Raw genomic sequence first — 135,855 nt, forward strand, 5'->3', positions numbered from 1 at the left:
TAAATAAATAAATAAATAAATAAATAAATAAATAAATAAATAAATAAATAAATATTTTCATTACTAACTATTTATGGAAAACCCGAATGAAAAGGGCATAGGTTACGCGCAACTGCAGGGTTGAAAGCCTTCCGCAAGCGCAGTGTTTTTTTTTTTTTTCATTAGGCCGGGAAAGATGAACCACGTAATGAAAGAAGCTTCATTCCGTGTTTGTTTTTCGGTTCTTTCATAGACCCCACAAAGCAGAATTCGGCAGCAAGTAACGCGAACGCTCTCAAGCAGACGCGTTCATGCACCGCACAAGGCCATCGTGAATTTAAAGTTGCCAAAAATTACGCAATAATAAAAATATAATACACGTGCCATCATTGCGTAGAAAACGGCAAGGCCTCTTAAGCATTTCTTTTGTTCGAGCCCTGATCGTTTGAGATGGATTATGCTATGCTTCAATGACAAAGGGAGGCTGGTTATAGCACATGATCCATGAATCATTCATTTATTTAAAAAAGCACAGGACATATTTATTACATGCGACAATTAACACCAGTTTTGTTGAATATACACGTATGGGGTACACATATGTAGGAAAACATATCAAAATAGGAAACTGCTCCTGACTCGAAATTGCTAAACCAGAACAGAGTGTACTAAACCAGAATGAGAGCGTAGATTGTGTCCTCTAGTAAATCTATGAGAGTGATTACACGTGTCCCAGAAACAATATATTCATCAAATAAAAACAGGACAGGTAAAACAAAGCATACATTCTTTGCTAAAGACAAAAATGCGTCCCATGACCAGATGCGCATACATGGATTATGTTACTAGAAGCTGTGAAAAAATATACCTAACTGCAGATGTGGCGAAAAGGGCGCAGCCACACGTCGGATGCTGGGTTCGGACTCCAAAATGCGCCCACGTGCGTTTAGGGGCGGGTCGCAGCGTTATTTATGGCCTGGGAGAGAGCGACATCGCGCTGCTGAGGAAAAGACTGCACATTGCACGTCGAAACTGTGTACTTCCAGACATCAAACGCCCCATATCGAGACTGAAAACTAAGCGCTTATCCTCCGACTCGCAACCTGTTGACAGCACTGGGAAAGGTAGCGGCGTCCCAAGTCAATCATTCAATTCAATTCAATTCAATTCAGTTTATTTCAACATCAAGGATGTTTGGAGGCACAGACAAAAAGCCATACAAAGGCTTGACAGAGGTCCGTGCCCCCTACATGGCACACGGGAGGCCGTGTTCATATTGGCAACAAAGCAATTACATGTTTTTCGCGTACAGAAGCAGAGCGCCACTTTTGTAAAAAAAAAAAAAAACTACAACAAAGAACAGAGACCGTACTATAGTGACTCGATAAGGGAAAGGATTTTTGTGTGCACCAGGAGGTCAGTAAGGCATTCCATAATGTGTGACGCTAAGAACAATAGTTAATCCGGGATTGCAGCAACATATAAATGTCATTGATAACAAAGGAGAAACAGAATACAATGATCTATGAGACAACTACAGAAACGCGTTACGCAGATCTTTAAAATAGACTGTAAAAATATCAGTTCCATGTTCGCAATAAAGTCGATTTCGCATTGAAGGGAGGCAAAATTTCAGCATTTGCTTTCCATAATTTGTGCGGCACGTGTCAACTTGCCATTGCTCTAGGAATACGGGTTGCATAAGAAATGACGTTTTTTCGTAGTTTCGCAAGTTCGGCCATTGTGCCAACGTTTCTGGCTGTTTCTGAATTAAAGTTCTGAGATAACTTAAATGGATTTTACATTGATAATTTTAAGGTCATGAAACAGACTACTTGTATGGGATAGCGGAGGTACTTTATTTACAATCCGGATAACTCGTTTCTGCATAAGGAGTAGTTTTCCTATGTTTTGAAGAGTGGTAGTGCCCCACACTAATACGCCATAATTCAATAGAGATGAAAAGAGACCATTGTACAAAATGATATTAACAGATATGGGAAAATAAAAGTAGCTGTTTCAGCATACAGCCAGTCACAACCGATAATTTCCCGTTTAGGTAACTAATGTGTTTATCCCAGGACATATGCTCTGAAAAGTATACACCTAAAGTTTGGAAATGCGCTACTATTTCGATTTCGGTATTATCTATATGAATGGGAAGCAATGTGAAATATTTATGTCGGGGGTGAAATAGAATTGCCTTTGTTTTGTCGGTGTTGATCCTGAGATCATTACTAAAGATCATTCATGATAGAGCGCACTACATAATTGTGCTCCTACGCGCCTGTCGCCTCCGTAAATGTGACAGGTGTCTTTCTGACCTGTTGTTTTTTGAAAGATCTGCAAACGACGAAGGTTTCTGCTGTGGAAGTCTAACGGGTCCCAATGTCGTTGTCCAAGCAGTCTTCAAAACGCCGCAAAAGTGGAAGACGAGAAGAGGTGCTTTCAGGAGCGATGGGAACTTTCTTATTTCTTCACGGAATCAAGAGACAATGTGTTGTGCTTAGTCTGCCACGAGACTGTGGCTGTGCCGAAGGAGTACAATGTTCGACGCCACTTCATGTCTTGCCATCACGAGAAGTATGGTGCTCTTACTGGCAACGTTCGCGAGCACACCGTGACTCAACTGAAGGCGGCGTTGGGAAAGCAGCAAAACCTGTTCAAAAAGGCTGCCAAAGCAAGAGACGAAACGGCAAGGGCAAGCTTCGTCATTTCTGAGCTTATCGCCAAATCATATCCAAGCCCTTCACTGAAGGTCTGTTCGTGAAGCAGTGCCTGCTCGGAGTCGCTGATGCTACCTGTCCCAGCATGAAAAAGACATTCGAGAAAATAAGCCTCTCTCCAAACACAGTCGCCCAGAGAATTAACGAGATCAGTGGAGACATTGAAAAAGGATTAATCAACCGATGCCACGAGTTTGAAGCATTCTCTATTGCAGTTGACGAAAGCACTGAGATCGTGAGATCAGCTGTTCATTGCTATAGGCAGAGAAAAATGCGCCCAATGCCTCGATCTCCGCGTTCGAATCTTCTTCTTTTCTTTCTTTGTTTTGCTTTTGTTTTTGTTTCCATCGTGATCGCATACGCGGCTACACGCTTCTCGTTGCCGACGGCGCGCATCGACGAGCGGCGTGCCGCGCGCTCCCGTTTGACTTCGGCGCCGCGGAGCGCAGCCGCGGCGGAGAGGAAGCAGACGACGCAGGCGACGCGCCTCCATTGCCATAGCAACGCGGCGCATGCGCAGAGAGCAGTGGGGGTGAGATCAAGTGCGAAAAACCTCTCCCGCTATTTTGCTGCGGTCTGGAAAGGCTGGCTGGGTCCCCACGCAATACATAATCACAAGCAACCTTCTCACGTTTTCAGATAGTGCTTCTAACAATATGAACTCCGGTTTATCTACGTTGTCGGCCCGAGAAAATCGGAGCTTCGTCCCGCTTTCGGTTACGCGACTCCATGTACGCGATACGGCAGCTGGCAGCAGCAGGGCAGCAACAACATCGCCGGCTGCTCCCGCAAGAACAAAAATTGTTTGTTTAGAAAAGTTTGAGCAGTTCAATGGTGCGTTATTTTGTACTGCAAATAAAAAAATAAGTATTTCGGACTACACTACACAAAATAATAAGTGGTCTCCTCGATTCGGCTACACTTTCTGCAGGGCCGTATTCTGCTGGTCATCCGACGCGCGCCGGAACGATCTCCGGCGCCCTTCCGACGCGGTTGTTTAGAGAGAGGAGAAAGTGGGCTCTCACGATTGGCTCGGAGCGGAAAACGTCAGCCGGCCTACGTCACGCGGCTATATTTTGGCTATTTTTTGGTGACGTCACGTAGCCAAAGGCTCCCGCTCGTTCTCCCGCGACCGGCGGGTGAAATCCGGCGCGGTTAAGAGCGCATCGGATTGTACGATGGCTGCGTATATGCCGCCTGTGTTCGCACTTTTGTTGGAGCTGCTGGAGGAGGATCCCGTGCCTGAGCGTCGACTGAGTGACGGCGACTTTCAGCGCCGTTTCCGTGTCAACAAGGGCCCGGCGCGGATGCTGTGCGACGCACTTAACGAGCACGTTAGGCCTCGAGGTGCGACGGGGCTATCTACGGAAGCGAACGTGATGTGCGCTCTGAGGCTCTTCGCTACGGCAGCTTTCAACAGATTGTCGGTAGCGGTGATACTCTTGGCATGACGCAGCCGTCGGTCAGCCGCAGCATTCACGCCGTTGCCAAGGCGCTGAAATTGGAAGCCCTTATCGGCCATCGAGGTGCAGCGAAGTGTCAACAGATACGAAGGTGCTGTGCGTGCTGTGTCCCTCTTCGCAACTGACAGTTTGCAAAGCGTTTTCTGCCACCATGAAACACTGTCGCACCCCGACGCCAGTCGCAGCGTTCACACTGTGGTGTCGGCACTGACGGAGCTCCGACACACGAGGGTTTTTGGATACCCCGGCGACGTAAGCACGGTGTAAGTACTACTTGTTTCTGGCTACGTTTGTTACGGAAGCAAAAAATTGTTTTGCATCGAAGGGAAAAGGAGCGCGATGTCTGAAAAGCAGTCACTGAAATGCGTTTGTTTTGAGCGGTGTGGTGTGGTGGCAGTGATCTCCCATAAATTTCGCAATTGTGCATGATCAAATAGTGTGTCAAAAAAAAAAAAAAAACTTAGCAGATGCATGCATATGTAAATAATCTTTTAACTCTCCGGCCTATGTTCGCTTAAGTGAAATGATATCGAAAAGGTATGTCAATAAATGTAGCTAAAATGAACACGTTCAGAGGTATCGAATAGGGTGGCGTGTTGAAAGAAAAAAAGCTTATAAAGAAAGATAAACAGGTGTATTGTGTTGGTCGTCTAACTGACTTCATAAAGAACCGTGTAATATATGCGTAACTTATATCGCCCTCGCCCCGCCCCCATCGTGTGTCAACTGCTTCGGCGCCTTCACTTCGGCTGAGATGTTTCCCCCTGCTTGACACATAGTGAATAGGTGACAAGTTCAGCTTGTCGGCTCGTTTTAAGGGTTTATCGATTTCGAAATGCGGGGTGGGGAGGGGAGGTGTTGTATTTCGCAGTTGTACCGCATAGATGGGTGGGAGGGCCCTTATCTATAGTTGTAAGTAACCAATTTTCCTCTCAGGTCGCCTGCATGCTCTAATTCCCCTGCTACGCGAAACAGCGACGATTAAAAAAAAGGCACATACAACACGGCGATGTCGTTTGTCGTTGCATGCAGTTGCGGAGTGAATCAGTTCCAAGTAACCCAATTCTTTATATTCTTGCTCTTGTTTATTACCTTTTCCTTTTTTCAAACTGTGTACTTGTTTAATGCTTTAGTACATATTTGTGTTATGTATTTCTTTCAGGTGTGCGACGCCAGTATGAAGGCCCTGACCGTGACTGCCGACTACAGTGCCTTTGTGTGACTGGCTGTTCACTTTTGCCCGTGACGTGTAAAGCCTGGCGAGTTCTGGGGTTGACGGTGGCCACCTGCTCGAGTCGTGGCTCATGACACCCCCTGCTCGTCGTCCAGGCCCCAGACACCTGAAGAAAAGTACAATGCCGCACATGCTTCGATGTGCTCTGTCGTGAAGTGCAGCATTGCAGTTCTCAAGAGCTGTTTTCCTTGCCTGCAGTAGCACCAGCTTGTCTTCATAGGCCTCTTCTGGCAGCCAACATTGTCAGTGTGTGTTGTGTGGCTGCCTGTTGGAACGACTGACGACAATAGCTGCAGCAGCACCAAGGGACGAGGGCAGTGATACAGACGATGCGGCTGATGAGGTGCCTGCCCCTGACAGGAGCAAGAAGCTCCTGAAGGACAGGGCAACCAACGCATCTTCAGACAGCTTTGTGGCACTAAACATGTCATTTTTAACTTTCGTTTCTGATTGTGTGTGGTGTGCGGTGTTTGTTTTGTCGGGAGAAAATTGTTTTGTTGTTGTTTCATGTAGCATATACTTTGCCCTGACGCGACATTGTTTCCTGTAGAGAAGCTTCTTGTCGTTTTGTGTTTGACATGGTTGTGTGAGGACAACAGAGAAAGTTGCTTTGCTTTCGACCACTATATACTATGTCTTGACACGGTGTTGCTTGATCTGGGATAGGCCGTGACTACTGTTTTGATGGGTCGTGAGGCCTTGTTGTGGGTATAGAGACCGGTCAAGATTCTCTTGAGAAAATTCTGTTTATTACACTGTAACCGTCATTCTGCTGTGAAGCAAAGAATGATGATGCATGTACCACAAACAAAAAAAAATAATCAGTATACTGCGGAATCTTCTGGACACAATTAGTTCAATCCAGTCAAGAGTTATATTATGACATAGCACAACCATTGCACGGTGACTTTGTTTGGAAATCTCTGACAGATCATTTTACTTAAGAGAACACGATATGCCAGTATGCATCTCCACTGTTGATACAAAAAGTAAACATGCTTAAAATATTGGAGGCTGTCTCTTAACAAAGAGTTCACTGTCATGGTTTACTCTGACATTCTCATGATAAGTGGAAAAATGGTCACAAAAGTTTCATTTACCCCACCATTGCATGTATTCTAGCACTCAGTGCTTTGATGACTGCTTGCTTAGATTTTTAAAGTGATATTGCGATTTTTTCTTTCATGAAGGACACCGCTTGTAAAAAATAATTATGATAAGCCAACAGCAGCATCTACAAAGGCGTATTGAATTTTTCCTCAATAAATCAGGGTGTTACAAGTTATGTTGAACTGTTTCCTTTTCCCCTGCATGCAGCAGCACCGTCCAAGAGTAACCAACACTGGGAAAAAATAATCGTGACAAAATCAACTATAGCATTTCTGTAGTACACAGCCTTATTTAAAGTGCACAGAAACCAACGTAACTTCATTGCAAAAATAAAGAAGGGCTCATTGATGTTTGTGATGCAATGCCAAAACTGCTTTCTCTACTCCAGCTTGTTAAAGTGCTCATAGTTGGCATCTATTCTTGTTGAGGCCCACAGTACTGGTTGTTTGTTCAGGGCCTTCCACAACCAGCAGCTCTCCAGCTCCAGTGTGCCTGAAAATGTGTTCATTATGAGCTTAACGGCCAAAAAACAATAAGGGGTTGAAAATTTGGTCTCTATCTTAGTTAACGAAGCGTATTGCGGTATACTTTACCTATTTAACCCTGAAGGGTAGAGGCATTAAATAGGAAAATGGAATTACAAAATATGCTAACGTAAGAATACATTGCAGGTGCTCAATTACAAAAATTGCACCTCATTGCACAGTCACTGAGTTGTACCTATGCTTGTAGAAACAAGTGATTATTGTGGATGGAAACAATACCTGCGGGAAGGCGGTTTGATTCTCGGGATGTTTTAAGAAAAAAACTGAGCAAACTACTTCAAGTTGCATGCTTAAGCACCAAATTTGTGGGCGTGGTCGATTTGACGTGATACAGGCTTAGGCTGTTAGAGCAGTTCGTCACGCAGAATAGCATATTAATATAGCTCATGAAACAAAGCTAGGCAGGAAACGTATCCTCGGGTCGCTAAAGTCTGGAGGTCAGTACTCTCTTTCATTGACGTTGCACTTGCACCCCTGCTTTCATTAAAAAAAATTAAAACGAGCTTGCCGTGATATTACCGCGAACCATGTATGGGTTTGTTTATTTATTGTTTGTTTTTATCGCCCGGCCACGCCTGGCTCTGTTATCTGTGTCCGCGAAGCGCGTCTTCCATTCTTTATTTTTATGCCGCACGGGCTATCTCATTCAGATAAGCAGACTGTTTCGCCCTAACGGCACTAGCCCAGAATAATCTTCTCTGATCTACAATGTTCTGTATTTCAATGGACGGTTCGAGAAACATTTGCGCCGAAAGATAAAAGCGTGCAGAGCAGACGCCGCGGCATTCGATTCGACGACACTCGTCTGCACAAGTCACTCTGTTGACCGCTGCTTCGCCGCCTCTGTATTCTTTTGAGTTGTTAGGGGCGCACAAGTTCGCCATAATAAACTTGTTTTTCCTTCAAGACAACTGCGTCATCCTTGGCTTCGTGACAATATATGTACGTAATCTGATCGTGCGCAAAACGCGCACACATGCGTTTTGAAAAACGGGTTTAATTCACTGCACAAGTGAGAGTGGCCGAACAATGACATGGCGTTAGAAAATCGATCAAAATATCGCACTCACGTCACAGCCGTCTTATATATAACTGCCGGGCAACAGCGTACCGTTTACGTCGCTTTTCGTCCCAAGAGAACGCCCTTGTGAGACGAAATTTTTGCGCAGCAACTGTACTGAGCGTTCAAATATGCCTCCTTTAAAAACAGCTGTGCCGCGCGCAGCGCTCCCTGGCGCCTCATAACGGAACAAAGTAAAAACATAAATGCGTGTAAACATGTTAAACTAGCATTAGCAGCAACGGCAGTGCCCGTGAAAACACACAAACAGGAAAGGCTTTGTTATATCTAAACATTTTTATTAATTTCGCTTTAGCAGCATTTCAAAGTTATGAGATTGTCCCCGAAGGCGATGACGTACTTCCCGCGATCTTCGAGGGCGGGGCGGTTGGCTATTTGCACGTCATTTTGACGTCACGAACTTCCGACGCGCGTCGGAAGGGCGTCGGATAGCAGAATACGGCAGCACGGCGTCAAATCGAGGGCCGAAGTGCAGGTGGCGCAAGGTGCACTGGCAAATCGAGTGCGCGAGTGCTGCACCGCCTGAACTGGTACAGAAAGTGTAGCCAAATCGAGGAGACCAAACAATTATTAATGTTATGACGTCTTCATGACGTCATCATGATGTCACGCGTGGCAGCAGTCGTTGCCAGGGGGGCGTGGCTCGTGCCACGCGTGTGGCAGGAGACCTTGCCTTTTATTTTTGTTTTACATGTCAAATATTTTAATAAATTATTTATTATAACTACAAGAGAGTTCGGACAACGTTTGATCTGCTGCTGGAGCAGATTGAAGTAGGTTTGGAATACAAATGTTGTCTTTCTTTCTTGAATTGTGGCGCCCCCCCCATGGTCACATTCGTGGAATTGTACGCATCGGCAGGCACCACTAGCCCCTGGGGATAAAGAAGCATGCGAGACGCGTGCTAAATCAAAGCCGTTATAAAGGAGGCTATGGCTAAATGAATGTGGAACAAGCGCTGAAGTTGAGCCAGTTGAGCCGTTGAGCCTTGCTTGCATCGGTGTTTGCAACTTTGCTGTGGGCTGCCGCGTTCCTCGGTCAGCTGTAACAGCTCATGACAGGTCTCTTGGCAGGTAAGCCCGCGCAGTGCACCGGCGAGACGGAGGCAAAACAAGCTTGTGAAGCTAATGTTCTTTGTGCAGCTGTGAAGTTTTGTGCGGCGCGAAATTGAAGTAGAGCTCGTAGCACATGTCGCGCTAAGCACAGGTGCGCGCGTTGTAGGGGCGAAGCCCCTTAGGAGCTCGGGCTGTCGGCGTCTGCTGTCGTCGTTGTGGTTTCGTGTAGTCACAGTAGTGAAACACTGGAACACTCGTTTTCCAACGCCTCGCGCTAGAACGCTTCGTGCTTCAGACACACGAGACTTCTAGAGCAAATCTGTATACCTCTGCCCCTCAACGGCTTCATCTCCGTGGGAAAAAACGCTAAGGCGCCAATAATACACTTATACACTGCATGCTTCGCCCCTCCCCATGTTTGACGTTAGTGGAGTTGACCGGGGATTTTAGCCCTTTCAACAGCACGTCACGATGCGCCCGTCAGGGAGGGTGCAGAGGGGATCGAGAAGGTTACTTATCACTTCGATTAGTGCAAAGGCGTGAAGACGCGGAATATTTATTGGTTTTAATCCGTAATGCCAGGAAACGGTAGCTGTGTGCTGAAAGCTAATATTCCGGCTATCGGCAACGAGGATACGGTCCTTTGTTGAAAGTAGAGAGTTATAGCAGATCGGAAACACGGTTCCTGTACGGTAACGTCTACCGTCTGGACGCCACTGCGCATGCGCAGAACCCTACCGTATACTGGAGCGGCTTGGCCGCACGGTACCGAGACGTACTGTGTTCATCGTTCGAAAGCGGGCGGCCGCATTGGAAGAGTTTGGGAGACGTACGATTGGCTCACGCCTAGCCGAACGGATTGTAAATATAAGATAGTTTAAGAAAAATGAGGTTGCAACAACTGAAAAACAGCTCAAGCAGCAAGCAAAACACGGTCCCGCCCAATTGCCGTGGCTTGTGACGTCGAGCGACGCATGTCCGATACCTTTTTTTAGGTTAAATAAAGGCGATACGGCTACATAACTAGTATTAACAGCGACATGGGGCCTGTCTACAAATCGGCAAGTGAGGAAGAGGCGGTATCAGTGCGAGGAACTCTCAAATACAACGAAAAACTAGAAACAGCCAGCCGTATGTACTGAGAGCCCAGCTTTAGAGTTCCTGTATATAGCTCCCGCAGGGAGCTATATACAGGAACTCTACCCAGCTTGACCTGCTGGCGCCATCTATTGAAATGGCGTAGAGGTAAAATGCCCGCTTCATGTTCACGCAGTCGCAGTTCGAATCTCCGTAGGGGCGTTGGATGTTTTTTTTTTTTTCTAATACTGCCTTTAGCGCTTTTGAGAACTGAAAACTAATATTTCAGCACAGGAAACGCCACAGACTCACGAAAAATTACCAAACGACGTACAACACAAGTCGCTCTCAGTCACGGTAGCATGGCCGGTAGTTACTCTTAAAACGAGCCTTCCCAGTAAGATCCGGTAACGGGTACCGTGTACCGTACCGGAACCGTTTTTCCGATCTGCTATAACTCTCTAGTGTTAGCCCTCGTTCCCACAGCCGTTTTTCACCCCGTCACGTCACCGTCACCGTCTTCCGTAATGGGCGCCGTTTTTCGACCGATTTCTCGCCGAAAACGGTGCAGCGTGACGGGAGGCCGAGCTCTACGGTTCTGTCACGTCAACGTGACGGGACCATGCCCCGCGCTAAACCAGCTAATCAGAAAAGAAATTTTTGCGGCTAAATTTAGCGAAAAGTGAGCACAAACCATTCTCTTTACTTTTTAGATTACGTACGCTCAATTCTAGGCTAAACTGATCACTAGGCAGACGACCCTGTAATCTGACGGAGAGGTCGTCCAGTACGAACGCTACTCGTTTACGTCTCCTTCGTGGTTTCTTGATGGGACGGTGCCGTGACGGAGAAGGTGACGGTTGTGTGAATGAGGGCTTATAGCACACTCGTATTTCTGAATTGTGGTTAAAAAGTGTTTAAAAATCATTTGCAGCGTAACGTGTGCCGTGGTGCTGCCATTGTGTCTTCCTTCCACCCTGACGACGGAAATCGTGCTGAACCGAGGAACAAAAGCCCCGCCGCAGCTGCGTTGGAATTACCATGTGCTCCAAGTGAAAAAAAAAAAACACTTGCGTTTCTCGTGCATATATAACTTGCCTGAACATTTGCAGTGGTGTGGAGAGTTACAGTGGTTACAGCATGGCATTAAGCTGGTGTGACCCATTTGAGGCTGGCGTTTGCTCTCACCAGAACTGAGCACTGCAGGCACTGTGTCCGTGAAGGAACTGTAGCTGCCCACCAAAGGATTTGTGCAAGCAACGAGAACTTTCAAAGTTCCATCATGTCACACAGTGACTCATCAACTGGTTTTTCGAAAGACCAAACAACTGCAGCAGTGGCGTACGTCAGTGAAATCAGACATCCAATGTGAGTTATTGAGACTGCATGGAAACGTGGTGCCTATGGAGGACTGCTGTGAAATGTTTGCAGCGGCTTCATCATTATGGATGGGAACTCACTCGGTCCTGGTGTAATTTGTAACCACCCACATAGGAAACAAGCACGGAAAAAATCTAAACCATCGTAGAAAGTAACGGTGCTTAATTAATTTTGTTCAGTGGGATCTCCATTTGACTTGTTCAAATGTGCGTCAACCAACCAAGTAGTTCAACTAAGAGAAAAAAATGCCCAGTACAGTGAAAGCTCGATAATTCGGATCTTTAGGATGTAAAAAAATATTAAGTACAAATTATCTGGATGTCGTATGAGTGAATTAACGAGAAAAAAAAAGCACATTTACAATTCTTTTATGCGTACATTTACTTTGCAATCTAGTCGGCCACGCTAGTTTGTCTCTTGGCGGATGGCTGGGTCGTAAGACCAATTTTTCGGATGTGTGACAATTGGTGCACAACGAAAGCATATTGCATGGAGCATCATGGTAAAATTCTTCCAGAACAGCGAGAGCATTTGCAGCTTTGTTGGCAGCACGACCCACTGGGAGTATGACATTGCATGGGTCCTCTTCATTGGACGCCTATCCACCACACTGAAGGTATCGCTGATTATCTCATTATCGCGTAACTTCCCGCAAAACCAATACCATCCTCAATGGCAACGTAGTCAGCAAGCTGAACTTCAGAGGTGTGGGCCCGTATTAGTGCTGAAATAACGAAGTTTCACAGCCATAGGGCCATGTACATTTTTGAAGGGAGGTAGTAGGAACGTAAAATATCCAAATCAAGGGGGGCCGAATTTACAAGGCTTTACTGTACCGCATTTTAGTGTGTCTAAATGTGGTTGCTTGATATAATAGAATCTTTTCATGCAAAGCATCCTCGCCGGCTTCCTTGAAGAAACTTTAGCAGATTAGAGGGAATGAGGTTTCACCACACGACTTTTTGGGGAGGAGATGTTTTTGCCAACACAGGCATTCTTTGAATAATCTGTTTAAAATATACTCGAGTTCTTTCATTGAATGCAAGGGATGAACTCACGTAGGAATTTTTTTCATTTAATTAGCCAATTGAAAAGCAGAAAATTGTGCATTTTCAGAATGTTTGAGCAAAAACCATCGTCAATAGCGGATTTACATCCAGTGCAGGACGAAGACTTGCCATAGACCTCCACTCGCTCCTTCCTTGCGCTACCCAAGTCCATTCTTTGCCTCCAAATTTTCTTATTTCGTCTCTCCGTGAAGTTAATGGCCTTCCCCTTGTTAAATCTGGCCCCTTCTCTCGGTACCCATTCTGTTACCCACATAGTCCACTGGTTGTCATTTTGCCTAACTACGTGGCCAGGCCAAGTCCATTTCTTTGTCTCAATTTGAACTGTGGCATCATCTACTCGATTTTGCTCCCTGATCCAGGATGCTTGTTTTCTCTCCCTAAGTGTTACTCGTATCATCATTTGCTCCATAGCCCATTAGGCTGACCTAAGTTTGCTTTCCAGTTGTTTAATAGGTGTCAAGTTTCTGCTCCATACAACATCACTGGCAGCATGCATTGGTTCTGTACTATTCTTTTTACAAATAGAGGTAGCTTACTCTTCATTATTTGCAAGTGCTTGCCGAATGCACCCCAGCCCGTTCCTGCTCTGCACTGGATTTCTTTCTTGTAGTTGGGATCAACACAGACCGTCTGGCCAAGGTAGTTACATTCTTCTAGTTCTAGCATTATGTTACCTCTGCTGAAGAGGGTGCATTCAGCATGCTTATTTATCATTACTTTAGATTTATTCGTATTTATTTTAGCCCCATGGCAAAGTTCTTTGGGTGTTCTTCAATCGTTGTTTGCCATTCTGCAGATACACTGAGCAAGAAGTGTCACCAACATATCAGCCGCAATATTTTGCCTGTTGGTATAGTTTGCTGTTAAGATAAATATGAAAATAATAAAGGGAGTACTTTTCAAGGAAATTGCTGCTAAAGTTGGCAAAGTGTCTTCATTAGATTTAGACCTTGACTATGCCTTGAGACCCTTCGAATAAAAATACCTGAGAAGGCTCCTTTACGTGCTAAGCACGCATCTTGTGGTAGAAATCTTAAAGTAAATTTTGTTGAAAGTGAGAAAAATTTCTCTGGGCAACTCAACCAACTAGGCCAACTCAACCCAAATTTTCGGCTACACAAAAGTAATGTCATTTACCAGTACACATAAAGAAGTGCTAACTGCTAAACACTGCATTTGAAACAGCAACTAAGCGATGTAAACGGTTGCAAGGATGGGCGTTTTCAGAACGTAAATTGAAAAAAAGGGTGCCATTACCGTGGGCCGGACGTAACAAAGAACGGATGGAATGGAGCGGGCGCGCCGGTGTAGCAGCTGCTTGCAGAAGCCTCAAAATGCATGTGCTAGTGTCATGTTTCACAGTTATTTCCACATAAGAACATCCACTAACATTTTGCAGAGGCTAATGGAGTTAGGCGCAATTTCCGAGATCGCATTGCTATCAACTGAAACGAAGTAGACCGTCAGCAGTTATTTTTGCATCGGAGTACTTACTGGAACAGTAATTCTTACCAATGTGGATAAAAAAGCAGGTCTCGATGTACAAAGCCATTTGCTCGTATACGATGTTGAAAGGCAGCTTTGGTTAGCCGGCAGTGTGGCTATCATCTCGCGTTTTTGTGTTGGTGTTGTTACAGTTCGATTCCCGGCCGCGGCGGCTGCTTGCTTTTCCAATGGAGGCCAAATGGGAAAACGCCCGTGTGTTCAGGAGTATGACGCATGTTAAAGATCCCCAGGAGGTCGAAATTTATCCGGAGCCCTCCACTATGGCGCGCCTCATTACCTGTGTAGCGTCAGCGCGTTAAACCTTATAATCAATCAGTCACAGCTAAATGATTCACTAAGACGTGAAAAATGTTGCCTATCTACCATCAAGAAAATTAAAAAGAGCGCAAAGGACGAGGACAAAGAAACACAGTAGACGGGAGCGCGCGTCCCGTCTACTGTGTTTCTTTGTCCTCGTCCTTTGCGCTCTTTTTAATTTTCTTGAAGCCATGAACCAACTCGCCCAACAATCCATTTTATTAAGCTATCTACCATGTTTTGCACCTTCACCAGGGACATGTGCAGTTGATAACAATTTACTTCCAGGTAAACTAAATCTATCAGTCTACAAAAGTAAATACAGTAATCCATCGTTAACTCGAAGTTGTAAACTCCGCTGAAAATTTTGAGATAAGCGGAGTTTCGAGTTCAGTGAAGTGCTGGAAATTTGTGGCCAGGTCAGTGAAATTGGAGCTATGGTAACAAAAGCTCCACTGTACAGGGGAGCTTTCGTGTTAAAAGCAAAATATTTCGAAGGAAAAATTAATTTTTATTACTGTGGAAGAAAGAAACGCGTGACACTCGCCTGTTTCGCGTTGGCTCTCAGAAAAGTGTTCTTGAGATGCTCATGAGATGCATTAGTTGTTGGTCGCCACCGCTACGTTCTGCCTTGTGGCGAAGCAGGGGCTGCATGTTCTGTGTCTCTGCCATTGTAGGCAGTTCTCGAGGCTCCTTGTTGTCCACATTATCAGCCAGCTGTGTCATCCACAGCTATCTCAAGCGTCGGACAGCATTCTGGTAACGGGGACATCAGCCACGTACAGCGCGTACTCCGCGTAAATTCGCCGTTCATGAACGCGTTCGGCGCATAGTGGGAGCTAAGTGTACATGGGGCCAATGGGAAATACATGGCCCTTATGGGAAATAGATGCACGGCGAGATAAAGTTTCGACATAACTGATATTTTGAGATATCTGAGTTCCAGTTAACGAGAGATTCCTGCACTTTATTTGGTGATTGAAAAAATTATGTAGTTCGTTGTTTAGGAGATTAACAGTTTCCTTAGATTTCGCACTTCACGATGACAGCGGCTGATCTTTGTGCGGGTATATTTGTCACCACGAGCAAGGTTGGTTTTGGTTCACTTAGAGAATGAGGAAAAAATAGCACAGTGCGTAGAACAATTCAAGTTAGGTCGTCAAACTTTTTGATATGTCTAAGGAGTGGAGGAGGCGTTGGGCCAGCCTAATGCAGCAAATATTGCATGCGGAAGTACAAGTGGTCCAGGATTTATAAAGGACCTTTTTTTCTGAGAAAGATTCAATAGGAATGATAAATTTGCAGGCAAGTGTGTATTTCGCACAATTTCTATGAGTAAAGATATTATTTTCAAATAAAAAAGGTTTTGCTAACTACAGAAGCATTGCTAGTGCACATGTAGCTTGTAGGCTTCTAACCTCTTTTATTGCATAAAAAAGTTGCGAGTATTGCTGCCTATGCGGTTAGTTTTAAGACATGTGAAGCAGGCGATGCTACAGCACGGCGGTGTGGCGGAAAAACACCCGGTGAATGCGTCCCTCCGCACGGCAGTGCGCCGTGCCAGTTGCTAGAGAAGCACGAGCTCCACGGGACAGGTTCCTCTCTTCCCCATTGCAGGCCACTCGAAACTTGTTTCGGCGCCTCTCCGCCAGATGCAAACGTTGCCTGGTACACATAGCTTAAATGCTTGCAGTTATTGTGCTGTGTCGGTGTCAGGCATAGAACTTCGCCATTGTGAATTTTATGAATTTTTGTGAAGTTTTGTGAATTTTGGGAAGCGGGCACATTGCCCTTCAAAATTCAATTCCTCGCCAATCCCCTAAGTAGCTATGTCGCACTGAGAAAGGATAGTGCATTGGGCTCTCACTGAGGAGGTCCATGTTCGAATCCCATCGGATCACACGTCTTTTTTTCTTTTTTTTCTTTACTTTTCACAGTGGTGGCCACTTTCTTGACTAAAAAACAATGGCTTTTCGCAGAATTTTTAAAGTGCACAATAACCCTCATTACTGCCAAGCTGTCTTCACTGCAGAGCATGTATCTGTCACCAGCTACTTCTCTGGCGTGCATGTGCGCTCTGGCTCTTTGCCAAGTGAATTTTGGGAGCTTTGAGCTTTACCTCTTCTCATTTCTGGGCCACAGGCGGTGAGTTAAGCGAACGTGGTGCCAGTGTGAGAATTCATTTTTAATCTTACAAGTACTACTGTAAAATGTAGCTGCAGAAGTATAAATATGGAAACAGACTGAATGGACAATTTGCTGCCGTTTACCACCCTCAAACGGTATTGATGAGCGTGCCACGGATTCGTTTCACATGCGTAATCTCTACAATGAATTCACAGTTTGTTAGCATCCACACTTTTCTCGCCTCAAACAATGTTTGCTCAACTTGAAATTGGTAGATCGCATGCTGCATGATTGTTGTGTATGAGGAGCCATCTCGCATGTTTTTATCTGGAGGCCCCGATTTTTAACTGGAGCCCTTTCATTTCCAGTGGATGTCAACTGTTCCCTTCGCAGGAACTTACTCCACCTTAATGGACTGCCTCTAAACTTTCTCTCTCACCTCACACTGTCAAATATTTCACTCTCGCAAGACAAAGGGCTAGCTTCCCCGTTAGCTTTTTTAGAGTGACCGCTCCAGATAGGCGGTTATCCCGAGCTCAAATCCTGGACCAGGATTAATTTTTCTTCAACTTTGAAGTTTTTGAGATGGCTGTATAGTTTTCCTTTGCAACCCAATGGCTGCATTTCGGGTGGATTTCATATTCTCCCCTCACAGGGCCTCTATGTGTAATAAAGGGGAGCTTCTAAGAAAAAAAATAGTTTTTTGCCAGCTTACACTGTGTAAGCACTTTTTTTACGACTGCTTTTTTAATAATGTTGATTTATTTTTAGCATAAACTATAGCAACGGGTGAAAATGGGAGAAAATTATTCTGGGTTAATGTTCGCAACGCATCTACAAAAAAGTTCTGAAAAGGCACAAGTTTCTGCTTTTGTGCTCAGCTGGTTAAATGCAAAATGTTATTTCGCAAATCCATTTGTGAGGTCATACAAGGAACTTGTACAAGTGGAATATCGTAAAATAAGATTTGTCATCCTACCTAATAAAAATAAATAAATTCCACAGTTGACTAGAGGAGTTTACCTCTAAGCAACTTTCTTTTTCTCAAAAACTTTAGAGTGCTCGGGTGAGCAAAAACATTTTTGTGACATAAATACTTTAGTGGCACCACACTCACAGAATTGCCAATTAGCCTGTTTTTTTTTTTTTTTTTACAAGCCAATCAACGGTGGTCACGTTCACGTGGAATGACCCAGTGGTGGAGTGCCATTTGGGAATGGGCAGGTGGTTGGGATCGGTCTGAATTGGTCTGCAGCCCTCCCCTATGATGCGCCTCGTCCGCCTGTGGAGCTTGTGCGTTTGAAACCGAAGTGTGAACTTGAACCTATCAGGAGTGTGGATAAAGCGCTGATTAGAACCGATGTGGGGGATGCCCTCGTGCAATGTGATCTGGGAAATAGACCCCTCCAAGTTTCTTCAAAAGTAGTGCTATAGTGTTCCTTTCCTTCTGTTCCTCTTTTTTTCCCCCTGTTCTGGTCACTTTTCACAGTGCTGACCCCTTTGATAAGAACAGGAATTTGTACCTGCATTTTTACACCTACTGCTGTGACATTAACGGCACTGTTCTGCTATTCTTGACTGTTGAGTAACGCCTGTTGCTTGCTTGCTCTCGCAGGCCAAAGATGAAGGGGACTCCGCACCAGTGCAGCGTGTTGGGGTGCCCGTCGGGCAATTCTCCCGTCGGCCTGTGGCTTTTCTCCCTTCCCTGCGAGGACGCTGAGCCTGCGCTGCGGGCCACCTGGCTCGAGCGACTCCACCTGACTACCGACCAACCGCACAGCCCGCGCGTCTGCTTCCGGCATTTTGCGGAGCAGGATTTTGTGCGGCAGAAGCAGCGCATTGTTGGACTGAAGAGGATGGCTGTCCCTGTGAACACTGGCTCTCAGCTTGGTGGCAACCACCGGGCCGCGTGCGGTACGAACAGCGCTGTCAGTGGTGCACACGGGCCCGAAACAACTGCCTTAGGAGTTGGTGCTCTCCAGTGCCAAGGAGCGGTTCCGAATTGTGTCTCTCCACGAGGTCATGCGGTCGGTCCCAGAGGTAACTCCAGGGTTCAGGCCCAGACTGTGTACAGACCACTTCGTAGCAAGCTAGTGGATGGCAGGCTAGGCGGCTTGCTTGAAGAAAATGCCAATGCGGATGCACTTGCGTTTGACGGCAGCGCTGCTGCTGTTGGCACTACTGCACCCAGTATTCGCATTTTTGCTGAGGCAAAGAAAGGGAATGCTGTGCTACGAGCTGGTTCTTTGGGTGCTCTGAGCAAATGTGTGCGTGACGCTGGCTTTGGTCACTCTAGAAACACCCCTACCGCGCAGGCTGGCACTGTCCCCAGTGGTGTCGTTAACCTACCAACCAGCCATGCTGGACTCCCAGCTTCAGCTGTGGGTGCAGGCAAGTCCAGTCCAGTGCAGCATCAAAGAGGCGCACAGCTGAACAGTTGGGCCTGCAGTGGTGGCAGCTACCACGATTTTGGCGCACCGCCAAGTAGCTTGTTTGACCCCTTTGCTGCTTGGACAGACCTTGCGGGTGCTTTGAATGCATATGCTCACCTGCCTTCGTCATCAGGTGGCAATGTTTTACCAAGCACTGAAGGGACACTCGATGGGAACTCCACGGTTGTTTCAGCAAGCAGTGTAAGCGATTTTTATCAGCCCACCAATGCGTGTGTTAAAATAGACTGCAGTGTAGACTCAACTGTGCAGCTGTTGAACCCAGCAGTTCCACATTCGATGGCTAGCTGCAGCATGAGCTCTCATGCTAGAAAGGTGCCGCAAGTGTACAAGGAGGGTCAGCCCAGGACCTCTGTGGGGAGCAGGTCTGTTGAAGGTGTCGCAGAAAGCCCGCTCGAAGGCGACTGTGCAGACACTGACAGTTGCACAGCTGACAGTGGCTGTGACACTGTTGAGCCAGTAGTCGCTGAAGAGGCTACATTGTTCGACCCGTCCATGGGGACGTACGTCATCGAGAAAGAGACCTTGAGTGATGAAGACTGCCACGGCACGAGTGCAATTCGCTTCCGGGTTTCCTGGGCTCCCAACAGTGACGCTGTCGAGAACGGCTCCAGCTGCAAGAGTGCCCGTCCGAAGGCACCTTCCTCTGGCAAACCCAGTTCCACTGGAAACGGGCCAGCTTCGGAATCCTGCAGGAGTAGGCGCAAGACGAGCTGAGCTTCCCGTCGCTCAGCTGCCGCACAAACTCGGGGGGCGTCGATGAGCAGCTGGCAGGACATGGTGCTGCAGCAGTGCAGGCAGGGGTGCTGAGGCACTCGTTGCGTGCCTGGCAGGTGCTTTCTAATCTAGTCTGCGCTACTTGAATCCCATCTTTGGCTTGCAGTTAAAAGGAGGACTATTTTTTATGGTTTGTTTGCACACATTGTCTCCGTCCTTTAGGGGTTTCTTTTTGTGTGTGTGTGTGTGTCAATGAAGCCAAAGTAACCGCAGTTTAAGAGGTCATTTACATTGTTAGGGCGTTTACACTGTTCTACAATTGCAGCCAGCAGCTGGATAGCTACTTGATGGAGTTATCACCAGCCTGTGTTTGCAGAGAAGTCGCACCTTTGCATGTTTGGTGCAGTGCAGAGGCTAACAGACATTGGTGGGGAGAATTGGTGAGGGGCTGCTAGCTAACAAATGTGCTGCCCTAAGTGTGTTCAAGAAGCACTTCTCACATGCATTGCGTGCACTACTTACAAGCAGCAGTTAGTTACTGCTGTTCTGCTTTGATGAGATCATTTTCAGTTGTTTTGCGCAAAAGGTGGGTTACTCTGGGAAACGTTCCTCCTTTCTTCTGTGATGTAATTGTTTTCAGTTGTGTCAGTCATTGTGCCTAAAGAGTCCAGCCTCTGTGAGGCATTCATTTGGCTGCCTACTGTATTTCCAGTATTGTATATGTTCTAATTCATGCCTGTGTTTGAATTAGAGCCCGTGTAGCATCATGTTATCAATTTTTGTTATCCGTCTTTCCATCGATATTATCAATTTTTGCATTGTGTTTTCTTTCCATGCTGGCTCAGTTAATGAGTATTAGAAACACATGAGTGCACTGTTTGTAGAAGATTTCGTTATTTATGCAATAAAGCAAGGTTTGCAGCTAGGGTAGTGTTCAGCTTCCCCTCTATTACAAAAGCTGACTGCATACAACATGCGCAGCAGAATACAGCCGCAATTTTTCTCACCCATAAATTGTGCTTTGTGAAGGGCGTACTGAAAGAGCGAATTTCGCAGATTGTTTTTAAAGATGTTCTTAAATGACGACTGTATATTCCGCAACATCCTCTGAAAAAAAAAAAAAAAAAAAGAAGAAGAAGAAGGAAGGTCGATCGACATTCAGAAAGTAAACACCGCCCTGGACCATGCTAAGGACAGGCCGATATACTCCGTTCAGCATGGATACTCTGTCCAGTAATAGGGGTACAGCAACTCGGGTGTGTGAGCTTGGACACTGAGAAAAGTTGAGAAATTGTCATGCCATATTCCTGAAAGAGCATTTTTAGTTACGAAATTTGCTACGAGTCTGCATGTGTATGCAACTTTGGATACTTCACAGATTGGCTTTGCTCTTCGATTTGAAGCACACTGTTATTGGTCGAAGCATCTGATTTTTGTTTTTTCGAGTTGATCTTGTCGTTTGAACATGCATCCTCAGATTTGCTGCACTGCAAGCATACTTGCATTGGCTTCTCTGCATGACAGAAAAGTTGTGCAAGATAGCCTTGAGCGTGTGAGGAAGTCGGATTCAAGGGACATCAGCATGAATTAACCCCAGGCATGTATTTCAGATGAAGTTTGCTGGAATTTCACTTTTTTTGCACTTCCTAATGGGCATGGGAAATTTACGCACATAACAATGCATGCTTGCCTACAATTTTCAGTGTTGAAACATACCCCCCCCCTCCCCCACTCCCAAAAAAAGAGCAAAGAACCTGCGGGCATCACAATTGGGGAAACAACAACAGGTAGTCGCTCCTGACAGTTTGAGTGATCTCATGATTGTGTTTTCTGTTTTGTATTTCGCATTATTTCTTTACAATACATTGGTTGCTGCATTAGGCCACTTGTGGTCTGGGGAAGCCTGTAAAAGTCAAAGGATTGGGAAATAGTAATTGGTTAGAGAATGAGTAACCACAGAGTTGGAATAGACCTGCTTTCTAAATTGCTCTTTTTAGAATAGCATGGCTTGAGCTGATCTTTGTTTTTTTTTTATGTACCTACATAGGACCTGCTCATTTTACGATAACCATAGGAGCAATAAATATTTTGGCCTTCAGAAAAAAGTAATGTCAAGTTTTGTCAGGTGATGTTAATGGCAAAAATAATGGCAAGTTGCAGCAAATGCACATTTGCTCGGTTTATTGCAGCAGGAAACATTTCTAAAACTGCATAGTTTGTGTGCAGTGCAACTTTGGTTATAAATTTTTTTTTCTACTGTATTTGACTTTTCACTCTTCCTGAGGTTTATGTAGTTGCCTTTCATTCGGGTAAAAAACATTCATTCGAATGTGTTGGCACACTGCAAAGTGTCCAGCTTCTAGCTCCTTGTATTGGTTGGAAAGGGTAGACCAGACACATAAGGTACAAAGCACCTCGCTAAATGTTTCTCTCTCTAACCACTGTCCGTAAAAAGCTCTGTGGAATTGTGCGGTGATCAGAATGTGTATAACGCCTGAACGAGAAGGTGCGCTTTTTCTCAGGACAGATTACATGGTACAAATGCACTCGCTGCATGTTTTTGATATATTTTAAGACCACCTGCCCTTCCTTCTAGCCAGCTTGTGCTCGAATCTTGCTCAGGGGGGATGAAATTGTAGTTTAATTCTATGCTTAAAACGCAAAGTCTCACCAGTTTTCTCCTCTACTGCTCGAATAGTATCAAAGAAATGCCCCACTGCCTTGGTGGCAGAGCCATGCAGGATGTGAGGAGGAGAGGGGTGGGGGGCAACTGCCTCAAAATGACTCCTTAGCTGGGACCTCTAAGCTTCCAGTGTGTGCCATACACGCCCACTCAAGGCAGCAAGGGTGGCGGCATTTCGGTGTGACCCGCCGCGGTGGCTCAGTGGCTAAGGCGTTGCGCTACTGAGCACGAGGATGCAAGTTCAGTTCCCGGCCGCGGCGGCCGCTTTTCTGATGGAGGCGAAAAGTAAAAACGCCCGTGTGTACGAGATTTCGGCGCACGCTACAGATCTCCAGGTGATCAAAATTAATCCGGAGCCCTCCACTACGGTGCGCCTCATCGCCTGCGTTGCATCGGCGCATTAAACCCTACAATCAATCAATAATTTCAGTGTGAAATTTAGATGAAACCTTCCAAACTTGCACTTTAATTAAGCCCACCTTTTTGTCTTCTGGACTGGTGTGGGACTTGTCAATGACCCAACAGAGCTGGACAGCTGTAAATCATTACGTAATTTGTTGAGTAGGTAATAAGACTCTACGGCAGTAATGTACAAACTCTTAATTGGCAGCAGGAAATTAAAACAAAAAGCACAATAACGGTAAAGGTGGCATGGCACCTAGAGTGTGTTACACATTACATCGTAATGATTATTTTTTTCCCATTGTGCACTGAAAAGAAGAAAAAAAAGCCCATAGTGGTGGAAAACCAGCCACGTGGCAACCCCATATACCTCTGCTGTAAAGACAGACCATTGTGGAGGACTTTGGACTATTTTGTACCACAATTGGTTCCTAATAGTGCGCTGAAATCTTGTACACACAGGTTTTTTTGTTTCTCACTATCACCGTAATTGCAGCCCCTGCAGCCAGAAAGGAATACCAAACGAACTTGTGCTTAGCAGCGCAGCGGATAACTACAAACAATAGGTTGTTATCAAATTAAATCTGTATGTGAGGCCTCTAAATAAGTACAATCAAACCACCACCAGTTCAAAAACATAAACATTTACCATATCGCTTCAAGATTAAGTATTGTTCGGCATTAATTCTTAAAGGAGTACTGACACGAAATTTTTATGTTACGTTTTTTTCGCTGCTATGCGTGCCTACCAGCCCACTAATCATAGAATGACAGATTAGACGGTCGAGCGCAGCGTAAACATTCATTTACGGCGTCGTTTATTCGTGCCAGTTTCGGTTTCGTCTGAAAAACGCCGAGCGGCCGCCATGACAGCATGTATAACATGACGTCACCATTCTTGCCGTATCGCTGCCTCTCTGGAAGCGCGCGCGAGCGAGCGTACGCGCGCGCCCAGACCGGCCGAGGTTTTCGCCGTCCCCACAGGCCCGGGCAGCATGACGTCAGTCCCAAAACCATGACGTGTACACACGCCCAAGCAGCACGCGCCAACCACAGCCAGCGCGTCGGCTTCGTCACGGGAGCCCCGACGTCGGCAGTTTGGGGCACGTAGCAGATGATGTCACGTCGGCCCGCTCTGGGCTTTCTCGTGCGGGCGAAGATTAAAATGGCTTTTAAATATGTTTCGCTGAACGGTTGCTGTTGAAACTTGCTGGGAGATATCTCCTGATAAAAAGGAAGCGTTTTACATAGTTATCTCAGCTTTGAAATTTCGTGTCAGTACTCCTTTAAACTACACCCTTTTGAGACAAGTGGGCGCTGCCACACCCCAGCCATCTTGAAACAAAATCACCAGAGGACTAAGGGCAGAAAGTTGGGCTGGTCAGTTACATGATACGGAAGACATAATGGTAGTGCTGAAAGATGGGACACGACGTAATAATACACGGGGCAAATACTAGCATTTGTGTCTCCATTTGGGCTTCGAGTTTTAAAACCATCACCCTGGCTATGGCTGTCTGGAAAAACAGAGGGCACGCTGGTGGTAAAACTTTCAGTAATGTGTGGTAGCAAGGCAAGACGCTCCTCAGCGCAGTGGTTTCCTCATTCTCTTAACAGGCCGTCCTCGTTCTTATTCCCATCTCATCAGAGCCTGGCTTGTCAGGCAAGTCAAGGTCAATAACAGCCCTACCACCCCACTGCCCTCGCCAAAGGATGCGGGTTTGGTCCCGGTCGCGGTAACTGCTTTGCAGATGGACGCGAAAAGTGAAAGCACCCAAGTGTCGAGATTTCGGTGCACGTTGAGGATCCCCAGGTGGTTGAAGTTAAGGGGGACACGGCTCTTAAAACAGCTTCCTTTGATTGTTAAGTAAGCTCTGTGAAACTTGTCAGCCTCGCTACTTTTTCTCCACTGATTTCAAATATGGCATTGTTTTTTGAGTAAGTCAATTAGTTACCAACATTGGGCATCCTCGTTTTACCAGTCCTGTACGGTCCGCCGGCAGTCCGAGGACTGCGTTTGGACCAGAAGTCTCGTAGGAATACGTGGGGAAATCGAGCACCAGGTCGCGTCTTGGGCAGTCTGCGGACGATCCGGGACTGATAATTGAGGAGGCCCATAATTAGAGATAATTAGTCATTTCTGGAGCAACAATAGACAAGACAGGGTTACCCATGAAACTGTAATCTTTACATTTTCCAATACCATGAACCCTGTTGAGGGCAACAAGAGAGTCAGTTTTTTTTATGCACCTCTTGGAACTAATTTTACAGCTCATTAAACTTCAGTGGCAGCAGTGGCAAGGAACCATTTCGAATGCCCGTATTTGAAATCAGTGGAGAAAAAGCAGCAAGGTTGACAAGTTTCACAGAGTTTACTTAACAATTAAAGGAAGCAGTTTTAAGAGCCGTGTCCCCCCTTAATCCGTAGCCCTCTTTTATGGCGCGCCTCGTAACCCACGTGTAACTTTGGCGCACAATATGAGGCTGCCCTCACCATGCCCGCCATAATCCGCTCCTGCCTTTCCACTACTACCCAAAACACAGCCTTTGGTGGTGCACTGTGGCAACCGAGTCATCCCCCGTCTACCCTTGTGGGATGACGCATAGTATCACCTGCCACGAAGGATACGAGTCACTTCCTTGCACTCCACACCACTCGCATCGTGGAAATATGTCTCTGTTTCCATGGGAATTGCATGCTCCACCATCTTCTACGTTGCACGAGGCATCAGTGTAGGGCAATGGGTCATAGCTCTAGCTTTGCAGATGCTTCATGAGTGTTTTGAGAGTGAAAGGGGAGAAAAATTGTTATAAAACCCCCCTTCTCTATGTTTCATGTGGAGTTTCACTTAATCAGACAGAAATTTCAGTGAAAGGAACTTTTGTAAATTCTTTGTGCAGATAATTTGATCGCCCTAGTGTTTGTTCAATTAAAGCTTTACTGTGTCATTGTGATGAAGTTTGTGTGTCAAAAAGCTAGGCAAAGCAATAACCAGACCAAAAATAACACGAGTGACTTATGGTAACACGAAAAAACAGTGATGAGAGCAAAAGTAACACTAGTGTTCATGCCGTTAGCTTTGTTCTGTCTCTGCTTTCTTGAACTCACTGCAGCAATTTCAAGTGTTTATGCGCATGTTTCTACAACAAAACTGAGAGCATCCCATTTGACAGCGACACATCGACACATGAGAGCAACACTGGCCCTACGTTTCGGACAGCCCACAACTTCATATTCTAGTCCACTGTATTCGAGGCAAGGACACTGGAGCCTGCCACCATGCGAGATGCGCGTCTGCTGTGTCGGGATTTGTTGTATGCCAAAGGCGCTCTGGCATCTATTCTTGAAAGCGATGCAAGTGTGCAAGCTGCAATGCACTGAGCTTGGGCGCGCTAAGCTCGGTGCCTTTGTGTGGCATGCATAGGAAAGAGAAAATTCTGCAGTTCGCAACCAAACTCTAGACATAGAATCCAAAAGTGCCCATGCGCTCGCCCATTAGGGACCGCGCAGCTGGATGGGTGGCGCGTGCCCACCACTCGCCGTTCCCCTCGTTACTGGACTGAGCCGGCGCATTGGACTCTGCAGCCTTCCGTTGCTTTTTTCGTGTTTCCTTTGGTGCTTTTAATGTTTAGGTGGTGGTTTGAGTGGGTATGTGCGGTGAAACGAAGTCTAGGCAGGTGTGTTGAGTTCTTAGATGCATTAATGACTACGTGAACTCATCAGACGCTTCTAAGGTTGGGTATCGGCCTCATGGATATGGGCGCTTTTTTTTCAGTGCTGTACGCCTGGCTCCACTCGATTTGAGTATCAATAAAATTATTAGCATAAGTACTCATTTCTTCCAGTTTAAATTTTTTCACTGGTATCAATGATTACGGTTTCCACACCAGCCTTAACGGTGGGATACCTTGATACGTGTGCTTTGAAGAGAAAGGCACTTACATACAAGTTCGATTACCGTGTGGCCGTGGAAATGTCGCTCCAGTTTACAATTTTTTTCTGTAACCGTGAGGTTTGTGCCTTCTGTTTTCATGTGTGACAGCATGGGAACCTGAGAGCTGAAGGGGAACTCCCGCATTTGTAGCGGTCATTTTATCCAGAGCTGAAGTAATTCAACCACCCAACAGTCCAAGCTAGAAACCCTCCCTCCTCCCTTCTGCATTTTACCACCTGTGTGAAATAAAGGATCTCTGACAGATGGTAAAGGCTTAAAAAAACGCATTCTTTGTTAAGTATCTCAACGCAAACCGTGTAATGCCTTGTCAATAGATTTATCGTTATAAGAGTAAATGTAAATCATTGAAAGAGAAAACAGAAATACAGTACTAGACTCGTGATTATTCAAACTCAAAAGGACCCCGGGATTTTGTACGAATTATCAGAAGTTTGGATTATGAGAAGTTCTCATAAATGTGACTTAGGGCAACATACCATCCTGTGAGGAATGAAACATTCACATATGTTTAATTGTACAATAATTCACACATAGTACAAAAGTGCTATTCACACTTTGAAAAACAAAAAAACGAATGGGTAACTAGTTTGTCTTGTCTTTGATTGAGAGTTCAAAACAAAGTTTTTAATGCCAGTAAGGGCAGCCAGTTCATTGCTTTGACACATGTAAGCAGATAATCGGCTATTGACTGTTAGTGATATAAGGGTGCAAATGTGCAGCTAGAAGCGGCAAATGCAGCAGATATTTTCCTGCGCAAACAAGCAAGAAGCACGAATTAACTGAATTTACGTAATGAAGCATTTTGAATTAAGCAGCTTTAATAAAGTACATTGAAAACAAGGTGGCCCAACCAAAATTTTGAATTTTTTAAAAATTTCACGACTTTGAAAGTTTGAATTATTACGAGCCTACTGTATAACCAAACAGAACAAAAGTCACCCAATTTAGGTAGTGACAGATCTTCCACATATGGCAACTATCGTTGTTTCCAAAAAATGCGTGAAAATAAGAACATATTGAAAATCGATTAATAACTCGCAGAACGACATAATTGTGTGCTTTCAGCAGGTCTTAAAAAAAAGCACTGAGGACGAACTGACGAAATCAACGTGTATTCCGGTCCTGCGCTTTCACGTGATAGCTGTCTGGGTTTATGGATTTATTGCCTCCAAGGAAATGCAAGGTTGGTGAAACAGAAAAACCTCATTGCCATTTTTTACGCACTAATAAACAATTCTCAAATTTTGTGCAATTTTTTTTTATGACGTGGGCTTTGTTTGGTCCTACAGCTTGTGACAGCGGTTTCAGTGCAGCGCAAGCAACGCAGTTTCTGTTTATTCCAGTGAAGGTGGTAGCTTGTGGCAAAACGCGACCGCAGCATTTAGTTGTGAAACTGGGGCCAGGTTTTTGGAAACCCTACTGTCTTTCGCCCTTCAGCCACGCAGTAATTATTTTTTTAAAAACCTTTGACCAACTAGCCAGCAAGTAATGCTTTCCCATATCAAGCAATGGTATTCTGGAAACGATTCCTGATGGCTGTTGTAAACGTATTTCTGTGAAATTAATCACATTTCTACCGTAAGTAATGAAGTTATGTAGGCGTCGTCCCTCAGTCTTCTTGTTTTGAGGTAAATCTTAGAGAAGGTACCCCCCCCCCCCCTTCCCCACTTTGTCTTTCACGACGCAGTTTTCTTCATCAACTACCAAAAGCGCTCGCCGCAGCATGCTTGGATTAGTTGCCCACGCCTGCTTTGCAGGAGAATGCTGCAATACATTCGTCGATGTGCCAAACTACGGGCAGGCAACAACACTGCATAAAAAAATTTCACGAAGGAACGGACTTGCACTTCCAGCATTGAGCGTCGTCTGCAATTTCTGATTGTGGGCGTAAATCATACACATGGCATGCCTCGTAAAGGTCGCCTCCACTTTCAATACTTCGCAAGCCGCACCTCAACAGAATGATGGAAAGCCATGCGTACGCCGCGCTGACCGCCACCGGCATTCTACTGACGACCAGTTCGCCACGGGCGGCGCTTTATCAAAAATATTAAAGCAGACGGTGAGTTATTGGGCCAGTGTGTCAACGAGTTCTAGAAACTGTATCTGAGAGATTTTTTAAGCGCGAATGCACTTCTTAAGCGAGCCTGAAGCGTCCGCCGCCGTCCGCATAGCAACAGCTGCGGGTGCGCGCGCTCGCGCGCTCCTCTTCCTTGGCAACGGGGGGAGATGGGCGCGCGCTGCCTGGCCGCTGACATGGCACATACCCACGTGGGGGATTGGCCAAGAATCGGGCGTGAGAAGGGCTAATGCACCCGCTTAAAGGAGTACTGACACGAAATTTCAAAGCTGAGATCCGCTCTAGCAATCAAGTACAACGACAACACAAATAGCTAGGTGTCTGTGAATAAATGCATCTTTCTTTCTTTGTAGTTGTGTGTGTGTGTGTGATCTCTCTTTCGCGAACATTACCGAACCGCGCAAATTCAACTCGTGCATTCGCACTTTCACATTCTTCCCCTCGGGGAAATGCGGGGAATTTTTTTGCGCTATGTCCGAGACGACTCTCGATCTCGATACAGTCGAAGTAGAATATCCAAACAACCCAAATATTCTGGTTCAATTATAAAGTCTCTTCGATTTGGCGTGCACTTTCTGGATGAGTTCATGACCAATTCAGTGCAGGTGCCACCACTGCAGAAACGGTCCTGCACTTTTTTCGTCTGCTTCTGCACCTCCTCTCTGGGAAGTGCCGGGAAAGCCGTGAACCCATCTTGCACTCTCTGCACTGTCGCCAAATCGAAGATGAAAGAGCAGGCGCCACGCGCTGCACTCGAAAATCGACGAGGCGAGGGCTGCACTACCTGAATTTGTTCAGCGAGTTGCTGCTTACACAGAACAGGGGCTGCTTATCCAGCTGTTTGCGTCAAGGAGGCGCTAAAAGCGCTAGTAGACTTTAGTGCAGGCTTCAGACGAGACGCGCCACAAGTCAGAGTAACAGCCAACGCGAGCCAACGACTCAACGAGCCGACTGCCGGAGCGCTACGTGCGGCGTGCGGCGGCGCGGGCAGTCGACGACGACCAACGACCACAGGCGCGAGCACAAAGGAGAACCATTGGCTCGAGGTATGTGCATTGAAGGGATCACTGGGCACGTGCGTTGTTTAGAAATTTAGCGCGAACGGCGGCGGCTCAACGGCAGCTGTTAGAAAATCTGCGGGGAAACCTTTTTTCGCAGAATGGCCGGCGTGAGTGGAGACGGGTTCCAAGCTGCCAACGACAAAAATGGTGAGTCCTGCTCATCGTCACCCTTGCGATCGCGCTTCGCTATCTTTATTTTTGACTTTTCCGTTCGCAGTAGGGCTTTGTTTTTAAAGTGCGCTTTGCGTTTGCTTTGAATCTCGAATGTCACGTAGTTTGTGCCAAGGAGTCAAGCTGTCGCTATCTCCTTCGCACCCTACGCTGCCCATTGTCGCAGTTGCGCTCATTGCCGTTGCTGCTGTCGCTATTGCACAACCAGTTATTTTTGCTGTGCAGTAGCGGTTTTCCTATTGTGGGTTCAGGACGTGGAGCCTCAAGTGCTCTAGTGGTTGTAACGCACCCTTCGAGAGCGTGGAATCGGCCCCGTCCTTGTTTCCCCCGGAAATCGCTTATTGCGTAAAGTCTGCGCGCTGTCGCACAGTATTGTGCTGGGACCTTATCTTGGTAAATGTAAAGCGGGCAGAAACGGACTCGCTTGTGTGGTTTTATTCTTGCGCACCCGTAATCTGACGTACGCAGATTTTTCGATTGTACGGTATTTTCGGTCGTATGCATATCTGTTGACAGGCGCCCTGTTTGAACGTAATGCTGGGAAAAGCCTTTTAAATACTGTTGGCCTCTGAGAGTTGCCAAGGCTGTTTTCACGTTAATGAGTGCTTATGTTTGTGAAGTTGGAAGCCCATAGAGGAGCGCGTGCTCGAACAGGCATAACGCAGCGTTTAAAGGGGTTAGAGGGGTCGAAGGAACGCAGAGGGAAAGGGGTTTGGAGGGAATATTTTTGAGAAGAAAAAACAGAGAACGCTTGCCTTGAGAGGCAATTGCCTCGAGTTCTTTCAGCGCGCCTGGACGTGCCAGTGCATTGCAAAAGCAAATTCGGCAAAGGAGTGCTGGAAATCGTAGCTTGCAGAAGCGTGTGCAGTATGATTTATCGACATTATCTGTTGCTTGCACACCTTACTGTTTGATTGCGTTGCTTATTGTGCGGTGCTTATCAGTACCTGCTGCCCGTTACTGTACAGATAACCTTACCTTCTTATCACGTGAAAGCGCGTGCTTAAGTCACTTCACTGCCTTTGCGAACTGAATGTTGCCTTGCACACACAGTAACTACAAAAATGCCCACCATTTCTTTCTGAAGCGAAAGTTTAATGGCAATGCCAACGGAATTTGCGATCGATTGAAATATGCCATTGTGTGTGCATGTGTGTACTATATTTACAAACTCACAGTGACTTTGTGTGTCGAGCACATTCTCTATGGAATGGATGCCTTCGTTTGAAATAAGATACCGTCATCAAACGTGGCCTTTTAAAAAAATTATTGCATCAGGAGTTTTCAAACGTAGGCTTACAATGCTGCTGAATGGTGGAGTAATCAAAATAACTGGGAGTGTAAATACGTTTGCCAAGTTTTAAGCACATGTTTGCTTTGGCTGACTGATTGCACTGGATGGCTGTTAAGTTCTTGGGATTGAGTGAGTTGTTTCATATATACCGCAAACGTCAGGTTGAATGAAAAACGACGTTGGAAGGAAACACGGACACAATGCAGCATTGTGTCTTTGTTTTCTTCTGACGTCCTGTTTTTCATTCAAGCTGAAGTTGGCAGTCATTAAGGAGGGATAACAAATGCGTTGCTGAACATCTTGTGTGAAATGCAGTGGGGCTGCTTTGAAACTGAGTTCATTTGAGCCATCCAGGGGCCCTGCATGCAACGAGCAGCCACACTTTTTGGGCACAGTTCTCCTCTTAGGTGTTGCGAACTTTTTTACTAACATTTAGAAAAAGCAAACCCGTCTTTCATTTTTCTATTTTCTGGGGTGGCTGGCCAGGCTTTCAGGTATAAGGAATGAAACATGGAGTGGGGTTGCGTGTACTTTGCTGCTGATGTTGTAAATAATGTGCAGGGGCCGAATTCTCTGAAAGGATGGCCGCCGTGCTAGAGAATCTGACCCCTGCTGCCTTGCTCATGATTTGGGTCATGTTACGTACAAAAATAAACCAAGAGGGAAACATCACCCTTGCTTATTAACTGAGCTATGCATGCACGTTTTCTTTGCCAAGCAGATACCAGAAAAGCCATTCAAAATAAAACATCTCCCTTATGTGTCCCACTTAATGGATGCGTGGAGGGTCACCAAAAATCGTAAAAGCAAGTTCACTATGTTGGTAGATGTAGAGGGTCGTGAACGCAAATGCAGCACTGTGTGCAGTACTGCGAAAAGCATAAAAACAATTATTGCAAAAAAAAAAAAGAAAAAAAAATCACACTGAACATGGGCTGTGCGCTTAAAAATTTAACCTGCTTAAGGGATTAGACAGTGCTTGCATTTCACCTCGGCATCCCTTTAACTCTTTCGCTACCGCAGAAAATTGACCAATTTTTAGGGGTCCAAGAAAACATTTTTTTTTTCTGCTAAAAAATTGGTTAGGCACTAATTGCAGGAGCAAAAAATGCAGAATATTTAACGGCCTTTCCAAGAACACCAGTTTTTTAAAGGTTTTCATATATCATAGTTGTGAAAAAAAAAAATCAAAATGAAAATTTTTGTCAAGTTGTCGAAAAAAATGATAAAAAAGGAGTTGTGTAAATCAAACCACCGGTAGTAGGAAAAAATTAGAATATACATTTTGTAGGGAAACATTTCAAAAACACACCCTAAAAAAATGCCGACTTGCGCAGAACAGTTTTTCAGATATAAAAAAAATGTTATCATGCGGTGCTCGTGTCATGCGGTGAAGCCCAACCTCCAATTCAAAATGTGCAATTTCGGGTGGTTCCCTGGAATAAATCTGGCGGTTTGTCATTATCAGAGGCACCAATTTGCCCCCACATAACGTAAAAACATCTTGTCAATGGCTGACTTTGCATTTACAGCGAGCACAATATTTGGGACAAGCATGCGATGCGGAAAAAAACATGCATGAAGTTGAAAACGGAACGCGGTGGCTGATGCTTGTTGTCGTTCACGGTCAGTTATCTCTCAAAACATAAAGCTGAGCTTTATTATCATCTTCTTACTCGCAATTGTAGCCTTGCTCGAAAAATGAGGTACAATGAGCTACAATCGTGCCCTGCGATCTTTGGCCGAGTAGCAGTTGCGCGCTGAAAAAGATCAGCACAACGAGCCTCCTCTATTGCAGCGCCACCTAACGTTTTTCAAATGAAACAGTACAAAAACTTATCAGAGACTCTGTCCGAATAGATAGTTCAACTAAGCAGCAACATTAGATACCCGGATATACCCTCGCATGGAAACGAAACTGGAAGGCGAACAGCTGGCAGTGTAAGACCTGTTTGAAGCGCTGTCCTCGGCGGAACAGATATCTGGCGGCTGGGTCTGACCTTTTGACTTGCATCTGAAGTTCTTATCGCAGAAATCGGGTTAGGGTGGGGGGAAATCAGGAGCGCCGTGCTTTGTTCGAGGATCAGTCGCGGACGCTTCGGGCGCCATGGCAGGTAGTCTTGAAGTTGGGTAACTGCGTAGTAGCGCTAAATATGAATTTCGCGATGCAGAAACGAAACCGAAACTGTTGTAAACTGTTTGCGAATGGTCCTGGGGTAAGTAGAACTACCCCAGTACTTAGACCAACTTGCGCAAAGGCAATAAAACTGCCTAAAATCATAAAGTAGCTTTGCAACCAGGCACTGCTTGACATTTTCAGGATTTCTGGAATTATTACTGTCAGAGCGCGAACCTAACGATTGAAAATCGTTTGCTAGTTCCCCGTTCACGCCCTGATAGCAAAAAACAAGCGCTGGTGCAGAGTAATTACGAGTTGCACGCATTCTTCGTTGGTAGCCGTGACTCGCGATGACCACGCCCCTTTTCCACACCCAGGTGATTCAAAAGCGTGTCAAAAATCACGTTTCCGTTGCAAAAATGAAAACAAAACTGATTTTGAAAGGCCATTTTCTGATCTAACTCCGAACAGCTTTACTTGTTCGAGAAACGCCTGGAATGCTATGAAAAGGTGCTCCCAAAAGTATCGATCAAATTGATCGATTTTGATAGGCGCGGTAGCGAAAGAGTTAAAGGAAACAAGTGACCCTATGAGCAATCCTCGTCATTTAGTCCGAGGATAGCCTCCATTATCTTAATAAAGACTTGGTTGCTGGCTAGTTGGCTCTTAAATGGCGTGGAAGACGAGTCACCCTCTTGTCTTTGTCCTTGTCTTCCGTGCAGTTTTATTCCTTGGTCTCCATTATCTACAGGGTGAAGCCCGTTATGGGTCTGTAAAAAATGCTGGTATGTCACCTCCCTGCCTTAGTGCCTGTTTCTGCTGTCAAGTTGAACCCACCCGGTGGGACGCTTGTGTGGTGCTTTGCATGTGAGAGGTGGCTAGTTGGCTGAGTTTAGCGGCCCTTCCGGGCTACGCTCTAACCCCTTAACTGCCTCCTCAGGGGCTCCAGGATGACACAAAATTACTTGACCGGGATTGTGGTCGTTAAAAAGGAACACAAAAAAAACAAAACAAGATCAGACTTCTTGATGAGTGTTGCACTGGACACGGGTGTTTCTGGAGGTGGGGTTTAACTCCTTCGTTACCGCAGGAAATTGACCAATTTTGAGTGGTCTAACAAAACATTTTTTCTGTGCTATACATATTGCTTAGGCAGACATTGCAGTGACATAAAATGCAGATGATTCCACGCGCTTTCCAACAACACCAGTTTTAATATTCTTTTCATAATAATTGCGAAAAAAAGTAGCGAATTCGTAGTTTTTGTCCAGGCATCGAAGAAAATAAAAAAAGTAAGTTGTGTATAATAAACGCCCAGTAGTAGAAAAAATTTAGAATATAAATTTTGTAAATAAACATTTCAAAATCCCATCCTATAAAAAAATTGAGTTGCGTGGCACAATTTGTCAGATATATAAGAAGACGTTTGCCCGCATGGTGGCCGTGCCTTGTGGTGAAGCCCACCAACTATTTCAAATTTGCTATTTTGGATGGTTTTCTAGAAGAAATCTGGTAATGTAACATTATCAAAGGCCCCCATTAGCCTACTCGTGATGTGAAAATAGCTTTTCAATGATTATGACCAGCACAATATTGAAGGCAAGCAAGCGATGCGAAAAAATCCGCTTGGAGTTGAAAACTAAACTTTTTGGTGGATACTTGTTGACGTTCTGATGATCACTTATCAGTGAGAACTTTCATTTGCGGTTTATTGTCATTTTCTGACTCGCTATGGTAGCCCTGCTTACAGGAATAAGGTACGATGCGCTAGAATCGTGCCCAGCAAGCTTTCACCAAGCCGCCGTCGGGCTATGAAGCGAGTTCAGCACTACGAACCTACTGCATTGCAGCGCCACCTAACAATTTCGAAAAGAAACAAATACAAGGCCGTCGGGGACGTTGTCAGAATAGATAGTTCTACTAAGCAGCAACACTAGACCTCCGGAAATACCCTCATATGAAACCGAAACTGGCCGGTGAACAGCTGGCGGTGTTCAAGGCCAATGGGAGGCGTTCTCCTTGTCTGAACTGATACCCGACAACTTGGCGTTATCTTTTGACTTTCAGCAGAAGCTCTTATCGCAGAAGCAAGATGTAGATAATAAAGTGGGAGCACGAGTGGCATGCTTGTTTCGAGGAGCAGTAGCGGGCAACGGAGGCACCATGGCAAATGAGCTTGTAGTTGGGTAACTGCGTAGTAGCGCCAACTATGGATTTCGAAACGCAAAAACGAAACCGTAACGGCTGGAAACTGGCTGAAAATGCCAGGCACACTTGCTAGACATGTGGGAGACCATCAGAAATAAGCTTTGACAGAAAAAAGCTGCCCTTTCTCCGAACCAAACATCACTAGTGAATAGCTGGTGTCATTTTTAAGTAATTATCACCTCTCAATACTGTTAGATTACAAAGCTGACAACATTATTTCGTACCTGACTTGCCAGGAGCCTTTTGACAAAAAAATATTATGGTAATGCAGCCTAACCACGATCTGCATCCCCTTTTGTCAAGTGCAGCAGCCACGCCCCCTTCCGCACAAACACGCACTTCAGCTTGCAAAAAATGCCGTCAAAAATCTCAATGTTGCCGGAGCGGGCAAGTTTAACCGGATTCTAAAAGTGTAGACTAACCACTGGCCGCATTAGGTGTACGAGAAATGAGTACAACATGTCGAAATAGGCACTATAAATCATCGATCACTGGTGATCGATTTGAATAGGCGTGTTAACGAAAGAGTTAACTTTTTCGTGATCGTGGGAAAATTAACTGATTTTTAGGAGTTCGAGGAAACATTTTTTTTCTGCTAAAAAAATTGGTTAGGTACTAATTACAGGAACACAACATGCAAATTATTTAACGGCCTTTCCAATAACACCACTTCTTTAAATGTTCTCATACATCATAGTTGTGGAAAAAATATAATCAAAATTTTTGACAAGTTGTTGAAGAAAATGATGAAAAGGTGTTGTGTATAACAAACCACCGGTAGTAGAAAAAAATTAAAATATACATTTTGTGGGAAACATTTCAAAAACACGCCCAAAAAAAATGTCGATTGTGTAGAACATTTTTTCAGATATTTTTTTTTCTGATAAAGAATTAGTTAGGCACTAATTGCAAGAGCACAAAATGCAGATTATTTAACGGCCTTTCCAATAACACCAGTTTTTTAAATGTTTTTATATATCATAGTTGCGAAAAAAATGTCCAAATCAGAACTTTTGTCGAAATGTTGAAACAAATGATAAAAAAGGAGTTGTATATAACAAACCACCGGTAGTAGAAAAAAAAAATTAGAATATACATTTTCTAGGGAAACTTTTCAAAAACACGCCCTAAAAAAATGTCGATGCGCGCGAAACATTTTTTCAGATATAAAAAAAATGTTATCATGCGGTGCTCGTGTCATGCGGTGAAGCCCAACCTCCAATTCAAAATGTGCAATTTCGGGTGGTTCCATGGAAGAACTCTGGCGGTTTGACATTATCAGAGGCACCAATTTGCCCCCACATAACGTAAAAACATCTTGTCAATGACTGACTTTGCATTTACAGCCAGCACAATATTTGGGACAAGCATGCGATGCGGAAAAACATGCATGGAGTTGAAAACGGAACTCCGTGGTTGATGCTTGTTGATGTTCTCAGTCAGTTATCTCTCAACACACAAAGTTGAGCTTCATTATCATCTTCTGAGTCGCAATTGTAGCCTTGCTTCCAGGAATGAGGTGCGATGCTCTAGAATTGTGCCCTGCAAACTTTGGCTGAGTAGCTGTTGCGCGATAAAAAAGATCAGCACCACGAGCCTCCTCCGTTGCAGTGCCACCTAACATTTTGAAATGAAACAGTACAAAAACTTTTCAGAGACTCCGTCCGAATGGACAGTTCAACTAACCAGCCACACTAGACCCCCGGAGATACCCTCGCATGGAAACGAAACTGGAAGGCGAACAGCTGGCAGTGTGTAAGACCGGTTTGAAGCGCTGTCTCGTCAGAACAGATATCTGGCGACTGGGTGTGATCTTTTGACTTGCATCTGAAGTTCTTATCGCAGAAATCGGGTTAGGGTTCAGTGAAATCAGGAGCAGCATCCTTTGTTCGAGGATCAGTCACGGACGCTCACGGCGCCAAGGCAGGTAGTCTTGAAGTTGGGTAACTGCATAGTAGCGCTAAAAATGAATTTTGTGATGGAGGGTGAGGCTAACCCCAAATAGCTTTTGTTTGAGCAATGCCTGGAACACTATGAAAAGGGGCTCCCAAGGTATCGTTCAAATTGAACCATTTCGAATCAGCGCGGTAACGAAAGAGTTAATATGTATCTCACCTTCTCAATTCTAAGCGGCCCCTTTTTATTTAAAGCTACGGAAGGTGTGCCTTGATTTGATACCCATTTATGTTAAAATGTCTTTTTTTCTGCAAACATCTCATAGCCAAGGTATGGGAGGGTGTTGCGAATTGAGAGAATATGGTAAAAGGGAAACTGAAGTTGCAAGTGCAAGCTGTATGCGGTGTATGGAAGTAGACAACGGCGTGGTGAAAACAAGCACGATAAATGCAGTCCTGCTTGCTTGTTCACTTTGGCTGCGGGAGTGTCACTTTTGCTTGCCACATGAATGTGGCAGATTATGGCAGGTTTTGAGTGGCCATCTTTTGGAAATGTATGTTGTCTCCTTTTTGTGCTCTCTTGTTTCAGACATTTGTTCACTCATGTGGGAGCAGCTGGTCAAGCTTGGCCGAGCTGCCACTTTCCATGCTGTCCCTCTTTGTTGAGAGGCTGTTGCTAAAACGTGCTGTCCTGGCATTTTCCTTTCCTTTGCTTAGCCAACACCAACAGCGAGACTGATGCCAGGAGCATCTTTGGAGGGTAAGTGGCTGTATCAGATCCTTGGTCTTGGCTGATTGAGCGCAGGGTTTGTTCTGTTGCCACCTCGCTGAAAATGCTCGACCTTTTTAGATGTGTACACAACCCCACCCCTCCCTTACACCTCCCCTCCATGGTCATAAGAGATTAACACCTTTCTCATATGAGCACCTGCTGTTTCCTGCACCAAGTGTACTCGTGCTGATGTTTGTCTTGTTCCCACTGTCACCTTTAGTAGAGGTTTCAAATGGGGTAAAACATGCTAAAAGAGGACTGCATATTTCAGGGCAGGCGACCGATTTTTGTGGAGTATACGCTGTGTATCCCAAATGAAAGGGCATGACTTGAAACAGCGTGAACCCAAACGGTCTCCCCGATAGGACCCTAGAATGTTTGAAAGCGGAATTTTTAGACCTAACAGCCTTGCGTATGCTGCCATAAGGAATGCTGGCAGCAATGATAGTGAGCCGCACAGCAACATACTTTTAACTGCTCGTGAGCTGAATGGAGGTACAGTGATCCCTCGTTAACTCGAAGTCGTAAAATTTGCCGAAAATTTCGAGTTAAGCATAATGCCAAAATTTGTGCCCAGATGCTGGTAACACTGCATAGGGGAGCTTTCGTAATAAAGGCAAAATAATTCACAGGAAAAACAAATTTTTATTATTGCAGAAGAAAGAAGGGCGTAATGCTCACCTGTTTCGTGTTCGCATCTGGTCCCAGAAAAGTGATCTTGAACTGCTCAAGGCATCGCATCAATAGTTGGTTGCCACCGCTACATTCTAACTTGTTGCGAAGCAGGTGCAGCGGGTTTCTTTTTCTGCCATTGTAGGCGCTTCTGGAGGCTCCTCATAGTCCGCATGATCATCTGTGTTGTCCACAGCTATCTCAACAATGTAGGTGCTGGACAGCATTCTGGTAACCGGGTCATTGGCCACGTAAAGCGTACTCCCTGTAAATTTGCTGCTCATGACCTCTTTCGGAATGTAGTGAAAAATAACCGTTAGAACGATGACGTCATCAGCTGCCTGTTGCGGAATTCGCTTTGTGTCCTCTGTCAACCATTTGAGATATCCGTGGTTCCCCCCTAAATTTCTCGAGATAAGGGAAGGCGCAAACACATAGTGCCTATGGGAGGTAAAATCACGACCTGAAAAAGCTTCGACTTTACCGACATTTCGAGATATGGGAGTTCGTATTAACGAGGGATTACTGTATTTAAAAACTTGTCCCCAGCTAAAACAATAATAAAGTGCACTCTTTCCTGTATCTTTATGCGGTTTTTGAATCGTGCATTGGAACCGACAAGGCTGTTCGTATACGTGCGGTGGTTTTACCCTTAGATGCTCCATGGTGCCACCTTTCAAACTTCAGAAATTTTAGTGCCAAATTAAAATTATTTTGACCAATTTGTTTAAAAAGTTCTTGTGGTTCCAACCCTATATAAACGCTGGCTTTCATATGAGGTAGAGGACATGCACCCCACAAAAATCGGTTGTCGGTCCTTTTAAGAGAGTGGGTGGATATTGGGGGAAGGGGTGTTGAAAGTTTTCATTCTGTCCTTGTCTGGCACTATGCTTATGGGATCGAGGTGGTCACTGCTTGACTTATTTGCTTTGTTACCAGCCTCTTAATTCTGTTCGAGAGAACCGCCTGCCTCGTGTTCTAGTTCTCCTCAGTAAGAGAAGTGTGCAACGAGGACTGGTTTTGTGGATCCAACCAAAGATAGGAGGTTCTATATTGGGTGTGGATAAGGGGCACACGGTGGGAGCACCCACCTAATGAGCGACCAGTGTCAGTCTAATAGGGATAGCACAAACAACAATCACTAAGGCGCAACCTTAGATCGATGCTGCATTGTCTACTGTACAGTCATGGACAGCCTAAGCTGAATCAGCAGACGACAGATATTGGTGGCCCAGCCGTGAGAACGAAAAGCTGCAACGAGAGAGTGCCCTTCGCTGCTGCCGTGCGAGTCGGCCGGTTTTCACTGCTACACTACTGAGCAACTTTCACATCTCTAACAAACTGGAGAGACAAGCTAGTTAGTGATCATCCATGAGTGAAACTTAAGCGCTCACAGACGCAGGGACGAGAAAGGGAAACGACACCAGCGCTTACTATCAACTGGAAGATCTATTAAAATCGAAAACGCATATATACCATGCCAAGACCCAACAATCAGGCACGTGTGACCGTCGCACATGCGTGCGGCGGTACATGAGGACAACCGCCCCCTTTCACATAGTGGGGCTCTTCGATTTACAGTCTCGGGCTCACCGCGGACTCCCCGAGAAGCAGTCCAACATTCGATTTTCCCGTGTATCCCTATGGCTTCGGGGAATCCTCGGACTACCTGCGGGCAGCCCGCGGGAAGCCAGAAGTGGAAAATCGAAGAGGCCCAGTATGTGTTCTCTGCGATCTACCGTATCTGGAAACCTTATGTCTGTCCGTTTTTCTCTCCGTCATGCTCGGTGCATACTGACTGCATGCACGCTCAACTCACTGCAATAACAAAAAAAATATTGGGGCTTACAAACTATAAAAGTTTACAAAAATACAGTTCATTTGTCACTCAAAGCACCGCCAATCCAATAAAACACTTTCGGGTGTAAGCGAGTTCTTAATTCATTTCGGGATAAGCGAAGCCAGACGAAACACGCATGTGCCAGCAGAAAGACCCATTGTGCAGCAGACCACACAGGCCGACTCGCACGGCAGCAGCGAAGGGCACTCTCAAACATGCTTTATCTCGTCAGATTTCTTTTCTCACGGCTGGGCCACACCACAGTATCTGTTGTCTGCTGTTCTCCCCCCCCCCCCCCCCCTTTTCCCCCCCACTTAGGCTGCCCATGACAGTTCCCGCCATGCCTGCTCAATTATTCACCAGTTTTCCATCAGCTCTGCTGTTTGTACGAATATCTCCTGCAATTATTTCTTCTGAATAAAAAAAAATACCAGAAACGAAACCATTTAAAATTTTTTTTTCTGGGTGTCTCCCATAATAAAGTGTATTACTACTACTTGTTGTCCTAGGGGTTGGCAGTGCAAGTGAAAACGGAATTTGTGGATCACTTTCATAATAACCGTTCTCAAAAAAGCATTGCCAACGGTTCCATAACATGATTCCATTATTTCCCATACTGCCTGATTTTAACAAAACATTTTAGCCAATTTTGTGCAGGCGTAAACACATTACAACAATCACAACCTCCCCTCCTTCTCTGTGCCTGATATGTCTATTGGCTTTTGGTGGTACTGGGGGGGGGGGGGGGGGGGGCTGGCAGGCACAGCTTATGGTAGAGACTGAGAATGACTTGTAACAAAGCATTATCTCGCGGCATATTGAGGAGGAGCTTCCACATTTCGACGGACGCCTTCAAAGTGACGGCCGAGGCTTTAGGGTGTGAGTGGGATTGTGCCGCAGCCCAAGCCGAGCTATCTTGATCAGATGATGTGGACGATTGGAGGGAAAATTTCAACTTGAAAAGGCGGCATGTCTTTAATGAAGTCCATCTGTGGGTGAAGTGAATGGCAGGTATTCCTCGCTGTAGAACGGTTGGCAGTGCTCCTGTCAAATTAATAACAGAACACTGGCCAGTGTGCAGTGTTGTGTGGTAAAGTGCTGTGCTATTGAGCACTATGTGGTAGGTTTCATTTTGAATCTGGCTGCATCACTAGCAGAGGCCAAAAACTGAGCGCAAGCACTTGTGTATACAACAATTTGTTGTATTTGGGAAAACTTCGAGGGGGGGGGGGGGGGGGTTAAATTTATGTGTGGTTCAGAGTTTGGAGTATATAAGTGCAGCAGGCCTTATAGCCACACATCTGCTATTTCAGCTTTCCTGTGGCCTGGTGTTGCTTTGAAGTTTATACTGGTGCACACTTCCGCCATCACTCGTGGCAGGTTTTTTAATTAGGGTGTGTTTTGGTTTCCCAAGTTACTTACCTTCAAGGAAATGAGAGGGCTTCAACCCCCCCCCCCCCCCTCCCCCCTCCAAAAAAATAGAAGCCCAGAGTGCACTAACTTGTGCTGGCACATTAGTCTGACCTTAAGTAGCGTGTGCCAGCCATGCTAGTGCCCTCAAGTAGCATGCAGGGGGAGCTTCTGGCATGACCAGTTCAGCATAAAAGCACATTTGTGTAGGAACAGCTGTCAACATGGTTGCCAGCTCGACTGTTCCAGGCAACCAGCAGCTCAGTATGGTTATGCGAGCTGCCCCTATTTTGATGCCATCATTTCAGCAGGCTGCTTTTTTTGTAGAAGCTAACTTAGCTGGCTACTATGCCTACACAAGCACAGATTCCATTCTCGTAAGGTTTTTGTGGCAAATGAAATGTGGGCTGACCCCTGTCCTCCTTGTGCTATTAAAAAAAATGTGCGTGCTTTTTTTCTGCATGTGCAACAAGGTGAAACAGTCTTCCATGAGAGAGGGTGGGTGTTCATTTACATATGTGGATGTAAAAGTGAGTAGACATGTATGGTTAGGGGGGAGTGCTGGTTTCAGACATCGAAAACTACTTGTGGCAGCTGAAGGCACCACGTAACACAAAAATCACGACGTATGACCGTTGGTGGTGTTTCGTGGCACCACATCGACATGTAGGAGCGGGCGAGTAACCACATTAGACCAGCGAAGTCATGCGCCATCCGTCAATCCTGAAGAAAATCAGACAGCATGATAGACAAGAATGGACGTTGTACAACTTCCCTGTTACTTTATTTGGCATGTTAACAGGGTCGCTGTTCTTGGAAAGACTACCTTGAAGTTGAGTTCAGTGCTGCCTTGCTACTGAGGTTTGGGCCGAATGTCACTTGTAGATGGAAATGCAAGAAACGGGCGCGTATCCTGGTAAAAAGAACAGGGGAAGGGGATCAAACTCTCAGCTCAAAAAAAAGAAAGGTGGTTCCAAAATTTGAACCACAGACCTTCAAAACAGAAGCCAGGCACTAAACCTCTCAACTAATTCAACGGAAAGCAGACCTCATGAGAATTCACCATGCCAAGTTAAGTTGTCAATGATTATTGTCAATTGTGTCTAGTTTTTGCTGTATTTGTTAAATTCTGGCAGTGATAACGCCTGTTCCTCATGCACCGATCTTGCAGACAAGGACTATCATGCTGATACACAAAGAGTGTAGCCAGAGATTCCTCATTTCACTTGTGAGGACCTCTCGCAGATTCCTGATCTCCCCTTTGCAAGCCACGAATGGAATGCCCGCGTCCAATCAGAAATTGCTCGCGTTAATTTGTCTCGAGGCAGCCTACTGGCGCAAGAGGAAAAGAAAACTGATTGCTTTCTGGAGAACGGAATGAGCGCAGACCTCGAGACAGGCTGGAAACCTCGACACTGTTGTCAGCTTTTAGGCGTTTCTTTACTGCACTGTTTGCGGCATCAACGCCAATATCTGGGGAGAGTAGGCATTGGTGTATCGCCTGCGAATGCGCAAGTTTACATGCAATTGGGCAACACGCGTCAACGCTGGGCGACAGTTGGTGTGTCAATTTGCCGAAAATACGCTGCGTGTGGTTGGGCCCCGAGAAGAAAGGGTCGCAGAGAGAGTTCTCTTGTGTGTTTGTGTGTGTGTGTGTGTATGTGCCATTTTCCCTGTCCTGCCCTCCTAAGTGTAGTGGTGTCGCAATGAGGGTGTGGCAGCAGCCTGGGGGGCTGCTGTGTGTCCAGCATGTTTGCCACCAGGCGGCCGGCCTCCCAGTACCCTGTGCTGCCCACCGCGCTCGAGGCCGAGGAGTACAACATGGGCCACCCCAACCGGGGAAAGTGCGTCATCTTCAACAACCGGGTGCGTCTTCCTCCTGCTGTTCACACCCCTCCCCCGCTACATGGGGAGGGGGGCAGCCTTAGAGGTCTGTGTATGCCACTCTTTCAGGGTGCGATGCCTAGGGCCAGGGCAAATGCTGCCTCTCTGAGGAAAAAACTGAGATAAATCAGTCCTGCTGCTGCCTAACCGATAGTGTTTAGCTGCTGCCTAACTGAACAGTACGGCAGTCGCAAACGTCCCCGTCTTTTTAGACTGCAGGTGTCTTCAATTGGGGCAATTTTTTGGTCGGGTGCTAGCAAATGCAGTCACCCGCAGCTTGTCTCCTGCTCTGCAGTGCAGCGATTTTTTGTGGCACGGGACAATAATTAGTCGGGAAGGCAGGCTGGCGGGAATGGGCTCTTATACTATAAGGGACACTGAAGAGAGTTGAAAATTCTAACTTTCTCTCCGAATCCAGCGTGCATAGGCCATCTGAGTTTTTCTGGCATGTGCATGCAATCTTTAACAAGAAAAATGCATTTGAAAGTGCAGTTTTTCTGGTGCCATGTTTCCTGCCATGGTGGCATGGTGAAACGCTGGTTATTCCCTGGGGATAAATTTACCAGATTCCTCACATGTTTGACTGGTGCAAGCTTAGTACGAGCGAGTGCAAAGTTGATATTAGTTGTCAAATGGGTGAAAATGAAAAATTTGGAGGCTGAGATAGCATGAAGCCACACTTCAAACCTGTGCGATGTCATTGTGGTAGTTCAATTGGTGGTCGCAAATGGTGCATGCCATTGACCCTTTTGCCGCTAATTTCAGATTAACGAAGGCTCCTGATGTCCTGAATAGTAAAAAACAGATTGTGTAGCCTAAATTGCACAATGCAACCGCAAGTAGGACTTGAACACATTCACTTCAGTCTCCCTTCTATAGGGCCCTATTGATACCTACGTTACCAAAGCTTGCTGGTAGGTGTAATGATCTTATGGCTTGTATGGCAGCACTTGTTTGGTCAATTGGCGGCAGCTTGTAGCGGATACAACAGTGGCATTGCCTAGCTGGAAGCTTAAGCTTTGAATCGGTGTTTAAAAATGTAAGTTTATTAGTCTCTCCCGAGCTACTCACCAATGAATCATGGCGGCTAACAGCACAAACTAGACGAAAACACGAAAAGGGAGAGACGCAAACGAGCGCTGACTTACAACTGATTTTATTCGAAAAATACACACAATTACATACATACGTTGCATACTCATGGAGCATGCGCGAAAAGAAAGAGGGAGAAAGACACACCCTAACTGCTTACACCGGCGGTACAGAATATAAAAATTCCATTTCATCCTATGCCCAGATAAGAAATCTGTTTTTAATGTAAAAGAACACAAGGCTGGCTGACACAATCGGTCGACCGATTAATAATGTGCGCTGCCTCGACCAGCTCCCTGGCCGTCTGGTTCCTATGGGAGAACAAAATCGAAGTGTAGGCAAAACGGGGTGTGCAACTGCACTGCTTGCAATGTGCCGACAAGTGGGAACTTGTAGTCCCTTCGATTGAATTGTAATGTTCTCTTAATTCTCTTAAGCGTCTCTTAAGCGTCCTGTCTGCCCTACATAGACACGCTTGCAAGGCAGAGGAATGGAATAGACGACGGAAGTACAACAAGGTTTGTAGCTATGAATATGCTTCACCGTGCAGCCAGGCGTGGCAGTAGTCTGTTTTTTGTTTATGCGGAGATCGACTTTTGCACACAATCGGCCCAACTTGTTGCGCGCAGAAATGAGCACCTGTACACCATAGCGAGTACATTTTTTAGGCCACGAGTGAAGCCATGTATGTAGGGCAATGCAGCAATTTTCTTGCGTTCTTTTTCAGCGGATGCGAGCTCGGTTCTACCACCTTTCTTAATGTTCTGAGCCAGCTTTTGGCATGTGAAAGAGAGCGTCTCCAGTGGAAAGCCAGCGTCTTTTAGTTTCTGCGCCTGACCGGTCAAGCTCTCTTCCATCAAATGGGAGCACGACTTAGATACCGCCGAACGAAAGCAGGAAAGAACCAGGGAATTTTTCACTAATTTGGTATGCCCCGAGCTCTACTTTAGCGAAGTTTTTACCAACCTTGGAGCATACATCCAGCAAACATGGTCCGGCACGAATTTCAGTTTCAAATCCAAGAATTGGATACATGTATCCTTCATGTTCTCTGTGGTGAATTTGAGGCCAAAGCCATTGTGCTCAAACAGAGTCAAGAAATTAACAGACATGGGGTCATAGGCATTTGTGTCAAAGACAACAAGGTAGTCATCAACATACCAGTACACTTTTACTGTCAGGGGATGCAATACCTACTTCTAGTGCCCGGTCAACTTTGCTCAAGAAGAGGTCACTTAGGACTAAGGCAACCCTAGACCCTATACAGATTCCAGCTTTTTATGTATAAACCTCTTTGTTGTAGGAAATAAACAAAGACCCCAGATAAAAAAAACAACAGCTCAAGGAATGACTCTAATGGCAGACCACAGTGTGTACCGAAAGCGAATACTGCTTCCAATACCAATGAATACTGCTTCACAAGTACCGGTGACCGTGGTGGTCGGCCGAGGGGTGCAAAAAAGGCACGTGCCACTCTCCCTCTCCTCCTAAAATGCAATTGGTTTGCCTCGCTCAAGACAGGATCCTGCCAATGCCCTTGCCGGTGACCTATACCATTAAACCTCATTATAATGAAGTTGAAGGGGCGCCACGATTTGCTCGTTATAAGCAGTATTGCATTATAGGCGTAGCAGGCATTGACCGCAAATATTGTGCTCTGTACTTACCCAAAACAAATAGCGGACGAAGCTGCATTTCACCACATGGCGTTACACAACAGCCACATTCCCAAGATAAAAAGGAAAAGTTGTGCTGCTACTTTATTGCAGTTATAAATACATGACACGTAAGTCAAACAGACTTAGCTGCAGAGGAGTCGATAATTGGACATCGATGCATCTTATCTTGCGGATGTGAACGATAGCTCGCTCTGCTTCCTGCCAGATTTAACAGCTTTTATCATAGCCACCTAGCTCTATAGCCTCTCGCTTTCGCTTCTCACCTGGAGCTTTCACGGTGCTCGAATCACAGGTGCAGCACGATAAAGGGTAAGAGTCATGCGCTTTAAAAAAAAACACACTGCCCATTTCGACCACGTGGCTCCTGCGGAGCATGTCAGGGAGTGACAACAGTCAGCAAGGCGCACAGCGGCCGGTGGACATGCGTGCCGCATGCATTGGCTGCACGCCATGTTCGGCGAGAGGAAAGTGGGACCAGCTTTGCGGGCCCAGCACGCGCTAGCGCGCCATCCAGCTTTGCGTGCGTTACTGGAGGATGCATGGCGGGAGTTCTGAACTTTTAAATACAGTCATCGCATTGTGCACTGTCTCAAATCTGCGTTGGCACTGTCAGGAAATTGACTCAAAATTTTTCTTCCTAATGAAATTTGTTCATTATATTCTGTAACGGGCAAAATTTACATTGTTAAAACAAGGTTTTAAATACATTGGTTTCTGTGGGGACTTCTGAGAGGAATTACGATTTGCTCGTTATATCCATTATTTTGTTATAGCCCGTCTCGTTATAAAGAGGTTTAACTGTATTTTGTTTCATCTGCATAGGGGACTGCTGTTTGCATTTTACTAAGCTTGGGGTGTACGCTGCTGCTTATGCACAGTGTATTGGGTCCGGTTTCTAGCCATGTCGGGGGCCTTTTCTGTTGGAGGGAAACAAATTCCAGTACACCATGTTGCAGATTATTCACTGCTAGACAGCGGGGAGTGTGACACCTGTTGGTGTGCCCTTGCAGTACTTCGAGCCCCACACCAAGCTGAGCGAGCGGAGGGGCACCGACCTGGATGCTGAGAACCTGTTCCTCCGCTTCCGCGACCTGGGCTTCGAGTCGGTCATCCACCACAACATGTCCTCCAGGGAAATGCTGGCCGAGCTCAAGAGCTGTAAGGGCTGCTTTCCCTGTCACGGGGTGGTGGAAGAGCAGCTGCATGTTGCTGTAGCGTAACGACGGCATGTGCACTTTGTGCATGAAGACGGTTGTGAAGGATTTTTCCCCACATACCTCGTGCTAATCTTGAGACTCTGTGGGCCACGTCTCAAGCAGTTTCCAGGTGATTTTAGCCTCCCCTCACTAGGCATCATGGGCATCCAATTGGAGCCGCTTCCTCCCTCCAAAGTCTTGTCACCACGGGTGTATTGCTGGGGCCAGTCCTGATAAGGATCGGAAATCCTCCCCGTAAGCCTCGTTCACCTCTTGATTACCATAGGGTTTCACACTGGTGTACTTGGGGGAAATCTGGCGCCAGTGTCTAGGCGCGCCATGGTTCAGCAAGCAGGCTGTAATGTACCGGGTAGGAATGCTCCACTTGTCCTTGGCATGGCTCATGAGCATGCCGAAAGTGTCTGCGGCAACAAAAAAGGAAATGTTATTGTTCCAGTATTATTTGAAGTTGGTTTATCAATAGAATTGCGGAGCCCCAAAGGGGTTCTGTGTCAGGATTTACTTAATAGCTTCATGCAAGGTGAACAAGAAAAATAACTTCAACCTTTATTGTTGATTTTGGCTTCAATATCGAAAAGAAGCTGTGTGGCTAGATGAGCCAAGTAGGAGAGGGACATTGCTACGAAGGCATGCAAATGCAGTGAAGGGATGGTGGCTACGAAGGCATGCAATTGCAGAAGCAGACTTTCCTCTAGTATATATTAGTATCAGGGGTGGATCAGCTGCGGCATTGAGGGCCAAACATGTTTTCCTGAACAATCCCACGCTGAACTGCCCTTATTGCACCAAACTTGTTTGTCATCGCTGTCCTGCGCCACAGAGCTGGAGTTGAGCCGCGAGTTATGGCAGCCAGATGCCCCGTGCCCGAAAACTTGGCTGAAACATCGTGTTTTCGGTTTTAATGTGGTTATGGTTTCAGTTTCATCAAGGCGATTGAGTGGCTGTGGGAATTGGCTTTTGCTTAGCTGTAAGGCCGCAGGCACTACGCGCCTTCTCTGCCTTCATTTTGGATTTATTTTTGTCGCATTTGCATGGTTTTGTTTCCGGGTGCCAGCCACTGTGCCACAATCAATGAAAAATGACCAAAAGTGGGTGAAATATTTTTGTGTTACATCGCAAACAAATAGCAAACACTAATAATCGCATGAAAGGTTGTACTTTATTGGAAGTGAACATCAATTTAGTCGACCATAGCTGCATGTATTAAACAAACAGTCTTGCACACTTTGCCCTCGCGTGTTAATTTGGTCCGCCTTTGTTGTGAGGTAATTACTCATTTTCACGTGTGAACTTTGGTGTTATCTTTGCTAAACTGGAGGAGGGACCAGCATTAACTCTTTCGTTACTGCGAGAAAATTTACCGATCTTTAGGGGTCCAAAACATTTTTTTTCTGATAAAGAATTAGTTAGGCACTAATTGCAAGAGCACAAAATGCAGATTATTTAACGGCCTTTCCGATAACACCAGTTTTTTAAATGTTTTTATATATCATAGTTGCGAAAAAAATGTCCAAATCAGAACTTTTGTCCAAATGTCGAAACAAATGATAAAAAAGGAGTTGTATATAACAAACCACCGGTAGTAGAAAAAAAAAATTAGAATATACATTTTCTAGGGAAACTTTTCAAAAACACGCCCTAAAAAAATGTCGATGCGCGCGAAACATTTTTTCAGATATAAAAAAAATGTTATCATGCGGTGCTCGTGTCATGCGGTGAAGCCCAACCTCCAATTCAAAATGTGCAATTTCGGGTGGTTCCATGGAAGAACTCTGGCGGTTTGACATTATCAGAGGCACCAATTTGCCCCCACATAACGTAAAAACATCTTGTCAATGACTGACTTTGCATTTACAGCCAGCACAATATTTGGGACAAGCATGCGATGCGGAAAAACATGCATGGAGTTGAAAACGGAACTCCGTGGTTGATGCTTGTTGATGTTCTCAGTCAGTTATCTCTCAACACACAAAGTTGAGCTTCATTATCATCTTCTGAGTCGCAATTGTAGCCTTGCTTCCAGGAATGAGGTGCGGTGCTCTAGAATTGTGCCCTGCAAACTTTGGCTGAGTAGCTGTTGCGCGATAAAAAAGATCAGCACTACGAGCCTTCTCCGTTGCAGTGCCACCTAACATTTTGAAATGAAACAGTACAAAAACTTTTCAGAGACTCCGTCCGAATGGACAGTTCAACTAACCAGCCACACTAGACCCCCGGAGATACCCTCGCATGGAAACGAAACTGGAAGGCGAACAGCTGGCAGTGTGTAAGACCGGTTTGAAGCGCTGTCTCGTCAGAACAGATATCTGGCGACTGGGTGTGATCTTTTGACTTGCATCTGAAGTTCTTATCGCAGAAATCGGGTTAGGGTTCAGTGAAATCAGGAGCAGCATCCTTTGCTCAAGGATCAGTCACGGACGCTCAAGGCACCATGGCAGGTAGCCTTGACATTGGGTAACTGCGTAGTAGCGCTAAAAATGAATTTCGCGATGCAGAAACGAAACCGAAACTGTTGTAAACTGTTTGCGAATGGTCCTGGGGTAAGTAGAACTACCACACAACTTAGAACAATGTGCGCAAAGGCAATAAAACTGCCTAAAATCATAGCGTACAATGTGCGCAAAGGCAATAAAACTGCCTAAAATCATAACGTAGCTTTGCAAACAGGCACTGCTTGACATTTTCAGCCGATTTCTGCGATTATTACTGTCAGTGTAAACCTGACGATTGAAAATCATTTGCTGGTTCATCATTCATGCCCTGATAGCAAAAAAACAAACGCTGATGCAGAATAATTACGAGTGGTACACATTCTTCGTTGGTAGCAGTGACGCGTGATGACCACGCTCCTTTTCCACACTCAGATGATGCAAACGCGTGTCGAAAATTACGTTTTTGTTGCAAAAATGAAAACAAAACTGATTTTGAAAGGCCATTTTCTGATCTAACTCCAAACAGCTTTACTTGTTCGAGCAACTCCTGGAACGCTATGAAAAGGTGCTCCGAAAGTATCGTTCAAATTGAACGATTTAGAATAGGCGCGGTAGCAAAAAGTTAATTATGCTTTCTAACATGGTCTTGTTACATAGTCTACGGCGTACGTTTGTCGACTCTCGCAACCTCGTGACGGGCAAAGACAAAGCTATGTTTTGCTTCGCATGCACAGAAACCGCTGTTCAATAGAAAAAATGCCAACAACGCCTTGTTTCACAAAATGCAGCCGTGAGTTTGCTTAACACTTTCGTGACTGTGGAAAAATCAGTTGTTTTTGGGTAGTCCAAGAAATTTTTTTATCCTGCCACAGAAAATGACTGGTGCTAAAATGTAAGGTATGAAATGATAGAGGAAGGATAGGGCTTTGCAACAGTATTAATTTCAAACAACAGATTTATTACAAATATTACCCCGCATGGGGCACCTTGACTAATCTTGGTGACGGGATTGGTGACACCACGGACCCCGAGCCCGCATACTGACACTGTAATCTACCGTGGCTAGGAGTTTTAAGGTGAAGGGCAGAAACCACAAACGGTGGCCGTCGGAGTTCAGGTCAAGCTCCGGCGGATGGGCTCCCTGCCTGTTTACCAGGCAGGGAGCTCCGGTACCTCTTCAGCTATCAGGGTAAGGCTGACGAAGAAAGTACCCCGTCCCCTGCTTCTTTTACATGCCATATGGTAAATCGTAACCCCAAACATGATCGGCACCGAAAGCTCATTTGCGCCACTCCCAACCCTCTGTTTTCCAAAGCCCGATAACTACCCCCGTTTTTTGGTCTTGGAATTTACTGAACAAGAAAAGCCTCTTGCATCACAGTCCGTGTTCCTGATATCAAAATTTCTGGAGGGCATCATTGGTGACTCACATTCTCCCCGAGATCGAACACAGTCGGCCCCTGGCGGCGGCGGCGGGACAAACCGCTCCTAGTGTGGATGGCGCTCTAGCGTCGTCTGCTCGTTCATGTTGCGCGTGGCGCAAGCCGCGTGCTGCCCGTAATAAATAACGAATAGTATGTGCACTTGTTTGGCATTCAGCAGTGCCATTGTTACCTCTGCTTGCAGATTTTGTCTAGAAACGCAATAATCAGCGGCCGTTGCGGGATAATGCGTTAGTTTAGTTCCACGAGACATCGTCACCGTTGTCACCGCTTGAGCGTGAAACGTGTTATAGACATTGTTTCGACACATTGCACTTTTCTTATTGATGAGCGCAATCGTCTGCCGTTTCGGGAATGTCAAAGGGTGCTTTTTGAAGGTGGCGTGGGGGTTATTTAAAGGATATATATAAAAGTTTACTACACGAAACGGGTAAAAAGAGACAAGGCCTGTGCATACCCGTGCACTTGCCACAACCCTTGCAAAATCATGCTGTGTCCTTATTTAAAGAAGAAACAAACAAAACCAGTTACACTGTACACGACCCGTCGCTATCGCCCATACATTACCGGAGACATATATTACACCTGCAAGCGCCTGTGGGATCGAATTCTTCCCACACCTTTTCGAAAATAAATACCATTTTTAGACAGTTGGGCTTATTATACTGTGTTGTTAATTTTACATATTATTTAAAATACATTTCTGTGGACGCGCAAAAGTATCGGAGGGATTTCTCAGTAAAAGTAAGCAGTTGTGAGTTTGCGTCTGTCATCATTTCGTGAGTCATTTTTATATATATACCATTTTCAAATCCCGACATGAATTGACTTGTCCGGAATTGCCTTGTCCGGAAATGTGTTTCACTCAGCATAACCAACTTACCAGTACGGTCATGTCTTACTAAGGTGGACCTAAGTTTCAAGAAGGAGGAAAAATCGCGTAATATAATGCACAAATAATCTTGGCAACTTGTGTAGAAGGTGTGTGCGATGACTCACTGGATTTTTTTACTTTTCCCACACTTTAAATACCATTTAGAAAAGGCGAGCCACAATTCCTGGACAATCTCTCGCTAAAAGAGGGTTTAATCAGTTTTGAAAATACTGGCATCTACTTGTTGAAGTACTGCTTTTTCACTGCTACGGAACACGTTGCCTAGCGTACTTTCAATTGCAAGTAATACTGATAGCCAACGTTTGGCTTCTTGTGTTACATGCGTTTTCTTCTCACTGCGTTTGGAACGTTGCCGAACCCCCCCCCCCCCCCCCCATCCCCCCCCCCCAAAAAAAACAAAATGCACAGAAAACTTTTATCAGTGCCTTGTGACCAATCCCCAACAATTAAATGCCAAGACAAAAAGCGAGGTTCAGTTTACTTGCAACACAAAGCAGTTACCGGGAACCCGTTGCGCTGTTTTGTAACGAGAAATAAAAAGGAACGTTTTACTACATCTGCAACAGGGCAACTTCATTTACCATTTTATGGTTCGTAAGCGACATTACACAAGAATGCAAACACATCTCGCTGTTCTAGGCCCCTGTTAGATTTTAAAAGGACAACAAATGGTCAACAGTGCAGCCGTAACAGAAAATCTGTGCTCACTGTTAGGTCCCAGAAGCTTGGTTTACACACTGTAAACCTGCTTTTCACTTCGCAAGTCTTGCTAAGTATGAGATGTTCATTGTACTGTGCGTGTTCGCAATTTAATTCACAAGTTCACTTGCGACGAAAGCATTAAATTAAATGAGTGATCCGACACCGTTATTCATCAAAACCTGCCTTCAGAGTCTCTAAAATTTCATTTAACTAAAGCTGCGCACAAAAGACCTGTTAGAACGGTTGCATTGGTTAAAATTCAGTAATTTTATGTTGCCTTTTGAACACTAAAAATATCGTAAGCTCTTAGAAAAAATGGCGGGGCAGTTAAGTGCTGTTACCATTTCAGGGCATCCCACAAATGTAAGAATGCGTCATTTTACCAATGAAAGCGATTGAAACTGCTGCTGTAAACTGAATTCCAGAGATCGAGGCTTCCTGATTTGTTTTGTTGAAGGCTTGAAGCCATAGTCTGGAAAGATCGAGCTTGCCACGAACCATGGCGTACAAGTTAACTGCCATTATTTCGGCCGTTCTGAGATTGTCTATGGGTCGCCGCTTTTTTTTGGCGTAGTAATGAAAACTTATTGCCGCTTCCATGCAATACATTGAATGTCGCGGAACCGAACTACAGCATACCACTCTTGCATGCGCCTTTCATGCGCACATACAGCGTGAAAAAGGCACGAAGCGCGCCCACAGTGTGCATTCTTCCGGGCCGCTCAGCGGAGCATCCACACTAGCAGCGCGACTCTGTCGCCACATATATGTCATTCTTGCGGCGAATAAGGCCAAAAAACAATGAACTCGAGAAATCCTGGTTGAAATACACAACCGACAGCAAGCCACGATCCTCCTTGCTCAAACTCGCATAGCCAATCTTGAAATCAGGGTGATACCCCACTGGATCCTGAACAGTTTTCAAGGTGTCATTTCCGAACTAGACCTCATGAATGAGACAGATGCTGACCTGCTAAAGGGCCTGAGAAATCAGGGCGTGACAGCTGTGAGGCACATAACTATGAGGAGGGTGACAAAGTAGTCTTGACCAAGCACGTTATCCTTACTTTCGACCGGTCCACACTCCCAGAGTACGTAAATGCAGGTTTTGTACATTGTAATGTCTGGCCCTACATTCTAAACCCACGCCGCTGCTTTAAGTGCCAGCGGTTCGGGCACAGAACCAACTCCTGCCGTGGCCGTCTGACCTGCGCAAAGTGCGCCCAGCATGATCACCCATCTGACAATTGTCCATCACAAACCCTCACCTCCGCCAATGGCCAGGGACCCCATGCCCCCTACTCTCGAAAATGCGAGAAGTTTAAGCAGGAGGAGATCATAAATGTGAAATGTGAAGGTCAGTGAAAACGTCACCACCTTCTCACCAGAGGCGCAAAAGAGGGTAGCCTCTATGCTGATGCAGCTTGCCGGGGGGAAGGGGGGGGGGTTTGGTGTCCACATGGACCCAGTTCAGCGAGTATGACCTGGTCCCGCCCCCGCCCCCCATTGGGTTGCCTCAGGCAGCCCGACCCGTCACCACAGCGCTTGCTGAGCCACCAGTGGCTGTGGTGGCACCAGTCGCTGTCGGGACCGATGCCCCTCCGGTCCCTTCTTCCTCACCCTCCCTGCTTCCACTGGAGGCTGCGGAGGTGATGGACACTGGGGGTCCTGCATCTGTCACACCGCCCGTGGCCACCTGTGGTGCTCCCGACACCTTTGGCAGTAGCAGCTCAAAGTCCTGGGGCCTGGTCCATCGGGCACCCCTAGGACATCCGAGGATGAGATGGACGTGGGACCGTTCCTCTCTTTGTCACAGCGAAAGGAACTGGTCCCTGCATCCAAACCTGTAGAGAGGCATAAAAAGCCCCCTCCGAGAGTCCAAGCCCCGAAAGACGATACATAAACGACACACTCCAGTAGCCTAATACTTCATAATGGGAAGAGAAAACATAATCCAATGAAACTGCAGAGGCCTTCTTAAAAATCTTGACGACGTATACGAAATACTGCATGCTAATCAGCTAAGTGTAATGTGTGTTCAGGCATGGCCGCTCGATGGAAACAAGGTCCGGCCTGCCGAATCGTGCTTCGGCAATGGGCGAGCGCGGGACCACAGAGTTTCCAGTTGCGAGTTTCCGAGTTGCCAGGATCATCGCGCATGAAAGCGGCTTCAACTAACGTCCTGTCTCGCGTCTATGGAAAGTAATGCTATTACCAGTGATCGGAAAGATGACTCTGCAATCTCTAAAAACGTGATCTCGTAGAATGCCGTCAGTAAATGGTAATCGTGGTTTAAGGCGGCTGCGATGACGCCGTCGCTTCAGCAGCCATGCAGCGGCCACACGGTGTTTGGGAAAATGGCTGTGCAGCCTGTTGCAATGCGAATTTTGTTTAGAAATTCTTTTACGTGTTTGCTTTGACACGGGGGCTCGATGGCGCGGCCGTGGCTCTGAAATGAAACTATGACTGCTGGCATTTATTATGGTAAAATATTTGAAGCTATCCTTCTGCGCAGCTTAAATATTTTAAGCTTAACCAACGTAGTTTGAGTTGCCTAGGGGTTAAAGCTGTCTCGCCGTACAAGTTAATATGGCTCAGAAATCCAAATATAGACCTTTTGCAAAAAGGCGGGCAACACTGAGAATTCAGCGGTGGTAACACTGGTGGTGAACGCGACGACGCCATTAGTAAGGAAGCAGGTCGTAGCAACGCCGTTGCGGTTGCACGTTTTCGCCCACGGCTTCACGAGTCTGTTGCCCCACGACGCGTATGCAATTACGTGGACGGTGGACGGTAGCTACTCCATAGAAACTCTGTGCTCGCAGCCTTTTCGCTTCCTTTCTAATGGCGGCGCAGCGGGTGCACAGTGTTGCCAGAGTGGCTTGCTGCTTTTCCGCCAACGATTTGGCCATTTTGCAAAGGGTCTATTATGTCTCAACAATTGTATTTAAAAAAAGAAAAAAAAACTTCGTCGTGTAGCACGACCTTCCCGACGGTTTGGGGGAAAACCAGAGCAGGGTGGAAAACAAGGCACTGTGTTTTGTTTAAAGTGACGGCGAGAGGCTTGCTTGGTTCGACATTGAAACTGAAGATATGAAACACAACAACCAGGGCTCAGATAGAGTGTCTCACTAAAAAGACTCACAAGGCAATCCTCATGACAATAAAGAGGGCGATCACTAGAGTTCTCGGTAAAGTCAATCAAGTATAAAATTTCCACATAGCATTTCATTTGCTTAGCTATACAGTTACCCCCCCCCCGCACACTTGCAAATGAAATGCCAAAGTTAAAGTTAATTTGCCGCGATGGCACAGTGGCTATAACGCTGTGCTGCTGAGCGTAAGGATGTGGGTTCAATTCCCGGCCGCGACGGCCGCTTTTCTGAGGGAGGCGAAAAGCGGAAACACCTATGTGAGATTTCAGCGCACGTTGAAGATCTCCAGGTGACTGAAATTAAACAGGAGCCCTCCACTACAGCGTGCCTCATTGCCTGTGTAGCTTCGGCTCGTTAAATGTCACAATCAATCGAAATACAGTCGTTGTCATTCCTCATAGACATTTATTTAGAAATTTTTAAAATAACGAGGTTTCTGAGCCTTCAGCGGCTTTCGTTATTTAATGGCCGAAACGAGCGTGTTGACCACAGAGCAGCAGTATTCAAAGACGCTAAATTGTTCCATGTTCGTAAAAACACTCAATTGAAGATAACTGTGCAGTGCGTAATCTTAAAACCTGGTGGTAGGATTGACCACGGGTTCTCCAGGGGTATTGAGCTGTCGCTGAACGCCTCTAAATACGTCTCTTATTTGTCGACGCACTCGCGACTGCTTCGCTTTTCGTCGACTCCGATTAGCCAGTTTATTATTTGAATAGCTCGACAGGGAGTGCCAGTTTTTCTGTCCTTCACAAAGGCAGGCTTAGCTAGCCACATGGGCTAGCTGTCAGGCTGTGCAAACTAGCACGCGCATCTGCGGAGAAATTCCTAGAATCCCCGCATATACATCAGTGAGGGAAAGTTTGCAGGCTTTTTTGTGACGCCGTGCTTTTATGCCTCGCAAACTGCCAGCTTTACCACACAACCCAGCCTTAAAATATGTAAAGCGTTCCTAAGAAAACTACTGAGGTCACTGCTTGAAACTGGACTGCTGATGTCCCCAAAACGCCTTTCGGACCAGCTCTCCTGTTAAATTTTTCCTCCTCTTCTTCCTCCTCCACCCCCTTCTCCAATGCTCCCCCACAAAGTTGTACTGCTTGCAAGATCCACTGGTGAATCCTCTGGCGAAGAGCTTTATAACTGTGCTACACGGAAAATTTCATTTGATAGTTGTCTACTTTTTTACAAGTGCACTTGGTATAAAGGCATTGCGCCACCCGATAAACAATCCGTCCGAATGCCTCCGAAAGTGGCTTTAAAGGAGCCATGAAGAGAAAACAAAAGTTTGTTTTATTCGAAAGATTAGGTGTTTTATAGTACCCCAAGCGCTTTCCCGGAAGCAAATGATGCTTTATTCACTGAGAAATAAGGCAATTTAAGCCAAAATTTTAAATCTCCCGCTAAAATTGCACATTTTGTCACGTGAACAATGGCGTCACATGAGCCGGTCCATGAAACAGATACTTAGTATGTCGACTCCATATAGCACCCACACGCGGGAGTCGACCGAGACGGCGGCCATTTTAAAAATACTAGTAAAACCTAGTGCACCCGCAGCCCTAGTCATGGAATCGCCTGATCCGGAGAACAAAACTCTTGCCGAGGAGCTCGGGCTTGCATTTAACAACCTCACACCACTCGAACGCTCAATGCTTCCAAGTGCACGAGCGGCAAGAGTTGTGGGATACGCGGTGGACGGGAAAGCGACCATTCCGCGATAGCCGCAACAGACGAACGCCCAGCCGTCGGCACCGCTGCCTCGTCAGCCCCGTCGCAACGGACGAATACAGACTGGTACGTATGTGCCGTATTTTCAATTTCAGTAGCAGTATCGCTTATGCCAGTTGGCCGGTGTCGTGTATGGAAAGCCGTTCGCTCGAGCTCTCTGCTCCGACCAGAAAGATTCGAGCGTCAATGCGCGGTGTGTACGGCAATTTTTTTTCCCCAAGGTCAGAGCGCTTTGACGAAGTCGGCGACGAGCGCCAGCATGTCCGGGTCCCTGCCGTAATCACTTCCTCGGAAATGAAGCGAGCACACTCGTACTTCCTTTAGCTATCTTTCTTCGTTGTTTGCAAAGTTCACAAAACGTAGCCACTTGCTTCGCCGAGGTTCGTCGTTGGGAAGCACATGAAAGGAGATCTCACCGGCGGGGATGTCGCACTCCCTCGACGATTGGCCCGTACTACATGGGTATTTCAAAACACAGCAACGAAATTTCATTGTAAAGTACTCGAACAAACTGAAGTTTTCAGTGGTTGTAAACTGTAAACGAGCTCGTAACGATAGCAGCAAGCCAACACAACCTCCATACCGAAACCTGTGCGACGAGTGGCACTATCTCGTTGCTGCTCTGTGTTCCTTACTCCCCTTGTTTCTATTTTTACCTTTGCTGGTTGGCGATATGACGGCCAACCTCCTGTGAAGGGATTACGATACCAAGCAAGGTCGCGGCTGTGCGTGCTGGGACGGTTCGTTGGCCCCGAAGAGCCTTGAACCCGAAAATTCGTCTGCGCGACGGTGGCAACGGCGAGATGTCGAGCTCGGCCAACGGTAGTTTCGTACGCATTGGCATACACGCTTGCGTGTTCGTTCGGAACTTCAACCGTTTACTCCACCGTTCTTTGTCATAAAAGGAATGTGCAGTATGTTTCACGGGCATTTAGCTCGCTATGCAAACTGTAAGCCCTGCCTAACATGCGTTTGCTTTTGCCGGCCTCCGCCAATCGCAGAGCATTCTCAAGTGACATCATAGGTTCTGTTGCGGAAAATGAGCTGGTGGGTCGCATGGTCATTTCCTTTTTTCCTAATTATGTAGCTTATTTGAGCGAAGTTTGCGTTATAAGTGGTGTCGTTATGGTTCTAACGAGGCAATTTTTCGAATGAACCAAACTTGTGTTTTCTCTTCATGGCTCCTTTAAAGAGGTATTACTGTATAGAAAAACATAGCAAACATGGATGTCCTTTCAAATGTTGCCTAATTTTTACCCGTGAATGATTTTGTAGTACGCTAATGAAATATCTTGCTTCTTAATTTTCTGTAATCAACCGAAGAAATAAAAAAAAATTCCCAGGGGCTATTAGCGAAATGTGGAAAAACGCGAACAAAGGAAGAAGAGGAAAAATATGGTCACAATTGTAAAACGTGCTGTAAAACGTTGGCGGCACGTCATAGAATCTAACGTTGTTCTGTTTTACATCGCAAGTAACAAAGAGGCTGTGGTCCTTCCTGTTCAGTTTTTGATGAGAACACAGTGTGTGAAATATCAACAGAAGAATGGTTCAACCCAGTTCTCATCAAAACAACACCATGGCGTGCCACTCATCAGATGCACAATCCTTGAAAAACTCTGAAGAAATGAGCCGCCTCGAGTGGGACGTTTTTAATACGCCACATGCTGCTAAGTCGCGTTGCGAGGAAAAGAAAAGAAGTGCTCTGACCGATAGCACTTAAAAACTGACTCCGTGACTACTTTGGAAATGTCGCTCACTTTGCAACGCTCACGAGTCACCGCATAGTTTTAAAAAATATAATGTAATCAATTACGGCCGTTTGTCTACGCGGGTAGCAGCACTTCGAAGCAGCTTCCGCGGCCGACCGCCGCCGCTGTTCTTTCACCGATGACCACCGCTAGAGCCACTAAATAAGCTATGCTTAAAGGGACCCTGCAACACTTACCGTCGACTACTCGGAATGTATTTTAAGGTAATGTCTATTGTCCCAGCAATCTCCTCCCGCAAGAATTACGAAAATCCCTTCACTATCACTGAAACTATGCGCGATGAAAAATCGCGCATAATTGTTCTCTCTCAACTCGACCGCAGACAACGCGTCGAAAGCGTCGCGCTCTCTCCTGGAGAGGGGGGCGGCTCGCGGCGTCTTCTCCGGCTGCCTTCGATATATGACAGGCCGGGGAGTTTTCCCCTTTTCTCCGAAACGTGGAGGGGTCTATTTCCGGTTAGGTGCTACAAAAAAGCCGGCATGGCTGCCTGCTCGCAAGCACGCACTCGGGCTGATGGGCGTCTTTGAAGCAATGAACGTGTGTTGTCGAGTGGTCTGGTTGAAAGGGAAGTATTGAGCTCATCACTCAAACTCCGTGCGCACTCAAAACACAAAAGAAATGGCAAAACTGTGCCTACAGGTTCAGGCATAGAAGAGGTTCGCACACAGTGCCGACGGCAGCGGATCGTCACAGGAAATTCGAGAAATTAGCCGCGAAGTTGACCAGTGACAGCCGATCGGACAGCCATGGCCCAAATGATGTCGTATAGGCCATGCCAGGGGTGCATAATGAGGAGAACTGAAGAGAGTGCGGTCGGTTTTTCCGCGTCTTTCACAGCGATTTGCGCGCTGACTGCTTCACGTGCACGTGTGATATTTGGCTCAGGTATTCCTGGCAGTGTAATCTAAACGTCGCGCAGGTTTACTTGCACTGCTCAAAGAGTGTTGCAGGGTCCCTTTAAGAGTAACGGCACTGACGAACGGCGGCACCCATTTTGGTGCCTGACGCCAGGGTGGCCAGCTTTATGCGCCCTGTTGCGGCTGACATTGACGGGTGGAATTGGTCCAGGTGCTGCTTGGCAACTATGACAGCTGTGTTTACTTTTCGCAGATTTAGAAACAGCGCACCGGTGCGATGGGCACAGGCTCAGTTACGCTCGCGTAGCTTATTCAGTGGCTCTAGGTTACGCTAGAGCCCCTAATTAAGCCACTCTTTTTAAGTGGCTATAGGTTGCGCTACACCACTGTCGTTCTTTCCCAGCAGGAAGCGATGCAGACGTTTTTTACCCTCGTGCGTCGGTTGAAACAGCCCAGTACAGAGCAGCCCAGCATCGCTACTCTGTACTCAACGTGTCGTACAGCCACACTGTGTTCCAAAAATCACGACTTACCGAAGAGCGTGCGCACGGCAACACAGAGGCATAAAAATGTCAACGCCCATGGGTCTTCCAGGGGTAAACAAATGTCACGTGGCGCGGTTCGACCAATGGCCGCTGTCGGCGGCATACAACAATGACAGAAAAGAGTGCCGATACTCTGAAACCTGATCTAGTGGCTCTAACCACCGCCAAGGCCAACGGAGGCCAACGGAGAAGCGCATTCGGCTGGCTGGACCTTGTTTCCATCGAGCGGCCGTGGTTGATGAAACACATTTGAATTCCAATCACACAAATTTCTTGAATAGTTACATGGTATTCAGAAAGGACAGGGATGGCTGCACACACTCTTCAGGCAGTGTGGCAATAATCGCCAGGAAATCCTTAGCATGCCACCCTGTCACTTTGAACACTTTCCTTGAGGCTGTAGCGATCTGCACAATAATATTTAATAAGTTGATAACGGTATGCTCTATATACATTCCGCACGATTTTGCACTTCTGAGCTCCGACTTTGAGGCGCTGGTCGACCAGCTGCCTGAACCATACATCCTAACAGGCGACTTCAATGCACACAATTCTCTTTGGGTCTCCTCCCGAACGGATGCCCGAGGTCGCCTAATAGAGAAGTTTCTAACATCCTCTGGAGACTGCCTTTTCAACAAAAAACAGCCTTCATACCATAAATTCTGACACAATACATACTCAAATCTTGACTTGGCTATTGGTTCTGCAATTCTCCTTCCATATCTTGAGTGGGGTGTGGGCACGGACCCATACGGTAGTGACCACTTCCCCACCTCACTAACATATATAGGTAAAGGCCCACGCAGTCCATCTTCCCAAAACAGGTTCAACGAAGCAAGAGCTAACTGGAATACATTTACAGAGACATCCAAACTACACCACACATCCATAGGACACCTACATGTTGAAGAAGCTACCCAACTCTTCACGGCGCACATCCTCGACGCCGTCAAAAAGTCCATTCCCCACGCCTCTGATGCCCCGCGTAACCAGAGGAGGCCGCGGTGGAATGAGGACTGTAGGCGGGCGCGAGAGGCCCAGAACAAGGCGTGGGCTATTTGGACGGTACCCCACATCGGATAATCTCCTTTTGTTCAAGCGGGCAAAGGCGTTTGGAAAACGTGTGCGACGTGGGGCAAAACGAGAGAGTTGGCGCACCTTCTTGACATCCGTTAACTCATGCACCGACACACAGAAAGTCTGGACACGTATACGAAAACTCAAAGGACATCAGACACACAGCCTGCCCTTGTTTAGTACAGGGGACACACTGGAAGACCAGGCTAACACACTCGCACAACACTTACAACAAGTGTCCAGTTTGGCACATTACATGAACACTCTCCTGAAGTATATAAAGAACTCCCTGTTTTCACTACATGAGCTGAGGGCTGCTCTGAGCACCAGGCCCAGACGACATTACATACACAATGTTGCAACACCTACATACAGACACACTTGAAACACTTCTACACCTCTACAACAAAATATGGCTTTTGGGGCACATTCCAAAGTCTTGGAGGGAGGCCATAGTAGTGGCTTTCCCCAAGGAGGGGAAGGAGCCAACCTCTCCTGCCAGTTATCAGCCCATTGCCCTTATAAGCTGCCTGTGCAAGCTCCTTGAGATGATGAACAGGAGACTTGTGTACTTTCTTGAGTACAACGGTCTTCTCGAGGGCTGCCAGGCAGGCTTCAGGTTGGGGCGATCTACAAATGACCTACTAGTAGCGCTAGAATCCTACATTAAAAGTTCCTTCCTACATAAGCAATATTGCATGACGGTGTTCTTTGATATTGAAAAGGCATATGATACTGCATGGCACTATGGCATCCTTAGAGACCTCAAATCCTTTGGTATATCAGCTGAACACTGAACACTGCTGATCATGCTGAACACTGTGTCCAGTTAGCTGTCTTTACAAAAATTTCATGTCAGAGTTGGTTCAGCACTTTCAAACGTTCACGTGCAGGAGAATAGCGTGCCTCAAGGTGGTGTTTTGAGTTGCACCTTGTTTATAGTCAAAATGAATTTGGTTCGGAAGGCATTGCCACCAACAATCTCTTGTTCGATGTATGTGGATGACGTACAAATATCATTTAAATCGTGTAATATGTCCATATGTGAACGACAGGTCCAGCTTGGGGTAAACAAGCTTGCTTGCTGGGCAGATCGAAACGGTTTTGGGCTTAATCCTGGAAAAAGTACCTGCATCGTCTTCTCAAAGAGCTCGACCCTGAGATTAAATTGAACGGTGACTTGATGCTTGTAAAAAAGGAACACAAGATTTTAGGCGTCGTCTTTGAGGTGAAAAACTCACATTCGTTCCTCACATCAACCAACTCAATCATTAATGCCTTAAAACTAGGGGTGTGCGAATATCAATTTTTTTAATTTCGAAGCGAATTCGAATAATAAAAACAAAATTCGAATCGAATCGAATATTTTTCGAATATTTTTCGAATACGAATACTTATTGTTTTTTGTAAAATTAAAGTTTTCACCATCTAGAGACACAAAAACTGCAACTTTATTGCACAACAAATTATACAAAGTAAAATTGGGAATTACACAGTACCATTGCACTCAACAGGTTAAGGTCTGCACTCGCGTAAATGTTAACATGGAGAAAGGTTAACTGCTCGACATGTTTGGGGAAAAGTGACAACCTCCTGCTTGTCACGACTCCACCAGATACCGAAAGCAGCCGCTCACTTGAGACACTAGTGGCTGGCATGCCCGAGCCCGTGCACATTGCCGCGCGCTGATACAGTAAATTCTCGATGATACTAATCTTGCGGGACTGCGAAAAATATTCGTATCATCCGAAATTCGTATGAATCAACACAGACCAAAAAATTGAGCGCTGAAAAAAGTTTTCGTTTATTTCTTCTCTTACTTTCGCGTGAAGAAATTCGTGATTTTTTCTGCTTTTAACCCCCATGTCGCAAAGCAGTCCTTTCTGGAGCACGTAAAGCTTCGCGCTCGTCTCCTCACTCGCTGTGCCCAAGCTCGCTACACACCGCAACAGTCAAGCGTGAACCGCATGGTGCGTTTTTGAACGCGATTCGCTCGCCTCGGCTCTGCGAGCGCTGTATTTTCACGCCCGCATCGCCCGCGGTAGCGCCAACCTCGGTCAGAAAATGACGCACGACGCGCGCGGCAGAATGGAGGAGCCTGACTACTTGCGATGAGATCGAGACAGCCGGCTTGGCTCCGCCGGAAATGGTTAGGCTTAGCACCCCGGCAAACATTTTACGGGCGCTCTCTAGCGGCGTGGATGATGTTTTATAGTACCGTTTTTGCACGCATTATCAGCTCCTTTACCGCACAAGCAACTTCGTGTCCCCCTTGAGCCGCATTTTAAAGAGCGGTTAGAAACGGTCGCTCGAGCGCCCGCGCCACTTCGCGGCTGGAGCCGACGCCATGTGGACGCCGCCGGCCGCGCCGCGCGCAGCGTGGGGGTGGTTTCCCGGCGGTGTCAGCGCGCGTTGGGCGTGCGCAGAGCGTTTTCGCGAGCAGAAAACAACAACACCGATACAGTCTGCGAAAGCACATACCGTTCGCCGTGTATATGCTTCGACACTTTGCTGCTGAGACACGCTCTGGATTTTTTTGTTTTTTTTTTGTTTTTTAGTTTTGGGTGGTCCGAATATTTCGAACCATAAAAGTGTCGTTCGAATCGAATCGAATACCAAAAAATTCGAATCGAATATTCGAAGTTTCGAATATTCGCACACCCCTACTTAAAACAATAAACATTCTAAAGGTCCTTTCACACCAATCCTATGTATGGTGCGGGCAAACGACTCCTCTTACGTATCTTTGCAAGCTTGGTGGGGTCCCGCCTGGACTATGGAAGTGTGGTGTATGGTTTGGCAACAAAAACAGCTCTTAAAATGCTAGACCCAGTGCTGCACTTGGGGCTTCGTCTCGCTTCGGACACTTTCCGTACGAGTCCCGTACAAAGCCTATACGTCGAGTGCGATAAATGGTGCCTAGATCACCAGCGAACATACATGAATCGTCTTCACGCTTTTAAAATTTCGTCAAACACCCACCATCTCTTCAAACCTTTTATTTGTGATACATCCATGTCCCAACTTCTTCTAAATCATCCATTTATCTGTGCTCCGCTCTCACATAGAGCGAGAGAGGAAGCGTCGGAACTAAGTGTCACCTTTTCAGATGCCTGCAAATCAACCCCTTCCAACTTTTTACCCCATGGCAGCTTCGCCCTGTGTCGTGCGACTTGTCTTTTGTAGCAGTTGATGAAAACGAGTGCCTACAACTGCAATTCTGCAGCACTTCTTGTTCCTTCAAGAGAACTACAAGTGTACAGAATTTTTTACCGACTCGTCAAAAAGAGCCCTTACAGTGTCGTGTGCTGCGCACGCACCTGATTCTAGGGGATCTAATACCCTAATAGGGGTGAGACAGCTGCGCATATTGCGCAGTTTTGATACAAATTTGTGTTCCTGCACCAGGCTGCTCCAAAAGCATGAAAATTTCAAAAATTGTGCTAGACTGCTCCAAAACAGTCTAGCCAAGGGTTTTAACGCTTCCAGCAGTATCAGTGGGGAAAAATGCTTACTGACGGCATAATTTCCTAGCACAACCAAGGTGATGCTGTTTATGGGGGTGTCTGGGTTTACATTTAGTCGTTTGATCTGTTGCGAAAAGTTGCGCGACTCAAAAGACGGGAGTTCATCAAAAAAATTGTGGTGCCCACGAATTTGCCGTGTTTCAGCATTGATCGTGAGGCGCAGTGCGTCCTTGAAGGGAAATTTCGAACTCATTGTGGTGTTATGAAACGCCGAGTTATTGCTGCCTTTGAACAGCGAGCTTGCGAGCGGCGGGAATGGGACGATTGACACTCGGAAGTGACAGTGCAGGCTACATCGCTGCAAAATGTTCAAACACTGTCCGATAGAGGTACGAGCTATTATTGCACGCTAGTAACAAGGGTTCATCTATCTGAAAGGGACAGTGAAGTGAATTCGTCAAGCTCCCGTTTTTCCTTGCACTGCGTAGACTGGCGCTAATAAACACACTTTTCATCGTTTATCCGGTTGACAAGTCGGTAATTATTTTACAAAGCGCGAAAGAAGAAAAACTACCATGCGCGGATTGCGGCGGCCGCACCAACTAAAGGCTGTGACGACGGGAGGAGACGCACCATGATTGGTTAGCATTCAAGCAAGTTTCAGTTTCGGTTCTGTAAAACAACATGCTTGACATCAGATGGCATCTTTGGATGGGCATTCTCGATATCTCGGTAATCGTCGTACCGCGCTTCTGCCATGTCGGCTGTAAAAGGCATAAGATAAGCCTCCCAGGACGGCTTGGAATCGGAGCAATCGCTAGCCGAGGCCTACGCAGTGGGCCGAGAAGCGAAATCGACCGAGAAGCGAAAACTGCGCCCCGACAACATTCGTGCCACAATGAACGCGGCTCTATTTTGTTAGTTTCTGGAGGGTAATAAACTCAGTAAGTTCCATGAAGCCCATACAACTCAACACTAGTGCTAATGCGATGCGTATTTTGGCGTTCGACGCTTCGGTCGTGCTCTTCGGCAACGCCGCTACCCCAGAATGCGTGTGCGATCGGCTCGCCTGTAGAAAATATAAGGTCAGTTTCGTGCAGAAGAACAGTTACGTAGAGTAATTTGGGTAATAAGATATCAGTATCGGCAAAGGTTTTTAACGTAAAACCTAAAACCAAAGTACGGCAAGCACTATCCCTTCAGTACAAAATCGCAGTCGCAGCCGGGCACTCTTATTTTTGCGAGCGCTTTCGCAGAAGAGCAGAGTTGATGGCGATAAGCTGTCGCAGGGGCTTCGCGGAACCTTGCTGCGCAATCGCTATTTAAGAAATTTGAGTTTACAAGCCAGGAATTCTGTAAACTTGCTAGTAAACACCGACGTACGACTCCAAGGATGGGCCTCCATCTAGTACACCGGCTATATCGCAATGTAAATTCGGTTGTTCGTTGGCTCAGTGGTCTCGCGCGTTGCGCCCGCCCGGTCAACGTTGCAGGTTTGATTCGCGGCGGGGGCAACTTTTTTTTTTTTTTAGCGTTTTTTTAGCATTTTTACCGTTTGCATATCCATGGTTTTCATTTGTCTGCATCCGAGGATGCAGACAAAGAATCCGTGTCGGAGCTCTCGCGGCTTGACGTGACGAGTCGGCGTGTTTACTTCCGTGGTGAAGCACGTATGGGGGGGAGCAGACGCCGCAGTAAAGTTGCTACGTACCGCAGCACCGCATGGTAGACACACGTGTCAGAGCCTCCTCGCAACACTGTGACGTCACTGCTTGAATCGGCGCCCAGAAACCGAAACCGAATCCTGTTCACATGAATCGTGCGATAATAAATTTTTTACTCAGAATATGTGCATGTGAGAGCATGTATCATGCTTTCTAACGAATTATAAAACGTTTGCAACAAAGAATGCACTAGCAACAAATTTGGTGGCACAACACCTTTAAATAAACTTTTCTCTGGCGCTCTTTGCCCTTAGTCGGCCTTGCGCCATAAAAAAAAAAACCAACCACCACCGTTAAACATACTGCACATTCCTTTTATGACACTAAGAATGGTGGAGTAAATGGTTGAAGTTCCCAATAAACACGCAAGCGTGTACGCCAATGCGTATGAAACTACCGCCAGCTGAACTCGACATCTCGCCGTCACCACCGTCGCGCAGACGAATTTTCGGGTTCGAGGCTCTTCGGGGCCAACGAACCGTCCCAGCACGCACAGCCGCGACCTTGCTTGGTATCGTAATTCCTTGACAGGAGGTTGGCCGTCATACCGCCAACCAGCAAAGGTAAAAATAGAAACGAGGGGAGTAAGGAACAGCAAGCAGCGACGAGATAGTGACAGTCGTCGCAGAAGTTTCGGAATGGTGTTGGCTTGCTGCTGTCATTACGAGCTTGTTTCCAGTTTACAACCACTGAAAATTTCAGTTTGTTCGAGTACTTTACAATGAAATTTCGTTGCTGCGTTTTGAAATGCCCATGTAGTACGGGAAAATCGTCGAGGGAGTGCGACCTCCCCGCCGGTGAGGACATCTCCTTTCATGTGCTGCCCAACGACAAACCTCGGCGAAGCAAGTGGCTACTTTTTGTAAACTTTGCAAACGGAGGAGAAAGAGAGCTAAAGGAAGGATGAGTGTGCTCGCTTCATTTCCGAGGAAGTGATTACGGCAGGGACCCTTACGTTAGCTCACTCCTGAGACATGCTGGCGCTCGTCGCCGACTTCGTCAAATCGCCGTCAAAGCGCTCTGACCTTGGGGGGAAAAAATGCCATACACACCGCGCATTGACGCTCGTATCCTTCTGGTCGGAGCGATAGCTCGCGGGCACGGCTTTCCATACACGACACCGGCCAACTGGCATAAGCGATACTGCTACTGAAATTGAACTATTATTAACCGTAATAAAAATACGGCACATACGTGCCAGTCTGTATTCGTCCGTCGCGACGGGGCTGACGAGGCAGCGGTGCCGATGACTGGGCGTCCGTCTGTTGTGGCTATCGCGGAATGGTCGCTTTCCCGTCCACCGCGTATCCCACAACTCTTGCCGCTTGTGCAATTAGAAGCACTGAGCGTTCGAGTGGCGTGAGGTTGTTAAATGCAAGCCCGAGCTTCTTGGCGAGAGCTTTGTTCTCCCGAGCAGGCGATTCCATGACTAGGGCTGCGGGTGCACTAGGTTTCACTAGTATTTTTAAAATGGCCGCCGTCTCGGTTTCGGCACGATTTCCGGTTCCTGTCTGACTCCCGCGTGTGGGTGCTATATGGAGTCGACATACTAAGTATCTGTCTCATGGACCGCCTCGTATGAAGCCATTGTTCACATCACGAAATGTGCAATTTTAGCGGGAGATTTAAAATTTTGGCTTAAATTGCCTTATTTCTCAGTGAATAAAGCATCATTTGCTTCCGGGAAAGCACTTAGGGTACTATGAAACACCTAATCTTTCGAATAAAACAAACTTTTGTTTTCTCTTCATGGCTCCTTTAAAGGGACACTGAAGTGATTTGTAAACAATGCGGGATTACGAGCGCAAATTGTAGTCCGGAGTCCCTAGGCCCTGTTTCGACCACACTGAGCGCGTTTACGCGAATTTATTTAGTAGAAAAATTCGTTTACCTGGTTGTTCCAAGTGTCCGTGCATGACAGCTGACTGCCCACTGCAAGAACGCCATCCGGCAAGAATACTGCAACTGTGTTCATTGTGCGAGTTGTGACCTTCCCCTTTTCTCCTCATCCTTGCTCCCCCAGGGCCCTATGGCCCCTCATTTAATGCATTAATGCAGTGTTACACTCACTCAGATACGTATATTCTTTTTGCTGGGACTAATGAGTAGTTGCCCGTGAGCTTGAAGTCACGGTAGTCGCAGCAGAGATAAAACTAAGTAAAAACATCCCCCTCGCGAGGGGCACGATCAAATGCAGAGCATTTCCGCGGGGGGCGTGCCTGCAAGTCTTATGGATTACGTATTGGTTGTTGTTGTAATTGTTGTCTTCCAGCGTAGACATTGTCGATGAAGTCGATGGTGAAACGTGAAACGTGCCGTGAACCCCCTGCCGCGGCTATTACGCAACGTGGAGAGGCTACGACGCAACGTGGCGCGGCTATGACGCAACACAATCCACTTTAATCCAACCCAATCCAAGCCAATCCAATCCAATCGAATCTAATCCAATGCCCTTCGCGAGAGAGTGTTATAGCGCCGAAATCGCGCCACCACATGAACGCGAACCGAACGCGGCGAGAGAGGGTGTTGCGAGCAGAGAGAAGGCGAGGAGGACGCGGGGGAGAGGGCGCACCTGTGGCCGACGGTTGGTCAAGGATATAAGGCGCGTGAGTAACCTTCCATTCTGTGTCGGCTCCGTGGAGCAGTCGGTAAAGTGCCGTGTACCTTGCGTTCCGCCCGCAGAGTCGTGGGATCGAAACCTGGCGCCGGAAAGTATTATTTCTTTATATAGTGTAGGGTGCGGACTACGTAGTGATGCGGACTACGGACGCCAACGCGGGTGGCATCGTGAGTTACTAAAATGCTCTGCATTTAAAAATCAATTCGAAAATGCTGTCCTCCTCTCTGCACTCTCGCCCATTTTCTTTGGCGTTTTCTTGTGACGTCAGCAGGAGAGGAGCTGGCAATAGGCTGCTCTACTGCACGGCTCGCCGACCTTCCGCGACCGAGTAAGTCGGTCCAACGTTTAGTCCGCCGGCCGCCGACGGGACATGGCAATTCGCTCGATCAGTTGAAACTAAGCCACAACACGTTTGTGAATAGAAGAATGTGCCTTTCTTTACTTCGTTAGTTTGTACTCTGCATCTAGCTCCAAGTCAAGGTCGCTTCACACAAGCGCTGCACAAGCGCACATGCGACGCTTCGCTGACTGGTACGCCAGTAGGAAAATATAAGGCCTCTTGAAGGGGTAGAAGAGTCAGCGAAGTCAATATAGGTACTAAGGAAATAAAATCAACTGATATTTTTACCGTACAGCGTAAACTAGGGTGCGGGAAGCAGTTTTTTGCGCTGGGCGAACAAGCACAGCGGTAAGCAGCACGACTACGCATCTGCGAACGCTTTTCCGTCTAAGAAATGCAATTGCTAGACGTAAGCTATTGTGGAAACTCGGGGGACGCTTACTGCACGAGCGCAATACAACAAATAGTCACCTAAGCGGCTTGAAATACTAAAACTAAATAAAAGTGTTAACTGGTTATACATTATATACCTTATATTTCCATTGCCGGCAATGCTCTCGCCCGTAGCAGTGTGGTCTGGAGCGCTAGGTATGTCAACAAGTTCGAATCCCCGCGGGTACAAGCTTTTTTTTTTTTTTTTTTTATATATATATAAGGTAACTTTTTCGTTTTTCGCCGATGTTTTCTATACTGAGTTCACCTTTTTTTGGGCCGCAACGTTCACTGCTCCACGAACTAGTCCGCAGAACTCGCGCAGCCTGGCACTGGCGCGCTAGCGAGTTCTCGTTGGCGTGCTGTTGCCATAATCACCGACTGCTTGCAGGCAGTGGGCACATGCCAGAATCAGCAGACCCTTGGCCTGGTGCGGACACACTTTTTACGATACAGGAAAGAGTGAGGCAAGCTCCGAGTATGGGGGAAAAGCGCATGGCATTTGAACGTCTGCAGTGATGCGGAGGACATTCATCCACTGCGTAGGCCTCGGCTAGTGATTGCTACGATTCCAAGCCGTCATGGGATGCTTATCTTAGGCATTTTACAGCCGACAACATGGCAGAAGCGCGGTGTGGTGATTATTGAGGTATCGAGAATGCCCATCCAACGATGACGTCAGATCGGAAGCATGTTTTCAGAACCGAAACCGAAACTTGTTTAAATGCTAATCTTAGACATCGTCCAATCACGGTGCACCTCCTCCCGACGTCACAGCGTTTAGTTGGTGTGGCCGCCGCAGACCGCGCATGGTAGTTTTTCTTCTTTCGCGCTTTGTAAAATAATTACCGATTTGTCAACCGGATAAACGATGAAAAGTGTGCTAATTTGAGCCAGTCTACGCAGTGCAAGCAAAAACGGGAGCTTGACAAATTCACTTCAGTGTCCCTTTAAGTCTTGAAGTGACCGTGTGCTGGGTGCCAGGTCACTCGGGGATCGCTGGAAACAAGATAGCAGATCAAATGGCCGCTGCTGCTGCACTTACAACTACAGTTTACATAACAACAATACCGTACGCTGACCTTAAGTCACACATCAGACAGCACCTTCGCAGAACATGGCAAGTACACTGGAATGAACAGACAGACAACAAACTACACGTTATAAAGCCACTCTTGGGAGCATACACCACTGACACGCGCAACAGACACAATGAAGTTACCCTGGCTCGATTACGGATAGGCCACACGCATGCAACACACTCCCACCTGGTCACGGGATCTCCAAGACCCCTCTGTAGCGGGTGTGGAGAGGGCCTGTCCGTGATCCATGTGCTACTTCAATGCAAAACACTCCACACAACACGACACAAACACTTCGCCGACCTCTACAGACAACACATTCCACTACACCCAGCATTGTTTTTAGCGGATGACCCCAAGATTCCTCTACAACGCATCTTTAAGTTTCCTAGCAACATCCAAGTTTTTAGACCTCATTTCCTATCACGCGTGGTTTTTTTAAACCTTATTTCATGCCACGCACCATCACAACCTGGCCTTTTACGCCAGCCATCCTCATTGTCTTTTACTGATTTTACTTTCGGTTTTGTTGAACGATTTTAGAGTTCAAGTTTACATCCTTCATACCTAACCACCGTTTTGGTGCTCCTTGCCCTAGTTGGCCTTGTGCCGTAAACATCCAACCATCGTTATCATGAATTCCCACAACAGCATTTTTACGGCTGAAGCAGACGGCATTTTACTTGTTTTATATCACATTGTCCAACATCAAATTTTAAAATCCATAGTGTATACAGATTCTCTTAGCATTGTACGTGCTCTCTTGTCCAGAAAACGTTCAAAAATTCTTGTAATCAATCTTGTTTTCAAGGCCCTTATGTCGGCATACGCTTCAAGTCTCAAGATAACAATATGTTGGGTTCCTGGCCAGTGTGGAATAGCCGGGAATGAAACTGCAGATCAAATGGCCACTGCTGCTACACTCTTGAATACAGTGGACATAGGAACAGTGCTGTACACAGACATGAAGCCACACATGAGACACCAACTTCGCAACAGATGGCAAACACACTGGAGTGAACAGACAGATAACAAGTTACACGTTATAAAACCACACGCACAACAGATACACAGAAGTTGCCCTTGCTAAGTTACGGATAGGGCACCACGTCACCCTAGTATCTCCTCACGGGGTCTTCAAGACCTCTGTGTGGAGAGGCCCTATGCCTAGTTCACATACTCATTCAATGCAAGGCACTTCATACAACACGACGCAAACACTTCCCACAACTATACAGACTACACATCCCACTACACCCAGCGTTTTTCCTGCCTGACGATTCCATGTTTTCTATCAAGCGCGTTTTTAAATATTTAGAAGTTAAATTTTTAGACCTAATTCCATACCACGCATGATCACTCCCTGGCCTTATACACCAGCCATGTTCATTGTCGTTTTCTGATTTTATTTTTGTTTTTGCTGACTTATCTCAGTGCTTACGGTTTCACCTCTCATATATAACCATTGTTTTGGTGCTCTTTGCCCCAGTTGGCCTTGCGCCATTAACATCCAACCATCATTGTTATTGCAAATATTATCAAAAAATTATCAAAACAAAAACAAGTAACAAAAAGAAAAAAATGATGAAAACATCAATGCTACTTTGCACTGGGTAAACAAAAAAAAAATTCAAATACCGTATTTACTCGCATAATCCTCGCACTTTTTTTTCGGAAAAGTCAATGCAAAGTTAGGGGTGCGAAAATTATGCGGGGGGAAAAAAAATCCGGTGCACAGTGTTGCCAATTTGCCTTATGCCAATCCCGCTAAATGTAGCGGTCGTTTTTTGTATATGTAAGCTCAGTGTTGCCTTCAGCAGCTATTTCTTTTTATTTTATTATTTACAACGTAAACAGTCTCCCGTCGATCAGTGATCATGAAATTGCCGCCTTTGCTTTCTGGCGCGCGACCTATCTCGTCGTCGTATGTGCGTGCCCTACTCCAGTAACGCACGCTGAAGTCGGTGACGCCGAAGTGCCTGCCTGCGGCACGGTTGCCGTGTTCGATCGCGTACTCTCTCGCTTTCAATTTGAAAGCGGCAGTGTAGCTGGCGTTCCTCCCCATGGAGAAGCGGCACCAAGCACAAAACAAAGATCAACAAGTTCTCAAAATGGCAGCGAGCTATCCACCACTGACGTGAGTGACCCACAGTCTGACTGCTGCCGCTCAACGACGGGACCACGACGGCGACACGACGACACGACAGCGGGCTGCGCGAACACCGTCTAGTTGTGCGCACGCGAAACATGCGCGAAACCGGCTCAAGGACAGTGTGAGTAGCGTGCTAGGGCGCCTGTTAGGGAGTAGCCATGCAGGTAGTTAGGGCGCCTGGATGGCCTTGGATACACAGCGCTCTCCGCCGAACGGAGAGGCGGCGGGGGAGGGCGCGCGTTGGAGAGCGCGTGCACCATGCGGGTTTCGCGAGCAGGCAACTTCGCCGCTGCAAAGTTGGGGGTGCGAGGATTATGCGAGGAACCAAAAAATCCAAGTTTTGGTGGCTCACATTAGGAGTGCGAGGATTGCGCGAGTGCGAGGATTACGCGAGTAAATACGGTATACACTTTGTAACAAGGCCTTTGTAGAATAATCCCACAAATGTGAGCTTGGTAAGTACAAAAGTTATTTACATACATACAAAAATATAAGCACCACCGTATTTACTTGCGTAACCCTCGCACTCGCGTAATCCTCGCACCCCTAATGTGAGCCACCAAAACTTGAATTTTTTGGTTCCTCGCACCCCCAACTTTGCAGCGGCGAAAGTTGCCTGCTCGCGAAACCCGCATGGTGCACGCGCTCTCCTACGCGCGCCCTCCGTTCGGCGGAGAGCGCTGTGTATCCAAGGCCATCCAGGCGCCCTAACAACCTGCATGGCTACTCCCTAACAGGCGCCCTAACACGCTACTCACACTGTCCTTGAGCCGGTTTCGCGCATGTTTCGCGCGCGCGCAACTAGACGGTGTTCGCGCAGCCCACTGTCGTGTTGCCGTCGTGGTCCCGCCGTTGAGCGGCAGCAGTCAGTGAGTCACTCGCGTCAGTGGTGGATAGCTCGCTGCCGTTTTGAGAACTTTTTGATCTAATTGTTTTGTGCTTGGTGCCGCTTCGCCATGGGGAGGAACGGCAGCTACACTGCCGCTTTCAAATTGAAAGCGAAAGAGTACGCGATCGAACACGGCAACCATGCCGCAGGCAGGCACTTCGGCGTCACCGACTTCAACGTGCGTTACTGGAGCGACTGGAGTAGGGCACGCACATACGACGACGAGATAGGTCGCGTGCCAGAAAGCAAAGGCGGCAATTTCATGATCGCTGATCGACGGGAGACGGTTTACGTTGTAAATAATAAAATAAAAAGAAATAGCTGCTGTTGGCAAACACTGAGCTTACCTATACAAAAAACGATCGCAACATTTAGTGGGATTGGCATAAGGCAAATTGGCAACACTGTGCAGCGGATTTTTTTTTTCCCCGCATAATTCTCGCACCCCTAACTTTGCATTGACTTTTCCGAAAAAAAAGTGCGAGGATTATGCGAGTAAATACGGTATTGCCTATCATGCCACTGCGCAAAGCAGTTTCTCGATGTTGTGAAACAAAGGTTGTCTCCACTGTGCAGCCAATGCCAAGTGGTCCCACCCGAACGAAGTCGACACCCTGCAGATAAGAGCTGTGACCTTTAGAACGGGCCGGATATGTTTACATCAGTGTATGACAGTGATAGAACGACCTGAGGAGAAAGCGAAACTTGCTGGTGGATACCTGGTGACGTTCTGGGGCGGCTTGATGCACTTTCGCCGTCTGTACTGGTCTGATGAATTGAAGTCGTCTTGCGTGTCTGTGGTGCCACCATCATCCAGAGATTACAGCTCTGATTCATCAGAATCCGTCAAAATCCGCTGGTAAGAATCCGTCAAAATTCGTCAAAGCTTTGGCAAGTGGCATCGACGCCGATACCAAAACCACATGCGCCTGACTACGAAAAACCTTTAAAAATATCCCCTGCAGCAGAGAAAAGAAAGTGAAACGGGTGAAATTCTTTCTATTTTACCCTTTGGATGGCATTAGCTATCTGCAGAAGCGCTCGGAGAGTGCCAAAATTTGAATTTGTATTCATCGATAACATACTATCGATGGGAATAGGCGCAAAGCGAGGCCTGTTATCTGATACGTTTGACTCTGCGTGAGGTTTACCCTTTGAACGGTGATAACATGGCTCACTCGCTGGGCTGAAGGTAGATAACTCTGCATAATATAAATTTCCAGATATAGCACAAAAACTGCGTTCCTGGTTTGGAGTAGGTTCTAGTGCATGGTAAAGTGCCTTACATGGTAGATAAATCTGTTAGACTTAATTGGCAAGGGGCTGGCACCGTGGGCTGTGGCAGCCCCCCGCCAAACGGCCTTTCTGGCTGCTCCAAACCTGCTCCAAAAGGCCACACACCAACAGTGCATCGTGGATGAGCTTGCCCTTGTTACCAGAGAGTAGCTGGCACTTTTTGGTGCTGGTCGCAAGCGCTTAGTTTGGCGCCTAAGTTGCTCCGAACAGTATATGTTGCATGTGTTTTAACGGGCATTTTTTGTTTTAATGTAATTCATAACTCTCTGCATCGGAATTGATTGCAGCTAGTGTCCATTGGTGTTTTGGAACTTTGAAATAGTACTTTAAAAGTGTTTGTAGTTTTTAAATAGTGCTATTCTATATGGTTTGAATTGAATGTTGCACATTTGCTTTGACATCGGAAAATTTTGAATATTCACACCATCCGTGATCCTGCTTTGAAGCCATGCCTGTGTTGGCTGGTGTGGCTTTATTCTGGGGAGGTTGCGTGCATAGGTTTGCAGCCAGGCCCATTTGCTAGCAGCGCACATGGGCGAGAGAAAAAAGAAGAGAAATGCCTGTGGTTCGAGAATTCATGGCTGTGTAAAGATCCCCTGGTGGTGGACATTATTCCTGAGCTCCCCGCTATGGTGCACCTCATATTTCACGTGTAGCTTCAGTGCGTTAAACCTGTGCTCTCCCTACATCAAATGCAGTGATGATGACCTTGTGCCTTTTGTTGCCCTAAGTGCTCAGTGTATGTGACAACCTTAAATCCGCCAGGGGGTGCATGTTTTTGCTACTACTACAGCTGGGCACCCAATATTTTGTCTGCATCTTTGGTGCTAGAGATTGCTTTGGTTTTGGTTGACTGCATGGCACAAGCACGGAAAGACAAACGTAAGGATTTTTTTCTTTTTCACCTCTTGTAAATAAATGAGGGCAGCTTACATCCCCCCCCCCCCCTATAAAGTGCAAAGAACAACGCTTGTTGCCTTGTAGTGACACATTCTGGGCAGATTTTTAAAAATGTTTTGTGCAGCTAGTAAAGGTCTGGCAGCAGACGTCCTTTCACCCAAAGTCCAGGAAAGGTGCATTTGCATCAACTTCAGCACAGGGAAGCGATGAGTGCTACCAAAGTCATCCTTGCTTCAGTAAAGAAGAGGGAAGGATTTGTTTAAACGTATTGTATACAAATTGTAAAATGCTCATGAAGACAAGGTTGGTGTTTTTGGTTACCTTGTGGGCCGGTGCTGTAGCTGCAAGATGTGGTCAGTGGTGTGACACGTGGAAAGGCCATGGTGGCTCGGAGGGTGCATAATGAAGGCTTCTTGGGCTGTGCCCGTCCCTTTGTCCAAACATACTGAGTGCAAAGGGGAGGGAATCGTACGGACTTCTGAGTACGGCTGATGCCCCGTCCCAGTGGAGGGGGCTTGGAAAGGGGAACGTTGCCCTTTGCGCAGTTGCAGTTCAGGTATCTCGCCCTGTGTTAATGGCGAGCCTGTGGCGGTGTCCTCCCCCACCCCCTGCACAGTGGGCAGCCAGGACTACACGCACGACGACTGCTTTGTGTGCTGCATCCTGACCCACGGGGACCGGGACGTGCTGTACGCGACGGACGGCAAGTTCCCCGTGGACAGCGTCATGGAGCCCTTCCGCGGGGACGTCTGCCCAACCCTGCTGGGCAAGCCCAAGCTCTTCTTCATTCAGGTCAGCAGCCACGGGGGTGGGGGGCCCCACTCGGTGCACCTGGGCTCTCAGCTGGGATGCAGGACCAGCACAAGGGAAGCAACTAAAGTACTCATAGAGCTATTTGGTTGTAGGAATGGAATAAATAATAGTAAAGAATTTATTTGCATGCAAGCGCAATAATTTTACGTATGGGTTCCGCAAAGGGTATTTAATGCCAAATATGAACATGTAAAGAAGAGTACAGACCGAAATTAGCGCAAGTGCGTGGTAACAAAGGTTTACCACGGTTGGTCCAACTGCCTTCCTTCTCCGTGTGTTACGGTGTCAAGGTGTTCTTGCTAAGGATGGTTTTTCTTTTTATCTTGGTGTGCATGAGCACGAAGCTAGACGAGTACATTGTTTTTCCTATCTTGGTTTGAAAAAAATTGAACATTGCAGGTTGAAAAAGAGACTTGACATGCAACGGGTCTTTCTTGCCTGCAGTGTTGACTGCCAGTGTGTGAACAGAGACGCAGAGGGTGGAGTTGTCGCAGCGCCAAGGAGATGAGAGGGGCTCCTTGAGTGCCGTCCTCGTGCCCTTTTTCTGCACATCACTCGTGCCTAGCAGGAAAGCCTGTCACCACTCGTGGAGAATGCCAGTGCATGTTTGTGGTGGTCGGCCGCAGACTTCCAAAAACGTGCTATACACCTGGTGCCCGACTAATTCAAACTTGTTGTGAAGACTATGCTTTTCAAGTCTCAAGATAACAATATGTTGGGTTTATGCCAAGCTAAAAAGCTTGGCATATCCTGTTTTTAACGAGGCATAATTTTCATGTATTAGAATATGTATGTAGTACTTTCCAATGCTATGAACCCTGGTGAATGCAATAATTGAAGCAGTTTTTTGCTGCATCGCTTGGAACTAATTTTACAGCTCATTAAACCTTGGTGCCACCAGGGGCAAGAAACCATTTTGAGTGCCCATTTCAAACACCGAAGTTTAATGAGCTGTAAAAATAGTTCCAAGTGGCGCCTCAAAAAACTGCTGGGATTATTGCATTCACCAGGGTTCATAGCATTAAAAATTAAGGTTACAGTTTTATGACCAACACTGTTTTGTCTATTGTTTTTGCCAAAAATGGATAATTATCTCTAATTATCTTGGGAAATAATTGTCCGACTGAAAAAATAATGGCATATTTGCAATCAGAGCGGAAAAAAGCAGCAAGGCTGGCAAGTTTCAGAGTTGTTTTAAGACCAGTGTCCCCCCTTAAAGGGACACTGAAGTGAATTCGTCAAGCTACCGTTTTTGCTTGCACTGCGTAGACTGGCTCTAATAATCTAATAAACACACTTTTCATCATTTATTCCGTTAAGTCGCTAATTATTTTATAAAGCCGGAAAGAAGAAAAATTACCATGCGCGGTCTGCGGCGGCCACACCAACTAAACGCTGTGACGTCGGGAGGAGGTGCACCGTGATTGGACGATGTCCAAGATTAGCATTTAAACAAGTTTCGGTTTCGGTTCTGAAAACATGCTTGCGATCTGACGTCATCGTTGGATGGGCATTCTCGATACCTCAATAATCACCACACCGCGCTTCTGCCATGTTGTCGGCTGTAAAATGCCTAAGATAAGCATCCCATGACGGCTTGGAATCGTAGCAATCACTAGCCGAGGCCTACGCAGTGGATGAATGTCCTCCGCGTCACTGCAGACGCTCAAATGCCATGCGCTTTTCCCCCATACTCGGAGCTTGCCTCACTCTTTCCTGTATCGTAAAAAGTGTGTCCGCACCAGGCCAAGGGTCTGCTGATTCTGGCATGTGCCCACTGCCTGCAAGCAGTCGGTGATTATGGCAACAGCACGCCAACGAGAACTCGCTAGCGCGTCAGGGGCAGTCTGCGCGCGTTCGGCGAACTCGCGCATGGAGCAGTGAACGTTACGGCCCAAAAATGGTGAACTCAGTATAGAAAACATCGGCCGAAAACAAAAAAAATCAACTTGGAAAAAAAAAATGTACCCTCGGGGATTCGAACTTGCAACTTGCAAAATAACATGCCTAGCACCCCAGACCACTCGGCCATCAGCCATCGCTGCCAGCTTTGGAAATATGAGGTATATAATGTATAACCAGTTCACGCTTTTATTTAGTTTTAGCATTTCAAGCAACCTAGGTGACTATTTGTTGTATAGTGCTCGTGCAGTAAGTGTCCCCCAAATTTCCACAATATCTCACATCTAGCAATTGCATTTCTTAGACGGAAAATAGTTCGCAGAAGCATAGTAGTGCTGCTGACTGCTGTGCTTGTTCGCGCAGCGCAAAAAAAGTGTTTCCTGCTCCCTAGTTTTATGCTGTACAGCAAAAGTTCCAGTTGATTTTATTTTCTTAGTACCTATATTGACTTCGCTGACTCTTCTCCCGCCTTCAAGTGGCCTTAGATTTTCCTACTGGCGTACCAGTCAGCGAAGTGTCGCATGTGCGCTTGTGCAGCGCTTGTGTGGAACGACCTAGACTTGGAGCTTGATACAGTGTACAAACTAACAAACCACATATTCTTCCATTCACAAGCGTGTCATGGTGTAGTTTCAATTAAGCGAAGGAATTGCGATGACCCGGTGGCGGCCGGCGGACTAATCGCTGGGCCTACTGACTTTGTCGGAAGGTCGGCGAGCTGTGCAGTAGCGCAGTCAAGCGAAGTCATCTCCTCCTGACGTCACATGAAAACGCCACAGAAAATAGGCGAGGATGCAGAGAAGAGGACAGCATTTTCGAATGGATTTTTCTACTAAATAAATTCGCGTAAATGCGCTCAGAGTGGTCGAAACATGGCCTATGTTCTCCGGACTACAATTTGCGCTAGTAATCCCGCAATGTTTACAAATCACTTCAGTGTCCCTGTAAGTGATGTGCAACTGGACTTTAATCTTACTTGCCCCCACCGTTTTATGCTGCAGAGCAAACTTTTCCAAAAAAGAAAAAGAACTGGGTTTTGCAAACAGAACTTTGTCTTTTTATGTGGCGTGTTTTTGTTGTAACACGCAGCTTTTTTTTTTCATCCGTAAAGTACGTTGTCAGACGACAGCTTCCCACTTCAGCTGCCGCTCATTTTCGGTTGAGTGTGTTAAACATGGCAAACTCGTAAACGAGGCCAGCGTTCCGACTTAGACAGAAGCATAAGTGTTCTTATTAGCTCTGGTAAGCATTTTTTTTTTTTTGCATGAATACAGGCTTTAATCGACCAGATTTAGGGGAAATCCCCAAGGTGGAGTAAGTTTCTGTAAAGGAAAGTTTGACATCCACCTAAATGCAGCCATACGGCTACAAAGGAAAGCTATACAGCTTTCTCAGAAACCTCGCAGTTGAAGAAAAATTCGTCCTGGTCCAGGACGAATTTTTCTTCAACATGCATAAGCAACATGCATTTGGTCACGTTGAATGAGAGTGCATCGGCATATTTTTAAACTCCAGCTAAGGTTGGGTGAAACACCCTGTATGTGCTGGCTAGGATAAGTAGGGGCGAGAATACGACAACTGTGATGATGCATGCATGACAGGGTGTGATGCATGCATGTAGTAGTGTATGTAGTGTCACGGGTATGTAGTGTGTCACGCAATTTTTTGTATTTTGCTTAATTGGATAATTTTAATTTGCCAACTTCTGAAGCAACAAAGCTAGGGAAAAAAATTCCAATTAGAAAGTTACAAATCAGTTTGCAAAATGTACAAATAAACAGTTTCTGTTTTTCAGTCTATTAAGTATAACCGTTTTTTAGCTTACTGATGATGCCTGCAGAATAGAAAAAAACAACACGTGACATGCCTGCTTGTGTGTCGTGATTGCAGTGCTCCCAAGCATTCCACATCCAAACAATGATAGGTGCGCAGCCACTCAAAAAGCGACAGGGCAGATGACGAGCCTGTTGCTTCCGGCAGTACCAGCGATAACTGCTGCGTCTGGTTATCGCTATAACCAACTGTTGCGAGGGGCGCACATTGCTGCATAAATGGCACAACAGCCAACGCCGATGTCGAGTACAAGAGACATGGTCACAAGAGACACTCTGTTACTAAGGGCACTAAATTCTTCGCAATTTAGAAGAGACATGATGGAAGGAGGGCCTTATATGGAAGATCCTGTGGTAAACTGCCATGAAGATGAAGCCTAAGCCAGCATTCAAGAGACCACAGAGGTTCCATAACCTTTTGAGGAGTTTGTGTCTACAGGTGTGGACCTCGTGCTGCGAGGAGCTTACTGATCATGTGATCCTTGCACATGTAAATGGTGCCCTAAAAACGACCCAAAGGAGGAGGACAATGAGGGCATTGCAGGGAAGAAAGTGTTGGCAGTTGAGACCGATGAACATCCAAGAGCACTTTTAATGGCATTGTGAGAACAGGAAGGCTTGCAAAGTGAAGTGCTTTACCTATAAAAGTTGGAATACAATCTGCAGTCCCTAAAACTACCGTAATGTTCCGAAAGAACGCCCACCCAAACTACAGAGATATCAAGAGAAAAATACAGGATGGGTGAACTTTCTGGTCAGGTTCGAAAAACTACAAATAAGTGGCTGCTCTGCCAATCAAAACTGTGGATATATCAAGTAAAAAAGCCGGACAGGTTGTGTCTCTTTTGTTCAAAATTGAGACAGAGGCGGTTTTCGTGGAGGGAGCTCCTCGGGCTTTTGAAGGCGTTGAAGCTAGCGCGATTTTAGGGATATGGCCGATGTATCTGGAGAGGGCGTTCTCTCTGAACTTTACGGTACGTACTGTGAATGACTTCTTTAAAGGAGCCATGAAGAGAAAACACAAGTTTGGTTCATTCAAAAGATTGTCTCGTTAGAATCATACTGACACCACTTTTAACGTAAACTTCGCTCAAATAAGCTACATAATTAGGAAAAACGGGAATGGTCATGCGACCCACCAGCTCATTTCCCGCAACAGAACCTGTGATGTCACATGGGCTAAGCTCTGCGATTGGCGGAGGCTGGCAGAAGCAGACGCAAATTAGGTAGAGCTTACAAACTAGACGAACGAGCGATTTGCGCTTAAATTTAGGGCACATTCTTTACAAAGCAATAGGAATGATGGGACAAACAGTGGAAGTTACGAAAGCACATGTAAACATAGAAGTACTGATGCGTTCTGCTGTTCGTACTGCGCACAGCATGCTTTGGTTTAGCTGCACCGCACTATGGGGCTTGGGGTTGTCTCAGACGACGCTGGCCGATTGACGCAAGCAACGGTGTCTTACGTGACCCCATTTGTCGAGCGAGCACTGTTTCAGGGAACGAATATTTTCTCCCAGAACAAAAACAAGCCAGGTTTAAATGCGGGAAAAAACAAACCAAACGCTTGCCACGGTATGGTGGCGCCATCTAGGTTACGGAACGTAAAGAAACGTGGGAACAAACCAATACCGCTACAGGGTGGAGACAACCTTTGAACGGTCCCGTGCCGCCGCAATTGGGCCAATGGGCTTAAACGCGTTATTCTTTTCGTTTCCCACGAGACCTAGCAACGCGAAACAGACAATATGATTCAAACTTGTTCAGTAAACCGCGTTGCGGCGATAATTTTAGCGCGGTTTTGACACAATGACTTGTTTCGGCGGCGAGCGAGCAACCGAACATGGCGGCGCCAGCGTTACGTGTCTCTACCCTGTACGGCGGATGCGTGAATGAAGGTACTCTAGGCTGCAGAGCGGTCGGTTCCCGTGATGTCACTTAGGACCACGAAAACGCACGATTGAGCGGGAAAATGAAAATTTTAACCTAAATTGTTTAATTTCTCAGTGAATAAAGCACCGTTTGTATCCGGACAAGCGCTGGGGGCACTATAAAACACGAAATCTTTCGAATAAAACGAGCTTGCATTTTCTCTTCATGGCTCCTTTAACTCCGTTACCGCAGGAAATTGACCGATTTATGGGGGTATACGAAAACAGTTTTTTCTGCTCTAAACATATTGGTTAGGCACATATCACAGTGATATAAAATTCAGATTATTCAACGATCTTTCTAATGACAGCAATTTTAGTAATTTTTTAGAAAGAACGATTGCGAAAAAAAATTATCAAATTCCAAATTTTTGTCAAGGCATCGAAGAAATAAAAAAAAATGAAGTGAGAAAAATTTAAAATAATACATTTTGTATGTGAACATCAAAAACCCGTCGAGAAAAAAGAACTTATTTGCTCGGAACAATCAGATATCAAAGCAAATGCTAGGTACGCAAGGTGCCCGGACCTTGTGGTCAAGCGCAACCTCCATTTGAAATTTCGCCGGTTTAGGTGGTTCTCTGGAAGGAATCTGGAGGTTTGACATTATTAAAGACACCAATTTCTCCCCACATGATGTAAAGCACCTTCTCTATGATTATGGGTAGCAAAATGTTCAAGGCAAGCAAGTGATGCGAAGAAATCCAGACGTAGTTGAACAGATCTGATCTGATTGTGGGGTTTAACGCGCCGACGCAACGCAGGCGATGAGGCGCGCCGTAGTGGAGGGCTCCGGATTAATTTTGACCACCTGGGGATCTTTATCGTGCGCCGAAATCTCGTACACACGGGCGTTTTTGCTTTTCGCCTCCATCAGAAAAGCGGCCGCTGCGACCGGGAATCAAACCCGCGACCTCGTGCTCAGCAGCACGTAGTTGAACACCAAACTCGGTGGTGCATGGTTGTTGATGTTCTGATCGTCACTATTCCAGGGGTGAGACAGCTGCGCATATTGCGCAGTTTTGATACAAATTTGTTTTCCTGTGCCAGGCTGCTCCTAAAGCTTGAAAATCGCAAAAGTTGCGCCAAACTGCTCCAAAACAGTCTGAGAGCCAAGGATTTTAACGCTGCTGTCAGTCTCAGTGGGGAAAAATGTTTACTGACGGCATACTTTTCCAGCACCCCCAAGGTGATGCTGTTTGTAAAGGTTTATTTGATTGATCATTCAATAAAACACCCGCATAAAACTGCCTCCTAGATAGTTTTTTTTTTTTTTTTTTTCGAAAGTCACGTCAGGTTGCACATGCTACATTCTGCGAGTTTTAAACGTTTCCCTATCGAAAACCATTCCAAAGTCCTGTAGAAAAATTGCTTATGCGTACTGAGGCGACAAACTACTTGTGCAAGTTGACGAAAAAACGGCAATTTTCGGAGCGCCTTATCTCCGGAACGACATCAGCGTTCAGCGGGCGCGCCATCTTGGTGTGGTGAAAATTGGAAAACATGGCCGCCGGGCGAAGCAGTTGCTCAGGCTGAGTGCTCTTCGCCGATTTGTACCATGGTTTTGGTTGTGGGGGTGGCTGGGTTTACATTTAGTCGTTTGATCTGTTGCGAGAAGTTGCGCGACTCGAAAGACGGGAGTTCCTCAAAAACAACGTGGTGCCGGCGAATTCGCCGTGTTTCGGCCTTGAGTGTGAGGCGCGGTTCGTGCTTGAAGTGAAATTTCGCACTCGTTGCGGTGGTATAAAACGCTGATTTATTGCTGCCTCTGACAGCAAGCTTTCGAGCGGCTTGAATGGGACGATAGACGCTGCAGAAGTAGCGGCGCAGGCTACATCGCCGCGAAATATTCAAGCAGTGTCTGAGGACGGGCCATTATTGCACGCTAGTAATAATGGTTCATCTATCTGAAGTGAAATTTGGAGCCAAGGGGGAGGTGGCAGAACACACCAACGCTCCAACGTTACTCAAATTACGGTCGTAGTGAACCTTGGGGATCGAAATGGGGGTGGGGGGTGTGCGACGACTGTCACCTCGCTTTGCGCAACTTTTGCCGTGGCTCTACACTTGTGCGTAAAGCCAGGTCTGGGATTTCAAAAATAATCATTTAGGCATTCACATGATAATAAAAATGCCTTGGAGTTGCTTAGTTTTTCAATTCGATATTCTCATTGGCACTCCACGCTATCTATGCATAGAGCCTAGAAATTTAAAAATGATTTATAAAAATGTTGTACCAATTGTGATACTCTGATATAAAAACTTTATTGATAGTTGTTTCAGGGTTATGTACGTTCAAAACCAATAAAAGGTGCACTTCCCTCCTCCCCCCTTTGCCAGAAATTTGGTTTTTTAGGCTCCTAAGGTGACATTATAAATGTCGTTCTTCTGCTCCAAATCAAGGTTCTCCTGCTCCAAAATCGAGATTTTGCTGCTCCAAAAACTGCTCCCAAATCTGGTTCAGCTGTCTCACCCCTGCTATTCTGTCAGAACTTTCATTTGCAGTTTATTATCATCATCTGACTCACTATGGTAGCCCTGCTAGCAGGAATAAGGTGCGATGCAATCAATCATGCCCAGGAAGCTTTCATGAAGCAGCTGACCTGCTATGAAGAGAGTTTAGGACTACGAGCCTCCTAATTGCAGCGCCACGTAGCATTTTCAAAAAGAAACATTTACAAGCCTGTTGGAGAATTTGTCAGAATGGACAGTTCTACTAAAAAGCAACATTAGACCTCCGGAATCGTACGGAAACGAAACTGGCCGGTGAAAAGCTGGTTCAAGCTGGTGTTCAAGGGTGATTGAAGCGACCTCCTCGTCTGAACTGATATCCGACGACTTGGTGTTATCTTGTGGCTTTCAGCTGAAGCTATTATCGCAGAAGTAAGGGGTGGGTGAAGTGGAATCACAAGTAGCGTCCATTATTAGAGGAACAGTAGCGGGCACCAGAGGCCCCATGGCCATTCGGCTTGATGTTGGGTAACTGCATAGTGCGCCAACTATGAATTTTGCAATGCAAGAACGAAACTGAAATTGCTAGAAGTTGGCTGAAAATGCTAGGTCCACTTATTAGACATGCAAGGAACCTTCAGAAATAAGCTGTGGGAGAATAAACCTACCCTTTCTCTGAACCAAAGATCACTAGTGAATAGCTGGTGTCATTTTTAAGTAATTAGCACCTCTCAATGCTGTCAGATTACAAAGCTGACAACGTAATTGGGTATTTGACTTGCTAGGAGCCTTTTGATCAAAAAAAAGTTTTATGGTAATGCAGCATAACCATGAGTAGCATGCTGTTTTGTTAAGTGCAGCAGCCATGGCCCCTTCCTCGAAAACACGTGCACCTCAGCTCGCAAAAAACGCCTTAAAAAATTGCAACTTCACCGGAGCGGGAAAATTCAAACTGATTCTAAGAGTGTACTGCCTGGACTAACTACTGGGGTGCATTAGCTGTACGAGAAACAACTACAACATGTCGAAATCGGCAATATAAAGCCTCGATCACCGGTGATCGATTCGAATAGGCATGGTAACGTAGTTAAGCCATAGTGAGTATTTTCTTGTCAACCTGTCTAAATACGCTTTGATGCTTGTGTATAATAAAGTGGTCTAGCCTAACTCCACACTGTGTTTTTAGAAGTTTTGATTACAAGAGACATGTTTCCGGGTCCCTTAAGCATCTCTTGTAATGAGGTTTCACTGTATGTATTTACAGTGTAGTGTAGGCCTGGTAGCGTAGTGTAGATCTCCTTAATGCCATTTCACTGTGCGTTTTAAGTGCCTGCTGTGCACAGGGCTGTCCTGTTCCATTATCCAGCAGTTAAGGCACCTAGTTTTGTACTGAATGTTGGACATTCTTAAAGTATCGCGATTTTGGTTGTTGCAGCCAGTAACAAATATGTGCAGTAATTTTTATTCACACTTGGGGTGTAGAAAAGCCATAAACTAAATTGAAACATTAGCTGAGTGCACACATCATTATGAGCGCCATTTTCCAATTGCCGCTATGAAGTGGAGGAGAGGCTTAGCACAGACTGGTAGCCATCTTTAAAAACGCAATCTTCTGTGTTTTAATAGGTTGCAAGCGCTCCTGTTGAGGGTGTGAAGGAAGTTTGCATAGGTCAGCAGATGAAAAACACTGAAATATAGAATTGCAAGTTTCGAAGAAGAACAGGTGAAAAACTTGGGTTCTTTCTAGCAGCAGTGGTGTCATTGGGTCACCTTCATGGATTTCAGGGTGTCCACCAACGAAAAGAACCGAGCATCCTTGGGAATTTTGACAAGTTGGGAAAAATTGCCGAAATTTCAAAGAATTTTCACACTTTCTGGTGCTAGTCCGAGAAAATACCGTATAAACCAGAATATAGGTTGACCCGGTGTGTAGGTCGACCCCCTACCTTGAGGTAGGAAAAGTTGGCAAAAAAATTAATTCGGCAAAGAAGCGCACCCACAATGTCTATATTTATTTCTGATGCCCGTCCATCACTGCCACTCACTATGCCTAAATCAGTTTTTCATGATACGTCCATGACTGACCTCCTTTTAAATCGACCATCGTTCTCTGCGCCCTTCTCTTACAGAGTTAGAGAGGAAGCGTCTGAGCTCGCTTTCTCCTTTTTAGATGCAATCCAAAGTTCTCTAACGGATTTTATAGCACCATGGCATCTCCGCCCTGTATCATGCGACACATCTTTCACACATGTAGATAAAAACCGAGCTCCCACATGTGCAATTCTGCAGCATTTCTTGTATTTGCAGCAGAAGTATAAGTGTTCTGAATTTTATACGGACGCTTCTAGAACTGCCACCTCTGTGTCCTGCGCGGCGCATGGGCCCGGCCTTAATGTCACTAGAACTCTGAATAGTCATACCAGTCATATCTTTACGGCAGAGGCTTACAGTGTACTTCTTGTTGTCAATCACATACTTCAAAGCCACATCCCACAATCCATTATCTATACAGATTCCCTCAGTGTTGTGCGGGCACTGTCGTCAACAGTGCCTTCGAAAAACCACGTTGTCAATCTGATCGTCAAGGGTATTATGTCGGTGTATGTACGCAAATTTGAACTGGTTCTTTGCTGGGTCCCTGGCCACAGTGGTATAGCCGGGAACGAAGCAGCGGATCGAATGGCTGCTGCTGCTACACTCTTGAATACAGTAGACATAACCACATTGCCCTACACCGACGTGAAACCACACATCAGACAACAACTTAGCAAAACGTGGGAAACACACTGGAGTGAACAAACAGACAACAAGTTACACGTAATAAAACCACACTTGGGACCATACACCACCGACACACGCAATAGATACTCTGAAGTCGCCTTGGCCAGATTACGGATAGGGCACACACATGCAACGCACTTGCACCTGCTCACTGGATCTCCAAGACCTCTGTGCAGCAGGTGCGGAGAGGCCCTATCCGTAATGCACATACTAATCACATGCATGGCACTTCACACAACATGACACAAACACTTCAGAGAACTCTACAGACAACATATTCCACTACATCCATCGCTGTTTCTAGGTGACGATGCCATTGTTTCTGTGAAACGTGTGTTTGAGTATTTGTCAGGCGTTAAGTTTTTAAACCTCATTTCCTATCACGCATAATCAAATCTGGCTCTATACACCAGCCATCACCATTATCTTTTACTGATTTTACTATGTTCGGTTGACATGTTTTTTTTTTTTTAATTACCTATTTGTGGTAACCACTTCATTTCATTAAATAACCTTTTCTCTGGCGCTCTTTGCCCTTAGTCGGCCTTACGCCATAAACAACCCAACCATCATCATCATCATCACTCACTATGCCTGCCGAAGTCACTTGTCCAAGCTGTCAGAGTCATCCGAGGATGACTGCTTCTCACTGTCAGCGTCCCACAGAGCGTCATCTTCAGTGTCGTCGAGCGTGTTGCTGATGGAGCACTTCCTAAACGCTCGTGCAACCATGTCGTTGGGCAGTGACTGCCAAGAGGAGGACACCCAGGTTGACATAGTTGCGAGGGATGGCCCGTAGGTGTCTTTTCATTGTCGCCGGCTGTCCACTCATTGTTAAGTTCACAGAGCTGGTCCTTGAAGGAGCCATGAAGAGAAAATGCAACTTCGTTTAGATTCAGTATCTCACTCAGCTCCATTCCAGCCGCAAGAGATGCTTTTTAACGAAAAAAAATGCAAGAAGTATTGAAAAACTTTCAAATTTTGCGCCACAGTGACGTGTTATGAGCAAGAATGACGTCATACGGGCCAGCACTAAAAACATAATTTTCAGTGCGTTAACTGCACGTTAGCAGTCAAGTGATGCTTTGCCTGTGCGCTTTGGGCTGGTAACATCACTCGGCGCGGTGTGCTCCGCTGCGTAGTTCAGGAGTGTTTCCCACCGTGTGTTTAGTTTTTGCGGAACTCTCCTAATGCTGCGATGCCGTTCAAGGCGCAAAGTCGCTTGGTCAGCACTGTGGAGTGGGTTATCGAACAACCAGAGAAAGCGAGAAAAAGTCGCCGACAGCACGCATCTGCACGACACTGCCTGGAGAAAATGCAGTGCAGTTGCGGCGTGTTTTTGCTGCATCGCTTCCCAACGGACACCGAGTTGAGATATTGGTGGACGCCGTTGATAAATCGCAACGACTTTGTACCAACGACCAACTCCAGGGTTTGTTGGGTGCACTTGGACGGCAAGCAGACGGAGCAAAATCCATTTATCACATGCAAAGCTGCGACAGGGAACGGAACCCCCTGAAATGTTAGAAGTAACTTTATCCTTTACAATACATCATTGATTGATTGGTTGATTGATTGATTAATTGATTGATTATGGTCGTTTAACGCGCCGCCGCTTCATAGGTGATGAGGCGCACCGTAGTGGAAGGCTCCGGATCAATTTTGACCACCTGGGGATCTTTCATGAGCGCCGATACAATATAACATTACAATAACTTCTGGTTCCTTGTAGTCAATTTAAAATACCATAAATTGTTTGGTCATTATAGCCGATTGGCATTAAACAATCCCCTTTTCATCTAATCTAACCTTTAAAATCACTACGTTTTGTTTGCTTTTTTTCAGGCGAATGCATTACACTGCCAAATGATATTAAAGGATAACTTTCTCCATCGCACACTGCTTGTCGATAGCAGGATAAGCAGGCAGTTCGAAACGCAGCTCGAGATATGTGAACGCTTCATTTGGAAAATAGCTCAACCTGTTCACAACACGGTCAAAGGAAAAGCTTCTAATCCTTTTCCGTTGTCACGGAATCTAAAGTACTACAATTACAAAACAGTTACTGCTGGTCGTGTAAAGCATTTGTGGTGCAAGCAGCGGTTTCACAAAGGTGGGCTCCGAGCGGCAGGCCACATGCGCTGCGCAGAGTTAGGCCAATCATGATCACGATCATGATCAACCGATATTAACTCGCCGAAATGTTGATCCTTCTGCTCAACCTTCCAATAGTAATTTGACTGGCTGTGCGGTCGTGTTGTTTTTACGTCCAGGTAATTTCGTTTCGTCAGTAACCACCATAAGTCTAGTTAAGAAACATCATACTGCATTGCAATGTCAACAGCGTAGCAATCGCCTAGTCGAAAGTCCATCGCGAGCGCGGATCAGCGTGACCTACATATGCTGTGCGCGCTCCGCATTCGACGTCTGCGATTCCGTAGACATGACTAATCGGTGGACATAACAAGCATGGTGGCATTGAAAACACGCATTTACTCCCCGATATCGATTTCTATGTCAGTCGGTGCCACACCGGTACGTTTGCATTGCGGAACTGCGGAGCACCACCGGCACCACTACCACCAGTACCACTGCTGCTCGCAACAGCCGGGGTCGGCATCTTCCTCTCTGGCAGCGAATTAGGACCTAAAATCCGTCCACAGTTGGTGAAAACAAAACAGGACACACACACACAAGCACTGCAACCGCTAACCTAACGCCAAACCACTACGGTTCACTAGGTAATGCAAGGGTACCGAGCAGACGCACGGAAAGAGCGGAGCACTTAAGGGGGGACGCGGGTCTTAGAATGGTCAAAAATGGCCAAAATATCGATTTTGAGAAAATCCAATTTTTGGAATTATTGTACCTTCAAGCACCTGCCTTCAAAATATCAACGCGAAATTCCATAGGGAAATACTCTAAAATCATGTTTTGAAACGCCTCGAGGGCCACGAAATGCCCCGAATTGGGCAAAAGTTGCTTCAAATTCCCGCGCGCCCCGCGGGCGAAGCAGCCGACCGATCGCCGCCATCTTGGTCTTGTTTTGAAGCTTGTTTCTTTGTGCGCATTTTGCGATATCTCAAAATGGCGTCGCTTGAGTAGAACGACCGCCCTTGCCAGTTTTCCGAAGGCATTTTCTAGGGCGCCGATTGGCTAGAGCGGGCGCGCGCGGTTTGAGTTCGCCATACGACCCTTCCCATTGGTCGGCGCGACTGCTGTCATGGCGGTCGCCATCATTGCGTCTGCTACGCGCGTCTGACGGAGTCCGCTCTTCTGGCGCAGCGCTCGCTTAGAGCAGTTTTTTTTTTACAGTTTCTTCTAATTCTTCCATCGCGTACTTTCGTGAATGATGCCAGGAGACGTACGTTTGAAGACGACGACCCGTCATGCGCACGGGAAGCGAAAGCGTCGTCCGCCTATCCCAAGGTCGCGTGGTGCGACTTCGGGCCGCTCGACTCCGCCGGATGAGAATCGTTCGCCGCCTCGTATTGCCTCGCCTGCCCCATCGCCTGACCAACCACCTCCGGAATCCATACCTGGTCCAAGCACGTCTTGCCGGCTTGACACGAGGTATTACACGGCGGAGGAGATCGCCGCGCGTACGGAACACGCGGACGAGGTCAAGCGCGGAATGGAGACCAAGTCAGCAACGCAGCGAAAATTCGACCTCCTTGAAGTGGATTTGGCGCACTGAGAGGAAGAATCCGGCACAGATTTTGTCTTAGTGGATTTTGCAATGCTGAAGGACCTATTTGCGCACGTCAGGTGCGGCAAGTGCGGGCTGGCGGCGCCGGATTTGAGGAAGCCTGACCGGCAGTACGGCCTCGCCGTGAAGCTCGAGGTGACGTGCTCGGTTTGTGAACACCGTGTGGAACGTTTTTCCTCGCCAAGGACCAAAGGATCTGGCAATATCACTCTTTTTGAAGTGAATATGAGGGCTTAGAAAAGTATTCAAAGCATCGGGAAGGGGGTGACTGCTCTGTCAGATTTTTGTGCTGGTATGAACTTGTCCCACAGAGGCCTGCACCACAAGACATTTCAAGCGCACTTGAGGAAAGTGGTTCAGGTTTGCGAGGACACTGCAGCAGCCTCTGAAGCTGATAGTGTGCGTGCCATCAAGGACTTGTACTCGGACCTTGGTCAGCCGCCAAACAACATAGATGTGATGTTTGATGGCACATGGATGACAAGGGGACGGTTGTCACACATTGGAGTGGGCTGCATCATTGAAGTGTACACCGGCTTGGTGATTGATCATGTAGTCCTCTCTAACTTTTGCTTAGGTTGCGCCATCGGACCCAAAGCTTCAGATGAGGGCTACGAAGATTGGCTGGCAGACCATGAGTGTCAGCGAAACATTGACTGTGGTGCAGGACGCATGGAGGTAGAGGCAGCCCTGATAATGTTCAAGCGCTCGCTCTCCAAGAATGGGCTGCGGTACACAACCGTGATGTCCGATGGAGATAGCCGCACCATGCACGGCTTGAAGGAAAAAGGCGTCTATGGGTTTATCCCCATAGGCCAAGAAAGTTTGCCTTTCGGCTACATTTATTTTCCCCAAAAGACTCTTTTGAGGGCCAACAACATGTTGCATTTGCGGAAAACGCACTGCGCAGTGTCCCACCCCTGTATCCTCTCAAACTTCCAGCATAAAAACCGCGAATGAAATAGCCTCACCAAAGAACAAAAAAAGGGGGGCACCTAAAGCAAGTTTCACCCTCACACTTTTGCCGTACACAATATTCTGGGTACCACAGTGCACTGTAATAGATGATGGCACTTCACGAAGGACTGTTGCAGTTTTCACGACGCCAGCAAGACACCACCAGATTTAACAACGCTAACAAAATGCCAACCGATTCGAAGTCGATAAATATTGCTAAATTCCTGATGGGGTCCGTTACTTGGCCTTTTGTATCTCCAGTTCTAGTTGACATTTTTGGAATCCAAAGACAAATTTGAAAATGGGAAGAACATGTCTTTGTTACTGGGAAATTTTGAAGCTACACTACTGACGGTTCATCTCATAACACATGGCCAAACTTCAAATGCAGTTTTCTCAGTTTCATATTTTTGGTCACTTCCCTCAGCCTTACGCAGCTTTTTGGAAACTTCTTCTTGCTTCATAAGGTCAATCTTGGTACCATTTTTTCAGTACAGCCTGAGGCAGCCGATGACATTCTTAGTTTTTCTGTTTAGGCTACGCATAAATAATGACTTGCAGTTATTTTGATGAGCCAAAATATCCAGTACTGCCATTTTTTGTACTTGACATATTTTTTTAGGATGCCGTGACTTTAGAGAAAAACGAAAAATGTCATCGGGTATGGGAACTCTCTGGCTATCCATTCATGTAATTAAAAGCGACAAAATGCAATGCGAAAGTTCATTAAAGCTGCGTAAGAAATTACCTAATTGCGGTTTAGACTTTGTATGATAACTTTTGAACTAACAGCACCAGCTCAAATATAATTGCATATTTGAAATCTACAGAGAAAAACACATCCGTGTGCAAATTTTCATAAGTTTCTACCCATAAATAAAAAAGTTAGTTTTAAGACCCTCGTCCCCCCTTAACAGCCCAGCGCGGCGGTTTCGGCGGCCGCTTCATAGACGGCGCTAGCGTCTGGTCAGAAAAAGCAAATGGCGGCGCCCACCTCTAGCAAGGAAAATGGTCTATAGATGAGGAGTGACTTTTGTGCGGATTTTTTTGGGGAAAAAAAACGACCTATATACAGGTTTATACGGTACATATAATTTTTTTGGGTTGTGTGGTTTTCCGAAACTTTCGAATTTTTAAGTGAATGATATATGTGGTAAGTCCTTCAAGTTGAATGGGAGATTTGGTAACTGCGAATATTTTCAGTGTATATGGAATTTCGTAAATTTAAGCAGAGACGCCTTGTTGCGCCAACTCAGATCAAGAATACCGAAATGAAGCAAGAAAAAGGCTTCACTATGAACCACTCCAAATATATCCTTAACACCCATCTATGCTCTGCATTTATCTACCTTTCAGCGCTTACGACCAGTGCCTCCATGCGTACAAACTTTCGGCACGCTAAACGCCCCTAGGCGATCGAATCATTCCATAGCCCTCCACTGTAGCGTGCCTCATAGTTTGGTTGTTGCTTCAAACCCCAATTTTGAATGAACACTGTATAAATTGCAATTTTCTTCCTTCCTGCTATTTTGGTAACCCTCAGAACGGGTCTTCACATTTCCGTGCATCTGTGCATGGACGTTTGCTGCATGATATGAAAAAATCATTGTTGCCAGCACTGAGATTGATCTGACACACGAAGCATTGCAAAGGGGGCAACTTCAGTGTGCAAATGAATTGTCTTGAATTAAGTGGTCGTAAATCTTTCACAGGAGGCACCTCAGGTTGTTGCGTTTTGTGGGGGCGCTTGAAATGCACCGGTGTGCTGCAGTGTCGTCATCGTTCCTTGCAGGCCTGTCGGGGAGACCGGCTCGATGCAGGCACTGCGGCAGTCCTGGACTCTACGGATGCACCTTCCCAGATCTACCGCATCCCGACACATGCTGACTTCCTGGCTGCCTACTCAACAGTGCCAGGTGGGCAGCACCGAACGAAATTCGAAGGGTTGCTTTTGTGCATCGAAATTTGTCAAACGATATCGTTGGGTTTGCAGCTGTGCTACTTCATGCCGCAGCTCTTTGGGGAGCTCAGCTTTGAAGGCAACACTGGAACTGCACCCCTGCAGATGCAAGCATCACAGTGGTTGTGCAGGGCTATGGTCAAGTGTACTGTGTGCCAATTTGCTAAAGATGTCTGGCTGTGGTCTCTGTCTGGGATCACACGGCACGGGCCTGGCCGTTTGCAAAGCCTCGGTGCTCAGAATCAGCTGGTCAGGTGAGGCTGCGTGGCTGGAGCTGGGCCTCCTTTCAGGCCAAACTGGCATGAGCAATTGGGATCAAGAAAGAGGACACCAAAACTGGAGAATAACGCAAATGGACGAACACACGAGAGGAAGGAAGACACAAACACGGGATGAAAGCTGTGCAAAAGGCACAGTTTTATGGGAATCCAGAACGTGAACTCCATGATAACACGCAAGAGGAAGGAAGAAGCTGACATGAAATGAAAGATACCCAGAAAACACAACAAAAATGCGAACTCTGTGATGACAAGACAGTGCTCACAGCAATGTCACCTGTAGGTCTGGTTCCACCTACATGATTGCGCATCTGGGAAGTCCAGTTCCTTTGTAAAGAGGGAAATTGATGCCGTCGTGACACACGTCGTACCCAGTCGCACCGTAGCCAATGCCTCAACGATTTCACGTGTGTTGGTTGCCATTCCTGCATACTACTGAGCTCTTATAAAAGCTTGTCAACCAACCATAGTCCCAGCAATGATTATGGTGGGTCCAAAACAGTTAGGGGGCATTTATGCATGCACTTCCAGGCACTGAAAAGTGTTGGAAGACAAAGGTTTTACAGTCAGTGCTCATTACAACTTACCCGGCAACAACGGTCTTCCAGTTACAATGGCCCATTTTTGTTGGTTTGTTTGGTCCTCGCGCATTTTAAATCGAATCCACTCCACTCATAATACAGTCTACGCCCGTTACAACGGACCTTCTTAACCCCCCCCCCCCCCCAAAAAAAAGTCCGCTGTAGCCAAATTATGCAGTATCCAACTGGTGGGGGGAGGGGGGAGGGGGGGGGGGGGGGCATGGGCGCAAAAGTGAGTACTTTGACCGATATTGCATATACATAGTACAGACACTTTGTTCTTTCTACACGCCTGCAGCACCTCTGCACAGTGTTCGTGCGAGGGCAAAGAATCACCTAAACACCGTTTCCCAAGCTTACCACTTGGAAAATGCCTAGCGCATGCGGTCATGTGTGTAAAGACGCATGATAAGATGAGCAAATAAAGCAAGAATATAACTAGGAACAGTTATTAACCAGCTATAAAAATCAGTTGTGGCCATCAGAATTAGCTTGGCTGTTTTTAATCCATTCGTGACATGGCAGGTTTACCCGAAACCGTTCGTCAAACAAATTGGATTGGTGCCCCCACGGCAGCTTCCACATTTTTTTTTTATTCTAGTCTGGTCATTGAAACAGCTGATACGAAATAATCTGCTGGAGGACAGCTGTGAAATCGGAAGTTGGACTGCGCACGGCCACCGGCATATAACACACAATGAATGGGAACAACCCCCCCCCCGGTACTTGAGGTTTTTCTTACCTTTTTCACCGAACGGAGCAGGAACGATGCATGCGTGGGAATAATAAAGGCCAAACTTCACTGAACTGGAGTTGTTTATTACATAAAAAGACTGTGACGAGGGAAGACTCGACTCCGGGTGCACCACTTTGCATATTCGTTAGCGCTGTATTTCAATCTCACTGGAGTTGCGTTTAGCGGCAGCGGCTTCGTCCTTTACAGTTGAGCGGACTGTTTGCTTAGACAGGCCTGTACTTCTGGCAATGTCGGCGTGTTTTTCCCCATGTTCGACAGCGTTAACTCTTTCGCTACCGCGCCTATCAAAATCGATCAATTTGATCGATACTTTTGGGAGCGCCTTTTCATAGCGTTCCAGGCGTTTCTCGAACAAGTAAAGCTGTTCGGAGTTAGATCAGAAATTGGCCTTTCAAAATCAGTTTTGTTTTCATTTTTGCAACGGAAACGTGATTTTTGACACGCTTTTGAATCACCTGGTTGTGGAAAAGGGGCGTGGTCATCGCGCCTCAAGGCTACCAACGAAGAATGCGTGCAACTCGTAATTACTCTGCACCAGCGTTTGTTTTTTGCTATCAGGGCGTGAATGGGGAACTAGCAAACGATTTTCAATCGTCAGGTTCACGCTCTGACAGTAATAATCCCAGAAATCGGCTGAAAATGTCAAGCAGTGCCTGGTTGCAAAGCTACTTTATGATTTTAGGCAGTTTTATTGCCTTTGCGCAAGTTGTCCTAAGTACTCTGGTAGTTCTACTTACCCCAGGACCATTCCCAAACAGTTTACAACAGTTTCGGTTTCGTTTCTGCATCGCGAAATTCATATTTAGCGCAACTACGCAGTTACCCAACTTCAAGGCTAACTGCCATGGCGCCTGAAGCGTCCGCGACTGATCCTCGAACAAAGCACGCCGCTCCTCATTTCCCCCCACCCTAACCCGATTTCTGCGATAAGAACTTCAGATGCAAGTCAAAAGGTCACACCCAGTCGCCAGATATCTGTTCCGCCGAGGACAGCGCTTCAAACCGGCCTTACACTGCCAGCTGTTCGCCTTCCAGTTTCGTTTTCATGCGAGGGTATATCCGGGTGTCTAATGTTGCTTCTTAGTTGAACTGTCTATTCGGACGGAGTCTCTGATAAGTTTTTGTACTGTTTCATTTGAAAAATGTTAGGTGGCGCTGCAATAGAGGAGGCTCGTTGTGCTGATCTTTTTTAGCGCGCGACTGCTACTCGGCCAAAGATCGCAGGGGACGATTCTAGCTCATCGTACCTCATTTTTGCGAGCAAGGCTACAATTGCGAGTAAGAAGATGATAATACAGCTCAGCTTTATGTTTTGAGAGATAACTGACCGTGAACGACAACAAACATCAGCCACGGCGTTCCGTTTTCAACTTCATGCATGTTTTTTTCTGCATCGCGTGCTTGTCCCAAATATTGTGCTCGCTGTAAATGCAAAGTCAGCCATTGACAAGATGTTTTTACGTTATGTGGAGGCAAATTGGTGCCTCTGATAACGTCAAACCGCCAGATTTATTCCAAGGAACCACCCAAAATTGCACAGTTTGAATTAGAGGTTGGGCTTCACCGCACGACACGAGCACCATGCGTGCTAACATTTTTTTTTTATATCTGAAAAACTGTTCCGCGCAAGTCGACATTTTTTTTAGGGTGTGTTTTTGAAATGTTTCCCTGCAAAATGTATATTCTAATTTTTTTCTACTACCGGTGGTTTGATATACACAACTCCTTTTTTATCATTTTTTTCGACAACTTGACAAAACTTTTGATTTTGATATTTTTTTTCACAAATATGATATATGAAAACCTTTAAAAAACTGGTGTTATTGGAAAGGCCGTTAAATAATCTGCATTTTGTGCTCCTCCAATTAGTGCCTAAATAATTTTTTTGCAGAAAAAAAAATGTTTTCTTGGACCCCCCAAAATTGGTCAATTTTCTGCGGTAGCGAAAGAGTTAATTACGCTTAATTTATCCAACAGTGAGATCAGCTACCCTGCCGCTCATGCATGTGGTCGCACAAAAAAAAAGGGGGGGGGGGGGGGTCACTGGCTTGGCTTGGCTTGGCTGCGTCAACAACCCGGCTGCCAACAATGTTGCTAGACATAAGTTTTCGTGCCAAACTAATCAAAGAAAAAGCCTATTGGGTGCCAGCCTCGCGGAAGTCCGCTACAAACATTCAGTCGAAACAATTTTCGCCTAAAATTTAGTCTGTTGTAGCCGATAGTCTGCTCTAGCCGGGTCCGTTATGAGCGGAGTGGACTCCATTTAAAATGCAGGGAGACTGAACAAACCAACAGAAATGGTCTGTTGTAACCAAAAGTCCGTTGTTGCCAGATCCACTGTAACAAGCGTAGACTGTAGACCCGGCTACACAACAGCAGACTACCAGCTGCAGTGTAACTAAATGTTATGTGAAAATTGTTTGGACTGAATGTCAATAGTGGACTTCCGTGGTGCTTGCACCGAATATGCTTTTTCGTTGTTTATTTTGGCGGGGAAACTGCTATGTCTGGCAACATTTTCGGCGAATAGCGGGTCACTGGTACGGTTGAGCCAGTGCTGGTGGCCATTTTCTTGTGCGACCAGTGGCAGGGTAGCTGATTTCCTTGTTGGATACACTAAGCATACCCAGTGCTGCTGAACATGGTGAAAAATAGGCCGACGGGCCTGCCTAAGCACACAGTCAATGTGATGGTCAAAAACAGGGACGCCACTGAAAAACGCGACTCCAGTGAAATTGAAAAACAGCGCTTTCGAATATGCTATGGTGCACCCAGACGTCAAGTCTGCCCTCATCACAGTTTTTCTATGAAATGGAGAGGTCTGGTACAATGAAGTTCACCATTTATTACCCCCCGCATGCATCGTTCCCGTTCTGTTCTATGAAAAGGGTGAGAATTTCCTCAAGCAGGGAGATGCTCTCCGTCTATTGTGTGCAATCTGCCGTTGGCCGTGCAGAGTCCAACCGGTCTAACCTTCGGTTGCACAACTGTCCTTCATCAAATTATTTCGCATCAGCTGTTTTACTGACTAGAATGTGATCATTAAAAATGCGCAAGTAGCCTTGGAAATGAACGATTTCGGGTAAACCTACCTTGTCATGAATTCTGCTGGCCATGACTGGTTTTTTGTACCTGTTTAGTAGTTCTTACTAATTACATTCTTGTACCGCCGCGGTGGCTCAGTGGCGAAGGCGTTGCGCTGCTGAGCACGAGGTCGTGGGTTCGATTCCCGGCCGCGGCAGCCGCTTTTCTGATGGAGGCGAAAAGCAAAAACGCCCGTGTACGAGATTTCGGTGCACGTTAAAGATCCCCAGGCGGTCAAAATTAATCCGGAGCCCTCCACTACGCCGCGCCTCATTGCCTGAAACCCTACAATCAATCAATAAATCAATCAATTAATTACATTCTTGTTTTATTTGCTCAGCTTAATGTGCATCTTTATGCACTCGGCTGCATGTGTTAGGTCTTGTCGAAGTGTTGGAGTCTTGTTCTAAGTCTTGTTGATATGATAGGCTACAACAACCTCTTCAGCTGGTCCTTGTGGGCGAACGAAGTGTCCCATTCATCAAAACACGGCGTGCAGCCACATTCTTGGCAGTGCACTAATAGGTGGGAGGATGTCAAGTGTCCCATAGGCGTGTGTTCACACACCTACGCCATTGCCCAATGTACACTTTTCCGCTGTCGAGGGGCAAGTGGTATACTACACCCGTACGACAGGGCACAAATCTTTCACCGCGGTTGATTGCATCCGCTTTTTGATTTTTCTGGCTTGGGATCTATCTTTCTTTGTATAGCTGGGCAAACACGACTAAGCCTGAGGGGGGCTGAGAAGGTGGCATTCACCCGGTATCTCCCTGCCACATTCTTTATACAATGTGTTCAGTGGTGCACGTAGGGAATGACTGTTATTCTTTCCTTCTTTTTATCTTGTTTTTGTGTATGATCCGGTTCGCGTTTGATATGTTTCATTAGCTTTTCGCAAGTTTCTCCAGTTTTTTTTTTTTTTTTTTTTTTTTTTTTTTTTTTTTTGTTTTTTAGTGCAGAAAAAGTGCGCAGAAGGTGTAATATTAAATGTGGCTATGCCTACAGTACTGTACAATGGTCGCACAATTATGTGGCCGAGTGTTGCACCGATACCAAAAGGAACTTGTTGGCTTTTGGGGTCGCCACATGATCTGTTGGCTGTGCTCTCATGATATTGTTTCTCACTTTCTTTTTGTTCTTTGACATTCAAACATGGCACCCCAAAACTTCCAGTTAAGTTTTTATAAACTTGTGAAGGCGTGTTCCTTATATATTTGTTATACAATTTTAACGACTTCCAGTGTAGGTTGCACAGTTTAGCCAGGGGCGGTGACACCTGTCTTCAAGTCTTCACTATTTTTTATGTTATCTTTGAAAAGCTACACGTAAGAGTGGTATATTCGGATCTCGGTGAGCTGATACGTATATCGATCTAGCGCAACTTGTACAGCCTACGCCCGTTACAACGGACCCTCTGAATCCGGAAAAAAACGTCCGCTGTAGCCGAAGTATGCAGTATCTTACAGGAAGGGGGGGTGGGGAAGTGGGTGCCTTGACCGATATTGCATATGCATAGTACATACACTTTGTTCTGTCTACACGCCTGCAGCACCTCTGCACAGTGTTCGCGTGAGGGCAAAGAATCGCGTAAACACCGTTTCCAAAGCTTAGCACCGGCACTTGGAAAAGGCCTAGCGCTTGTGGTCAAGCGTGTAAAGATGCATGATAATCTGAGCAAATAAAGCAAGAATATAATAACTAGGCGTAATTATTAACCAGCTAGAAAACATCAGTCGTGGCCACCAGCATTAGCTAGGCTCTTTTAAATCCCCTCACGACGAGGCAGGTTTTCCCGAAACCGTTCGTCAAACAAATCGGATCGCTGCCTGATGTTCCCTCAAGGCAGCTTCCACATTTTTAGCGATTTTAGTCTGGTCATTGAAACAGTTGTAATGAAATAATCTCATGACAGTCAGCTGTAAAATCGAAAGTTAGACCAGTTGGACTGCGCACGGTTACCGGCAGAACAAGCCCCCTACTTGAGGCATTTCTTACCTTTTTCACCGAACGGAACAGGAACGGTGCATGCGTGGGAATAATAAAAGCCGGACTTCACTGAACCCGAGTTTTTTATTACAAAAAAAACTGACGAGGGCAGACTCGCCTCCGAGTGCACCACTTCGAATATTCGATAGCCCTGTTTTCAATCTCGCCGGAGTCGCGTTTATCGGCAGCGGCCTTGTTCTTGACGGTAGAGCGGACACTCTGCTTGGACAGGCCTGTACTTCTGGAGATGTCGGCCTGTTTTTCCCCATGTTCAACAGCGTTAATTACGCTTAATTTATCCGACAGTGAAATCAGCTACCCTGCCGCTCATGCCGCTGGTCGCACAAAAAAAAGCCACTGGCACTGGCTTGGCCTGGCTGCGCCATTGACCTGGCTGCCAGCAATGTTGCCAGACATGATAGTTTTCTTGCCAAAATAAACAAAGAAAAAGCACATCGGGTGCCGGCCCCGTGGAAGTCCGCTATAAACATTCAGTCGAAACAATTTTCGCCTAAAATTTTGTCTGTTGTAGCCGATAGTCTGTTCTAGCCGGGTCCGTTATGAGCGGAGTGGACTCCATTTAAAATGCATGGGGACCAGACAAACCAACATAAATGGTCTGTTGTAACTGAAAGTTCGTTGTTGCCGGATCCGCTGTAATGAGCGTAGACTGTATCTGGTCTTCGGTGTTCTTTTAACCATGTGACATTGTCCCATCACAGACGATTTTTGAGGTGATTGTAGTGTTTCAGTAAGCTTAGCCAGAGTTATATTCAGCAACACAACTGAACTTTGGAACTGAAGTGTTTGCGTGTTACTGTATTTACACGATTCTAAGTCAACTCGAATGTAGGACGACCCCCCAAAATTGCATCTCTCAAAAAAAAAAAAAAAGAAAGAAAATGTGAGCGCAGAAAGCAGCCCGTTTGATCGCTGCTGTTAATGATGAGCGCCAAGAGAGTTCTTCGTAACCAGGGCACTCATGACAGACTGGACAATTCAGCACAACCCCAAGCATGCGGCAACACGGCCACCTATGAAATCATATCACAAAGAGAAGCTCTTCCGTCAACTGTCAATACCCCCTATAAGGCGGCTCTTCCATCAATAATCGATGCTCCCACAAGAGCCATACACTCATGGTGCGTGCAGTAGACGTTAAAAAAAAAAAAGAAAAGCTTTTGTATGAGCACGCAGAATAACCATGCACTGTGGGTTTAGCGGGAAACTGTATTCCCAATCATGAGAACACATTTCCTGTGAGATGACAACCATCGAAGCAACCGGCAGCGGCCACTGCCGTGCGATATCAAAACAAACAATGTGGCGGCTGACAGAAGCGGCCGCTTGCAATTTCCTTTGATTCATGAGTACAGTACTTGCATTCAAGAAGCGTTTTGTTCGTCTCTAATAAACAAAATGAGTATTACCGAATCCCTAGAATCAATGCATGGTGCTTACATAGGCACAATCATATCACATTGTTCAGTACACTTCCAAATGCACTGGTGGAAGGTTAGCCACTCTAGGTATGGTGGGCAAAGGGCACAGATCGGGAATGCCAACTTTCAAGGTCAGCATCACCTTTATTGACGCCAGAATGTATGCAATGGTAAATGCTACGCTTCGACCGTAACAATTGAAACAAAGGTGCCAAGCTTTCCCCAGCTCATAGCACCCCTGATTTCTCATTTCTCTTGTCGTTACAAATGGCACAAAGTTTGATTTCGATTCTAAGTTGACCCGCCCCCCAACTTTGGATTGTCAAACTTGGAAAAAAAAAGGGTCGACCTACAATCATGTAAATACAGTAGGTATCTATGGTTGACCAGACTCAAGTGCCGCTACTCATTTTTCAAGCGAGGAAATGCACTAGTTACCGCCCTGTTATGGCAGCAATCTTCGAGCTGCTTCTGGCGCTGAAATAGTCCGACAAGCATGTTGGTAGTGGTAGTAGTATGAGTTTCAGACAACTGTGAGGCGGCGGGCTGCAAAGATGGTGCAGGCAGAGCAGCACGACCTGCAGGAAATATTAAGGTGGAAGGACTGCTGTGCCATTGTAAAGCAGGTAACACGAGCTGTCTCATTTTCAACTGAAACTGTCAGGTGAGGCTGGCACACTGGCATTTATTAGAGGGGACAGTTTTAGCTGGGCTAGGAAACAGCAGCAGTGAATGGTTGTCAGACCAAAAAAATCGGGCAGTTTTGTGAGAACGTACCTTTACGAGGATCATGCCACAGCCGCTGCTGCCCAGCTGTCAGGTTCGGTGACAATAAAAACTAGAAGAATAAGCTTTATGAACGAGACTAGTTTTTATAACACTCCAGACCCAAATAACATACAAGCAATGTAGTAAAGAGCAAAGCGGAATGAATAACAAATGGGGAACAGTAGAGACTATTGCAAAGGCGGTATAGAAAACCAAAGTGGGTTCGAACAAACAAGAAAAAGTCACGGTCCGGGAGTTAAGGTAAAGGACGCAGTACGTGGATACTACCGGCACAGGTCTGTGGCAGCGTTGAAATGTTCACGTAGTGGGTCGATGCCGTGGCAGTGCAGTGCGCTCCGAGCTCCCGTCACCACGCGTTGTGGCAAACGCAGCTGTCTTGGGGTCCACTGGTTTTCACTGTTGCCCGGCAGCACGACTCGCTTGTGGAGAAGATGTCTTTGAGGTTGTGCTGGTGGAGGACCTCCTGGGGCACGGCACGGGTCCGGTCGCCCGACCGCCGCGCAGCCCGGTCACGCTCCACACTCCAGTCTCTCTTCTCTGTGTCTTCTGCCGCCAGCTGCTGTCGCTGGCCGCTTCCCATTGGCTGGTCGCCGGCGCCAGCTCATGCCGTGGTCGCGAGCCTTCGGCGCCGTAGCCGGTGTCGATGGCCTTCGCGCCGCGTGCCTTGCGTCTTCTTTGTTGTTGTCGTTTTGTGTACGTTTTTTCGTCTCGTGCTGGTTCTTTTTGCCGATCGATTTCACTTCATGACACCAGCCCAATGACGAGGGGAGGTACTCTTGTACACTTTACACAGCTAGTGAAAGACAAAATAAGTCCTGGCACATCAATGATTGCTCTATCCAAAGAATCAGCTCTGCCCGTTGAGTGCAGGAAGAGGCCAGTTGGCCCACCAGATAAGCTTGGGTCATCTCACACGTGGCTGGTATCGCAGTTTGATGCCTCGCTGCTGAAGTTGCTACATGCTGTCATTGACACGATGATGCATCCGGACAGGGGACACCAATGGGCACAGCAGCAGCGGAGTCACAGGAGACTGATGCAACGGGGATTTCAAGGATGTGCACAAAGAAAGCACAGCTTTTCAGCATTATGTCACAGCCCCTGCTGCCTAGCCCACACTGACCTAGCCGATTGTGACCCCCACCCCAGGGGAAAAAGAAAAATTAAAATTAGCTGGATTCTCACCTTCAACAAAGCATATCTTTGTTGGAACTAGAAATGCTGCGAGAGAGAGAGTACATCAAACCAGAATAACGGTTTGAGCAATCATTGCATACGAAGCGCCAAAACGTAGCAGATATTGAGAGATAGAAGAGGGGGAGATGACTGGAACACGATCCGTTTGGTAAGATAGGCAAGACGGTTGTTTTCTCGATCCGGGAAGTTCCCTCAGTCGTGCCATTCCTTGAATTTCTGATTCACATGCTTTGTGCAAATGCCGTAAAAGTAGTGAAATAGAACCATGCATGTATGCGTGCACGGTGGGCCCCCCACATCTACATTCACGTCTGTACACTGGGAGGAGTGGAGAGCAACTAGTTTCGTTTCACCGAGTGCATGCTCGTGCGTCCATGGCAGCAATATTGCATTTTTGGTTCGCAAGTGACTGCTTGCCATGGCAAGATGGTAAGTGTATGGAATATGAAGAAACCAAGGCACCACACATGTAGTTCCCCTAATTTAGCACTGTTATGTTTTTGTTGTGAGTTACTGATCTGCTCAACATTCAGTAGAGTGGTTTTCATCTAGGAATATATAGGGACCCCACGAAGAGCACCAAACTGGTTGCGGACTGCATAGGGAGGTTGGTGGGGGTGGAGGGGGTACGTGGTGTTGGAGCAACTGGCTATGGAGGTTAAATGTTCCCTGTGAGCTCCATTCATCAATGAATTTGTCATTCTTTGTCAGTGCCCACCAACAGCACTTGGCCTTAATTGCGTTTCACTTACCTTGTATAGTGGGCCTGGCTTGTGCGCATGGCTTCAGCATCACACAAGAAAGCCAACTTTTGCAGCAGAGGTGTACATGGCGAGCTTTCAATATATTTTGTGGTTGGTGTAAAAAATTCACATATAGAACTCCTGAAGCGCTGCCTGTCTTGAAGAGTAAGGCATTGAATAGTGCGGGGCGTACTGTAGCATGCGCTTTAATTCAGCGGTAGTAAGATGTGGCCATCAATGCCAGTGCACCGCAGATCAAGCAAGGGAGCAATAGAACGCAGGCAAGCAAGCAAACAGAGACAAATCGAATACATGGCGGCATGGACGACCAGTGGTGCAGCATTCAGTAGACAGATGGAAGCCACTTGAAAATGCAAGGCAGGAGTGGATCGTGAAGCAAATTGTGTCAAGTGGCAAGAGGACAAAGCCCTTCGAGTATGCAGGGTGTAAGCAAAACAGCGCAGGCGTTCAATTGGACATTAATAATTTTGCATTTAGAACACCTAAGAGTTGCTTGCGTGTCCTCAGGGTTAGTTGCGATGGCACTACCCCTGGTTGTAGTCAATGACTTCAATGTGGATGTGACAGGACCCAAAAGGGTGTGGTTTACGCGTCTTCTTGGATACATTCGCCTTCTGATGCCTTACTGATATGGCACAACTGACCGCCCCGTAACATGCACGCATTGATTTGACATTAACCAAGAGTGCGTCTGCAGTTTTTTGGGGGGGGGCTTACTGATCCATAAAACCGTTCACCATAAACCTTTGTGGGATGTTCACGAATGGAACGTTTATACATGAGTGGACTGGGGAGAGCCAGTTGCCCAGGTCCTTGTGAAGCCTAGCTGTAAGGCACAAAGTTTGTGTGTTCTCTGGGACGTAAACTATTGATTGATTGTAGGGTTTAACGCGCCGACGCAACGCAGGCGATGAGGCACGCCGTAGTGGAGGGCTCCGGATTAATTTTGACCACCTGGGGATCTTTACCATGCGCCGAAATCTCGTACACGCTGGCGTTTTTGCTTTTCGCCTCCATCAGAAAAGCGGCCGCCACGGCCGGGAATCAAACCCGCGACCTCGTGCTCAGCAGTGCAACGCCTTAGCCACTGAGCCACCGCGACGGGTGAGACGTAAATTATTAAAAACACCCATTGTAAGTTCATTTGTATTGGGGTCTTTTGAAATGCTTGCACAAGGACAGCGGCTCAAATGCTTGTGGGAAAGATGGAAGTCTGGTGAAGGCACAAGTGCTCAAGGTGGTGTAAATGAATTCCCAGCCTCCCAGCACACCCCACTCCCTCAAGGCCCAGTTGTAGAGGCCTTGGTGCATTAGACCACTGAAAGGAAAACGTGCAGGGTTTAATGTGTGTGAGCTTGCTCACTCCAAGCTGCACAGCTTTGAAACGGGCCCTTGACAGCTTCCAAGTCTGTCCAGTGTTGTTCCCTGTGGCACCGTCCCTCATGGATCCCTGCTTGTCTCTTGCAGGCTTCTACTCGTGGCGCAACACGACGCAGGGCTCGTGGTTTGTGCAGGGCCTGTGCTCGGTGCTGCAGGAGCGGGCCCGCACCACCGACCTGCTCACCATGCTGACGGTGGTGTGTCGCCGGGTGGCACTGTACTTCGAGTCGTGCGTGCCCGGCGACCCCAACATGGACCGCAAGAAGCAGGTGCCCTCCATCACCTCCACCCTCACCCGGCTCGTGTACTTTGGCCGACAGCAACGCTCTTAGGTGGCCCCTTCCCCCGTCTCTCTGCGGCCACCCCTTCGGGTTTGCCTGCTCTGTCTCGACCAGGCGCTGGCAGCGTGGTGGCTGGAGCACTGCGTGGAACGTGCCTGCCTCAGGCCTCGCTGACCCCCCTTGACGAGATGCCAAAGCGTGGTGGGGGCATGCGGGCTTTCTATGCAAGTGAGGAACTAGTCCCACGTTCGGACAACTTTGCCAGTGTTGATTTGGATGCTGTGCACGCAATCATACAGGGGCCAGCTGAGGTGTGGGAACAAGTGGCAGCTGTAGCTTTTTGCATCACTGTGGTTACATGCCGAGTCTGTGTGGTGCAAAAGAGTGTCGCTGCATTGTGTACATTGTGCCTTGAGCTGAGGCCTGCATCCGTGTTGCAGCAATTTGGGCTTTGTATGGCCGTCGCAGTGTCTCCGCGTTACCCCAACCATAGCTGAGGCACTCAACGAAACAAAACTGAGAATGGGGCGAAACTTGTATCTGGTTTTGTACGGCCAGCAAATTGCCAGCCACAGTAGCGATGCTCTGCCAGTAAACGGAGCTTCAAACTGCTGCAGTGAATGAACTAGTCAAGTCAGTGCAGGCAAAGTGAAGGGGGGTGCCTTGTGGGAGAGCGTGCCTTTGCGGGCACCAAGTGTCTGCTGTGTTTGCGTTCCCTGTGTAGGGTGTCTTGGAACCAAAGCTGTGTTGTCAGGGGTGCTTTGGCAGTGAATAGTAGTTTTTCAAAAAGGAATGTTTATGTTCAGCTGTTGATGAACTTTCGAGGAGGTCTTAAGGTCAAGTAAACGGATAAGGAAAGCCATGGTGTTACGTAAAATCTGTGAAGAAATGCACAAAAAACTACGAGTACCTAAGCCTCTTTCTAGGTGTACTTGGTAAGGATGTCTCTAGTGGACTTGGAAATTTGTTTGATTGCATGGCAGTCTCATCTGATGAGGGAGCTCAATTGCACGACTTGGGGGGGTGCGGTTAGTCAAAGTAATAAGAGCGCAAATGGGGCACTCATTGAAGCAGTGAGCGTCTGGGCCGGTGGGGGAGGTGATCAGAAGTTCATGACTTGGTGTCCAGTTAACTGACTGGTGTTGACCATGCTCACAACAGAGCCCAGAGTGCTCTTAATGGTATGTAGCTAACAGACAAAGCATCAACGTTTGTGTGATGTTTCTTTGATTGTTTAGTTGAGGGGGAAGGCATGCCCTGAAGGGAATAATGTAAGGGCAGAAAAAGGACTCTGAAATTATCATCGGAACAAACTGACGGTCCAGCAGTCTAGAAATTATGTCTCGATAGTGGAAAACGTCGCAAGAAGGAGTTGTGGCTACTATGTTTGTAGAGAGAAAGTGTCATTGCCTATGCCAAGAACCTTTCTTTCATAAATGGAACACACACAGCTGCATTTCCAGCATGCAGTGTGCTTTGGCCTTTGGTTATTGCGCTTTGAACAATGTATCAGCAAGCAGGTCATGGTTGATGTTGTGACGCTGTTAGGGATTGCTTCATTTCCCGCATCTGTGTGCCGTATCGACATATGTAAGTGAAGTTTGCCTTTGCCAAAGTTGTGGGTGAGTCTCTTTTGTTTGCTTTGTCGTCTACCAGGGCTTGCATTGTGGCTCATTGCGTTTGGTGCCATTTCTACAAGTGCTGGCTGGGGGAGAGATTTTATTTGATGTTTTTTTGTTTTGTGCTGAGTTTGTATCATCGAGTATGCAAGAAAAGTTCCTCACTAGAAACGTGATAAAGTTCCTCACTAGAAGTTTTGCACTGTGTTGTACGTGTTTTGTTTCGTCCAAGCTACTTTTATTGCGTGTGTTGCTTGCTGGGAACCTATTGAACATTTAGGAGAAAACTTCTTAGGACATTAGGACAAGGTGTACTGAAAAGCTCGGGAAGTCTGGGTGTTTTAGCAACATGCAAGTTTAAGTGGTTTTTCTCGGGGAAGGGGGGGGGGGGGGGGGGTGCTAAAGCAATGTGAAAGCGTCCTCAAACAAGTTACCCACACTTATGTAGGGAGGGTTTCAGAATTCAGGTTTAACACTGCGAAAATAATTGGTGCAATGAGCATTGAATAAAATTCGCGCACGCCTGCTCTGATTTGGGGTGCCACGGGCTGGCCCCCATTCTTAGCAACTGTGGTCAGAAAAGTTTCAATACTGTAGTGTTGTGGTGGCGGGAGCAGAGCAGAGGCGACTGCCTTTCGCCGACTTCAGGCAAATTCCAATCCTCACCCCACTATCCTCCATGCCATGTACCCCACCCTCTACTACTCTACGTGTAATTTCTGTCCCAAACCCGGCACCCTGTACCACATGGCATGGGAGTGTCACAAAACCCCGTCCCTTACCCCAAATCCTCACCCAACGTACGAGCAGTGGGCGGGCCAGCTGGCCAGCTCCGACCTCTCAGTCCAGCGTAGCCTGGTGGAGAGAGCCAGGGCAGCCAGCGCAGACCAGGGCTTCCCGGACTAGAGGAGGCCCCCCACCTGGCTGGTGCCCAACCATAAGCGCCTGAAGCTCGTCTTATTAAAGCTTATCCACTCCACTCCACTGTAGTGTTTATTGGGCTCAGCCCTTCCCCCTGGCCTTTATGCGCTTGTAGTGGACAAATTCTTGAAGGCGGTGATCAGGCATGGAATCATGGGTTTCACACCGGAGTTTTATGTGTTGACGTGTATTTGTGCATGTAGGCATATAACATGCACAGAAGGTATATCATCTAAACAACATTGTTGACATGGTCGAAATACCCACATGGGTGGATAGCACTGCTTATGTTTGCTACTGTTTGTTTCGTGGCGTGCGCTTGTACTCTTCACTACAACTGCTGCAAGGTGGCAGGACAAGTGGGACAGATCATGATGTGATACTTGCAGGTCAGCCACGGCAGCTTTAGCATGGCTATGCAGTGCACTACGCCTGCTTCATGTTCTGAACATGGTGCTGTGGACCTTCTTCTCGTGACAGTACATATGTGTGTGTGTATATATATATATACACACACCTGAATTTTACATACCTTGCCATGCCCCCTAATGCTATCCCATTGAAATCTGGTTGGCAATTCCCAAAGAGCACTGTTGTTTTTGTGTCGTACAAGTGCCAAGACGACCTTCTATTGGACAAAAGATTAGTTTGAGACAATATTTGCTGCCGTGGAACTTTTCATACTGCCTCCTTGTTAAAATGTTAGTACTGTTGGCAGCTGCTCGTCAGGGGAGAAAATGCTAGTGTTGTCAAAATCAATCTTTGTAGAGTCCATATTAAGTGACAGCTGCTTGGTGCGACGTCATTGCATGTGTGCGACAGGGGTGAGACAGTTGCGCTTATTGCGTAGTTTTGATACAAATTTGTTTTCCTGCGCCAAGCTGCTCCAAAAGCATGAAAATTGCAAAAATTGCGCCAGACTGCTCCAAAACAGTCTGAGAGCCAAGGGTTTTAACTCTTCTTCAGTTTCAGTGGAGAAAAATGCTTACTGACAACATAATTTTCTTGAGGTGATGCCGTTTGTAAAGGTTTCATTGATTGATCATTAATAAAAAAAACCCACATTGTCCCCGAGATAGTTCTTTTGAAAGTCAGAATGTCGGTTTGCACATGTTATATTCTGTGCGTTTTCAAAGTTTTCCCGTCGAAAAACATTGCAAAGTCCTGTAGAAAAAATTATATGTACTGAGGCAACAAAATACTTGTGCAAGTAGATGAAAAAACGACAATTTTTGGAGTGCCATATCTCCGGAATGACGTTAGTAGGTGCTGCCGTATTGGTTTGGTGAAGATTCAAAAACATGGCCACCTGGCAAAGCAGTTGCTCGTGGTTCAGGCAGAGTGCTCTTTGCCGATTTCTACCGTGGTTGTGGTTATTGGGGTGGCTGGGTCTACATGCAATCGTCTGATCTGTTGCGGAAAGTTGCGTGACTCGAAAGATGGAGTTCATCTAAAACAACGTGGTGCCCGCAAATTCGCCGTGTTTCGGCCTTGAGTGTGAGGCGCAGTGCGTGCTTGAGGCGAAATTTCGGACTTATTGCGGTGTTATAAAACGCTCAGTTATTGCTGCCTTGCGAGCGGCGGGAATGGGACGATTGACACTGCAGAAGCGGCGCAGGCTACATCGCCGCAAAATGTTGAAGCAGTGTCCAATTGCGGGACGGGCAATTATTGCAAGGTAGTAATAATGGTTCATCTATTTGAAGTGAAATTTAATGCCAAAAGGGAGGTAGCTAAACATACCAGTGTTACTCAAATTACGATCGTAGTGAACGTGCACTTTGGGGATTGAAATCGGAGAGCTGGGAAAGGGGGGGGAGAGGGGGGTGGGGTGTCGACTGTCGCGTTGCTTTGCGCAAGCTTTGCCTTGGCTCTACACTTGTGCGTAAAGCCGAGTCTGGGATTACAAAAATAATAATTTCGGCATTCACATGATCATAAAAATGCCTTATGATTGCTTAGTTCTTCAATTCGATATTTTCAGTGGAGCTCCATGCTATCTATGCACAGAGCCTAAGAATTTAAAAATGACTTGTAAAAAGGTATTGCAGTTCATACCTTGTGACACTCTTGTAGAAAATCTTTATTGAAAGGCTGTTCCAGTGTTATGTACGTTCAAAAGTGATTAAAAAGTGCACCCGCCCCCCCAAGTTGCCAAAAATTTGATTTTTTAGGTTCATAAGGTGACATAATAAATGTTGTCAACTGCTCCAAATCAAGGTCCTTCTGCTCCCAAAACTGCTCCCAAATCTGATTCAGCTGTGTCACCCCTCGTGCAAGGCTGTCGCAAGGTATTTTGCATGTAGAATGGTCAGTGTGGTTGCTACTTTATTTTGTTGCACTCCATATTTCCCTGCAGAAAGGCGTCATTCCACTTCCTTTATGTACGGGTATTGGCTCCAGTATGCTAGCTGGTTCGTGCAGATCCTTTGGCCAAAGTTTTCTTTTTGGACTCCTGTTAGTAGCAACAAATGTTGGTCGGACGCATGCACTTTGGCATTGTGTAGACCACGGCTTATTAGCAGTTACACCGGACACACCGGCACTTAAGTATGCCATGCGAGTAAACTGTAATGTTGCACCTTTGATGGTGCACACTTTATGGTTTCTGTTGGCTGAACAACGCTAGCTCTTCACTGGGTGTTTTCAGCCCATGAAGTCCTGCCTTGACAAACTGAGTGCCTCTTGATGTGTCGCCCCAAGCTACCGTCACGGCCGCTGCTCCGCATATGCAGCACATTCTGCTTGCCAAGGTTTTTTCAGTCTTTTTGTAGCACAGGAAGCAAAGTTCATGGGGCCAGGTCACTGCATTTTTGTGCGTGCCTTAACTCTGGGCTTTCTGTACTTTGGGGGCTTTCTGGAAGTGCCTTATGTAAGGACAACTCAGAACTTGTTTTTTGCCTTGGCCAGCTGGCTGCAATTGGGGATGCATTAGGTCGAAGCAGCAGGTGCACTCCTTTTTTTGCGCGAAAGCCACCCGTCTCGTTTGCACTATCGAGGTGGAGCTAGAGCTCGTATATTTACAAAACTACGCCGTCCAAACTGTCCAAATATTTTAATCCGTCAAACTGAACTCCCGAAATGTATTTTGGTTCTTGGTTTTCAATGTACATTTCATCTGATGCTGATTGCACAGCTTTGCACTTCATGTTATGGTACAGAAATTGGTACATGCACACACTCTGAACATATCCCATCAATGGGCGCGGGCTTGTTTTCCTACGTGCCTACTGAATGTGTCCCACTTTTGGAACAAGGAATGCTTGTCTGCACCTAAGCATTACTCGCTGATTCGTGCATTCCTGTTAACATGCATGCCAGCCCACTTTGCATATTGACGAAAGGAATTCCTGCGGCTTGTTGCTTTTGCCACTTCTGGTTACAGGTCAACTTCGTTGTCATGAAGTCTCATACTATGTTGAGAAAAAAAGTGTGCAGAAATATTGGTATGTTTCGAAGAAACACTTTCTACTTGTCTGTACTTGGATCCATTCTTTCAGGGGATGTGCTCATTGGTAACGTACTGGTCGGTAGACACGGCTCACTGGTTTTTCATGACCTTGCGTTAACTGTCACGTATAATCTGTGTTGTCGAATAAAAGTGTAGTGGACATGAATAACTAGGGTTAGGGGGCGGTTGTGAGTGCATTGAAGTTGTGTTGAACCTGATGTTTCATCACAGCATCGATATTGCAAGTACTGGAAATGGTTGGTTCTTACTCGCAAAAACAACAGACCCCGCTTACATTTTGTATACATTACCTGTGCCCAGACAGGAGGCACAGCACTGCTTATCACCTGACTCTCTGGCTCACTTCTTTTTTCCTTGCATCCTCATTGGCTGCCCTGGTAGGACACATTTAGTTTGGTGATTGCAGGGTGGATACATGGCAAAATTATCTGGCTTGTGTGGCTGTACTCCTTTTTTTTTTTTTTGTAATCATTATTGGGGCTCATAACGTTGGCCCAGGTAAAGCTGTGCGACTCATGCATCCAGACAAAGTGGCATCGATTATTTGGAGGTGGGTGGAGGAGGCACTTGCTGTTTGTGTAGACACTGTAGTGAAAGTGTGGAAAGGGGAAAAGGGACTGGACAGGTGCCTAGGCCCTGCTGTATTCTGATGCAGCTGTGTGGCCTCGCCATAGTGGGGCTTTTTGCCCAGCTCAATTTTCGGCTTTCACTGTTGTACTTCTGTGGTGCCTATCCGAAGCTAGCTGCACCAGTTTCAAAACCACAGGCTTCACATCTGTGTTGCAGCCACTACCAGCATTGAACGAATGCGAAAGATTTGCAGTTGTCATTCAGGCCGGAAGTCTGTTGTAGAGGGCACCAGATTTACCTTGTGTCACTCTCAGATCTGTTTGGGCTGTGGTACTCTACAAGAATCTGATTTTCGTGGCATCGGCTAAATCGTCCTTCTGAGAGATGTCATTCCTTGCAGAATGTTTTTTTGCATGCATGTGAGTGTGCTTTCCATGATGAAACTAATTGTAATATTGGTGCAGCAGTGGCGGCCGGGAGAGCATGCACTGTCTTCGATTGAGATTTGCTGGTGCTAGGCGCTATGCTACAGGAAGCATTCAGAGCCTGTGTGTTGAAACGTCTAGAAATTGCCAGTTTTTAAGGTGCAACGAAAGAAAAGTTGAATCTGTGCGTTCTGTTCTGTCATTATGCAAGATGAGTGCCAACTAAGTTGGAAGTTGGGTTGTGTGCGATGTTCTTGTGTTTTTTTTTTTTTCCACGTCGAAATGAATTGTATTCCAGCCCATGTAGTCGATGAATTTATTCACATTACCAAACATGTCTTGAATTGCAGAGTTAAAAATAAAGCGTGCCCATTTTATGGACACTCACTGGTGTAGAGGGAAACATTGCATTTTTAAGTTCACAAAAAGTTGGATGTAGCTGCCGGCAGGCTGTTTTATAACCGGCTTGGCACAAATAATCCACTTTGGGGAAACTGCATTGAATGGCCTGCATGATTAACTTCTGGGAAGTACAGCCTCATCCTTTTGATGTAATTTCGACAAGTTGTGCATTGCTGCTGCTAGTGCTTGAAGCCGACTACATGGGCACGGCAACTGGCTGACTTGTATAGGCAACGTCATACACAATAAATGCTTCTAGCCAAGTGCAGCCCACAGACCTGCACCATAGCATGTCATGCGTCACAGTCTTTTCGGTGTGCTGTTCTCTGATAGTAAAAGCAGTTACGGGGGCACTTCAGCTTTCTCTCAAGGCATCAGAATGTTTGAGCGCAACTGGTTGAGCTTTGAAAGCTGATGTGTGGATGAGTGGGCTGATGTCGCAGCCAATGGGGATCAGTGAATCTGCCATGAGCCTCTGATGGCAGCTGTCATTGACCAATCCTCCCGAGTTGGTATGTGAGTGAGCTGTTGCAGGTTTGTGTGTTAGCGTCACAGTCAAATGGGGAGTTGTGAATTGCCGTGAGCTTATGCGGCAGCTGTCGTGATTTCAAATCCTCTTGAGTGAGTATGTGTGAATTGCTGGGTGAGTTCATGGGCGTCTCAGTGAAATGGAAATTGGTGAATTCGCTGTCAGCTTCTGGTGGCTGCTGCTATTGTCGCTGGCCAATCCAGCTAAGTGGGCATGTTGTTGGGCCTTAGCCAATAAAAACTTTGATGAGGACTTTCGGGCATTGTACAAGAAAGCATGTTGCAAAGCACGGGTCGATGCGGTTGCTAGAAAGCACGCAGGGAACCGTATGACGTGCTACACCTGCAAACCCGCCCACGCAGTCACAATGATTTACCACCAGGAACCACAATTCGCAGCCGCCGTGATATGCACCACCTCTACAAATGCCTCTGAAGAAACTGCTCTAGCCCTAGCAGCCACAACAAACAGCGAATACATCACAGTCATCTTGGATTTTCAAGTAGCATGCCACAAGTACCAGCTCAGCTGCATATCACCCTTCACCCTTAAGATCCTTAAAGGAGCCATGGAGACAAAACAGAAGTTTGTGTTATTCGAAATATTTCGTCTTTTATAGTGCCCCCAGCGCTTGTCTGAATTCAAGCAATGCTTTATTCACTGAAAAATTAATTAATTAAAGTTAAAATTTTGATTTCCCCACGAAATTGTGCGTTTTCGTGGCCTGCAATGACATCATCGGGCCTTGTTTACCGTTCGTGAACCTAAATGGCGCCACCACACCGCGGCAAGCCGTCTTCTGCCTTTGGTTTGTTTATGAATGTATTTTTACCTGGCTTGTTTTGTTCATGGAGACATTCGTTTAGTGAAACATGGTGCTCGCTCGACAAATATGGTCACGTAAGACATCGTCGCTTGCGTCAATCAGCCAGTGTCGTCTGAAACAACGCCAAAGACCCGCAGTCCTGTGCAGCTAAACCAAGCATAGTGCGTGCAGTACCAACAGCAGTATATGAATCGGTACTTCTATGTTTATGTGTGCTTTCGTAACTTCACCCGCCGCAGTGGCTCAGTGGCTATGGCGTTCTGCTGCTGAGCACGAGGTCGCGGGTTCGACTTTCGGCCGCGGCGGCCACTTTTCTGATGGAGGCATAAAGCAAAAACGCCCGTGTGTACGAGATTTCGGCGCACGTTAAAGATCCCCAGGTGGCCAAAATTAATGCGGAGGCCTCCACTACGGCGCGCCTCATCGCCTGCGTTGCGTCGGCGCGTTAAATTCCCACAATCAATCAGTCAGCTTTCATAACTTCCACTGTTTGTCCCACCATTAGGGCTTTAAAAAGAATGTGCCCTAAGTTTAAGTACAAATAGCTCGTTTGGCAAGCTTATAAGCTCTGCCTAATTTGCGTTTTGTTTTGCTGCCCTCCGCCAATCGCAGAGCTGGCTGGTATGGCATCACAGGTTCTGTTGCGGGAAATGAGCTAGTGGGCCGCATGGCCATTCCCCTTTTCCCTAATTATGTAGCTTATTTGAGCGAAGTTTACGTTGAAAGTGGTGTCAGTATGATTCTAACGAGGCAATCTTTTGAATGAACCAAACTTGTATTTTCTCTTCATGGCTCCTTAAGACCATCCCGCAACTTCCTGACATTTATATAGTTTAAACCTATAGACACGAGTTCCTCGACTGAAATGCAGTGGCACATACCGCAGCCCGGATACACACCCTCTGTGCCACTTCCGAAGAGAGTTAAGACCAGAAGACCTCCCACACCCTCAATGGCTACACGGACATCCTCTTGCACTGCAGACACGAGCGTCAATGGTTCCCTCCACCCCACTCCCACCTTTCCCGAGCTGAAGCGACCACACTCTGCCTGCTCCAGACCAACTCCTACCCCCACTCTACCCTCCTCCACCATATCTACCCTGCCCAATATTACAATACCTGCAACTTTGGCCCCCAGACTGGCACCCTCTACACCATCTGGACTGGGAATGCGAACAATCCCCATCCGCCGCGCCCACCCCGTCCCTTTGTTTGAGCAGTAGGTGGACCAGCTGTCCAGCTCAGGCCTCTCAACCCAGCGCATGCTGGTAGAGGACAGCAAGGACCAGGGCATCCCGGACTAGCGGACGCCCCCCACAGGGCCGATGCTCTCACCATCCTGCACCATTGAGCTCGCAATTGAAGATGTTTATTCTCTCTCTCTTTCTGTACAGCCAGTGTGAATTGATGATGGGCGGTGGCCGTCCAACAAACCACTTCTGCGCTGTGTGGTGTGTCTTCTTTCTGTTCATCCTGTCCTTTTTAGCGCAATTTTATTTCTATCGTGCACAAGTATTTTTGACAGTGAGATCTTTCCTTCCCTGACTGCATAGTTCGCCGTGGGGGCCGCTAGGAAGCCCAGTACTGGAAAAAGGTCTCTTAGGGCTGGCATTTCTCTCCCGTATTCCCTTCAATTTTGTCATGATGCTTCCGAGCACGTCACAAACCAACCGGAGTGAGCCCGACCCGGTAATACTCTATCGCCGGCGACTTTTTTAAAGCCTGTACTCACTGGCTTTCCAATTTTGTCGCAGCCAATCACAAAGGGTTTATTTGGGGTCATCTTGGTGTGGCGGTGTACAGCAAATTTGGAATGACCTGTAGTGAAGCTGTCCTGGGAATGTGCCCATGATGGGCCTACTCCTAGTTGCAGGTGTTGAAAATACCTTTGCAGTTGGTCAAATAATTAAGGGCTGTCTTGTTTCTGGTTGATTGCGCTAATTACACCTGCTTCTGTGTTAAGCTTTGGCAAGTAACCATGCACTTGTGGTCAGTAGGTGCAGTTGGCTGTCACATTCACCCATATGCATTCATCTTTTGACTGCGCATGCACGCAAAGCGAAACATTTTAGTGAAATTGGAACTGAAACAATGCTTTACCGCCCGGGATGTGGCATCATATTTTATGATGTGTGCTTGCTGTAGTTTGTGTCTTTTTAAAAGTGCATCCGTCAAAATTTCCCACATGTATTTTACATTTGCTCATCCCGGCTGCCTCCGCGTTTTTTTTTTGTTTTTTTTTCAATGAAAACACGCTTGGGCAACCTCCATCAATCCTGTTTCACCATGCATTCGTGCTTTGTGATGTCGCAAACTGTAGTGCGTAAAAGTGGATGGTGCATCAACACTTATTTTTACGTTTCTGGCATTTTCTGTGTTAATAAGCAGCTGCTTGCACTGCGAGTGGTATATTGGTATTCATAACGCTCTAATCTATCAATGTGGGAAAACTGGCTTTTTCACTTTAGTATCATTTTAAAAGGACACTGAAATGAATTTGTCAAGCTTCTGTTTTTGCTTGCACTGCGTTAAGGGGAGACGTGGGTCTTGAAATGAACTTTTTTATTAATTGGTCTGTGATAATGAAAATCACTGTGCATATGTGTTTTGACTTCCTCATTTCAAATATGTAATTAGGTTTCAAGTGGTATAATTATTTTTTGAGTTATAAAGAAAACACTGGAGCCTAATTACGTAATTTTTTACGGGCCTTTAAGAACTTTTTATTCAATTTTTTTAAAAATAAATGGTATGGATGTGTAGCTTAAAGGCCAACTGCACTCAAATTTCACCTCGGCCAAATTTATTTTTAATGCGTAGTAAGTACCCCCAAATAAGCTGGGACACAAGTGGTAGCCCCGTGAAACGCCTCGTTAATCAGTCAGAAGCGTTTAAAAAAGCTTCGCCGCAGACCACTCTGCACCTGCCGGCGGATCGCGTAAACAGGCATGACGCGCCTCTGACGTTCCAGCCGTCGGTGGCTTTTTCCTCTGGCCAGCCACGCAGCGGGAGAACTGGTCGAGCTCTGCTGCCCCGTGCGCGCGTAGAGCTTGCGCGCAGACATTCTCCCGAACTGGTGACCGTCCGGCCGCTCGCTGGACGGCTGCAACGTCACTGCAATGGCCGCGCTCTCCTCGGTTTCGGTTTCAAAATCGCCGATTTTTGCTGGCCGCTTGCGGCGTCCACGTGCGTATTTCAGCTGTTGTATTTTGCATGTTGCTTTCTTTTTAAGCATACTATACGGAAATAGGGTTTTCAAGAAGTCGAAATTTTGAGTGCAGTTGGCCTTTAAAGGGCCCCTGAGATGACCTGCCCTTCAGGAGAGGAATTAACCGACCTTTTGGGCGGGTGAGGAGCATTGCTAGGCGGATGTGACGTCACGTTTGCTCGCAGCGTTCCCGCGCGGTATGTTTACATTTTTCCGAGTGCTGCCTACACGGCGTACGTACCGTAGCGATTCAAGTAGTCGCGTTCACAACGCAAGAATTCATAAACTGGCGATGGTTGTCGCCCTGTCAGTCGTCGTTCAACAGCTCCAGCGTCTTCTGGCACTACAGCTTTGCAGTTATCTGTGGGCGTTCAACTGTCCACCATCGGCCGACCAGGTGAGTGTTTTTTGGCGGGTTTGCAATCAGTTCGCATATCTCCTACTGCGAAGCTTGCTTTCTGCTCGCGGCAGTTATATTAGCGTCGTTTACGAAATTCTTAACGGCGCGTTCTCACTGTCTTGCATTCTCTGTTCGCGTCTGTCGGCGATCGCGAGCTGTTGACGGTTTGTTGCACGGCGCGGGAACTCGCTCGCATTGCAAACCCGTCTCGCCCATGACGTTTCCTTGTCTCTTTAATGTGGCGTCGTTAACATCACTTGTTTTCCTCGACGCTTTTTCTAGACAACGTGCCTTGTGCTAACCGATCTTAATATTGTAACAAAAATGAACTTGCAGTACGATCTGTTGGTGAAGTTAGGAGCATGACAGGTCCCTGTTGGCAAGGTTTTCGTGTGTGCGTGTTGTTCGTGAGGGCGTTGTAACACGCTACTTTAGCCTGTTGCACTCGTTGCTGCATCCAGCACTTTTGCTGCCCGGAGTGCCTGCCAAGGGATGCTTACGTCGTTATGTGTTTTCATCTTTAATAGTGGGGCCAATCGGCGTTCAATAACCGATGGAAATTCAGCGGGAACGACCTGGATAACGCAGGGCGGGCAAGAGCACTGCTTGTGTGGTCTTCGCTTTCGTTTGCCCTTTTTTTAGTCATCCTAGATTGTTTACTTACTGCTGCCTCAACGGTGCTTCATTCCTCATGTTCCATTTATTTCTCTTGCAGCATCTCCTGACTGCAGTCACGGTGCCCCTAGCCTGCCTGCAGCACTCATCCTGCCATTCTAGTGCAGGCCACTTGTCACAACCAAACGGGTTCCCGACTTTTCCTGGCTTCTATTTGATGGTATACTTTAGATCCACCAGTGCGTTCTCACTCCGTGTACATTTCAAGCGAGGGTTTACAGTAACACGGTAGTTGATAGCCATGAAGACAGCAGCGTGTGTACTAAAAATCAAGTTTAGTTATTTATGCCAATGTCAAAAAACCAACCTGGTCTATGCGTCCATTCCAGCCTGACATTTTCAAATACAAGTCTTTCAGTAACTAGTGAAACAATGAAGAGGTAGGGATAGCTCATGCACTGCTTAATTACTACCTTCATTTTTTTACTGTTGAAAATTTATGGATGATGCTATATGTACCACCTAGTGAAGTCCCACCAGAAATTGTTATATGCACTACCGATATAGCACAATCTATGAGGTGGGCTGGCGTGACCTTCGTGCAAACAGCACCGTACGTGGTTTCCGTCACGACAGTTTGCACTGTAGTCTTGGGCGTGTAATGGGTTATGGCTGACCACAGGGCCGTTTACAGTGCTTTCCAGCTTCCAGTGGAGGCAGGAACATAAATTATGTGGTCGGCCAGGGCACAGTACATGGTGTTAGTCAACACCATAGATATACCGTGCCTCGGATGCCCGCGTCATATATATATATTTTTTAATTTTACTCTTGAGTTTTGTGTAAGCAAGGATGTATCTAGTGCCCCTATGCTGTCTATCCTTGGTTTTTGTAAACACTAAGTAATATCGCACGGTAGCTTTATTCGTCTTAATGAGATTTCTCAGGTGCCAGATTGCTCAGATCTCACATTGTTTCCTATGGCTGCAGGGATGTACAATGTCTTGGGTTCGATTCTTGGCTGCCGGGGCTGCATTGAATTTATAGAGCCAAAAAAATTAACCTTCTGTACACGATGTCTTGGTTTACGCTAAAGATCCTTGAGTGAGAGTTCTACCACACTGCCCTGTGCCTCATAGTGTGAAGTGACCTCAGTTTACTCGATTATGATGCAATTACTTAATGCCTTTTCATGTAAACTCTTGAGTGCAAACGGGAGAAGGTGCACCTACCTCGCCTTGAGCTGTTAGACTAAGTTGCCTTTTTCGCACGACATCTAAGCTGTGTGAGAAAGCCATACAGGGCTAAGAATGTTGTAAGAAATGCCTCTTACGTGAGGCAGCTCATACATAATGTTTAAAAAAACCGTGTCACATTATTTTGCAGTGCGCTCTTTAAACGTTTTACACCCCTCCTACCGCCCTGCTTTTATTGTTAATAAAGGCACTTTGCATATGTAGACACGGGAAAATGAAGCAGAAAGACATTAGATATTTTTTTCAGCTGGACAGTGTCGCAGGCTATGCACCTGACGCAATGCTGTTTGTTCATCACGGTTTGCACTGTGCTTTGAAACAATTTGTTACCAAGGTCAAAAGATTCACTTGGCTATTTCATGTCAGGAATGATACAAAGGGATCATCTGTGGAAGCAATGCCCATCTTATTCTTGTCATTTTGTAATTTATGAGAGCTGCTGCAGCCAAGCATTCTATGGTGTATTTATGAACTAGAAAATACATGGAAAAGGCAGTCTCTAAGCTGGAGGGAAACTATCGAGTAACATATGCATTTAGTTTAAATAGTGGCGTGTTGCCCAACTGCTGGGCAACCGCATTAAGTTTATGGTGTGCTTGTGATTTGTTCAAGTATGTGAACTAGTCTTAGGCATTTACGTGTTGATAAAAGAATTCCGTGCTATCTTGATTGATTGTAGGGGTTTAACGCGCCGACGCAACGCAGGCGATGAGGCGCGCCGTAGTGGAGGGCTCCGGATTAATTTTGACCACCTGAGGATCTTTAACGTGCGCCGAAATCTCGTACACACGGGCGTTTTTGCTTTTCGCCTCCATCAGAAAAGCGGCCGCCGCGGCCGGGAATCGAACCCGCGACCTCGTGCTCAGCAGCGCAACGCCTTAGCCACTAAGCCACCGCGGCGGGTAATTCCGTGCTATCTTCATTCATTCACTGCAACTCGTTTGTGCTCATGGGGAGCATTCGGAATATGACCCTTAGCATGATAAAAATCAGAATACGCTTTACTCAGTTGGACTCAAGATATACCTGATCAGGACACGTCTACTCCTGAATGCTTAAATACCTGATCACATAAAAAATGGCCAACTTAACAAGCTGCAGGAAAAGAAGCAGCCCCATTCCTTCACCATAAAATAAAAAGAAGACAAGAAGAAACTATTTTACATTTGAAAAACGTCCAGGCGAGGCTGTTGTTTCTTACGCTTTCAAGAATACATTAATACTGTTGTTGTTTTACAATATAAAGTGAATTTTCCTTACACTACTTCCTCGACTTCAGTTGATTTCCTTTCTGGGTGACCTATGAGACCAAAGGTGCAATGTAATTAACAGTATGGCTATGTTGGTTGTAAACATGATAGAAAAGGAGCACAAAAATATGCATGGCAAAACTCAGGACTTTTGTTGTGTTGTTTTTCATTTATAGTTAATTTTGTTTTGTCCTATGGCACAATGCAATTCTCGAAACCAGCTTTCCTCAGAAACCTATTGAGCACAATTTTTCATACTAGGCAACATTACATGCAATGGCTGCACAACACTTTTTGCCTGAATATAAATGTGGCTTAAAAATGTCTTTGTTATTTTGAAGCAGGCAGTTTTCATTGCCAGTCAGACAAAATGGGGCCAGATGCCATCTGTGCAGAACCGCATGTGACCGCACCATGGGAGGAGGAGGACAAACATTTTATTGATCCTTTAAAGGCCCCTTAGGGGACGTGGTGACCGGCGTACCGGTGTCCGCAGCAGCCCTCGCCGTGACCACCCGTTGGGTAGACAGGTCGGAGCTGCCCAGTGCCTCAGCCCAGTGCCCACCGTCTGCTAAGAGAGGATAGGGGTTGTGGGGACAGTTCCAAAGAAGATGGTCCAGTGTTTCCACTGCTCCACAGGCCGTGCAGTTGGTGGAGGGGTAGACGGAAGGATAAATACGGTGCAGGTGGTAGCGACATGGGAGGGTATGGGTTTGCACCAGTCGCCATAGCCGTTCTTCCCTGTTGGATAAATCCGGGTGTGCGGGGGGGAGCTGGCGGCGTGAGAGGCGGTAATGTGCCGTAATGTCTTGGAAGGTCAAGAGACTGTCCCGAGCTGATAGGGCTCCGTGAAAGGGTTCGAGGCTAGGGCCTGCTCGGACGGTGAGCTCTCGAGCGGCCCTATGTGCTGCCTCATTTCCCCCCACACCCATGTGGGCCGGAGTCCAGATCAGCTTTATTTGTATGGTAGGAGGATTTTTGAGGAGAATTCCGAGCGCCAGGGGCGAGATCATGCCTCTGGCGTAATTTCGAATGGCCGTTTTCGAATCCGAGACGATAGTGATAGGGGGCGGCCTATGTGTAAGGGCTAGCGCAATAGGTGACCGATAAAAAGCGCAAAGGCTCATGGGTACGTTGTCTGCTCCAGCCACTTCCGGTTCGAGATCTCGCCTGGTCTCCCGTACGCCGGCGGCTTTCACGTGCGTGTGTGCGTGTTGTTTATTTATCACAGAGTGCTAACCTTTCAGAGAAGCCCCTAGTAGAATTCATTGTTGTTACACCTTGAATGTGCGAAGCATGAGCGGTTTTTTTTTTTTTTTTTTTCAGTGGAAACAGATAAACAACAAGCACAAGCGCGCGTGAAAGCCGTCGGCGTATGGGAGGCCAGGAGAGCTCTCGAACCGGAAGTAACAGAACTCCGCGGGAGCAGACAATGCACCCATGAGCATTTGCGCTTTTTACCGGTCACCTATTGCCGCCTCTTCCGCCTCAGCGGGTCAGTTGGTGCAGTCTGTTTGGGATTTAAGAGGAGGAGTGTTGGGATAGTTGATTACTACTGCGACAGCGTATGCATCCTGCCATCGATAGCAAGCTGCGTCCACGTAAACTGTAGTGGGGTGGACGGGGTATTTCTCTGTAAGTGCTTGTGCTCGTAGTTCCCTACGCTGCTTGTTGAAAACAGGGTGATATTGCGCGGTAAAGGGTAAATAGTGAGGGAGCCATGAATGTCGGCTGGTACCGGGAGCCTGTCATTGCAGAGGATAGGGGCTTTAAGGGTAAGAGTAACAAGGAGAGTGTGACCGGTGGGGGTGGATGAGAGCCTATTTAGCTGACCGATAAGGTGGGCTTCAATGAGTTCCTCCGCAGTATTGTAAATGCCGAGTTTCTCGAGTCTGGCAGTGGTAGTGCTCTGAGGGATTTGTAGCGCCGTTTTTTAGGTCTTTCGAATGAGGCAGTTGACTTTAGAGAGTTCGGTACGCGAGGGCAAGAGATACGGGAGAGAGTAAGTGAGAAGGCTGAGCCCAAATGCCTGTATCAGCCGGATACGCTCCGTTTCTTTGAACCCCTTGTAGCGGGCAGCAATCCTGCGGATGAGGGCGATCGTCTGATTCACCTGAGAAGTCAGCTGTGCTAGGTACTTAATGTTTGCACAATTGCGCTGTATGCAGAGCCCAAGTATTTTCAGGACTACCACTTGGGGAACATCTCTACCATCAATCCGGACCTCAATGGTGGGTGTCTGGGCTGGGTTGCCGGTTGATTTGGCAGGGAGGATTAAAAGCTCAGATTTTTCAGGTGAGCATCCAAGCCCAACTTGCGCGGCGGCGGTAACTAAGTCAGCTCCCTGTTAGAGAACCTCCTCGATTTGAAAGTCGCTGCCTCTGGTGGTCCACAGCGTAATATTATCGGCGTATATCCTGTGGAGTAAGCGAGGGATCGCGGCGAGCTTACTGGGAAGGTGGATTAGGGCAATGTTAAATAGGAGTGGGGATAATACTGCGCCTTGAGGCGTGCCAATGGTTGGGAAATGGATAGTGTCGGATTGTAGGTCACCGAGCTGAATAACAGCCGTGTGGTCCAAAAGGAAGTTACGGATATAGTTGTATGTGCAACGACCCGGAGTGAAAGTGGCAACGTTACACAAAATAGCCTGGTGTGATACGCGATCAAAGCTTTCTAAAGATCAAGTGCCAAAATGGTTCAATTATCTACCTTTGAAGGGGCAGCGATAATTCCGTGTTTTAATTGCAGGAGTACATCTTCGGTTTCCGCACCATAGGAAGTGTTGTCCAGTTTTTTGCAAATCGCTTGTTAGCCTTACGGGAACCGCAAAACGTGTAGTGAGTGCCATAATCTTTGTCTCAGCCTTATAAATTGACGTGAAACCTTTTTCCTCCTTACTTAAAACGATTTCCTTTTTTGTTGTTTGATGCTGTTTACAGCAAGCACTTTTTTGTAGAGAAAAGGAACTGCCACCTGAAGAAAACACCTCTGCTTCAAAAATGCACTGATCAAGATTAGTATCATACTACAATGAGAACATATAAATGTTAAAATGTGAAAAATTAGCCATATACACAAATAACTAATGAAGTGTGCCGCTGCACAAATTGGTTTTCAATACATAAACAAAGGAGTGCTTCAAAGAGAACGGACAAGAAAAAGGGCAGGGGTGTTTTCTGGTCTGTTTCACTACAACCTAAAATGATGCTTTGGCTCTCGGGAAGATTAAGTACACTATTTATATGGTACTAGGAAGTGTCCAAGCAGCATTTCTGACTCGCCCCGTCTTTCTACGAGCATTACTGACAGTTTCTCTCTTGTTGATCGAAGAAAAAAGTGAAACGTGCTGAAAGCATCAAATCTGCATTCGCACCGTTCAGTTGCATGGTCTGGCTCATTAACAAGGAACCACACGACAAACAGACGTGCTCACACGTCAGCTCAGAGTTGCGTATCGAGAAATTCTGGGCGAGCTAGAGAAGCTTGCCAGGTCTTGAACTTAAACATCAATAAAGCATGCATTATGCGACAAACCAATGACGACAGAAATAGCTTACCTTCATACTGGGAAAGTGTTCGAACCACTGTGGCGTGTTAACGCCGCGATCAGAAAGTTGCCACACCAGCTTGACAGCCCTGGCGCGAATCGTGTGTGTCAGTCCGGCCCACAATTGAAGACTTCCGCGTTATTACCGTGATTTGTGGCAGCCAGATTGGTGGCATCGACCCATGGATGATCGGTCAGAAGCAGTGACAAGCAGCCATGTTGACCCTCCGAACGCTTGAAAGTATGTGTAAACATATAAAAAAGTGTTGCTGACTGCAGCTAGATAATGCTATATCGGTGGTGGGTATAGCACTTCATAGGTTGTATTCACTGGTGTGGCCCACAAGTGGGCGACCCTGTGTGTGCGCCGCCATGTATGTGCCGCAGCGTCTGTGATACGTCGGACTCCATGAGATTGCAGTAATGGACCTTTTTCTATTACCAATCTGCACATGCGCGGGCTGGTAATCCGCCATTCTAGGCAGTCGTCTCGGGCAAAACAAACAAAAGGGTGCCCCCTCCACTTGTTGCTGGGGTAGCAGCTATGCTTTCTAGTGATGCACGTTTTTATTTCTTCTTTTTCGATAGCATGTGGTGAGTTGTGCGTGTACACAAAGGATTTCAAAGGAAAGGGGTGAAGACTTGAGGTTGACCACGGTACGAGCACATGGCTACCAGCAAGGGGGTGAGCGGTGCAAGCATGGCACAACTCGGGAGATGGCATCACGTGCACTGGCTTCATTTAATATAAATATAGAATATAAATATAAACCGGCGTGTGCATAAAGCATTTCTTCGAAAGCAATATTTGGTTTTTGTTTTCAACTGTTCATTAAATGGCACTTGTGTCAACATCGGTAGTCGCAGGCGACTGCAGCGTTGCCTCTGGCATGCCGTGTCGCTTTCGTTCATAGCCGCAGTTTCACTCTACAGTGATGCAAAGTTCTTGAGGGCAAGGAGAGCACCACCACGTAATTTGAGTGCAATTAATAGGTCTTCTCTTAATACTAAGGCCGACAATCAGGTTGAAGTGGTGCAGACGATATGCACCGAGGTTTTCTTTTTTCTGCGAGGTGTGGGCACAATGCGCAGGCACAGACGTGGTGGTTTCCAGTGTTGTCGGGTGAAGAAATCTCCCTCTGAAATTTTCAGTGAATACCATCTATTGGGTTGCAGTCCAGTATTTCTGAAAGGTTCTCTGCTATTGTGTCAAATTTTTTAGAGCAGTCATGGTCGCTAAGATGGTAGTCATGAGAAGCTGAATCGCTGTTCCAGAGGAGGCTGGAACAACTGCGCTATTGCTCCGCTTGTTCCCAGGCTTGGGTTATGACATCAGTGTCCTGACAGCACCACACCTAGCTTGCTCATCCCAGAGCTTGCAGTCTCCTCCTGATGCATTTTTCTTGCTCTTTGCTCCACCTCCTTTCCATCTTGAGGTTCGTGCTTAAATACTCTCATCATGTCTTTGCAGCACCTGCTGACTGGGCTCTAGCCTGTGCCTGCTGGTGAAGAGAAGTTTGCTGTGAGACGAGGGTCTTGACAAGCACGTAACTCCTGTTGTTAAAGTGAAGCTTTCAGGACCTCACTGATTACATTCAATGTGGCTACATAATGCACTGCAGGAAAGCTAACTTTACACAGTGAGTTTCACAAAGCGATGAGGATAAGCAAAAGCACATCAAGCACCTCAAGAAAAAACGCTTTCCATGGTCATAATGGAACCAGTGTCCCTTGCATTATGAAACCATTGTCTGTCAGACTGCACCCTTCTGATACGGTCGAAGCAGTTTAGATTTTGGACTTTGGCTCAAGTCGCAAGAGAGAGAGAGAGAATAAACTTTAATTAAATGCGCAAAATGCTTCAGAGAGGTGTCCTCATTCCAGGATGCCTTGAGCTCAAGCCGCGTTGACAGTCCTTTTGATCAGGCACAGCTGACCTTCGAGGCTGGAGCTGGCCAGAAAGCTTCGAGTTAGAAAGGAACATCAGTTTTTGATCAAAAACTTTATTTTTACAGTTATGATGATAAGAATCGGGGGATGCATGTGGTTTTTCATTGAAACTGTAGATATGAAATTTGTTTCTGTGTAATACGACTCTATTCACATTTATTTGGATTTTTATGTTTGATTTTACAACAACCTTTATAAAAAAACTGCTGGAGGGGCGCTGCTGAATAAAGTACCAGTTAACTGTGCACAAGTCAAGGAGTGCAATAATACTAGCATTATCATTCTATCTGGTCTGTAGCAGAAGTTACAGCCATGTGAAGTTTGGGCCTAGAAAATGGGAACCAGGAAAACTGGTGTTGCCATTCAGGCCCAAACTTCAAACAGCTGTCATTTCTGCTACAGACCATATATAATGATAATGTTAGTCTTATGGCAGTCAGTCCTTGATTTGTGCACAGTTCACCGGTACCTTGTTCAGCTGCATCCCTCAAGCAGTTTTTTTACAAAGGCTGTCAAAAAATCAAACATAAAAGCCAAATAAAGTTGAATATAGTTGTTTTACACAGAAACAAACTTCATATCTACAATTTCAATGAAAAACCACATGCATCACCCAATTTTTATCGTCCTAACTGTAAAAACCATGTTGTTTTTTTTGTTTAAGACCAGGGTGCCCCCTTAGAAAAAAAGAATTTGAGTTTTTTGGTAGACAGCCCGGTAAAAGACCCCAAAAGCAAAGATTGTGGTGTGTTTCCACCATACTACTCTAGGGTGCTGGTGGCAACTGCCCTGGATGAATTGCTTTTAAACTTTATTTCAGGAAATGAGTGAAGATCAATCCCCTTTTGCGGTGGGGTGCTACATGAATGGTTCATTTTTAGCCACTAGATTCAAATGTCATGTCTTCATCCTCTCTCTAAGTCTTCATCCCCTCTCTAAGGGGTTTTGGCACCTCCCCTTAAGGGTGATTGACCTTGACTTGTGACAGCCATGCAGCACTTTTTTCATTTGTAACATCATGGCAATTCGCAGTCCCACTTCCAGTTTGTTTCCTCCTACTGTGTACTGTGGAGTACAGACTACTGGGTGGTAGTAGTGTCGCCAGCAAGCAGTCCTCTAGCTCCCACGTTGCTGTTCATCTATACCATCCAGCCATACGCCTGGTTGATAAGAAAGTACAGTGGCTACTAAGACTCCCAACCCCTAATTTTGTCCATTTGCCGTATTCTTCGTCTCTGTTCAGCTGTGTGGGAAGGTTCAGCCGCAGCTGCTGTGCTCCTCTATTGCTCAGTCTTCTATCCAGAGAGTTCCTCTCCACAGTTATGTGCAAATCTGTGGTTGTCACTTTCATCATTGCTCTCTGTTACTTGTTCTGTCATGTGTTCATTAGTTGCTGTAATTGCAAGGAAAAAAAAACGTGCACGCTTTTGTACGACAATAATGGCTTTTTTTTTATTAAGGTTTATTGAAATGTAAAAAAAAACACCCGGGGGCCTCTTGCTAGTGCATCAGACCCCCTTAGAAGTAGCGATTAGTTAAAGTTCACGACGGGTATGGGTGGGAAATAGCAAGGGAAAAATAGTGGGTCGGTATATGAAATGCAGGAGTGTGTCCCACACTGTCTCCGCTAAATTAGGTGGGTACGAGGGACGCAAGAGATCATTTAAGGAATTTGGTTATAAGTTAGTGGGAAGGGTGTCTAGGAGAACCTGCCTTTCAGTTTAACTCAGTTTTCTCATAAGGGATTCCTTGCTTGATTGTCATCTGAGCTTGGACGTTGCCTGTTTGAGCTATCACTTTTCCTTGCATGCTGTTTGGACTTTTCATCGCAGTGGCTTTGAAACTTCGCCGCTTGATTTTGCTTGACGAAAGCTTCGTGTTCAACTGTCGTCGTCATTAGAATGTGAGGTGCACCATTTTTGTCTAATTTTGCATCTCGATGCACCGCTATCCAGATTCAAACTACTTTGACCATGTTGCAATGGTGTCACGGAATAGATGTTGGTTTCACACCGCGAGGGTCCTGATTTGTTTCTGACTGCAGGAAGCGTTTTTTTCTTTCAGCACTTCTTTACCCACGATCATTATCATTGTCAGAAAAAGTTGGCTTTTCTGCAATGCCTTTTTGGCATGGCATATTCCACTGGTGAGTCATAGAAAGTTTTGCTTTAAAATCAGGGTCTTCAAGCACTTTTGGTCCAGTGAGTAGCAATCTGCACGTATTTGTAACCATACAATACTGAGTTACCACCCTTCGATCCTTCCCGTCTTGTGCCAGCAGTCTCGTCATCCAACACATGAAAGTGCCCTCGACTTTTGCCCGCACTTTTCACTTATGCCTGACCCAATAACTTTTGTTGATTTCCAGTGTTGCGCATGTCACATTTTCATTCAGGGTCACCTTGGGGCAGATAAGCGCCTGCTTGTATTTTTATCAAGTGGTTTTAGCCGCGGAGCATGCTTCGCACTCTTGTGTGAGCAGCATTATGGTGCCTTGTTGCTTGTCCAGCAAGTGATGTGATGCCATGTCAATAAACATTCTTCAGTGTTTGTGATGACTTTGGTGTTTTCTTGGCTTCACTTTCATATAGTGAGAGTTGCTATCCATCAAGAAGCATACACTTACAAATGCTAGGTATTCATATTTTTTCTTGGGAAGACATTTACAAAGTTTCGTTGGCAACACAGCATAACATCAAAACAAATAAAAACAACTAAAATGGCAAATGTGGCATATTTTTAAAATTAATAAACGGTGGAAAAACAACACAGCACGAGAGAGAGAGCACGAAAAGTGACAGCACTGCCTGTTTGTACCATTCTGTTGTTTTCGTGCTAAATATTTTCAAATAAATAAATATGCAAGGAATGCAGTTGAAGTAGGGTAACTGTTTATTTGAGCTTGTCTCTTGGACATACAAGTACATTTCTTGAATCGATTGCTGGAGGCAATTTTCGATATTGGGCAAGCACTGGATTCTCGAATGGACACAACAGTACGTTTGTTCAATTCTTATTTGGAATTGCATTGTGCAGTTTAACCCGTACAAAACATTTGGCCAAAGTCCAAAGCATTGGTTTAGGTAGAACAGAAAAAAAAATGCCTGTGTGCCAAGATTTCGAAGCATGTCAAAGATTTATAGGTGGCCTGACTTAACCTATAGCCCTCCACTGCAGTTAACCTTCATAGCTGGCCCAAGTTATGCTGAGCTTTTCCTCGTGAAACCTAAAAAGTTGAATTTTGATGCTTACAGCTACGCTGTGCAATGTATAAGCCTAGCATAATTTACTCTTCAGTATGTTTACTCTATCCAGGTTTTATGTTTATTACACCACAATAAAAGTTTGCAGCCAGTGTTGAATTGACGACCGTCAACCAATTCAGGTTGAAAGCACAAAATGCTTTAACAGAAATCGCAGTCTTCACATGTGATCAAATACGTAGTTCTTTAACACTAAACAAGGCTACTGCAGAATGCTAGGAGCGTAAAATATACTCGATGAGGTGCAGTTGGCCAGTGTGTAATTTAAGCAGCATTGTTTTAAGACAAACGGAAATTGGTGAAATAGCCATAAGCTTCTGACAGCAGCTATCATCGTGACTGGCCAATTCACCTGAGTGGGGATGTTACGGCTATGTGCTGTAGCTTAAAGGCCAACTGCACTCAAATTTTTGCTTGTCCAAATTTAATCCAGATAAGTAGTCTATGCTCTTGAAGTCACCATGGCGAAATCCTTAGCTCCGGTATTACAGAGCACGCCAGGTACCTTCGTTCAAAGCACCCCCGAGCAGACGACGTATGCACCTGGCGGAGAGTCGCCGAAACCAGTTCCGAGCGGCCTTGTGACGGAGGTTGGGGAACCTGTCCGTGAAGCTCGCGCTTCTCTGGCGACTTGCATGGCACTGCGCCGGCTGCAGGGATGCGTTCGGCCGGGATTTCTCTGCTACACCAGCACGCTGTACTGCCGTCATCATCACATGTTTAAAACTAACCGCATAGGTAGCAATATCCGCCTTTTTTTTTCAATGCAATGAAAGAGGTTAGAAGCCTACAAACTATTTTTACTTGAAAATAATATTTTTACTCAAGGGAAAACAAAGCGCAAAACGAGCAGTTGCCCTACATTTGTCACTTCTTTTGCACCTACCACAGAAAGAGATATTATAAATTCTTGACCATTTGCACTTCCCCGTCCAATATCGGCCATATTTGGGCTGCCCCAACGCCACCTTTTAGACCTTTCCAAAAGTTTCACGACCTAACTAGAGTTGCTGTACACGCAGGTATAAACATTTTGGCGTCTTTTGCCTCACTCGCTAAGTGAACCAAAATCAGCCTTTCTCATAGTAACAAATACATCCGCACAAATATCGGCCGTCCTCCTCGTGGAGTGCGAAAGCTAACGAAACTGCTTTTCTCCTAAACAATAAACTAGATTTTTTGTTCAATTCTCAAGGGAAGTATTTACTAGTGGTAGAGCGTTAGATATAGTTCACTTGAAAGTAAAGTGTTTTCAGCAGCACATGCCTCTGGTGAAAGTAGAAAACAGTGCCACATATAGGAAACTTTTTTGTGTTTTAGTACATCATTTAGATGTGGAAGCTGGCTTATAGTTTCAGACCACTTCTTAAATTCGATTCTCGATGTGCAGCAAGGTGAAAAATACTGGGCCGATATTTACGAAGCTGTTTGTACCTAATGTATTGTAGAAATAGTGATTGATCTCCGCCTGCTTGCAGTTTGTTCTCTTCAAACTGAGCGATGTGATTTCGAGGCGCCGGCTAACGAAAGCTACTTTTCGATATCGTAGAAGCAGGTAGCCTTGTAAATCAGGGTCCACTTTTTTACTCGCAATGCCAAGAATCGCCACTCCGGCAGTTATTCTGGTGGAAAAAAAATCACGCCATATCCACGGAATGAATTGCCAAGAAATTTAAAACTCATTGTATGTCGGGTTGCTTGTACCTGTGGACTTTTTTCAGTTTAAGGGCATAATGCGCTCCCTGGGTCCACCTTTAGTCAGCTAGACCCACTGAGCTATAGTGGTGTCAAGGATGTGGTGCTGGACTTGCACTAGGGATGTCCTGGGTTTGATTCCCATGTGGTTTGAACTCTTCCCAAAGTTTTGAACTCAATCCACTCTTTGCTCTCTTTGCACTGCCGGCCGATTTAGGAGCTGTTGTGCTAGTACAGACAGCGGATAGTGGCTTCTTAGTCAATGGGCCACTTATTGCTTTCGCGTTGATAAGGTACAGTTTTCAAGATTGTGTGTTACGGTCGGTTACACTTGCCACATTTAGGGTTCTTTAAATCCGACCATGTGCAAATTGCAGGCCTGTGATAAATGGGTACAGGTGATTATCTAGATGCATAAAACTGCACCTACTGTCAAGGCATGCCGTGAATTTGTTGGTGGAATAGACATTTACAAACATGCATTCGCATGATTTCCAGTGCAGCATAAAAAAATTGAGGTAAAAAAGGTGCATTGTAATAAAAGGTGCATTGTAATTTTGCAGCTCCAAAGTACTAAACTACATAAGACCAGCACTGCTTCCCCTTGTGGTGCTTTGGACGGCTCACAGCAAAGTCCACTAAGCATCAGAATCAGCTAGTGCTTGATGTAGTTGCTACATCTATTCCCTTTGAAACGCAAGCTGCTGGACACCAGATTTCCCTACACTAATAACATTAGAATTGGGTTAGAAAAGTGAAATGAACTGGAAAGCTGTGGGTGAAAGGTATGATCAACATGACAATTCCAACAGGGACAAGACCACCTTGTTTTGGGAGCTTTACCCAAAAAGACCAAGGCACTTGGCAACAAAAGGAGCCCCAACTGAAAACAGAGCAAGGCCTCACGGCTTATGGAGGGTGCTTCTCGTGGTAGAATATAACTGCCTGTCATCATGCGATTTCGACTGCCCAGGAGTCTTCACCACCACTGTGTTGACATTGAAGGAAGGTGACAGGAAAGTGTCCGCAAAGTCGCGCATCAAGGCTACTATTCCTGTTGACACTGGACAGATAAGAGCCAAAATCACAACTAAACTAGTTTTCTGCACAAGAAAGAGGTCACTTTCTTGTTTTTCCAAAGCTAATAACATGCCCTTAAATAATCCATGCATGACATATGTTCATCACAGATGGGTTTGGGTGCACCAAATTATTTGTTATACGGAACCTTTTTTCCCCGCACTGAGCAGTGCGAACTCGCA

At 46.3% G+C, this 135,855-nt stretch overlaps 3 protein-coding genes and 1 long non-coding RNA gene across 7 annotated transcripts; all 4 read left to right on the plus strand.

Moving 5' to 3' along the window:
* Positions 1 to 3,692: 3,692 nt before the first annotated feature.
* Positions 3,693 to 6,594, plus strand: LOC144175428 (uncharacterized). Its single transcript, XR_013323640.1, has 2 exons — positions 3,693 to 4,431; positions 5,331 to 6,594. It is a non-coding gene; the product is annotated as an uncharacterized LOC144175428 (long non-coding RNA).
* Positions 6,595 to 8,988: 2,394 nt separating this feature from the next.
* Positions 8,989 to 20,753, plus strand: LOC144175435 (uncharacterized). The gene is made up of 4 exons (XM_077704512.1): positions 8,989 to 9,211; positions 11,205 to 11,638; positions 18,266 to 18,690; positions 18,966 to 20,753. Exons 2-4 carry the CDS (start codon positions 11,553 to 11,555, stop codon positions 18,992 to 18,994), a joined length of 540 nt encoding a protein of 179 aa, XP_077560638.1. The 5' UTR covers positions 8,989 to 9,211; positions 11,205 to 11,552; the 3' UTR covers positions 18,995 to 20,753.
* Positions 20,754 to 29,838: 9,085 nt separating this feature from the next.
* LOC144175446 (caspase-1-like) lies at positions 29,839 to 110,461 on the plus strand. Of its 2 annotated transcripts, none has more exons than XM_077704521.1 (8): positions 29,839 to 29,984; positions 30,097 to 30,146; positions 38,404 to 38,446; positions 44,105 to 44,246; positions 48,046 to 48,193; positions 78,376 to 78,551; positions 95,931 to 96,054; positions 108,447 to 110,461. In XM_077704521.1, the coding sequence occupies exons 2-8, from the start codon at positions 30,098 to 30,100 to the stop codon at positions 108,689 to 108,691; spliced, it is 927 nt and encodes a 308-aa protein (XP_077560647.1). In that variant the 5' UTR covers positions 29,839 to 29,984; position 30,097; the 3' UTR covers positions 108,692 to 110,461. The 2 variants fall into 2 exon arrangements, with proteins under 2 accessions (XP_077560647.1, XP_077560658.1); XM_077704532.1 differs by having other exon boundaries at positions 29,841 to 29,984; positions 44,129 to 44,246.
* Positions 110,462 to 120,861: 10,400 nt separating this feature from the next.
* Positions 120,862 to 132,193, plus strand: LOC144175450 (uncharacterized). Of its 3 annotated transcripts, XM_077704545.1 has the most exons (4): positions 120,862 to 121,011; positions 121,730 to 121,849; positions 128,274 to 128,370; positions 129,157 to 132,193. In XM_077704545.1, the coding sequence occupies exons 1-4, from the start codon at positions 120,907 to 120,909 to the stop codon at positions 129,192 to 129,194; spliced, it is 360 nt and encodes a 119-aa protein (XP_077560671.1). In that variant the 5' UTR covers positions 120,862 to 120,906; the 3' UTR covers positions 129,195 to 132,193. The 3 variants fall into 3 exon arrangements, with proteins under 3 accessions (XP_077560671.1, XP_077560685.1, XP_077560679.1); XM_077704559.1 differs by lacking the exon at positions 128,274 to 128,370; XM_077704553.1 differs by lacking the exons at positions 128,274 to 128,370; positions 129,157 to 132,193 and adding an exon at positions 125,462 to 126,900.
* The last annotated feature ends 3,662 nt before the right edge of the window (positions 132,194 to 135,855 follow it).

The sequence above is a fragment of the Haemaphysalis longicornis genome, unplaced genomic scaffold, assembly GCF_048455015.1.
Source record: "Haemaphysalis longicornis isolate Haplotype H1 unplaced genomic scaffold, Haemaphysalis longicornis Haplotype H1 scaffold_1, whole genome shotgun sequence".
In the NCBI taxonomy this organism is placed as follows: Eukaryota; Metazoa; Arthropoda; class Arachnida; order Ixodida; family Ixodidae; genus Haemaphysalis; species Haemaphysalis longicornis.

Coding starts and splice junctions, on each gene's coding strand:
- LOC144175446 (XM_077704521.1), top strand. CDS start 30,098: ATGGCCGGCGTGAGTGGAGACGGGTTCCAAGCTGCCAACGACAAAAAT. Junction 78,552..95,930: donor CCAAGCTCTTCTTCATTCAG/GTCAGCAGCCAC, acceptor CGTTCCTTGCAG/GCCTGTCGGGGAGACCGGCT. Junction 96,055..108,446: donor TGCCTACTCAACAGTGCCAG/GTGGGCAGCACC, acceptor TGTCTCTTGCAG/GCTTCTACTCGTGGCGCAAC.
- LOC144175435 (XM_077704512.1), top strand. CDS start 11,553: ATGTCACACAGTGACTCATCAACTGGTTTTTCGAAAGACCAAACAACT. Junction 11,639..18,265: donor AGTGAAATCAGACATCCAAT/GTGAGTTATTGA, acceptor TTGCTCTCGCAG/GCCAAAGATGAAGGGGACTC. Junction 18,691..18,965: donor TCATGCGGTCGGTCCCAGAG/GTAACTCCAGGG, acceptor CCTACCGCGCAG/GCTGGCACTGTCCCCAGTGG.
- LOC144175450 (XM_077704545.1), top strand. CDS start 120,907: ATGGTTGTCGCCCTGTCAGTCGTCGTTCAACAGCTCCAGCGTCTTCTG. Junction 121,012..121,729: donor GTCCACCATCGGCCGACCAG/GTGAGTGTTTTT, acceptor TTTCTCTTGCAG/CATCTCCTGACTGCAGTCAC. Junction 128,371..129,156: donor ACATGGCTACCAGCAAGGGG/GTGAGCGGTGCA, acceptor ATGTCTTTGCAG/CACCTGCTGACTGGGCTCTA.